The sequence below is a fragment of the Panthera pardus genome, unplaced genomic scaffold (genome assembly GCF_024362965.1).
Source record: "Panthera pardus isolate Hobbes unplaced genomic scaffold, ASM2436296v1 HiC_scaffold_12, whole genome shotgun sequence".
NCBI classification, from domain to species: domain Eukaryota; kingdom Metazoa; phylum Chordata; class Mammalia; order Carnivora; family Felidae; genus Panthera; species Panthera pardus.
In genome coordinates this window covers 2,557,784-2,696,231 of record NW_026526677.1, presented here as the reverse complement: position 1 = coordinate 2,696,231, position 138,448 = coordinate 2,557,784, and the positions used below count along the sequence as shown (strand labels likewise).

Sequence of the window (138,448 nt, the reverse complement as noted above, 5' to 3'; positions counted from 1 at the left end):
GTCTGTCTCTACGTCACGTTTGTTAACATCACCGCGAATCTCCTCAGAAAACCCTCTCTTACGTAGGCGGCAGGCTTATATGGTTTTCAGAATCGTAACTGTTTCCTCGAAAGCCCACACGGGACCACTGGTGATAAAAACGCTAGATGTTTTCCTTGAAATGACGAGGTCACTTTGCTCCCCTGAGAAAATTCCCTCCAGCTCTCCGACCCTGAAGAGTCCAGAAAAGACGGTGATCCATCGAATACACAGGGCCGGAGTTGTTGGGTCATCGGCCCCAGCAACTGCACTGTGCTCGCGCCTGGGAAAACCACCGCACGTGGACATACGGTGGGACGTGTACGTGTGTGCACATGTGCCCGGTTCGACCACGGCCAACACAGGAAGTCACGTCCTCCTGATTTCACGACGTGAAGACTTCTCACCACTCCTATCAGGGATCCAGGACGTTCCTGAGCGAAGCCGGCTCCTTCGACAATCGCTGCACGGCCGTGACAGTGGCACGGAGCACGTCACCAGAGCGTGTCCCCCGGCCGTTTTACCCACCACCGCGTCTGTGTCCGTCGGGGCAAAGGTCAGCAGAGCTGCTCCGGGAGAAACCCCGAGGCTTGAGGCGAGTATTCGACATTTTAAATATTTTAGCACCTGGGACACCTGGGTGGCTCAGTCGGTTAGGCGTCTGGCTTCGGCTCAGGTCATGATCTCACGGTTCATGAGTTCAAGCCCCACGTCGGGCTCTGTGCTGACAGCTCGGAGCCTGGAGCCTGCTTCGGATTCTGTGTCTCCTTCTCTCTCTGCCCCTCCCCCGCTCATGCTCTGTGTCTCTCTGTCTCTCAATAATAAATAAACTTTAAAAAAAAAATAAAAATAAAAAAAATAAATATTTCAGCACCTTTTTTTTTTTTTTTTTTTTTTTTTTGCTGTCAAGCATTCATAGAAACAGGACCTTCTTCCGTAATTAGTTGCGGCCGATATGACACTAATACGAGACATTCGGCCGTATCTGTAGATTTGTCCAGATGGATGTGAAGTTCGGGTACTAACTCCGTCTTTATGTTGAGGCCAGATCTTTAATTTAGCGAGTTACCGTGTCACTGGAAAATGGGGAGCGCCAGGGTTCCCCTTCCTGACCCGTCACGCCACGGGCATTCTGCAGGGTCGGGGGGAGCGGGGAAGGGAGGTGAAGGCCAGCGGCCAGCGGGTGAGAACAGACACCTGCAGTGTTTCCTCGAAAGAAGTGGGGACAGTGCAGGCAGGGGAGGCAGGTTCTCAGAGCGGCACCGGAGGGCGGGACCCAGGGCCCAGAGCCGACCACGAGCCCGGGGAGGGCGAGAGGGTCTGCGTGCTACCGGGAGGGAAGGGGGCAGTGAAACATCCCACAGAGAACCCCCCCCTTCCCACCTCGCCTCCCAGCCCCACGTGGCCCTGCCCTCGGCCCCTCGTCCGGGGGCAGGCTCACCTCACTCTGTGTCGGAGCGGACTGTTCCAGAAGGGATCCAGAAGCAGGACCCTCGGAGAGACCGGCGTGCAGGGTTCAGCGGCCACGCTGTTGAGAAACAAAAACCCGCCCACATCGCCCGCCAGGAACCTGAAGCGTGGTCCCGGGGGGTGGGCCCAGGCACCGAACCCTAACCTTTCCAGGCCGTCCCGCTGTGCGCGTCTGGGTCCCGGTCCCCTCTCCTCGCAAGGACCCCGGTCACACGGGATCAGGGCCCACCCCGGTGACCCCACGTTGCTTCGAAGAGTCGCCTCCGTGAAGACCCGCCTCCAGATACAGTCCCGTCTCAGGTGCTGGGGGGTCGGGACGCTGGCGGGCGAATTCCGAGCCAGACGCCACACGGGGCTTGCTGAGCGCAAACGCGGGGCTGCCTTCCAGGCGCCCGGAAGCTGCGGCCGACGGTTGCGGCACCGTCGACCGTAAGCACGTCATTGTCAGAGGCGCAAAACCAAAGGCGCGTGAGCAGATGCGTGGCTTCAGAGACGGTCCAGAGAAGGGCTCGGAGGTCACGCGTGCAGGACCGGACCCAGCGTGTTTTCTGTCGTCCGCAAAGCTAAGGGAAGTGTCTCGAAGGTCCTCTCACACTTGCAGTAACAGCGCGGTCCGTGAGGCGGCGTTTGGAGAGCTGCGGGGTGCCTGTCGACGTGGAGCGAGCGGGTTGCAACTCAAATAGTCACAATAAATAAACAGAATAACAGTAATTTGAAAACGGAAGCGCGACACACACGTACAGACGGAAGAGACCGGGCTTCCCATCGTCAAATAAATCCAGACCCCTGTTGCCGGGCCCAGGTGGCTGACGGGCCACAAGAGTTGTCTCGACTCCTGGCTTAATCTGTTCAAACCGCACTTCCGGTTTCTGTCCTCGAGGTCCGCATCCGAGCGGCCACAGAACCTGGAGCCTGAGCCGGGGTTCTGGAAGCCGCAGGGGAAATAAACGGGAGCCCCATGTGGCAGGAAGTCGCTGTCGTACCTGCAGTGGTTACCCTGTAATGTCCAGAGTCCCACAGACCCTTCTAGAGCCAAGGAAAAGGGTGTGAAACTGATCAACCCGTTTTTTGTGTTTTTTTTTTAGTATTTTAAAAAATGTTTATTTTTGAGAGAGAGTGTGTGTGTGAGCAGGGGAGGGGCAGAGAGAGAAGGAGGCACAGAATCGGAAGCAGGCTCCAGGCTCCGAGCCGTCGGCACAGAGCCCGACGTGGGGCTCGAACTCATGAACCGCGAGATCGTGACCTGAGCCGAAGTCGGACGCTTGACCGACTGAGCCACCCAGGCTTCCCCATTTATTTATTTTTGAGAGAGAGAGAGAAAGAGAGGGAGGGGCAGAGAGAAATGGAGACAGAGAATCCCAAGTAAACTCCACACTGTCAGTGCAGAGCCCGACGCGGGGCTCGAACCCACGAACTGTGAGATCATGACCTGAGCTGGAGTCGGATGCATAACCGACTGAGCCGCCCAGGACCCCTAACCACACCTACTATTAAGAAACGCACACAGGCTCTCGTTCTGTCTGCTCCAAGAGGCAGAGGCGAGGCAGCGTATGGGACGATCTACAGTTTTCATCCTGAACCATCCTTCCTCGAGGATTCAGGGTTGACTGGGAAGTTTCCGGAACATATTTTTCAGTTGCAAAGCATGACGCGTGATGTGCGTTGCTTGTGGAAAACCAAACGTGTGTACTTGAACTGGGAAGGAAGGGGGGCTGAAGCTGGCCGCTCTCGGGGGAAGTGTGTCCGTCCGTGGAAGCCTCGGACCCGGGTCTGGCGTTACCTCCTTGCTGGTTACACGGGTCCGCGACACGTGGTGGCGTCCGCAGATCTGAACCCAGACGTGGAGGGAGCGCCTGTGCCCTTCACGCGTACGACGTGTCCTCTGTGCCTGCTAGGTCCCCAGCAGCCCCCTGCCCCATGCAGTCCGTCGCTGGTACCACCGCAGGTCAGAGGGAGGGAGGTGAGAACTTCCGACGTTTAAGAACTTTCTCTCCTTCTTCAGTCTGCGTGCCTGGGACCCCCGTCGGCACTAGAATTTAGATGTCCCGCAATCTCCTCTGTGTCACAGGTGCTGTCCCCAACCAGCACGCTCCCTGCTGCTGGCGGGGTGGGGGCGGGGCGCGTGCCCTCGCGCACTCCTGGGGGCACAGGTACCCGCCGGGCGCTCCTGGCTTCAGAGGGCTCCTGCTCGCGCACCAGCTTTCCACGCCTCTTCTGTCTCCTGGGAGCCTCTTCTGGGAGCTGTCCCTTTTCCCATGTTCACGGGGCCCCCGACAGCCTGTGTTCCGGCTCCTGGGGTGAGGCTGGGAGCGGGTCCCGTGTCCTGGGCGAATGCTCTCACCCTCTCCTATCCAGACAGAAGTGCCATCCCCGTGATCAGGAACCTTCAACACCCAGGCCCACGGCCTCTCCAGACTTCTGCCTGAATGTGGGTCGGAAGGGCCCTGGCTTTATGTTGTGACAAACTTGGTTGTGGTCCTGGTGGCCAGGAGAGCAGGTGTGGGCAGATCCTGGGGACTCGGGGGGGCCCGGGCTGTCTTGTAGGGTAGAGACCCCTGCGTAGCCTCCCGGTGCTCTGATCGGAGCGTGCGGGGAACCTGGGAATTCACGATTTGGGGGCACATCACCCCAATGTCCCCTTCCAAGTCAGAGTCCCATTCTGTCCCAGTGTGGTCCCTGATCCTGGCACGGCTGGCCTGCCCTGATGGGGAGTTTCATCTCTGGAGCTCAGATGCCAAAGGTCCTGGGTCTGAGACCCCCACTTCTGTGCCCCGGGCTGCAGAGGGGAGGGCCTTCCACTCACCAACTAGCTTTGGCTACTCGGCTTTCAATGCTTCCTTTAAGTGGATTGTGGATTTAATTGCGGGTTTATCCCTCAGCCTTTCGCAAATATGACTGGATAGAAACAGCCCCCCAGCCACACTGTGTACAGATTCTGCCCCCCGCCGCCCCCCATTTCTCAGACACCTGACACGCCGCACCAACAATCCATCCTGTCCAGGGTCCCACCCACTGCGGGGAGGTCTCCCGATTACGCTGCAGTCTGGCCGGCAGGCAGCGGGTGACCCTGCTCCAAACCCCGTTCCCAGCATTGGCTCCCTGCCACAGCCCTGGTACCAACCGTGGCCGCCTGGGGTCCCTGGGGAAGCAGGCTCTGTGACAGAGGGCAGCGTGTAGGAAGTTCCTCAGGGGGTGCTCCTGGGGAAGGAGGGGGAGGGGAGGGAAGGGGAGGGCACGGCAGGAGAGCTGGAATATTCTGCAGTCTCCACGGAGGCCACAGCTACAGGCAGCTCAGAAGCTGGGTGGCCCCCTCAGCGGTGCCTTGATTGGAACAGGAAGGCCAGACTTTGCCCCCAGGGCCACACGCAGGCCGCCTGGAGACGGGCATGACCTTGGGGCGGCACCCTCTCCAGCTGGGTCTGTGTGTACGGGGCTGACGGCTGGTCAGGGAGACAGTGCTTCATCCCGGGAGGGGTCTGGGTGGTGCATAACATCCACGTCAGGGTCTGCCCTAAAGAACCGAATCTTAAAACCTGACCACCAACAGGGGCGCCTGGGGGGCTCAGTCAGTTGAGCATCCGACTTCGGCTCAGGTCACGATCTCACAGCTCGTGAGTTCGAGCCCCGCGTCGGGCTCTGTGCTGACGGCTCGGAGCCCGGAGCCTGCTTCCGATTCTGGGTCTCCCTCTCTCTCTGCCCCTCCCCCGTTCATGCTCTGTCTCTCTCTGTCCCCAAAATAAATAAAAAACGTTGAAAAAAATTAAAAAAATAAAATCTAAGTTCCTAAATCTAATCTAATCTAAGTTCCTAAAACCTAATCTGAGAGTTCTTCCCCGGGACACGCAAAGAGACGTAACGTTGTGATAAAGCGTGAGAGCCCACGGGGCGGGGGCCGTGTGGTCAGTCCCCTAAATCCTGCAGACAGCCTGACCAGGAAGGCGGGGCTCCGGAGCCCAGGGGCCCGTCCACGGCGCCGTGACCACCGCTCAGCCTGGCTTCCTGGCGTCCACCCCGCCCCTCGGGAGGGCTGGCGGCATACGCGTGCTTTCTCCGAGCCCATCTGAGCAACCGGAGACCCACCCCCGACAAACACAGTCACTCTCAGGACGAGAGGCTAGTCAAGAATACGTTTTGTAGGTGGTCTCGGGCCAAAGTTTTCAGTGAGGTCAGCTCTGCCTCTCAAGGAACGTTGGCCTGTACGGGTCACCAGAACTCACACTCTCTGTCTCTGTTTATTTTTTAAAAATTGAAGACGAGGGGCCTCTGGGTGGCTCAGTCGGTTGAACATCTGACTTCAGCTCAGGTCACGATCTCACGGTTCGTGGGTTCGAGCCCCGTGTCAGGCTCTGTGCTGATGGCTCGGAGCCTGGAGCCTGCTTCGGGTTCTGTGTCTCCCTGTCTCTCTGTCCCTCCCCTGCTCGAGCTCTGTCTCTCTCTCTCTCTCTCTCTCTCAAAAAAAAAAAAAAAAAAAAACATTAAATAAATAAATAAGCAAATAAATATTGAAGTGTAACTGACATAGGATGTCCTGTTAATGTCAGGTATACATGAGAGTGACTCAGTATTTTTATACGTGACGGAATGAGCCCCTCGATAAGGCTGGTTGCCATCTGTCCCTTTAAGTTCCTGGAATATTAATGACTTCCTTCCCTGTGGGGCACCGTGCATCCCTGCAACTTCTTTCTTTTTTTTTTTTTTTAATTTTTTTTTTAAACGTTTATTCATCTTTGAGACACAGAGAGAGACAGAGCCTGAGCGGGGAAGGGGTAGACAGAGGGAGACACAGAATCCGAAGCAGGCTCCAGGCTCCGAGCCGTCAGCACAGACCCTGACGCGGGGCTCAAACTCACAGACCGCAAGATCGTGACCTGAGCCGAAGTCGGTCGCTCAACCGACTGAGCCCCCCGGGCGCCCCTCGACTTATTTCTTTTGGAACTGGGAGTTTGCACCTGTCGGTCCCCTCCGCCGTTTTGCCCACCGCCAGCCCCTCCCGCCCCCGGTAACCACCAGGGTGTTCCCTGTCTGTGTGAGTCCGTTCATGTCTCCTGACGTTTGTTGGGGCAGATTCCACGTGTAAGTGACATCATACGGGGTTTGTCTTGCTCTGTCTGGGCTCTGCTAAGATCTCATTGTCGCTAGGGCTGAATACTACTCCGTTGTGTGTATGTGGCATCTTTAACTGCTCGTCCGTCGGTGGACCCCTGGGTCCCTCCTGTGCCTTGGCTGTCGTGAATACTGTTGCAGGGACACAGAGACACTGACATCCCTTTGGGTGGGGATTTCCATTTCCTCTGGATAAATACCCCACAGAGAAGCTGCTGAGTCTTATGGTCCTTCTGGGTTTTCATTCTCATTCTCTCTTTCTCTGTCTCCCCGTATGGGTTTCTCTCTCGTTTCCTCTCTGTCTCTGTCTCACCCCCGCCCCCCAGGACGTCCCCCATTCATCAAACCCAGGATCAGGGTCAGCGAGTGCTCTTGGGGGCACGCTGGTGACAATCACGTCACCGTGGGCCAGGAAACGCACATCCTGGAGAAGGCGGAGTGTGTGAACACACATTCGCCTCTGAGTTCTGACTTCTCGCTCATATGTCTTTCTCAACATCATTTCCTCCCGACGTTACACACGGAACCCTCAGCCGGGAGGACGCATCGCGGCCGTCTGAGGCCACACTTAGGGACGTTTCCCCGTCTTGCTGTTACACACGCTGCTCCTTAATGAAATCTCGAAGACGTCGAGCCAGGTGAATCCCACACACGTTTGAACTGTGGCATTTGGTCTCAGGGTATTTTGCTCTCGTTTGGAAGGGAGACGTAGGTGTGTTAAGGTTTGTAACAGGGGGAGGTGGGAGGAGGAGAAAACCTCAGAGACGGGGTGCACCTGCCCGTGGCCGTGGAGGTTGGCTGGGGTGGGGGACAGCATCTCACCAGAGGAGGAGCCTCAATCTCTTTTAAACCCTTTTTTAATGTTTATTTCTATTTGAGAGAGGAAGACAGAGCACAAGCAGGGGAGGGGCAGGGAGAGAGAGGGAGACACAGAACCCGAAGGGGGCTCCAGGCTCCGAGCTGTCAGCACAGAGCCGGACGCAAGGCTCGAACCCACGAACCTCGAGGTCACGACCCGAGCCAAAGTCGGACACTGAACCGACGGAGCCCCCCAGGCGCCCCAGGAGGAGCCTGAAGCTTGATCTCAGCTCGGGTGTCCGAGAAGCCCCCCAGCCCCCGGAGCCTCAGTTTCCCCACCTGCTGAGCATGTAAGGGGCACCGCTGCCCCTTACGTCCGACCCCTCCCCCAGCCCCTGCCCTCTTGCTGTCCTGTCCCTGGCAGCTGCCTCGCTGTCTTCTGAAACCACGTCCGTGGGTCCCTCTCAGGGCCACCTGCCACAATGGTCCCTCCACAGGGGAAGCTGGCCGTGCTCTGAGCCCTCAACCACACGCGGTCTCTGCAGGCACGACCCCTCCTGAGGACGGCACGGTTAGGGGCTTTACTATCTAGAGAGGTGACGGTTCTGCTCCCTGGCCCTCTGTCCAGACCTCCGGGCCCGAGGGGGTCGTGGACGGCGGGACAACCACACTCCAAGTGAGGCGCCCGGTGGAGGAAGGAGCCCGGGGGTTGTCACTCCTCGAGCAGCCTTGCCTGACGTGCGCATGGTGTTCGGGCCCCACGGTGGGACACGTAGGGTTATCCGAGCTGGTTCTCGGGGCCCGGCCGGCTCGCGAGGGACGTCCGAGACTCAGGGTCCGTGGATTCGTGTCTCAGAGCGGGACGGGTGGATGTGCAGTTGTACTAAGGGACACGGTGGGGAGAGAGCGGCCTGTGTGGGGACCACCCGCCGGAGCCGCGCTGCCTCCCGCCTCGGGCCCTCCTGCCCGCTGTCCCCTGGCTGGCCCGCCGTGCTGTGAGAGCCCCGACCCGCGTGACATCCCCTCCTGGAGCGTGGCCGCTGCTGCCGTGCCCCTCCCTCCCTGCACGACGGCCGTGATGACTCAGCACAGACTCATGTTTCCACACCCGACTCCCTGCCTGACGCGTGTCTCTTCTCCCTCGCGTCGTGTCTGGGCCTCCTGGCGGCCCTTGGCCACGTGGGTGTCTTCTTCCCGGTCGGGTCCAGGGGTCTCTGCCTGAGGCACACGGCTGTCGGTGTCTGGGCCCTGTCCCTTCGCTTGAGCATCGCGACTTACTCTGTCCGACTCGCTTAAAGACTTAAAGGCATTCGTCGTATTCCTAAAGGCTCTCGGCGTCTCCTGTGGTGTCTCTTTCTCGGTCCGGCCCGTTACAATCCTGTGCCGTCCTGGCGGCGGGAGCCCGCCAGGGTCTCCCCGTGACCCAGGCCTCGGCCACCACGTTCCTCCCCACGGGCGGCCTCTATGTCTCCGGCCCCTCCTGGCCTCACCCTCCACGGTGAACGGCGGGGCCAGCCCCGTCCTCAGCTCGTCCTGGGGAGCATCGGGGAGGAGCGGGGAAGGAACCTCTCCGGTGGGCGTTAGCAGACGAGGCCGAGGTGCCCCGGGACAGAGGGGCAGCTGGCACAGACCCTGTGGAGACGCCGGCTCAGCTCGGCACGGGGACCCCCCTCCCGCGGAGCCCGGGGTGGACTCGGACAAATGACGTCCCCGCTCCGAGCTGGGTGCTCCGCAAGGCGCCCGCACAAACCCAGCCCTTTCTGCCCCCGCAGCTGCTGCAGCACGTAGACAGTGTCACCACCGAGTGCGGCTTCCGTGGGCCTGCAGAACAAGCCCGTGCTGCTGCTGGTGGCGGCCGGTTGTGGGGGGGGGCCGCTTCCCTCCCGCCCGCCACGCCCATCGGACCGGGCCGCAGCGCCAGTGTCCTGGGGCCGCGAGGCTTCCCGGCACCTGCAGACCCCAAGCATCACGGGCAAAGCCACCGCGGCTCCGTCCGTCTCCCAAGGGCCAGGCTCGGTCCTTCCACAGACTTCCTTTCTGTCTCCCCTGACGCGAGGCTTGGCTCATCCGCGCCCCCCCTCGGTTCTCTGTCCACATGGCGCCCCTGCACGCGGGGCTTTGGAACCAGACTGACCTCGTTCCAACTCTGGCTCTGCCCTTCGAGGCCGTGTGGCCCCCGGGGGTAATCACACCGCGGCTCCGGTGCCTATGCTACGAGGGGAGGGTGCGGCAGGCACCTGATACGCAAGATCGCTGTGAAGATGAATCAACCTTGTGAGCTCGTGGGATTTTATTTACAAGATGCATCATTACGTACACTTTATTTCAGCCGTAACGCGTTTAATTGTGTCCATTCAGGTGCGCCTGTAAAGGCTGGAGCTGACGTTCCAGGGTGTTGTTTTCTCTGTACTGGTTCCTTGCTTTAAACCCTGGCTCTCGGGGCGCCTGGGGGGCTCAGTCGGTGAAGCGGCCGACTTCGGCTCAGGTCACGATCTCGCGGTCCGTGAGTTCGAGCCCCGCGTCGGGCTCTGTGCTGACGGCTCAGAGCCTGGAGCCTGTTTCGGATTCTGTGTCTCCTTCTCTCTCTGACCCTCCCCCGTTCATGCTCTGTTTCTCTCTGTCTCAAAAATAAATAAACGTTTAAAAAATTTTTTTTAAGAAAAAAAATAACAAACCCTGGCTCTCTGCATCTTTTTTTTCCACGGCGAGCAAATCACAGGACCGACAAAACGTTTTTATTAACGTTGGGTTTGCGTTTGTCTGATGGGTTCTGTCCTCCTTGATGATAGGATAGCACATGATCTCTCCTCTCGGGTGTAATTTATGCATACATTTGTAACACTGTTTGATTCCTACGTGTGCTTACGCAATCATTTGCACTTGTCCGAAGCAAGGAAGATCGGCTAAAACCTTGTGTTAAGACAGGGGGCTCTTTATTCCCGAATCCCACAGTCTGTCACTGCGTATTCTGTGATGCTGACATTTCACGAGTGTGTGGAGGAGACCCTGGCGGAGGCGACAGGGCGAGAAATGCCCCCGAGGCTGTCCCCGGAGGGTCCTCACTTTCCCATTTCCATTAACTCCTTACACTCGAGGGGATTAGTTCTTTGTCTGTTGCCGTAAGTGTGAATAACATGTCTACTGCCTTCATTCTTCACTGGACTTTGCTTTTTGTTATTAGTTCTTATAATTTTTTCATGTTTATTTATCTTTTTTGAGAGAGAGAGACAGAGCGTGAGCAGGGCAGGGGCAGAGAGAGAGGGAGACGCAGAATCCGAAGCAGGTTCCAGGCTCCGAGCTGTCGGCACAGAGCCCGACGCAGGGCTCGAACTCACGAAATGTGACATCATGACCTGCGCCGAAGTCGGTCACCTCACCGATTGAGCCACCCAGGTGCCCCTGTCATTATTACGATTACTGTTGCCCATACAGAGCATTTTGATATATTTGAATTTATCAGCCTTTCATTTATGGCTTGTGTGTTTTGAGTTGTATTTATGCAAGTCTGACATACGTAAGACAATGTAGAAACTAACCTATATTTTTTCATCATGATATTTGCATGGCTTCATTTTTAAGCCTTTAGGTATTTGATCCATTTGGATTTTTCGCTAGGGGATGGTGTGAGGTGTGGACCGGACCTAAACTTTTCTTCTCAGATTTGCCAGGTACTTGATCTTGTTCACGGGTACCGTCCGCTCGTTGGCGGCTCTGTGGTGTAAGACCTAGTCTCGCAGCCCCCCCGAGGCGTGCCATAGGGCGTTGCTGACTCGAATGGACGCACTGTGCCTCAGGTCTCCAGGACTCGCTCACATCCTAACGAGTTTGTGCTCCCTGGCCCCCCACCCCACCCCCGTTCTGCTCTCTGTGTCCGGGAGCTCAGCTTTTTTTAGATTCCAAACAGAAGCGTCATCGTGTGGGTCTGTCTGGCTGATTTCACTCAGCACGAGGCCCTCAAGGTCCATCCGGGTTGTCAACAGTGGCAAGACTTCCTGCGTCCCCACGGCTGAAGAAGCTTCCGTTTCGCGTATGCCCCTCATCTTCCTTACGCATTTGCCCCGCTGATGGCCACTGAGGCTGTTTCCACGTGTTGGCCGTTGTGAACAGGGCTGCAGCGAACACGCAGCGCGTTTAGGCTCTTACTGCTCTCCGCAGACGAAACAGTGCTCTCCGTGGTACGCGTCACAGCGTGTCTTCTGCCGACCGTCTGGTTTACCCGGTCCCGGATGGAAAGGGCGGTGGCATCTACTCCGGAGGGATGGGGAGACCGTGGCACTTGCACGCCGTGGCTGCTGTGAACCGCCCCAAGGCAGAGGCCACGAAGTGGACCTTGAAGGCAACAGGTGCACGTAGCTAGGAAAACGGAATACTCACAGCAAAACCAACGGACCTCTGAACGTGGTGATGTGATTCTTCCCGGGGAATTTATAAGAGACAAACAGAAGTGGTGAAGAAAAAAGTCATCCTGACCTTCTTTAAGACGATAACGAGGGGCGCCTGGGTGGCTCAGTCGGTTAAGCGGCTGACTTCGGCTCAGGTCATGATTTCACGGTCCGTGAGTTCGAGCCCCACGTCGGGCTCTGGGCTGACAGCTCAGAGCCTGGAGCCTGTTTCGGATTCTGTGTCTCCCTCTCTCTGACCCTCCCCTGTTCATGCTCTGTCTCTCTCTGTCTCAAAAATAAATAAATGTAAAAAAAAAATGTATTAATAAAAAAAAAAAGAAAACCTGGTCAATGCAGAGAGCGGCCAGTGCTGAACGGGACTCCCTCACAGAACAAGTGCGCAGAAAGGACACACTCTGTGTACCTGGCACCAGGACTCTGGGCTTCCACAGAGAAAACCCCAACACGGCTCTCCTCTCCCCCATACACAAAACTCAGTTCCAAGAGGAACTGAGAGCTACACAGCTTTTGGAGGCAATATAGCTCCAACGCTGGGGAGGGAGTGGTGCCCTACACAAGATATAAAAACCCTAAGAAGAGAAGAAAAGGATGGATGGATTTGAATATTGTCAAGGGCAGGCTTCATTTCAACCAAAGACGCAACAAATAAACTGAAACACTAAACTGTGTAGTTCCAGAATATACTTTTTTTGAGTCTTTTAATTTTTATTTGAGTTTTATTTTTTTAATGTTTAGTTTAGTTTTGAGACAGAGACAGAGGTGAGCAGGGAGGGGCAGAGAGAGACGGAGACACAGAATCGGAAGCGGGCTCCCGGCTCCGCGCCGTCGGCACAGAGCCCGACGCGGGGCTCGGACCCGCGAACCGTGAGATCGTGACCCGAGTCGAAGTCAGACGCTTAACCGACTGAGCCACCCAGGCGCCCCTGGTTGTTTTTTTTTTAAGTAAGCTCTATACCCAACATGGGGCTCGAACTCAACGACCCCAAGATCAAGAGTGACACGCTCTTCTTACTGCGTGAGCCAGGCACCCCAAGAATATACTTACAGTGCAAATAAGCAACAAAGGTTTTTTTGCCCCAAATCTATAAAGACTTCCCTTAAAACAGTCAGCAAAGTGTATTGGTTCCTGACAAACCGCGCTGCAGGAAGATGGAACTAGGTGGGTCTCTATTAATCGTGGCTGTGAGCATTCACTATCAAAACAGACAATAAGGAAGGAAGACACATCATCTTCGGAAACCAATCCAGATAGAGTATAAACGTCCGTGTCCGCGCCACGGAACGGTAGAAAACGACGACGTAAGAGGTCGTCTTCGCCTGTTTCCTGTCGGAAAACATCCTCCTTAGATACGATGCAAAAATCAAGAAGCTTCGAGAGAGGAAACACCGCGGCGGGGTGGAAAGCCAGGCCACGGGCCGTGAGAGCCACTGGGGGTAGACACAGATGAGAGGGGACGGCCCCTGAGCATCAAGCAGGACAGCAGCGTCCCGAGGGCACAGGCAGACGGGGGAGGGGGGGTCCCCGCGGTTACATCCTCGGGGAGGCTGCCGAGGGAGCCCGGGGGCCACGGGAAAGTGCGCACGGGTCCCTGGGCACTGGGGGCACTTGTCAAGGTTGCTGGGATAAGAGAAGGCTCGTAAGGATGTGTTGTCTCACTCCTTTTCCTCCAGGTGTGGGATTTGCTGCCCTGAGGTTTTTACATTGCGGGGAAAGTGTGTGCTATGAGCTCACAGCAGGTTTGTGGAGGTGAAAATGCATATTGTGAGCCTCAGGGCAGCTGTTTAGAAGGCGAAGCGTATAGATATAGCTCCCAGGACAGTGAGAGACCCACAAGTATGTCCAACTGACTTCCTGCAGTGTTTTCAGCCAGTGGCCCCGGAACCAGTAGACCTCCGTAGGCAAAAAATTAATAGAAACTAGCCTCCGCCTCATACCTTAGATAAAAAAAAAAAATAGCTCCAAATGGATCAAAGACTTTAAAGGAAAAACTGTAAATCTTTTAGGAGAGAAGCAGAGGAGAAATCCGGGGGACCGAGGGCTCTGTGAACGATTTTGGACTCAACACCAAAGCACAATCCATCAAAGGGCAAGCCGGTCAACTAGATCCCACGCTTGCCCGCAAAACACGTGTCTAACAAAGGCCTTGTGCCTGGAATTCAGAACTCTCAAAACTCAACAGCTAAAAAAAAAACCCAGTGCAGGGGCGCCTGGGGGGGCTCAGTCGGTTAAGCGTCCGACTTCGGCCCAGGTCATGATCTCACAGTTCGTGAGTCCGAGCCCCGCGTCGGGCTCTGTGCTGACGGCTCGGAGCCTGGAGCCTGCTTCGGGTTCTATGTCTCTCTCTCTCTGCCCCTCCCCTGCTCGCACTCTGTCTCTCTTAAAAATAAAGAAACATTAAAAAAAATTTTTTTAAGGTGCAGATGTAAAGACTACAGATGAAAACGGCAGCGTGTGAGACGCAAAGGACCAGGGTTGATGGCCGATCAGATGCTGCGGAAGCAAAGCTAGCAAACCCGAGGAAAGGGCAGAGAAGAACATCTTGGAAAAAGTAAGAAGGGCATCAATGCACTGAAGGAAGCAGGTGGACTGATATACCCCGCCCTCCCCCCACCAAGTCCCCGAATGAGGCCAGGGCGGGGGAGACAAAAAGTAAATGTTTCCAAAGCGGAGGACAAGTTACAAACACCCTAGACCTAAGACACCCCAGAAAATCCCCCCGTGTTTGGGAACGAAACAGCACACATCTCAACAGTCCATGTGTCCCAGAAGAAATCAACAGAGAATTTAGAAAGTATTTTGAACAGAATAGACGTGAAAACAGAGAACAGTATTTGTGGGATGTCCCCAGATGAAAACAGAAATGCATAGCACCCGTTGCCTTGCAGGTAAGGAAGAAAGGTCTCAGACCCAAGACCACAGCAGCCCCCTGAGATTTCCACCTTTTCTCCAACGGTGGCGAAGAGAAGCGAGTAGGCGTGTCCGTGCAGGATGCCCCGGGGACGCCCGCTCGACGCTTGTTGTCAGACGCGCGTACCCTGTGCCTCCGCCCCGATCCGAGCTCCTTCTGCGGAAAATCTCCCCCACGCGCAGCCCTCCTACACGCACCAGGTGAGAGGCCTCGGGAGGGCTGGCCCTGCCCACGCCTGGACCTCGGGCTCCGGCCTCCGGCGCTGGGGGAGAATGAGTCACCGTCGCGCGAGCCCCGGTGCGGGTGCTGTCACTGCAGCCGGAGCTGACCAACACACGGTCGGTCCTCGCACTGGGCTCCGTAGGAAGAGCGCCGGCCGCGGGGACGGGCACGCGTGACGTGTGTGCACGGCTTAGAGGCCCTATGTGCTACCGGCCCTCCTGCAGATGCTCGGGATGCACCGTCTGACGGAGCACAGACTCTTCTCTGGCCCAGGACCCCTCCTTCATCACCCACCCACCGTGTCCGGACGTTCCGTGGGCTTCTGCCCGAAGCGAGCAGCGCAGAGGCGGCGGACGCATTTTTTGAAAGGATGGTTCCTGGTTGAACTTCATTCGTAGGTGGCTTCCAAAGAGCCGCAGGCGACTCTCCGTCGGGTTAGATGGAGGGGCGCTAAAGTCACCGTATTCACACATGTCCTGCGCCCGCGTCCCCGGCACGGCACCGAGCCAAGCATCTAGAAGAAGGGCCTCGTGTGCAGAGCCTGCCGCCTCTTCTGTTTGGAGCCGGACCCCGTACAGGGGTGGCCCCCAGCTCCCGCCACCGAGTGACAAGCCTGGCCGTGGGCGACGCAGCCCGAGGCCTGCATTCACCCCTGCGGCAAAGGGCAGCTGAGCAAGCCGGGCCTCTGTGGACTCCAAGCGACTTGCTTGAAATTAACGAGACAGCCGGTTGATCGACCCATGGAAACGAATGGAAGAGAGCACGATGCCTTTTACTCGCGGCCTGTAAGGGCTCAGCGGCCGCAGAACAGAACTGAGACCGTCTGGCCCAGCAAAGCGCCGGGGACTCGGCCCGGCCTCAGGGAATCCGGCGTGAGGGTCTCAGACCTGCGGGGACGTCCACATCGTGCTCACGGCAGTTAGGACAGGAGCGCGTGGGAGCCGCTGGAAGGCCGCGCGGTTCCCTCCCGACCCGCGTTGGCTGGGGGGGGCCCGGCCGGACCCCCGTCTGGAGGTGGACACGGGATGGACGTCGGCTTCTCCCGGAGCCCCTCCTCTGTCCCGAGGCTGCCACCGGGACCGGAGTGCCCCAGAGCCGGGCAGGCCGGGGGGCGGGGGGTCACGAGATGCAGACATAGGAAGTCTCAGATAAAGGCCTGGCTCCGGATTTGCAAGTGGCCTCCACACGGGAAGACCCAAGGGGCCCAGGGGGCTTGGTCACTGCCTGGCAGGACGCCGTCCAAAGCGGAGGTGCCTCCGGCACTCCCTGACCCCAGGCGGGACTTTGGCCTCCGGGGATCCTGGCCTCTGCGGCACCAGCTCCTCGAGAAGACGGCCCAGGTAACAGGAAAGACAGAGCCGCCTCCTTTCATCTCACGCCTTCTTAACCCAGGGGTGTATTTTCCTGCAACGTCCAACCTCAGGATTTGTGCCGGGGGGACGGGGGGCCCTGACGAGGGACAGGACGGGAGGGGTCCCTTAGAAGCGGTGTGAGAGTAGCAGGACACCCAGGGCCGACCTTGGACCTCCTTGGTTCTTCTGATTCAACAGCTTAACTCCTACGCCCATGTTTATTTCTTTTTTTGTTTAATGCTTATTTTTATTTTTGAGAGAGACAGAGAGAGACAGAGAGAGAGCGTGGGGGAGGGGCGGAGAGAGAGGGAGACCCAGAATCCGAAGCAGGTGCCAGGCTCTGAACTGTCCGCACAGAGCCCGATGCGGGGCTTGAACTCATGAAACTCGAGATCGTGACCGGAGCCGAAGTCGGACGCTCAACCGACTGAGCCCCCCAGGCGCCTCTGTTGGTGGTCAGATTTTAAGACTCGGTTCATTAAGGGAGACCCTGAGGTGGACGTTGGCAGTCGGGGCAGGTAGTGGGGGGCGGGGGGGGGTGGTCAGACAGTCGGCAGCGGGGGGGGGGGAGGGTGTGGGGGTCAGACAGTTGCATCACAAGCAGGGCCACTGACCCGAGGGGACTTTGTAATCCCGGCGAGGTTGGGTGGGGGGAGTTTCAAACGCGGAGCCCGTCTGGGGCAGGGCCCTCCAGTCCTCCTGAGACCCCAGCGGGGCACTGTGTGTGACTGCAGCCCTCAGGGCCGCCCGTGGGGTAATCGTAGGCATACCACAGGCTTCTATCTGCTCTCAGGAGTCATTCCAGAAGCTTCAGGGATCCAGAAACAAGGTCTCTGCGGCTTGGAAAGAACCAGGAAGCTCTCAGTATTCTGAGACCGCAGGTGACTTCGTAACCGTATCAGCTTTGCTGAGGCTCTGCTAACACAGTTCCACACACGGGGCTCGCACTGCAGAGAGCTGTCCCCATCCTGGAGCCCGAGGTCCAGGCGTGGGCGGGGCCGGGCCTCCCGAGGCCCCTCTCCTTGCGTGTGGACGGCCGTCCTCCCGCTGTGTCCTCACGGGGCCGTCCCTCTGTGCGTGTCTGTGTCCCGATCCCCTCTTCTTCTAAGGACCCCGGTCACGCGGGATCAGGGCCCACCCCGGTGACCCCGTGTTACCCCGATCACCTCTGTGAAGTCCCCGTCTCTGGATATGGTCACATTCTGAAATGCTGGGTGTTGGGACTTCAACATGAGTTTGGGGGACGCAGGTCGGCCCGTGGCAGCAACCTGTAGGCAGATGGGGACCCTGAAGCAGGAAGCAGGCAGCTCCTCCCCCGGGTTATCGACTGCCACACCCTCAGCCTGGATCAGACCACCTGGTCCAGCCCAGACGTCGGCTTCCGGAGGAAACACTGACCCCCTCCTCGGTTTCTAGCAGGGTGGCCGGGGTCCGGGTTTTCCCGGGACCGTAGGGACTCCCAGGATATGGGATGTTCAGAACTCCACGCAGGGAAGGACCGGACAGGCCGAGACAAACGGCCCACCCTCCCTGAGAGAGCCAACAGAGACCCCCAGTGGGCAGTCCTGAGCCAGGTGGGGCTTCCCCGTCCGTCGAGGCCACTCCGGTGCACACGGGGCCCAGGGCTCAGGCGTGTGTCTTCCTCGGGACCGCAGGAGGCCCCTTCAGGGGCCCCAGAGCTCCCCGAGAGTGACCGACAGGCGGAGGGCCCTCGGCAGGTGCCAGACCCGCGAAGGTAGCAAACCTTCGTTTCCTCGGGGTGTGCCCGGCCCTCCCTGGACCAGCTCCACCTGGGACGTGGATTCCGCCCTCCGCACGCGGCAGATGAGGCGGGGAGCCAGGGGGCCCTGTCCCCGGAGGCGGTCCTCTCTGTCCAGGTGCCGGTGGCCGCGTGCGGGGTGGTGGCCAACAGCGTGGGCTGCCGGCTTCTCCGCCCCCACGTCCAGGGCGGCCCCTACTTCCCGCACCTGGCTGTCGCCGACGGCCCGGGCCTGGGCATCGAGGCTCTTGCCCGGCCGGACAACACCCTGGCGCTATGTGCCCACGCGGCTGTGGTGCTGGACGTGCTCGACGCGGCGGGCCTCTGTCTCCTGGTGGCCGCGAGCGCTGAGACCTCCCCGGGCACCTGCTCTCCTTCCTGGTGTCACCGCCACCGCCCGAGGCGCACCGCGGCGGCCGTGAGCTCCCTGAGCCTGGCCCCTGACGTCCTGGGGCTGCTGTCCGTGTGGCCCTTGCGGCTCACCCAGCCGTCTATGTCCTCGCTCTGCACCTCGACTGGAGACGGCGCCCGGGGTCCCTGAAGACCCTCCTCCGGCCCTGCCGAGTGAGACAGAGGCATAAGGGGAGGGGGCCCCTGCCAGCCGCAGGGTCGGCCCCGTCACAAAGCCGTGTTCCTCTGGCCAACCACACCCGCGTGTGCTCTCGCGGCCACCGCGTCACAGCCGCCTCCTCTCCCCGTGACCCCCCCCTTCCCCAGTGCCCATGGGAGACCCCCTGGGAGCGGGACGGGAGGCGGAGCGGCGACCCGGGTCCTCCGCCCTCCCTGTGTCCAAGGTTCTGGCCCCCCCGGCCCCGCCCATCCCTCCCATCCCCCAGATGAGGGCTGACTGCCCCCAAATCTGCCTCCCCCTCAGCCTCAGTTTCCCCATCCTTGCCTCCCTGGAAAGCCGGGATCACACGACAGCATCAGAAGAAAGCCGTGTCTGGCTCGGGGAACTGAAATCCAGGCCCACGCGGGGGGTTGACCAGCTGTTCCCGCTTTCTCCAGGTTCCTTGGTTCCAAGTCCCCTGCACCCACCGCCCCAGAGCATCCCCACACTTGTCCCCTTCCCTCCACCGTGACCACTAGGCGCATGTCACCAGCCCCTCTCCCCCGTGGCCGGAATCTCAGCTGAGCCCCGTGACCAGCCTTGGGCTCTGTCTCCGACAACGACCCCCAACCGATCCTCTGTGCCCAGCACAGCCAGGCACCCCGGCCTCCACCTGCTGCAATAGTTAGGTTGCCCAGGATGGCGACAGTGCCCTGAGCGCGGCCCCAGGTGTGCCTCCAACGTCATCCCCTTTGCCCAGAAAACACCCTCCCTGCTCAAGCCCTGCACCCCCCGCCCCCGCCCGCCCCTCTTCACCGGTACAAACCGCAGTCTCTCCTTTCCCTTCTTAGAGATGCCTCTTTGGAGCCCCGACCCCTTTTATGCCCTTCCCTGTCACCTGTTTCCTTGCGGAATGTTATGTTTTGTTTATCATGTACCACGTATTGGGGTCTGTTTGTTTCGGACCTTCCCCGCCTGGACTTGAAGCGACAGCAGGCAGGGACCACGCCCTCTCTGTTCCCCCTGTTGGCCGGTGTTCCCAGCAAACAGCAAACTGCCTGCACCTGTTACGTCTCAGCAGAGCATCAGCCGGCGGAACTGGTAAGTCACGACCCACCACGCAGGGCACGTACTCCCTGAGGCACATCGTCCTTGTAGCCAGGATTCCATAATCACGTCCTTGGGGATCCCCCCCCCCGCCGTGTTTTTGGCATTGGTTTATAGCATTTTTTAAACCTGGTTAGGAGATACCACTTATACGTGACTGTTCAGTGAAACCCATACCGTTGTCTTCGTTGCCTAAATCTCAACCAGGTTTGTAAAACGTGCCGAACATATCGGTGAGCGGTGTGCCCTCTTTCTTTCATATACACGAATGACGTGCGTGCTAACGCTGTTCTTGAGATGTTTGGATTCGAACGATCCTCAGAGCAGAGCCTGGGTGGCTCCGTCGGTTAAGTGTCTGGCTTCAGCTCAGAGCACGACCTCACAGTTCGTGAGTTCGAGCCCCGCGTCGGGCCCTGCGCCGACAGCCCGGAGCCCGGAGCCTGCTTCGCATTCTGTGTCTCGCTCTCTCTCTGCCCCTGCCCTGCTCATGCTCTGTCTCTCTCTCTCTCTCTCTCAAAAATAAAATAGACATTAAGATAAATAAAGAAAAGAAAACCATTCTCGTGATGTTGTTATTCAGATCGTACTCTTTTCTTAACGGAACAAAGGCCCAAAACAGAGCAGGTCAGGTCAAAGCGTCCTACTGACTTACTTTCTATCACCCTAGCGTGTGTCACAGACTCAGACTTACACGTTGATGGTGCCATTTGATGACCGAGTGGCACAAACCCCGATCCAGGCTGGCGCTGTGGCTAACCCAGTCCCTCGGACCACACAGATCTATTGTCTCATGGTTCTGGGGGTGGCAAGTCCAAGATCGGGATGCCGGCACGCTTCCTGGTGCGGCCCCTCCTGGAATACAGGCGGCCCCTGTCTTGCTGCGTCCCCTCAGCCAGCGAGGCGCCCCCACAAGGGCACTAATCCCATCACGGGGCCCCACCCCCTTGACCTCCTCCTAACCCAACCACCTCCCAAAAGCCCCATCGCCAAACACCACTGCACTGGGAGACGGTAAGCTGCCATAGCCAAACGCCACGGATAGGGGGCGTATTTCCTACGGGACGTCCAGCCTCCAGAAGCCTCCAGAAGCCCACGGTGTGGGCGCGGCTGGTGTGCGGTGAAGCCGTGTCCCTGGCGGGCAGGTGCTGTGTCCTCACACGATCGTCCTTCTGCAAGCACGTCCCCGGTGTCTGTTCCTCTTCCTCTGAGGACCCCAGTCACGCTGGATCAGGCCCCCCCGCCCCCAGGACCTCATTTTGCCCTAATCACCTCCTTACAGACCCCATCCCCAAATACAGTCCCACGGGGCAGTCGGGGCTTCAGCATATCAAGCGGGGGACGTGCAGGCTGGCTGGCCTGCTCACCGTCTCTCAGCCCTGCTATTGGCCACTGCTCAGGCGTGCACGTGCCTCCTCCTTTCCGGTCACTTCTTCTTCCACACAAAGTGGACCGGATGCTCGCCGCTCTGTCCACCGTGAGAATTTCCCCTCCTCGCTGTCTTTTGTGGACACCCCTTGGTAGGGCTATGCTGAGCTGTTCGTGCGACACCTGGACCGTCATATCAACGTACCCGTGGACAAGACCCAGGTCTTCCTCCTCCACCGTGTGGCCCAGGGACCGCCTTCGAGTCCTTAAGAGTGAGCTAAAGTAGAGGCTTTGGTGACATGGAGGTCTGAGCCACCTGTTCCTAAAACCTCCTGGACCCACGGGACCTGCTCATGCCCCACCCCAAAGCACCGCATCGGTTGAGGACAGGTGGCTGCCTGCCCGGCTGACACAGGACTCATGGAGTCTATCGGTCTCTAGCTCAGGGTGGGCGGCCCAGGCACATGGCCACCCGCCAGCGGGCAGTCAGGCCTGCAGCCTCTGCGGCAGCCCGGGGACACCCCGGGAGCTGCTTTCCAGATTTTGATATACTCTCTGCCCCAGAAGGCCCGTCCCTGCCCCAGAAGGCCCGTCCCTGCCCCAGAACGCCAAGGCTCTACCCGCAACTTCCTGCCCAGACCGGCCTGGTAGAACGGAAGGAGAAATCCCCGGGACCCAGCACCGCATCCCCGGCTTGCCAGTTGCCGCGCTCCAGAGCAGCGAGGCTCGAGTGACTCCCCACCAGCCCCCGAGGGCTCCCGCTGGTCCACTCGCACGGCTTCGGCCTTTTGCTTCCAAGCGGGGCCGCCCTGGGGTTGTGATTTTCAGCGCTCGTGAGGCTGAGCGCTTTTTCCCACGCACGGACCGTGGGTTTCCTTTCCTGCGGACGCCGTGAATACCTTGGCCCATTTTCCCACCGAGCGTCGTCTTCTTTACGGGGGTATCAGCCTTTGTTCACTGTACTCGTGGTAAGTCTCTCCTCTCAGTCTGCAGCCTGACTTGCTTTTTATTGGTGGTTTTTAATACACAGCAGTGTGGATATCTAGTGTGATGGATTTTGTCGGTCTTTTCCTATATTTTGCCATTTTTTTTTCTTTTGCAATTTGCGTGAGGCCACTCGGGACATTCTTCTATCGCCTTCTAAAAAGGTTCAAGGTTTTTTTTAGGCTTATTTACTTATTTTGAGAGAAAGAGAGGGAGCAGGGGAGGGGCAGAGAGAGAGAGGGAGAGAGAATCCCAAGCAGGCTCCCTACCGTCAGTGCAGAGCCCCGTGTGGGGCTTGAACTCCCGAACCGTGAGATCCTGACCTGAGCCGAAATTCAGAGTCGGAGGCTTAACCAACGGCGCCAGCCAGGCGCCTCTAAAGACATTAAAGTTTTGCCCTTCGCCTTCAGGTCTCCACGGAGCGCGTGTGCAGTAAGGTGTCGCTCAAGGCCACTTCTCCCAAACGGATAACCAAGAGCTCCGCCATCATTCGCCGGAGCGCCGCCCCTCGGCCCACTGATCGGCCGGCCTACCTACCACATCTCATTTCTTTAGGGGAGGGTCTGCCCCTCAGCCTCCCTGAGGTCTTGTCTGTTCCTGCTGCCACCACGAGTCTCGTAGGATCCGCGGGTCCTAGATCTGCAGGTCACGATGAGGTACCCACTGGACTCCTGTCTCTTGTGGCCGCCAGATGTGGACGGGGACGTGGATAACGCTGTCACTCATGCCTGGAAGACACCCCAGAATCCCCCCCATAACTCCCACTGCCCCACGGAGGCAACAGACTGCGGTCCACTCACGGACGAGACACTTAAGGCCAGTCTCCAGTCCCCGTATAACAAACGCTCCTTCAAATGGCCTCAAGCGACCCACCCATCTCGTTATGGGTGGATTCCCTTGTTTAGGAGAACGGAGCACGGGAAGGACGGGTGGCCTCTGATTCACCGAGTGCCGGGCCGGCTGCAGCCGGAAAGACTCGGGCGCTCCCACGCCGAAGCCACCACGACACGAGGGAGCCCAGCGAGCGGAGACGCCCCCAGCTCGAGGCTGCGTCACCCGGAAGCTTCTCCGCTCCCTGGCTGGCGCCGTGGCTGGGCTCGGCTCGGCGGGGACAGTCGGCCAGCACGCCTCCACGTGGCTCTGCCTTCCTCGCCGCGTGGAAGCCTCAGAAGAGGCCCCTGTGGAATCGAACTGACACGCTGCCTTCGGTTCCCTCCGGTTGATGTTCTAGGCCGGCTGCGGTCCATCCCGACTCACCGTAGCCTTTCCCCAAGGCAGCGGCCCGGGCCATGCTTTCGGAAGCTGCGGGGGCTCCCGATGTTGCTGGCAAGGCAGTGAGGGTGTCAGTGTCTGGGCTTTGGCCCCACCTCTGAGGAGCCAGTTACCTGGGAGCCCGGGCCTCTCGGGGCCCAGACCCAGTGCCCTGGGCTACGGACGCTCGTTCTTCCGCATTTATCTCTGAGGGGCAATAAAACGACATTTGCTTCTTAAGGCAGGATGGGTTTTTCCCGGCTTTACGGCCAGCCAGTGGCCAAATCCTGTAAATTAGGGGGCACCAGGCTGACTGCTCCCCAACCACTCGTGTTGACAATTTCCAAACCGGCAGAAGAATTACAAGACGAGTATAAAAAAGCACCTGAACATCGTTTTGTAGCTTCACTTACTGTTAACGTTTTGCCCTCGCTCTCTGTCTCTCTCTCTCTCTCTCTCAATGCTTTGAGAGTAAGTTGCCCACGTCTCGACACCTGACAAATCTATTATTTTATTCTTTTAATGTTTTTTATTTATTTGAGACAGAGAGAGACAGAGCACTAGTGGGGGTGGGGGGGACAAAGAGAGAGAGAGGGAGACACAGAATCCGAAGCAGGATCCGGGCTCCGAGCCGTCAGCACAGAGCCCGACGTGGGGCTCGAACCCACGGACTGCGAGATCATGACCTGAGCTGAAGTCGGTTGCTCAACCGGCTGAGCCACCCAGGTGCCCCAAGAAAGACTTTTTTAAATGTTTATTTTTTTTTTTTTTTTTGAGAGAGACAGAGTGTGAGTGGGGGAGGGGCAGAGAGAGAGGGAGACACAGAATCGAAAGCAGGCTCCAGGCTCCGAGCTGTCAGCACAGAGCCCGACGCGGGGCTCGAACCCACAGACCCTGAGATCGTGACCTGAGCTGAAGTCAGATGCTCAACCGACTGAGCCCCCCAGGCGCCCCAACACCTGACAGAGATCTAAACACTGCAGCATGTGCCCCCCCCAAGTCTGTCCCCCAGCCATGGCCACGGGACTGCCACACTCAGGGAATCTGACCCAGATGCGGGGTTCTGACCCAGGCGGCATATCTCCGATTGTCCCCAAATGCCACCTTCGCAGGTCTTATCTTTTGTCGTCACGGCCCCTCAGCACCCCTCCATCTGTAACGCCTCGGCCACCGTGTCTTTGTCATTACGGGGCCCCCCTGGAAGAGCCAGGCCCAGCGTTGGGTGGTATTTCCTGAAAATCGCTCCGTGTTCTTTCGGTGACCCCCAGCTCCAAGAGAAGAGTCACCTGGTTCTCAAGATCAGCTTTTGCACAATACCCGGGCTGCCCTGTGTTCTTTCCACTCTCTTTCCATGTGTCTCTCTCCTCTTGCCAATGTTGAAAACATCCAGGGGCGTCCGGGGGGCTCGATCAGTTAAATGTCCAACTCCTGGTTTCAACCTGGGTCACATCTCACAGTTCATGAGATAGAGCCCTGTGGTCGGGCTCTGCACAGCCTGGAGCCTGCTTGGGATTCTCTCTCCCTCTCTCTCTGCCCCTCCCCGGCTTGCTCTCTCTCTCTCTCTCTGTCTCTCTTTCTCTCAAAAAAAAAAAATTAGTTAAAAATTTTTTTTAAATTGAAAACATCCAAATTGCCCAAAAACGTTGAGACAGGCCCAGACCGACAGTTCCTCAAAGCTAAAACTCGTTCCTGTGAGAACAGACTGGCGTAACTAACTAACCCAAATAGCCCAAGTCCCCTAAGAAGGTCACAGAAGGCCGGTGTCAACCATTCCAACCCCAACCGGCAGGAAAACATACTATTTTCCGTTGGTTTCAATTGGCGCATCTCCAGAGACGACTCACCGAATGGCGGCTTGCGAGCTTGACGTGCTGGGTGTGGGGCCACAGCGACCATCCGTAGACCCTGACGAGGAGCCTTACACGTGCGTGGTCGGTCAGGCCAGCTGAACACCACTGGCGCGGGGGATTGAGAACCGGACGGCCGGCTGCTGTCCTGTGGCCCTTTCCCCAGCCTCTCGAACTTCACCCCGTGTTTGTGCCGTTCGGCCCTCCGCCCAAACCCGAGGGCGCCTGGAGCTCCACGTGCCTGCGCGAGCGTGTGCACCTGTGCGTGTGTGTGCACTTGTGAGCGTGCACCTGTGTGTGTACCTTGTGTGTGCACCTATGCCTACGTGGGCGCTTGTGCGTGTGCTCCCGTGCGTGCGTGTGCACCTGTCTGCGTGCCCGGGCATCTGTGCGTGTGCCTGCAGCTCCCCACCTCCGGCACCTGGACGGTGTGAGTCCTCTGTCGAGTGGAGAGCTTGCAAGGCGGGCAGAGTTGAAACTTGAAATTAGCAGAAAGGAAGGCAGTTCGAGAAAGAGAAAATACCCCAAGGATGGCCGGAGGAGTCTACACCAGCGGTCACACACAATTCCCGGATGGTACGCTGAGGAGAGCATTGGCTCAGTGGACAAAGAGTTTTTCATTCCTGATCCTGCCCCTGACCTTTGACAGGCTAATTGACTTTCTGGGGCCTCCCTTTACCCATCTGCCACGTGGGGTCACAGAAATTCCTAGCTCACGGAGTGATTAAGACCATGCATTCATCATTACAAACCACTTAGGACAGTGTCCCTCACTGTCCTGGGGGTGAATCTCCAGTGACCCTAGCACAGCAAAGACACGGTGATGGGGCATAAGGGAGCCATTGTCCCCACCTGGTGCTTAGTGGCCCTGGGGGACCATTTGTGCCGGGAAGTCTGGGGTCTAATCCCCCCACTCAACTCTGGGCTGGCCTTCCGACCAACGTAACCCAATGGAGTGGCATTCGGGACATCCAGGATGAAGTCACGAGAAGCGTCGCGGCTTCCCCTGGGTCTCTCGAACCATCGCCAGTTACCGGAGCCGTCACTCGTCACTCGGCTGGGAGGGGCCCTGCCGCAGGCGCTGCGGGTAGGAGCTCCCGCCAACGGCCCCGGCCGGGCTCCCAGACCGTCCGCACCAGCGTGAGAGCAAACCATCCTGGACACGCAGCCCCGGGAGCCTTCAGGCTCCAACCCAGCGGACCATCTGTCTGCCATCGCGAGATTGGGGGCCGTCCAGCTGGCCCGGCCAACTCGCAGACCAGAAGAGAGGGTGGGGTCTAAGGTTTGGGATGCTTTGTGACATAGGGACACATGGTGACACATTTCCCAGCTGGTTCTAGAGAGACATTGTGGAGGGCACACGGCCGACCCTGGCAGGTGTGCCCCGAGAGCTGGCCTCTGGCGGCCAACAGAGGGAGCGGCCTCACCCTGTGGGTGCGACCGAGGGCGGGAGGTGTCCCAGAGAGCGGCCTGTGGATGACATGCTTCCCAGGCGGGTGAACTCCCCCCATTGATTCCACAGTTTCAGAACCGTTGTTAACAGGGCAAACTGTACTCCTGCCCATGAGCGATGGGGGCCCCACGAGAAGATGTTCGTTCCCCTTCCAGAACCTGTGAACGTGCCTGCTGATCCCATAAAATCGCAGCGAAATGGCTTGAACCATGATCACCAGGCGATACGGCGAGAAATTAAGAACAAAATAAAAACAGGGAAGGGTCCTTCTCAGGAACATTTTTGAACAAACAACTCTTGAACGAAAAGGAAAACCAAAGCCAAAATTCCAAGTGTCCAAAGCATGATGATAACGAAAGCACTTTGTGTGAGAATCTATGAAACGCATTTAAAGCCGTGTAAACAGGAAAATCTGTACTTTTTCATATTCGTATCAGTAAAACTATGAACGAAAGAATTACAATTCTCCATGGAAAGAGAAAAAAGAACAACAAAGGACAACAAAGGAAATAACAAAACAATCACAAAATAACGAAGGAAAGTACCAGAAAAAAGAAAAGCAGGAAAGCGGTGTGCAGGGCCCCCTGGCCCCCCTGTGGGACCCCCCCCCCCCCCAGGGTCAGGTCAGTCCCACCCAGCTCTCTGCATCAAACACAGTGGGACGGGCTCAGGCTCCTCTCTGGAAGGGGTGGGACCTCGCCCTCCCTCCCTGCACCCCTCCCCAGCCTGCGGGCTGAATTCCTAGTCCTCCTGGCCCAGCTAACTCTGACACCTCCCCCTGCCCTGGGGCACTGACCTCTGGGTCCACGTTGACTTTGGCCTTTAACTCCAGAAGGCTCTGGGTAAGGGATGGGCTGCCCCTCCAGCCGGAGCTGCTGGCCAAGCAGGGGGCTGGGCTTCCAGGCTCCCCCAGGCGAGGGCAGCCTTGTCACCTCCCTGCCCGCCTGCTCCCGCTCTGACCTCACGTGGCCCCATCTCCTCCAACCTCAAGCAAAGCCAGACCACACCCAGTGTCCTGACACAGGCCGGGAGGGGGGACAGCTCAGGGCCCGAGGAGGCCGGGCCCCAGGAGCCTCTGGAGCTGTTCTGGCCGGGGCGGTGCTCCCACGAACAGGCACATCCCTGGGCTGGCAGCCAGTGGTTCCCAGGAAGGGTGTGGGGGCCCGTGGGGAGGGCTGCTGGACGGACGCCAGCCTGGGCTTGTTCTCGGGGCTCCGTGGGCCGCGGGGGCCTCTGTGCAGCCGTCCTGCCCCCCACCCGCTCCGTGGGCTCAAGACGGCAGGCTGGGCCAGGTTCTTGTAGTGAAGGGATATTTTCTAGAAAAAAAGCCTAATTCTTTCCGACTTTTCCTACAGCCATTAGAGCTACAGTAAAAGCAGAAAAGCCGCCCCGTCCGGTCCTCGTGTTGGGCACAGATCAAACGCGTGACACACAGGACAGCGCATAAACCACACGGCAATCGACAACAGCTGTGGTTTCGGGAGACAGCGCACACCAGGGTCCACACTGCAGCCAGCACAGCCGAGGGCTGGCCCAGGGGTCTGGTTTCCGGGCCTGGGGGGTTCCCAGCCCAGTGGGCTGCCCCCTCCCGCCCCGGGAGCCTGAGCCGGACCCGGGTCCACTATTCCTCCTCTGCATCTCCCTGTGTTTTACGCGTTTCTGAAGCTCTGGCTTCCGGGGCCTTGCTGACCTACAGGGACTGTCCCCTTCCCCCCCACCCCCCACCGCCCCGGCTTAGCCCATGCTGAGAGATACTGACAAGTGCAAACCAGCCCATGCAGAGCCCACACCCCCCCACCCCCCCCCACCGCCAGACTGGGCTCTCACACTCCAGGGCCACCGTCTCCTGCCCTGTGTCAGACCGCAGGGACAGCCCCTGTGCCCCGGAGCCCCTGAGTTATTCCAGCTGCCGGTCTGCCCTGCCTTGACTGGTCCAGCTAACGCCAAGGTAAAGACTCTTGCCCCCACATCCCCCTCCCTCTGCCTCCTGACCAGCCAGGTGCTTCTGGCTGTGCTCCCAGCGGCCAGCCCTTCCTCTGACAGTCGTCCCCTGTTGTGTGGGCCTCACCATTCTGGAGAATCAGGCCCACGTTAGCACGCACCCTCACTACCGAGCCCTTCCACAGACCTGCCGGTGGGTGTGGTGCTGGGATGCCCCCGTCACCCCCGCTCCGTCCCCATCTCGCCATCTGCCCCTGGGGGGCCTGGGCAACCTCGTGTCCCCATCATGTGACTAAGGTCTCACCGGCGCCTACAGGCTTAGAAACGGAGGGACAGCGAGGCTCGCCGGCCTGCCTGCGGCCTCCGAGCTGGGCTGGGCTGGCGCCGTGTGAACCTGTCCCCTGCAGACGTCACAGATGGTGTCCTGCCCCCCACTCACCCCGCGGAGCCTCTGGAGTGGCACACTCAGGGGTTGGACAACAGCAAGAGACGCTCAGGAAAGATGCGTCTAAACAAACAGCACTCGTTGTTTCTGGTTTCGGCCGGACTCCGCGGGTCGAGAACCCGAAGGCTTCCAGAACCGAGCACCCTGTGCGCACAGACACCGAACGGCCCAGCTCCCCACCGCCCCGCCGCCCCGGGAGGTCCACACCCCTCCGCCGAGCTATCCGCGATTCCCGGGCCTCAGGGTGGCCATCGGCGGGGTAGGCGGACCGTGGGAGAACGTGAGATGCCCCGTGGGCAGCACGTGTCGCACAGCAGCATCCTGTCCCTGTCCCGGGGCAGCCACAACAGAGGACCACAGACGGCCACTCACAAAGGACTCTGGTCTCACGGTCTGGAGGCCACAGGTCTGACTGAATCAGGGTGTCGAGGGGCCGCGCTCCCTCTGAGGCTCCAGGGAGGGTCCTTCCTGCCTCCTCCAGCTTCTGGGGCTCCAGGCATCCCTGGGCTTGTGGCCGTGACCCTCCAGCCTCTGCCTCCGGGGTCACGTGGCCCCTCCTTTCCCTGTGCCTCTCTTCCAAGGGCAGAAATGCTGGGGGCTGGGGAGCCAGCGGCCCAGCTGGGGCTCTCGGGCTGTAGGACACTGGCTCCCCCGCAGGTCACCTGTGTCACGGAGATGAGCTTGAAGCCCTTCGAGAAACACTAGGACGCACGGCATCTTTGCGACATAATTTCTGACACGGAGCCAGGAGCTCTGGGAGTCTCCAGCAATTATAGACCACGGGCCGTGGAGAAGGAAATTCCTGGTCAGGAACGTTCCAGGCTGTGGGGCTCTGCAGGACGAAACTTGGAAAAGCACTTTAGCCCCTGAGAATCTGCTGATGACTAGGGCCCCAGGGACTGTGGTTGGCGGGTAGATGAGAAGGGGGGGCGGTCCTTGGGAAAGGGGGACCGACCGACCTCTGCGGACCACCCACAGCAACACCTGCCCATCATGGGATCCAGCCCCAAGCCGGGCCCTGAGAGGTATGTGAACAGTCAGTCCAAGAAGGGGGGCAACTGAGGCACGGGGGTGTTAGCTCCTTCTTTCAAGGCCACACAGCCTCCACACAGGGCCCGTCACCAAGGCCCCCACCCCGGCTTTGAGGGTTCAGAGCAGCACTCGGCCCCACCTACCCTGCAGCAGGAGCCCCAGGGCTCGACCCCTGCCCTCCCGCGCCCGCCCAGCTGTCCCCACAACAGCGTCTTCCTCCCCCTCCCCCTCAGCCGGTGCAGGCAGGACAGCGTCCCCGGGGCCATCGATGGACAACACCCCTCAGACTTAGCAGGAGTGTGGTCCCCCCCAGTGGGAAGCCCGGCGCAGGGTGCCTGACAGAGGGAGGACGGCCCCGCCATGTCTGGGCCACACGGGTGTCCCCGTGCCTGCAGAGACCTGCCCCGCCCATTGCTGACCTCTGCCACCACGAAGAGCCCCGCACGTCTTTCGAGCCCCCCGCCCCCAGCAGCCACCATCACCTCCGTGCCCCGTGCCTGGCACATCTCACCACCGAGTCTCCTGCTGAGGCCAGAAGGGCTGGGCATCCCCCGGGGGCCAGGGGGGTGGCCCCCGGGCTGGGCCTGTCCTCCCGGGGTGACCCCTGCCTCCTGGGGCGGTGCCCTGGCCTCCCTCGGGGCGATGCCAGCACCAATGTCTGTGCCTCCTTCCAGGGCCTCATGTTCGGGCTCTGGAGAACCTCCAACAGCGCGCTTCTCGACCGCACTCTGGCCGTCGGCCTCGGAGGGCTGGTGGGGGGCGGGCTTGTCCTCTGGCACCTCGGCTTCCGCGTCAGAAAGGGCCCCCTCTCCGTCTACGTCCTCCGCCCGGCCGCCGCGGACAGCCTGTTCCTCTGCTGCCAGCTGGGCTTGTCCACCGTCCAGGCCGCCCTGGGCTCCCGGGACAACCTGTCCTTCGCGGGCTTCTCCGTGGGGCCGGGGCTGCTGGCGGCCTCGGCACCGAGTGCAGCTGCCTGTCCCACGTCTTCGCCACCTGCTGCCCCGGCTGCCGGCCCAGACGCACCTCGGGCATCGTCTGCGGCCTCGTCTGGGCCCTGAGCCCGCCGGCCATGCTGAGGCCCGCCAACGCCTGCGGCCCGCTGCGGCCCGCACCAGACCCCTGACCTGCGCAGGTACCACGCGGCCAGCGTCGCGTGGCTGCTGTCCCCGGCCTGCACGGCCTGTGCGGGGGAGCCCGGCGCCCTTCCTCCGGGTGAACTGCTGCTCCCAGCACCCGCGGCCCAAGCTGTGGGGCTTCACTCCGGGCTCCGGGCTCCTCTTTTGGGGCCTCCCGCTGGTCTTCTGGAGCCTGTGGCCCCTCCTCAACCTCCTGCGGCCCCTGTTCGGCCCGCTGGCCACCCTCCCCGCGACACCAAGCCCTTCATCTGCTTCACCGCAGGCCAGCAGCCGGGCAAACGCCAGCCGCTGTGCGTGGTTCTGCAGAGGTCCCTGAGGGAGGAGCCCGCGCGGGGGGCCAGGGGCCAGTCTCTGCCTCAATATAGGGCCTCAATATAGGGGCCGCCCCAGCCCCGGCCAGACCCTTCCCGGGTGACCACCCCCCCACACCCCAGGTCCCCCAAGGGCTGAGGACAGAGTGAGGCCCATGGTCCTGACCCCTGTTGCCCAGCGCGGCCTGTAGAGCCCCGGGGGTGGGGCGGGAGGGAGGGACAAGGAGCCGCAGCGCCCCCCTCCAGCTCGGGCCCCCACCGCACACCTGCAGCAGCGCTGAGGACGGGCGCCCCCCCACCCCGCACGGCCCGGGAGGGGGGCTGGAGGGACAGGAGCCCAGGCGCTGGCTGTGCCGCGCTGTCCGCCACTACGACGGTGCTGTCGCTTCTTCCTCCGCGGGAAGGTCGTGGAACCCGGCCTCACCCCAGCCCCCCACCCGCCCACGACCGCCCCGTCCCGCCCCGTCCCGTCCTCCGGGCGGTTCCCCATCGGCCGCCAGATGGCGCTGCGCCCTCAACAAGCGCGCACTGAACGGGCTCCACGCGGGAGGGTGGCCGCGGCTCGGCCCCCTGCCCTCCCGGCCCCACCGCCGGCTACCTGGAGGGTGTTCTGGCCCCCAGCCCCCATCCTCCCCGGTTTTCTGGCTCATCCCCCACCCGTTGCCCCAGCCCTGCCCGCCCCCTGCAGACCCTTCCCTGCCCGGTTTGCCCTGGGGCTTTCCTCTGGAAAAAATGGGAGGGACAGGGACAGACCGGGAGAGACAGGGAAGGACAAGGAGGAGAGACGAGGGAGAGACCGCGAGAGGGGAGAGAGGGGAAGGAAGGGGGGAGGAGGAGGGAGGGCAGGGAAGGGGGAAGGACAAGGGAGAGACAGGGAGGGGCGGGGAGGGAGGGAACTGAAGCCAGGCTTTGTAGCTTTCAAAGTGCAAATCGCTTTAAGTGTTTTCTGAACAATTAAAAAAAAAGAAAGAAAGAAAAAAGATAGTCCGTGGTCATTGTCAAAACGTTCAAGCCCTGCAGAAAATACTGCAAAGATAAATCACCAAGTGTTTGGACCCAGGGGAGGCATGTTGGGTGCGAACGCTTTAGCTGTGTTCCTGGAGACCCACAGAAACTTCAACCGTGACCGAAAGGAGGTCGTTCCATACATGCTAATTCTGCGCCTGTGGCAACAAAGCATTTTACAACTGCGGGAGATTTGTCTTAGAAAGGAGTGCAATTTTTTCACCAGAAGATTTCTGTGTTGCTCGGTTTCGGGGTGGTGATGCGGGGGTCTGGAGCCGACGGCCAAGAAAGAATTCTTGAAGATGTCTTCGGTGCGGAAAGGCGATTTTATTAACGCGCGCGGGGACAGGGCCCGCGGGCAGGACTGCACCGGGGTGTGAGGCTCCTTAGACACAACAAAGTTGGGGAGGTAAAGTCAAAAGAGAGGCCTCCAGAGGGACTCGGAGGTGCTAAAGACAGCTCCTAAAACGCACGAGGCCCGGCTGTTGTCCAGCGAAGGCTCTTTTCCCTCTAGGAAGGCATTAACAGTAGGACCGTGGAGGGTTCCAGAAATGTCAGACTCTGGATTTGCCTCAAGTGTGTCAATGGGCTGCAGGTCGTAAGGAAACTTCCTTCCTGCCTTTGTTCCCACATCACTACGGAGGGGAGGGCGATGCTGTGGCTCCAGGAACCTGAGTCTGGGTTACCGGGGACCCGACTATTGGCGAGATTGCCTTTTTCTTGTAATGCACTGAGATATTTGTGAACTGATGGGAACTATGCCTTGCATGACTGTGATCTCTGTCAGCCAGCCATCTCTTTCCTTTCCTTTGTCCTTGGGCCGCCGGGAGTGCCCGAGGAATGTCACCTGGTGGGGGGAGGGAGTGCTAGCTTGTATTTTCCCCTCAGCCCGCCTTAGGCTCCCTCATCACTCCCTATGGGAACCTGGGCGAACATCGAGGAGTGGAAAGACGAGAGGCGCCTGGGTGGCCCAGTCGGTCAAGCGTCAGACTTCAGCTCAGGTCGTGATCTCGCCTGTCCCGAGTTCGAGCCCCGGCGTCGGGCTCTGTGCTGACAGCTGCTTCAGATTCTGTGTCTCCGTCTCTCTGTCTCTCCTCTGCTCGCACTCTGTCTCTCTCTCTCTCTCTCTCTCTCAAAAATAAACATTTAAAAATTAAAAAAGAACAAAAGGAAGTGGAGAGATGAGAAAGTCACCGGTCGCCACCCGCACCCCGGAGACACTGGCCTTTGCGGGTTTTCTGTGCCTCCCCAGGAAGCCAGGGCTCGGCCCCCCTTGATTCCAGCAGAGGGCGCCAAGTGCGGACAGTCAAGAATTCTGGAGACGTTTTCGGTGCGAAAAGGTGGTTTTATTAAAGGGCGGGGAAGGGACCCTCGGGCAGAAAGAGCTGCACTGGGGTGAGGAGTGATTGATTCTATACTTTTAGGTCGGGAGGGGCAGAGATCAAGGCAGTTTCCAAAAGGATTTTCACATGTGAAAAAAGACAAGATCCTGGAGGTCTGGCTTTTCTCAAGCTTTTGGCCCCTAGGAAAGCATAACCTCGAGGCAGCGGTGACTTCCTAGGGGAAGGTCCCTGCCTCTCAAGTACGCGGCGTCGGAGGGCTGCAAGTTGTAGGGGACTGAATTTTAACTTTATCTACATTTCTTTCGCCTTTGTGCTCCTCAAGTCTAAGGGCTGGTGCTGCAGCCCTGGGGAGGGAGGGGGCGAAGCATCCAGAGCCCCGTTCCGTTCCGTGGGGGAGGCTGCTTTGGGGTGGGATGCGGAGGGCTGGGGAGGGACTGTCCATTCTGGTGACCTTTCCTGCCAGTCCCCAGAGAGGGGTGTGGCCTCCTTGAAGGCCTGAAAAGGAGATGCGAGAGGCAGGCCTTTTCAGAGGTGGGGTGCCCCCAGATCAGCCCCTGGAAATAGCTGCAGGGGGGGCCCCCTGTGGGGCCCGTCATCTGTGTGCCTGTGGCGGGGACAGGAGGGGACAGGAGGCAGCAGTGTCTAGAGCACGTGATAAATAGCCCCGTCTAGAGAGCTGGGGATCGCGGGGTCCTCTGGCCGGGGACCCTTCTGCAGTGGGGATGCCAGCCTGAGCCCAGACAAGCCGGCGAGCGGCTGTCACCCCTCTAGCTGGGTGACCTCCAGCAAGTCGCCCAGAGCCCCAGTCTGCGTAGGGGGCGGAGAAGCAAGGAGGGCAAGGTGGCTCGTCGGGGGAGAGGCGACCCCCTGACCTGCAAGGCCAACCACATTGCCTCCCATATGCAGCAGAGCTCCGGATGTCCCCAGCCAGCCTGACCCCACTGTAAGGGTTAAATTGTAGTGTAGGGCTAACCTGTAGCCTTAAGAAATAACAGCTTTGTTTTAACACTGTAGATTAAGAGATAACAGCCTTGTGCCATCAATCAAGGGAACACAAGTTTAAGGAAAATCAACTGGATTAGTGTTTGATTGGATTGGGGCAAGGGCGTGTCTGAACTGTTTCCACCCCCCTCTGGGAACTGTTTCTCTGTTCTGCTCCCAGGTGATGATAAGGACGAGGTGGTTGGCTGTAAAAACTCTGTACCCCGGCTGTTCGAGACCGCACTCTGGTCCCGATCGGTTGGCCTTGCCTCTCATTGCAATAAATTTTGTCGTGACTGTCACTGGCGCCCTACTGTCTTAATGTTAATGCTTTGCTAGAGGGAAAAACAACCTTAGCCTGACAATAGCTAGGCCTCCAGGATCCTGGGAGCCTTCTTTAGCATATGAAAATCTCACTGGAATCTTCCCAGTTTCTCCTCCGGGTCCTGGGGCAGCTCTCCCTGCCCACGAGTCCTGTCCCGTGCTTTAATAAAATCACCTTTTCGCACCAAAGACATCTTCAAGAATTTTTTCTTGGCCGTCGGCTCTGAACCCCACCATCACCCCAAAACCCCATCACCCAAAACTTCATCACTAAGCACTGGACAGAAACCCAAGATATGGATGAACTTTGGTGTGGCCCGTGTCTCCCAAGAGGTTCGGGGTCTGAAGAAAGGACGGAGATAAATATAAATACGGTACAAAGACAGCAGGTGAAGGTGTGCAGAGAAGTGTGCAGAGGGTTTAAGGAGGCACCCCTTACCCCAACTTACGGCCATTGCCCTGGTATCATAAGCGTGTTCCTTTCTACTCCCAAGTGTCCCCGTGTGGATGACCAATCACCTGGTTGCCCTAGTGTTAGGGAAGCATGGAGGAGGGTCACATATCCTCACTCGGAAAGCAAGGGAGGCCTCCAGGGGAAGGAGGTATCACACGGGCAGCGAGGGGGGAGGAGGAAGGGGCTGCCCTTGGTGGGGGGAAGTAGGAGGTCTGAAACATGGCACCTACAAAGAAAAAGAGAAAGAAGGAGACCCCCTTGGGAGGCTTCTGGCAGCTGGGCCCCCAGGAAATGGAGCAGGTGTATACCAGACAAGGGACAGAGGACCCCCCGGGAAAGTGGGCACGAGGTACACATGTGGCCTTCCTCCCAAGTCTGCCTTTCCTACGGTTCATCTGGAAGTAAGTGTGGCTGGTCTGAAACAGTGGTCAAATCTCAGTGGTTTGGTTTCGCTTTCCCAGATATCCAATCGTTCTAGCAAGAGCTGTTGGCAAGGTTTCCCTTTTCTCGTTGAATCACGTTGGCTCCTTGATTGTAACTCAACCAATGGTATATGGCAGACCCCGTGTTTCGCTGCTCTGCTTGGCTAGTCTTGTGCCAACGCCGCCCTGTCCCAATTACTGTGGCGTCACAGGAAGTCATGACATCAGTGGTACAAGCCCTACCACGTTGTGTTTCTTTCTTGAGACTCGCATTTCTGCATAAATTCTAGAATCAGCCTGACAATGTCTTCAAAAGTCTACCGGGAAATTTATTGAGATTGCATTAAATCTGTTCAATTATTCTCTAAAATTCATGGAGTTTTCCACTTCTCATGCATGCCCCCCCCCCCCCCCCCCCACACACACACCATTTATTTCGGGATTTGGTTTCTGCCAGCTGTCCTTCGTAGTGGGTCGCCTGTACATGTTTGGTAAAATCTATGCCTAGGCACCTGGGGTTTTGTAACGCTATCTGAAGTAAGCCTTGGGTTTCATTTTCCAACTGTTTGTCGACAGTTTATTGGTTTCTTATACCGATCTTGATTTTTTACACGATCGAACGGCTATCCTACCAAATTACTAAATGTACGAATTCGTTCTAGTTGTCTCTTTGAAGACACCTTAGGGTTTCCTAAGAACAGGGTCACACCATTTGCAAATCGAGATAGTCTCCCTACTTCCTCTCTGGTTTGGCTAAGCCATCCCACACAACGGTGAACAGAAATGGTAGATGTGGGCCCCCTCGCCTACCCCGGACTCACGGGGAAGGTGTTCAATATTTTACCGTGAAACACGACGTCGTCTGTAGGACTTTTGTTTATGGCCTTTGTCATACTGATATAATTCCCATCCATTCCTAGTTTTCTGAGGGTTTTCCAAACCCACGATTTGGGTTTTTATAAATCGTGCAGGGCTATTGAATTTTATCACATGCTTTCTTCATCTCTTAAGACAATCGTATGGTTTCTCTCCTTCCGTGTACTGATGTGGTGAATTACGCTGACTCAGTTTCCAGTGCTGACCTTGCACTCCTTGGATAAACCCCACTTGGCCATAGCGTCTTGTCCTTCTTACGCATGAACGGACGTGATCTGCCAATACTTTGATAGGGGTATTTGCATCTATGTTCATGAGAGGTGCTCTCTCGCTCGGTTTCTTGATAGTGTCCTTGTCAGTTCGGGGCATCAGAGAGAGCTGTTCTTGCTCCCATCTCTGTAAGAATGTGGGTGAGGCCAGTACCCGTTCCTCTGGGGAGACATCCGGGGCTAGAGTTTTTGTGGATGGTTTTTGGTTTTTTTTTTAACATTTATTCATCTTTGAGAGACAGAGATCTCTCAAAGAGACAGAGCATGAGCGGGGAAGGGGTAGAGAGAGGGAGACACAGAATCCAAAGCAGGCTCCAGGCTCCGAGGCATCAGCACAGAGCCCGACGCGGGGCTTGAACTCACAAGCCGTGAGATCATGACCTGAACCGAAGTTGGGCGCTCAATCGACTGAGCCACCCAGGTGCCCCTTGTGAATGGAGTTTAAAACACAATTTCCCAGGGTGGCTGGGTGGCTCAGTCGGTTAAGCATCCGACTTCGGCTCAGGTCATGATCCCATGGTTTGAGAGTTCAAGCCCCACATTGGGCTCTGGGCTGACGGCTCGGAGTCTGGAACCTGCTTCGGATTCTGTGCCTCCCCCTCTCTCTGCCCCTTCCATGCTAGTTCTTTGTCTCTCTACAATAAATAAACACTAAAAAAAAAAAATTAAAACACAATTTCTGTTTCTTTAACAAATAGAGGGGCATTCAGTTTCCTTTTCTCTCTTTCCGCAGTTTTGGAAAGTCTTATCCTTCAAGCAATGCTTCCATTTCACCAAACAGCAATTTAGCCTAGCGTTGGATATGACTGCATATCATAGGTCTGTGTTGTCTCTTCTGTGCCTCCTGCCGGTACTTTCTGTCTCCTCTTGACCCTTCTTGGTTAGGGTTTTATCAACATCGTTCATCTTTTCATTTGCTGATTTTCCCTGTTGTTCGTCTGCAGTCTCTTCGATGGACTCCTGCTTATCCTCATTTTGTCTTTCCTTCTACTCTGTGGGTTTTAATTTGCTCTGGTTCTTCTAGCTTCTCGAGTTAAGGAGCTTAGATTTTTTTTTTTTAATCTTTCCTGCTTCTGGGAATGGGCGTTTAAAAAGCCACGGTTTCCCTTCAGGCACTGCTCTCTCTGTGTGCCTCCTGAGAGTCTCCATCCCTTATCATTTGGTTCCAAATATTTCCTCATTTTCTTTGTAATTTTTTTTAATGTTTATTTATTTTTGAGAGAGAGTGAGAGAGAGGGAGAGATACAGAGTGTGAGTGGGGAGGGGCAGAGGGAGAGGGAGACACAGAATCCGAAGCGGGCTCCAGGCTCTGAGCTGTCAGCACAGAGCCCGACGCGGGGCTCGAACTCACGGACCGCGAGATCATGACCTGAGCCGAAGTCGGACGCTCAACCGACTGAGCCACTCAGGCACCCCATGGCCAGTAGGATTTTACATAAATTAAGAAGAAAATGTGCATTTATTTATTTTTAGCCATGCAACATCGTCTTTTATTATGTATGGGCTTTTAAAATTATTCCCTCAGTCTCTCCATACACAGGCAAAAATAAGTATAATGTTTAGCATATTGGAACTTGGAAATATTGGTCATTGCCTTGATAAGGGAAAAGTATCCCCAAAGCATGCTTGACCAGAAGGGCAATTCATCTGCCAACCTCCAAGAACATGGAGATGAACACGATAGACAGACTGTCCCCCGTCGGAACCTTCATCCACCGCCATTCGGTAACCCTTCTTCGGGCCCAGATCAGCAGCGCGCTTCTGGCCAACGATCGTTCAATGTCTGAGAAGACTTCCACCATCTTCTTCTGCTACAGAAACCTGGGATATGTTTCTTGGGTATCTCCAGAAAACGTGTTGGTGCTCGAGGGGAAATGTCGTGGAAAGGAAGGCACTGGTCACCCTCAAAAAATGGTTTGGGCTGGGATTTCCTTGCGAAGACCTTTCCAAAGATCTTTCTCCCCGGGGAGAAGCCAGAAAGTGCATTTATGGTCACCGCATACTCATCATCCCCCGTGCTCTCTGTGTTTACTTTCATCCGCATTATTCCTCTCCAGCCTGAAAAGCTTTCTTTTGTATTTCATGTCCAATGACTACGATTTCTCTCAGCCTTTGTCTATCTGAAAATGTCTTTTCCTTCCCTTTGTCTTCAAGGATATTTTTATGGAATATTAAACTTAGATTAACAGGATTTCTCTCTGTTGTCTCTCTCTCTCTCTCAGCATATAAAAGCATGTTCCGTTTGGAAAGGGCATTTGGCTCCCATGATCTGAAGGGATAAGTCACACTTAATTATTATCATTGGTTCCAATATCGTACATCGTTTTTTTCTGGGTGCTTTTGGAATTTTTACCTCTGCATTTTGGCAACTTGGCCACAAAGCACTTAGATGGGGTTGTTTTTGTATTTATTCTACTTGGGATTCACGGAGCATCCCCGATAATGCGCACCCCCCCCCCCAAAAAACGGCTACCCCCTTTGTAATGTAAATACTCCACAGGAAAGCGAGGATTACCAGATCAGACTTTTTTTTTTTTTAATTTTTTTTTTAACGTTTATTTATTTTTGAGACAGAGAGAGACAGAGCATGAACGGGGGAGGGTCAGAGAGAGGGAGACACAGAATCCGAAACAGGCTCCAGGCTCCGAGCTGTCAGCACAGAGCCCGACACGGGGCTCGAACCCACGGACCGTGAGATCATGACCTGAGCCGAAGTCGGACGCTCAACCGACCGAGCCACCCAGGCGCCCCTACCAGATCAGACTTTTTTAAAGCGTACAACTACGTGCTGCCCATAAGAGGCACACTTTAGATTCAAAGGTGCAAATAATTTGCACGTAAAGTGATTTATGACGCAAACACTAACCCAAAGAGACCTCAAGTGGCTATACTAACACCAGACAAAATTGAGTTGAAGTAAAAAATTGTTGCTGGAGACAAACAGTGACCTTTCTCTGCTGATGAAAGGATCGGCCCGTCAAAAACATACAACGATTCCAAACACTGGTGCCTGTGGTGTGCAAGCAAGCCCCCTGAGAGACATCCAGGCCCCAATCCCTGGAACCCGTGGGTGTCACCTTACACGGAAAAAGGGACTTTGCAGTGCGACTAAGTTCAGGATCTTGAGATGAGGGGCGGGGTTATCCTGGATTGTCCGGGGATCCCGATGGGGACCAGGGTCCTTAAAAAAGGGAGGCAGCAGGGAGAAGGCGGTGGAAACGGAGTCAGAGAGAAGACGCACCCACAGCCGTGCCGATGGAGGACGGCCTGCGAGCCAGGGAACGGGGGCTCCAGGAGCTGGAAAAGGCAGGGGACCCGAATCCCCTGAGCTCCCAGAAGGAGCACGGCCCATCAGCTTAGACTTCTGGCCTCCGGAACTGTGGGGTAGGAAGTCTGTGCTGCTTTAAGCCACAAGGTCTTGGTGACGTGTTACAGCAACCACAGCAAACTGATACAGACTGTCCCCTGCAACTCCTGCCTGCTTCTACCGCTCCCCTATGTCCTCAGACAGTTGGTTTTCATTTTTTATTTTTCCAGAGGTGGTGGCCATCGAATATCAGGAGGATGGGTCTGCGATCGGCTCTGGTGCCATTGCCAGAAACAGAACTCCCTTTACCCTTTCTTTTTTCTTTCTTTCTTTCTTCTTTCTCTCTCTTTCTTTTTCTTTCTTTCTTTCTTCTTTCTCTCTTCTTTCTTTTTCTTTCTTTCTTCTTTCTTTCTCTCTCTCTCTTTCCTTTTCTCTTTCTTTCTTTCTCTTTCTTTTTCCTTCTCTCTCTTCTTTCTTTTTCTTTCTTTCTTCTTTCTTCTTTCTTTTTCTTTCTTTCTCTTGTGTTTCTTCCTTTCTTTTTCTTTCTCTTTCTTTTTCTCTTTCTTTCTTTCTTTTTCTTTCTTTTTTCTTCTTTTCTCTTCTTTCTTTTTCTTTCTTTTTCTCTTTCTTCTTTCTCTCTTTGTCTTTCTTTTTTTCTTTCTTTTTCTTTCTTTCTTTTTCTCTTTCTTCTTTCTCTCTTTTTCTTTCTTTCTCTTTCTTTCTTTTCCCTTCTTTCCTTTTTTTCTTTCTTTCTTTAATTGAGGAGCCTGGTGACTTAAAAAAAATTTTTTTTTAATGTTCATTTATTGTTGAGAGACAGAAAGAGACAGACCGCAAGCAAGGGGAGGGGCAGAGAGAGAGGGAGACCCAGAATATGAAGCAGGCTCCAGGCTCTGAGCCGTCAGCACTTGAAATGTGAGATCCTGACCCGAGCTGACGTCAGACACTTAACCCACGGAGCCACCCAGGCGCCCCATCACCTTAACCTTTCTAAATGAAAAGAATAATGACGATTCCGAATTTCAAAACGCGTATGTCCCAAGGGTTGCGCAGAGTCGCTACATGGGGTTCGGCATGAAGCAGGACTGACTCAGGTCTCTCCATCGGCTCAGATGCCACAAAAAAAAATGCCACAGACTCGGGGCTTAAACAACAGAAACGTATTCTCACAGTTCTGGAGGCTGGAAGTCCAGGACTGAGGCGTCAGCAAGGTGGGCTTTGGGTGAGGCTTCTCTTCCCGGCCTGCAGACGGCTGCCTTCTCACCGTGCGCCTGCAGTGGAGAAAGCCCGACATCTCCCGCGGCTCTTCCTACAACGGCACCGATCCCTCCACAGGAGCTACACACACACACACACACACACACACACGCACACACACAACCTGACCACCTCCTAGAGGCCCACTGAACCCTGCCACGCTGGGCATTCAGGCTTCACCATAGGAATTCAGTCTGTAGCAGCTGGTTGTAGGCAGGAGGGAAAGAGGAGGGACCCAGGCCTATGACTTATGGGTAAATCGGCAGGACGTAGCCCCAGAACGGAGGCTGGAGACCTGGCTTCCTCCTTCCACTGGCACCTGTAGGTGAGCGTACCCCCCCTTCCCAGAGAAGGGGCCCCAAAGGGTTGGCCTCGCTCCTCCCAGCACGTGCCTCTGTGCCCTTCTGGGGCTGAGTCTGCCGCGCTGGGCTCTGTGCAGCACTCGGGATGCAGGCCTGACCCGGGGCAGAAGCTGAGGGTTTGCAGAGCTATCGCAGGTGTTGGAGCTAAAAGAAAACTGTTCTCAGGCCCAGGGAGGCCCTCCGCCCGGACCCGTCCTCCCTCTGCACCCTCGTGCGGTGCCCTGGCATCCCGCCTACCGGCCGACCTCTGCCAGCCAGAGCCTCCTGGGGACCTGTGTGTCAGCATCTGACCGCCTCCTGCTATCCTAGGCACCCGGCGGGGGCTTTGAAAGAGACCGGGCTTCTCCAAACACCCTGTCTGGAGCTGCCGACAGGGACACTGCACACCCTGGGGACCGCCCAGCATCTCTGCTGGGCAACCGGGACCCTGCTTGGCCCAAGAGCTCACCAGACACAACACAGGGCAGGCCCCATGCGCCAGAGGCCAGCAGCTGGTGAGCTTCAACCTTACAGATGGGTACCTTTCCTGGCATTCACAGGATTAAAGATTCTTGTTTAAATGTTTTTTTATTTTGAGAGAGAGAGAGTGCACGCACGGGCAGGAGTTGGGGAAGGGCAGGCAGAGAGAGAGAGAGAGAGAGAGAGAGAGAGGGAGAATCCCAAGCAGGCTCCACACCCACACGGAACTGGAACTAAAGAACCGTGAGATCATGACCTGAGTCGAAATCAAGAGCCAGATGCTTAAGCGACCGAGCCACCCAGATGCTCCAAGGATTAAATATTTTTAAATCAGTCGTCAGCACTTACCAGTTGGGGAATTTCACATCAAAATCGGGTTTCTGGCCTCCCCTGAACGTCACCCACGTTGCCACCTGGCCACAGAGGGAGGCTGGGAGGGGCTGGTTTTCTGCAGGTGCACCTGACGCTCCCCCGAGGACCCCTTCTTTGCTGTCACCCTGAGCCCAGACCACTCCTCACCGATCGCAGAGGAAAGAGAATGGGTCTCTTTGCTCCCCTTTGTTTTTGGGTGAAAAGTGGGGAAAACAGACCCAGAAACCCCCAAGGAACACACAAGAGAGGGCTCATTTCCTTGTGGGTGTGATGAGCACTGCTTTGTGTTTGATGTGCAATGGAGAGTGTATGGGACTGAATTCCCCTCCAAGGATAAGAACCCCCCCCACCCAGACCCCTTCTTTGTACAGACGGAGAAGCTGAGGCCCAGAGAAAGTGGGCCTTGCCTCAGGTCACATGGCTGGGCAGTAACAGAGCCAGGCCCCCTCCCACGGATGTGTGGGCACATCTGTGACGTTGGGAGCCACATGCCTGGGGGGGGGGGGGGACACTGAGGGGAGCTCTGAGGAGGACGCTTCCCGCCTCAGCCCTGTGGGGCCTGTTAGACACGACCCGCCTGCCTTGCAGACAAGTGCGGGGCCCTCCAGCGAGGGAGCGACAGGTGGCCCGTGGCCTGGCTGATGGCCTGTCGGAGAGGGGAGGCCACTGCAGAGACACCGATTAAGGACATTTGGCGGCTTCCTGTGGGGAGCCAGGCCCTGTCTCGCCAGAGAGACCCGGGAGCTCTGAGCAGACAGATGGAGAGGGACCCCTGCAGCCAGCACGACGGGCCTGGCCAGGCTTTCTCCTCATTAGCGTCTCATCAGGACACTGCTCAGCATCTGTGCCCAGGGAGGAGGCCACCCCCCCCACAGGGCAGCCTTTCCAGAACGGTACTGCGGATGGGGCTTTCTCCCTAAGCCAGAATATCATCCCCGCTGCCCCTCGCGGGGTCTGAAGATCCACCCTTAACATCACGCTTTGGGGGGAAGGTGGGGTAAACTGAGGGCAGAATGGAGATTGGCTCCCGGGGCTGGGCTGGCCAGAAGGCTCAGGTGGGAAGAGGAAGAGAGTCTCCAGGTGAAATACGGCTCCGGCCGCCATGCTGACGGGGACTGGGGGACCCGCTAGGCCTCCAGGAGACCCTGGGGCCAGGAATGCCACCTCCCACTGGGGGCCTGACGGGGCACCCTTTCTGCTTCTCCATTACGTCATCGGCACCATCACCATCGTCTTCACCATCACTCCTTCCCCCCCCCAAGGCATCCCCAGATCCCTGTCAAGGGTGAAGGGAGGAGGAAGAAAGAGAACCGCCCACACCTCCATGCTCCGCCTCTCAGCTCATGGCCGCCCTACACCCACCTCTGGGCGCCTGGGCTCCCTCCCCAGCCCCGCGCGCGCACACACACACACACACACACACGCACACACACACAGTCTTCTGCATTGGGCAGGTCTCTGAGTTCCCGCGACCTGACCTCAGCCACCTCTCAATCCTAGCCTGAAACTAGCCTACTCAGCGGGTACACTCACCTGTTCGCAAGCTCAGGCAAGCGTGGGGGGTCAGGAGCCTTGTTTCCAATGCGATATTCCCTGTTTTAGGTAAAGGCCTGTTAGGTGCTCGGGAAACACTAATAGAAGGGGGGAGAAAGGGAGGGGAGAGGGGAAAGGAAGGGGAAGGAGGGAAGGGAAAGAAGGAGGAAGGAAGGAAGGAAATGGAGGGGGGGGAAGAGGGGAGGAAAGATATCTGAAGAATCAAGCAGACTTTCCCTCTTGGCCGAGACTCACAAATTTCCTGGAAAATGAAAGCTTCCCAAGCCACACGCAGCTTGATTAAGGGCCTCTGCCAAACCCTGCGGTTCCGTGAGGTAAGTTTTGTTCCCTTCCCCAGAAAGGACAGAATGTCTGCCCTTGCAACAAAAGGCAACCAAAATGGAAATGTATCACCCTGCCCTTCCCGTTCGTCGACTGGCAGGCTCCCTGCAAACCGATGGCATCCTCAGCATGCACTGGAACAAGGTCACTTGAGCTCCACTCCACGGACTCCCGACTCCCGGGGCCACATCGCAACGAGGCATGGCTCCCAGAGAGGGCCTCGGATGCCCGCAGGAGTCTGATGGTCACGCATTTGTCCTCCTCGGCTGTGCTCTGGCCCAAGGAGTGGAGGTCCCACCCCTTGCCCCTCACACCTGCTTGGGGTGCCCCCTTCCTCCTTGGGGGGAGTGGGACATCAGATGGCCCCATACCCCACGTTGTCATGGTGACATCCAGAAGGTTCTAGCTGGCTCCTTCTGGCCTCTGGCACACAGGGCTTCTGTCCTGGGGTCTACGAGGAAGTCTCAGGGGCAAATGCTGGGAGCCCCTCGCTCCGGCTGATGTGTGCAGAATATCCTAGAATGCCCACAAGATGGATGAGACGAAAATGAACGTGACAGATACACCCAGGGACGAGCATCTCTGAAGCCAGGGCAGCGCTGCTTGGTGTCTATGTGGGAGTGAAGACGTTGTGGGGCTGGGTAGGGGGATTGTCAGCCTGTACTTCTCAGGGTTGGGTGTGGGGTGCCCACCCCTGCTCCCGGGATTCCAGGCCATCGTGATGTCAGTGTTGTTCCAGGGTCCTTGGATATTATACTGGTGGCTCCGGGCATTGCCTCCCACCAGAGAGGCTTTGGGGGCAGGTCCCGGCCCAGACCAGGGAGGGCTTGGAGGCTGAGGGAGGGGCGGCTCGCAGAGCCGGAGTCTGGGTCTCAAGAGGCCACCCGGCACCCCCGAGCCACAGCTAGTCATTGGGCGTCGCCCCCTGGAAGGGCCTGGGGACTTATAGCCACGGACCTGTGCGGGGACAGGCTGGAGTTCTCCACCCCTGGAGGCAGCTCCAAAACTTCTTTGCTTGTGTGGGCGAGCGAGCTCATTCCTTGGGTTCGAACCCACCTCCCCAGTCCCGCCCCTGCCCTGCTGCCCGTCTCCTGGGGGATCCTGGCCCCTCACTGCTCTCAAGACGGGAAGTCACCTGCCTCGCCTGCCGCGTGTCAGTTTCATCTTCTGCCAGCCCCTCTACGTGCACACACACACACACACACACACGTATGCACACGCTCTCCCAGCCCCCCTCACCCCGAGGGTCTCCATGAGCCTCATTAAGCCACAGCTGTCCCTCCCCTCTGCGGCACATCAGACGTGAGGCTGGGGTTCGCCATCATCTGAGACATCCTGTCAGTGACCGGGATAATTGAGCCTCGGGAGGGACCCCGCGTCCACATCTGTAGAACGGGAGCTCGCCACCTGTCGGGAAGCCTTCTCGTGGGGATCAAACGAGAGAAAGAATGGTTTGCAGTGTGTTTATTGAGCACTTACTACATACCATCAACTCGGCTACATCTCCCTGCACAGATCATCTCCCCACAGCCCCATGAGGTCCGGTAAACTGAGGCACCGGGAGGCTGAGGGACCTGCCCAGGGGTCCGAGGGTGCTGTTCACCAGGCCACACGGGGCAGAGGTGGACGGGACAAGCTCCAGCCGCTCAGAAGGTGGACTGAGCCCACCACCCTCCCCCAAGCCCGCAAGGGGTCACCTGCATGTTGGGGACCTGCCGCTCTCCCAATCCAACCTCCCAGAAAAGGCTTGTCAACCCTCCCTCCCTCCCTGCAATGCTGCAGACGTTGTCCTGGGCAGGGCTGGCAGGTGAGGGGTGAGCAGGGCTGGGCTGGGCAGGGGAGGGTGGACAGAGCAGGGATGGGCAGGACCAGCCTGGGCTGGGCTGGGTGTGGTGCTGGGAAGGAGCTGGATGCCCCAGGGGGGTGGGGAATTACCCTTAGGATACAGGAGGGCTCTCCGGTGCCCCTGACTTGCTGTGTGACCCCAGCGGTCGCCCACCCTCTCTGTGCGCCAGGAGGAGGAGAGGCCACGGGAGGTCACGAGGGTGCCCTGACAGGAGGGTCTTCTAGGCGGTTCCCACTGTAATCCCTCAACCAACCTGCCCGAGAGAAGGCGAGGCTGCTGGGGGTGTTAGGTAACAGCCCGGCGTCACCTCGTGTACCTCGGAAGGACGCAGCCACGCTGGAACCAGATCCGCCTGGCGCCCGGGAGGCAGCTTCAGCAGCCGGTCCTGCTGGTGGGGCTGGGGCAGGAGGCGACAGCTGCGAGTTCTGGAGAGTGCAAGCGGGGGCAGCTGTGAGTACAGCGAGGATGCTGACCTCCACAGCCCCCGGGAGCTGAGGTCCCCTGCGGTCACCCCCTGACCCTGCCGGCCACCGCACCCTGCCCCCTGCCGCACAGCCCCCGGGACCGCCCCCCGGCCACCCGTCAGACACTCCCTGTGCACCTTGGCCAGCTCAGGAGCGGCAGGGTCCCCTCCAAGAAGACCCGGCTGGGGGGCCCGGCGTCCGTGGCATTGGCTGAGCCATCTGGCTGGCACAGCCGGGCCGGCAGGCGGTGGAGCAGAGGAGACCTGCCCGGAGCGGGGAGCGAGCCTGCGCCCTTATGCCTTGCTGCACGGTGAGTGCCGCCCGGGGAGGGGGCGCCCCCGGGCCCGCGGGGAAGGGCCACGCGGCAGGTGGGGGTGGTGGGCGCTGTGGATGCTGTGGACGTGGACTTGGGGAATCTGGAGGCGCGTGGGGAGGGGGCCGGAAAGCGGCACGTGGCGGGAGCGCCCGGTTTTCTGCCGACTTCTTCCAAGTTCCCTGGGGGCTGGCGCGCCCGCCAGCCTGGTGCTGGCTTTGCCCGGCGCCCCCAGCCGTGCCGGGCCACCGGCGTCCCGCGGCCGAGCCGAGTGGGCAGCGGGACCAGGGCGGCCGCACTGTGCTGCATTGCACCCACATCCCGGGCGCTCGCTCGCTCGGGCCGGCGCCACCTCCAGGGGACCTGGGCCGGCGGCCCCCTTCCCGGGCGGGGACGCCTGGCAGGACGGGAGCTTGGGGACTTCTGGGCAGACAAGCGCCCCCTTCGTGGTCACTTGGGAAGCGCGCCCGTCCCTTCGCAGCAACTTTTGGAGGCTTTGCCCTCAACAATTTCTTTTTTAAAAACCAGACTCGGGAAGGGGGGCATGGGCAGAATGGAGGACCAGGCAGAGAGGTGCTCAGGGAGGTGAGGGGGAGTTCCTGGGCCTGGGGGCAGACTGTGGGGTCCGCGGGGTCCTCTTCCCTGGCCCCTGAGGCTGGCGGGGGATGGGGGGGGACCCTGTGCAGAGCCGGTTCTCCGGGACACCGTGCGGGGCCCGGACGCCCCTCGTGCTGGAGGAAGCCTGGCCTCAGGCCTGAGATCTCAGGGGGAGCTGACCCCCAGCCTGAGGTCCAGGGACCCCCATCATCACGGGGGAGGGGGGACAGCGCCGGCCGATGCTCCCGCGTGGGACAGCTGTAGGTCACATTGAGGTGCTGGGGGAAGGAGCGAACCCAGCCCCCTCCCGGCTCCACGTTTGGGTGAATTCCTCACTTCTCTGAGTTTCGTGGCGGTGGCATAGATGTGCCAGTGCCAGGGCCGGCCGGTGCCCGCTGGGTGCCCAGGAAGGTCAGCGCCCGCGCCTCCGAGGCCTCCACCAAGGTGCTCCCTCCTGCCTTTATGTAACGAGAGGCGGCTGCAGCCAAGGCACGCGGTTCAGAACACGGGGCAGGGGCAGGGGGCGCTGTTAGCACCCTCGGGGCAGTAGCGGCCCCTGGGGACCCTGGGTGGGCCGCAGGGGCAGAGCCTTCTGGGCTGGAGGTTTCTCCGGGGCAAAGCAAGTCCGCAGAGCTGGCGGGCCAAACGGGCTCTGCATGGAGGCGCTGTGGGGCCCGGTCCCCGTCGTCGACCTTCCTCCCAGCTGCGTGTCCCGGGCCACACCCGCATCCGCTCTGTGCCTTGCCTTCGCTGTCTGTGAAATGGGATGGTGGTACGAATACTGGTGCGGGCCTGGCCAATCGTGTGAGAATTAGGCGAGCCCGTGTGTGGGGGGGGGAGGGTGGCTGGCACATCGTGACCTCACGCTTTGCGTGCATCAGCTGTGGTCACGGGCCCTTTAAACAATCGTGAGCTTTGCTTTATTTAACTTTTTTTAGAGAGAGAGAAAACGAGCAGGGGAGAGGGGCAGAGGGAGAGAGAATGTGCTCAGCGCGGAACCCGGCACGGCGCTCGGTCCCATGACCCTGGGATCGCGCCCCGCGCCGAAATCAAGAGGCGGGCGCTCAACTGACTGAGCCCCCCAGGCGCCCCGACAGCCATTAGCTTTGCCGTGTGTCTTCTACTCGCCTTGGAGGGCAGACACGTCTCAGGTAGTTAGGGGGCTCCTGAAAGGCTTGTAGGGACGAGGCCCTGTGCCCACAGGCCGGGTGCTTGAAGTCCCTGTGCTCGGTGAGATGCTCTGGGTACGCGAGGCTACACAGAAGGCTCTCTGGGGGTGCCTGGCGTCTCTCTGGGCTCTGACCCCAGGGCACCTGCCCCCACGGCCGGGCTGAGCCCCCATCCCAGCAGGTAAGACCCGTCCACCCGACGCCAACAGGGCAGCCACCCAGACCTCCCCGGGGAGCTTCCTGGCCTCCACGGCAAGGGGACATCAGGTCTGCTCGGCGCCCCGTCCCCTGAAGGGGCCCCAGGCTGGGCGGTGACCCTCTTAGGAGACTGTGTGCCGCTCCCAGGGCCGGACCCTACCCGCTGCCCCTCAGAGCACGCTGCTCTTGGTTCCTCGACATTCCCAGGCCTCCGGCTGGCTCCTCGCCTTGGCCGCCTGCGTGGAGGAGGTGAGGAGAGGAATACCAAGCAGGCGACTCAGGCCCCAAGCTCCTCGCCCGCAGCCAGGGAAGGAGGAGAGCAGAGAGAGCAGAGGGAGCCAGGCGTTGGGCCCGGGCCCCTCCCCGCCACCCCCCGGGGGTCAGAGCCTGGCCTCTCCCCACAAGGAGGGGCTGCGGGGCCACTGGAGGTGTTCCTACGACCTTTGGGTGGAGCCTCCGGCTGGTGAGATTTAAGGTCTCTTCTTCCGCAGGAAACCGGTGGCCAAGGGCAGGGCCGAGGTGGGGGGGTGGGGGGGCTGGGAGCTGGCGGGAGTCAGAGGAAGAGGTGAAGGTACTAGATATTTTGGGGGTGCAGTTGGGCCCGTGTGAGCAATGGGGGGGGGGCAAGCCTCCTGGCTGGGCTCCTGCCTCCCTTCCCAAGGAGCCACCAGGGACTGAGACCATCCGGGTCCCACATGGGCCTCCTGTCCCACCCCCAGCCCCCACCGAGGGCTCGGCAGGGGTCCCTCCCCCTCTCTCTCCCCTGGGCGAGGCCAGGGCAGGCAATGATGCCCAGACCCTGCCAGCCAGAAGAGCCCGCTCTCTGCCCAGCCCCAGGGTGACCCGGGATGTGTCCCAGGGCCCTTCTGGGCCTTGATTTCCAGCTGGCAAATTTCACATCTCAGCTGGCAGACTGAGTCAGAAGAAGCCAGCGTCTTCCAGATGGCAGGCCTCAGCTGTCCCATCCATCCCTGTCACACACACGTCCGTCCTCCAGACCCCTGCCGCCCCGAGCCCCGGGTCCCTGGCTCTCCCCCTCCCATCCCTTGGGCCGCGCCGGCTCCTGTGTCTCTGGGCTCCTTCCCCAGCTCACGGGGGCCCTGAGGACTGGCTCAGCAGGAGGCCGGCTCCCACCCTGGGAAAGGAACCCACCGCCTCACCAGGGAACCCCTGAGAGATCGGCCCTTCCGTCAATCGGCCTTGCTTGCTTGCTCCAAGCAGAACAGCCGGGGCCCGCCGGGCCCCATGTGGGATGCACGCCCCTTCTCTGACCAGCGGCTCGTCTGTCTGTCCGGCCATGGATGTTTTCAGCAAGCATTTATGGGCACTGTCCTGTGTAACCTCCTTCGGGGCCAGGAAGGGCAGGGAAGAGCTGCACACGGCCCCCATCCGGCCCCCACGGCACCGCGGGCCCCGGAAAAGAGCTGAGCAGATGGGGAATAGAGCAGTGGGGCACGCGGAGCACAGGGCTCTGTGATGATCGCTGTGACCATGCCTCCCTCCTGCTTCCTGAGGGCACTGTCCTGGGGGCCTCCTTGAACCCCCACAACTCCCTGTGAGTAAGGGCCCCATGACCCCATTTCACAGCCGGGGAAACGGAGGCACGCGGCAGTCATATTGGTCAGCTAGTGCCGTGGAACAAATTGTCACAAATAAGCAGCTTAAGATGACCCCCAGCTACGGGGCGCCTGGGGGCTCTGTCGGGTCAGCATCCGACTCTTGATTTCAGCTCAGCTCACCCTTCCACGGTTCGTGAGTTAGAGCCCTGGGTCGGGCTCTGTGCTGACAGCTCAGAGCCTGCTTGGGATTCTCTGTCTCCTTTTCCCTCTGCTCCTCCCCCCCCCCCCGTGTCAATAAATAAACATTTAAAAACAGAACCGACCCCCAGATAGTTTCCTGTGCTCAGAGCCCCACAGACAGAAATCACGTTGCCAGCTGTGCTCCTCCTGATTCGGGTTATTGGCCGAATTCGATTCCCTGCAGCTGTAGGACTGAGGTCCCGTCCGTTCCCTCGCGGACTGCCAGCCGGCCGCCCCGAGTTCCCTGCCACGGGGTTCCTCTACCTGCAAGCCGGCCATGGAGACCCTCTCTTGTGCAGAGGCCTCTCTCACTCAGGAGCCCCCCCCCCTCCCCCGGGTCTGACCCCCGGGGCCCAGCCCTCAGGCCCGCCCCCGGTTTCCCTTTCCATGAACCCAAAGTCAACCAAGCAGGGGGCTCACATCACTGTCGCCAAGGCATACGACACAATCCCAGGAGCCACGTCTCCTACACTCACAGGCTCCAGGCCCAAGAAGGGTCTTCGGGTCCCCCTCAAATTCCGCCCGCCCCAACGTTCGGTAACTTTCGAGGTCAAACGGTTCGCGCGGGGCAGAGTGGCCGTCACCAGCCCAGGAGGCCCAGTCCCGGGGAATCAGCCCACCAGGGAGGCCGGGCCGAGGCCACCAGGCACCAGGAGACACATGCGTGCGGGCAACTGGGGGCCACGGCAGAGCACGGAGCGTGGCCTGGAGAGCCGTGGAGGAGGCCTCGGAGGTGTGCAGGGAGCAAACAGCCCAGCGACAGGAGTGGGGCCGCCTCCAGACCCAGCGTGCGGCTGCCCGGACGAGGGGCCGAGGGAAGCCCCCGGAAGGTGTTGGACGAAACTGAACAGGGGGGAGACGCCTCCCTCCCTCCGAGGCCCTGCGAGGATCTGCGGTGGTTGGGGGTGCAGCGAGGCCCTGGAGAGGAGGCACAGTGCCCTGCAGATGCGGAAGTTTGGGAGCGAGCAGGGAGGGGCTGCTGAGAGTGGGCCCAGCTTGACCTTGGGCGGGCTGGTCAAGTTCCGCCCGCCTGCTCGCCGTCTGTCTGCCCAAATGGCGCCCAGGAGGTGGGACCTTCCTGCTTAGCTCCCCAGGGGGGTCGAAAGGTGCACCCAGGGCTCCGTCCAGGGCACCTTGGTAATAAGAGCGGGGCTGAGCCAACTCGAACCCGCCACCTGCCGGCCCACCTGCAGAGCAGACCCGGCTCCCAGGGCCCCTGCAAAGAGAGGGAAGCCAGGCCCCAGGCCCGGGCTCCGAAGGCCCCGCACCCTGGGAGACGGTGGAGCCACAGCCACATTCGCTCAGAGCCTCCTGCCCGGGGCCCGCGGGCCGCCCCCACCGCTATCCGGACACTCTGCAGCCTTCGGGAGCCACGGGCCTCGGCTCGACGTCCTTGTCAGCTGTGTGAAGGAGAAGTCAGGACCAGCAGGCCCTCCTGGCACAGACGGGGCCTGTCAGCTGCTGAAATCCCAGCTCACCCCTCCCCGGCCCCGGCCTGGCAAGGCTGTCTCCTCTCCCTCTTCTTGCCCAAGCTCCTTCTCATTTCTGTCGGCCCTGCCCGAGTTCTCTGCAACATCCAGAGGGTGCAGGGAATACGGGTGGGCGAGGCAGGGGTTGCTGCGGCCGGTACATCAGCAAGGAGGCCTTGCAAGGTGCCAGGCGCCGGGCTAAGCGCTTCCCACAGATGCCATCGCCGAATGCGGGGCCGGACCGCCTTGGTGTCCGCGCCGGGAAACCTTCGAGGGGGTCTGGAGATGCTTATGGGCGGCACCTCGCCGCAGGGGCTCGGAGTCGAGCCAGAAAGTCAACAAAGTCACGAGAGCTGGGTGGGTGGGGAGGGGGGGCAGGGGGGCCAAACGGGTGTGCGCAGGAGGGACAGGCGCTCCCCGAAGCAGGTGGCGAGGGCCTGGGCCCACGGCCTGCTGGGATCCTGAGCTGGTGAGCCCCCCACCCAGCCCCTCTCCTCTGCTGCACCTCAGATGTTTCCTCCTTTCTCCAGGCCGGAGAAAAGCCACATTTGGTTTGGCCCCTCACAGGCCAAGTGATCAAAACCTGCGGTCAGGGCCCTTCTGACGCCTGCTGGTCACCTGTCACCCCCTCACGAGCCCACCTAAGACCCTTGTCAGGGCCCTGGGGTGCCTCAGTCTTCTACCTGCGCCCCTAGGTGCGTATCAGTGTCCTGGGACGGCTGTAACCAAGCCCCCAGACAGGGGGCTGAACAGCAGGCATTTAGCGCCTCCCAGACCTGGAGGCTGCAGGTCTGAGATCACGGCCTAGGTAAGGCTGCTTCCTCCCGGGGGCCGAGGGGAAGTCTGGTCCAGGCGTAGCTCCCGCTTCCGGCCGTCGGTCCTAGGCGATCTCTGGCGTTTCTTGGCTGGTAGACGCATCACGGCATCCCCGCCTGGTGTCCCGGGCCGGCCGCTTCCTGCAGGTGAGTGTAGCCGGTAGGAGTGAGCGCCCTCCCTAAGCGAGCCCTCCGCCAGCCCCAGCCCCGCACGCCCACCCACCGGGAGGCTTCCAGCCTGTTCTCGCCCCGCCCGGGCATGCGTGAGATCTTCCCTGCTCCCCACTTCTCCCTGAGCAACTTCCTTCTTTCCAGTGACCAGCAGAGGTCACCGTGGGGTAAGGGTTCGCAGAACTGGCCGCTGGAGATTCTGTGGGATGGCGCGATCCTTTGGATCGTTTAGGTGCAGAGCTGCAGGGGGGAGGCGGGTGCAGGGGGAGCAGGTGGGCGGGGCCGAGGCCAGGCTGGAGCCAGAGGCTGCCTAGTTCACAAGGTGCGAGCCCCTTGACAGGCAGGGGGGACGGCTCTGTGCGCTGGTGAGTTGACGACGATCGCTGTGAAGGACAGGGCCGACGCCGGCACCAGTCCTCACCCATCTTGACCGCTGAGACACCACGGAGCATTAATGGAACGCCTACTGTATGCCAGGCACAGGGCCCTGCTGTTCACGGGCATTCTCTCATGGAACCCTCCTGAAAACCTGGCCAAGAAGGGGTGTTAAAATTTCCATTTTACAGGAGGGGGGAGTCTGAGGCTTGTTGAACAACCTGCTGGGCCGTCTGGCAGAATAAAGTTTCAGAGACACCTGACCCATCATCCTCACCTTTCCCCACCCCCGCCCCATGGCTATTCTTTTTTTATTTTATTTTATTTTTAAAATTTACATCCAAGTTAGTTAGCATATAGGGCAACAATGATTTCAGGAGTAGATTCCTTAGTGCCCCTCCCCCATTCAGCCCCTCCCTCCCTCACAACCCCTCCAGTAACCGTCTGTTTGTTCTCCATATTTAAGAGACTCTTACATTTTGTCCCCCTCCCTGTTTTTATATTATTTTTGCTTCCCTTCCCTTATGTTCATCTGTTCTGTATCTTAAAGTCCTCATATGAGCAAAGTCATATGATATTTGTCTTTTTCTGACTAATTTCGCTTAGCTTCATACCCTCTGGTTCCATCCACGTAGTTGCAAACGGCAAGATTTCATTCTTTTTGATTGTCGAGTAAGACTCCACTGTATGTATATCCCACATCTTCTTTATCCATTCATCCATCGATGGCCATTTGGGCTCTTTCCATCCTTTGGCTGTTGTCGATAGTGCTGCTATAAACATTGGGGTGCGTGTGTCCCTTCGAAACAGCCCACCTGTATCCCTTGGATAAATGCCTCGTAGTGCGATTGCTGGGTCGTAGGGTAGTTCTATTTTTAGTTTTTGGAGGACCCTCCACACTGTTTTCCAGCGTGGCTGCACCAGCTTGCATTCCCACCAACAGTGCAAAAGAGACCCTCTCTCTCCGCATCCTCGCCAACATCTGTTGTTGCCTGAGTTGCCCATGTGAGCCATTCTGACCGGTGTGAGGTGGTGTCTCAGTGTGGTTTTGATGTGTATTTTCCTGATGGTGAGTGATGTGGAGCATCTTTTCATGTGTCGGTCGGCCATCTGGAGGTCTTCTTTGGAGAAGTGTCTATTCATGTCTTTTGCCCATTTCTTCTCTGGATTATTTTTTGGGTGTTGAGTTTGCTAAGTTCTTTATAGATTTTGGGTACTAACCCTTTATCTGATCTGTCGTTTGCAAATATCTTCTCCCATTCTGTCGGTTGCCTTTTAGCTGATTGTTTCCTTCGCTGTGCAGAAGCTTTTGATTTTGATGAGGTCCCATTTGTTCATTTTTGTTTCTGTTTCCCTTGCTTCCGGAGACGTGTTGAGTAAGAAGTTGCTGTGGCCGAGGTCAAAGAGGTTTTTTGCCTGCTTTCTCCTCGAGGATTTTGATGGCTTCCTGTCTTATGTTTAGGTCTTCCATCCATTTTGAGTTTATTTTTGTGTCTGGTGTAAGAAAGTGGTCTGGGTTCATTCTTCTGCGTGTCGCTGTCCAGTTTTCCCAGCACCCCTTGCTGAAGAGACTGCTTTTATTCCATTGGACATTCTTTCCTGCTTTGTCAAAGATTAGTTGGCTGTACGTTTGTGGGTCCATTTCTGGGTTCTCTATTCTGTTCCATGGATCTGAGTGTCTGTTTTTGTGCCAGGACCATAACTGTCTTGATGATGACAGCTTTGTGATACGGCTTGAAGTCCGTATTCTTTTTTTAAAAAAATTTTTTAACATTTATTTATTTTTGAGAGACAGAGAGAGAGACAGAGTGCGGGCAGGGGAGGGGCAGAGAGAGAGAGGGAGACACAGACTCTGAAACAGACTCCAGGCTCCAGGCTCCAGGCTCTGAGCTGTCAGCACAGAGCCCAACGCGGGGCTTGAATCCATGAACCGTGAGATCATGACCTGAGCCTAAGTCGGATGCTCAACTGACTGAGCCCCCCAGGAACCCCTCTCCACAAACCCCTTTCGGATCAAGATGAATAAGGTTGTGCCTCCCAGTAAGAATGCCGAGCTTCTTAGTGAAAGATCCCAGATAAGCTACTGGCAATCATTCACACCCTTAGTGTGAATTAGCAGGGAGAGAGCTGTTCCGACCAGGTCAGAATAGCGCTCAGAGCCCTGGGTGTCCAGGAACCATTAAGCATATCCAGAGAACCCCATACTGGGTTTCGGGAGGGGGGGTCCCTAAGTAAGGGAGTGCATCTGCAGGAGAGCCCCAGAAAACAGCAATACCCCGCTGGCCCTGCAGAGAGAGGAGCCGTCACCCTCACCCCTGCCCACCCGGGGACCAGGGGGCACGTGGCAGGGCTGCAGAGACGGGCCCCTGGTTCTGCCGGAGCACAGCCTTCCCTCTGCCCATCTCAGCAGGGGCCCCTGGCCAGCCTGGAGGCAGGGCAGGGGACAGAGGGGCTGCGGAGGCGAGGAGGGTGCCGCGGACAAACCAGAGTCCACAGATGCATGGAGCTCACTTGGCCCGCTGAGAAGACTCCATCCCCGGGGCCCGTACTCGGGGCTGGGGCAGAGGTGCCCACTGGGAGGGTCCCCTTTCTGCCGCTCCTCTCTCTCACCAGGAAAGGGGTGGCCTGCCCTGGGTTGGGGGGGGGCAGGGATCATCGTTCCTAGAGTGCCCCCATCTTCCTTAGCCTGCTGTTTGTCAGGAAGGCTCAGACCCAGGGTCCCTAAAGACCTACCCTGGCTGGAGGCCAGACAGTGCAGGAAACAGCACTCGGGCCAGGGGGAAGGGGTGGGGTTGGCTGCAGGCCTGGGCCACGCACCGCCCCCCCCTCCGCCCCCGTCCCTGAGACGTGGGACCCCCTGCCAGCTGCACCCGGACTGTGTCCCTAGGGCTGGGGACTCGTGCTCACTCTGCACAGGGCCGACAGCCGCCTCCTCCATCCTCCCCACAGGCCCGCCCTCAGATGCACCAGCCTCTTCCCCTCCTCTCCGGGGGCAGGGGGGACCCCTGGTGACTTTCTGGGGTCACAGACCCCTGGCGGGTCCGCCCTACTCCTCCCTTGCGTACCCCCGCCCCGAGCCCAGAGCTGGAATCCCAGCAGCCCACAGGGGTGGGGGGAGTATACCACTCACAGTGCTTTGCTCCAAATGACCTATTTCTAAAATAGAGAGGCGTTTGTGCGTGTGTTGGGGGCGGGGGTCATGTACCCACACCCACCGGACCTCCTGCTTCCGTACAAGGACAGCAGCCAGATCCAGCCAAGCTGTCCCTCCCTCCCTGCTCCTTCCATCCCATGATCCTTCATGGGTAAGTGGCGGGGGGAGACCTTCGCACCCCAGAACCTGCGCGACCGGCATTCTGTTCCCTGGGCCCTGGCTCGGCAAGTGAGCCAATTTGAGCTGAGCTGTCTGTGGCCTGCCTGTGGCTTTGGAGGTTGGGGGCCCCCCCCAAGGGACCCAATTCGTCTGCCTGGCTGTGCATTTGCGTCACCTGGGGTGCTTGTAAAACCCCACCCCCTCCCACCAATTACCCAGGAGCCCCTGGGAATGGGGGTTGGGGGGGAGGCCCTCTCCTACTCTGCACCTCAGGGTCCTGGGCGGGCTCCTAGGTGTCAGGGAGGGGCTTTATGGAAGGAGGTGGGGACTCCAGAGCCCCGACTTGGAAACCGGGTCGGAAATAAGAGGGGCCGAGTGACCCCAGCGCGGCTGTCTGGGGAGCCACCCGCCGGGAGCAGATTCATATCTTCGTGATCGGCGCGGACAAAACCTCCCTGTCCAGAACCCGAAGAGCAAAATTCCCCAGGACCGAGGACCTCAGAGTCCCCTCCTTCTCACAGGCTGGACCGTGAGCCCCGCCAAGCCCCCAGTCCTCTCAAGAGCCCGACAACCCACACAGATGGGGCTCCAAGGGGACTCGGGGGAGGTGAGTGAGCCAGGGGATGTCCGGGAGGGCTTCCAGGAGGAAGCGAGGCCAGAGCCCAGAGCTGAGGGAGGGGTGGGCTCACGAGTAAAGCGGCCCAGCCTGGGAGCAGCGCGTCCCTGCGGAGGGAGGATGCCAGGCACACGCCAGGCTGAAGGACGTGCCTTTCCGTCGTTCTATTGTTTCCCCCTTCACATTCTTGGCCCACGTGCAGTCGAGTCCTGGCGTCAGCTCCCGCATTCACACCCCTTGGCTTCGTTCGAGAAGCCGCGGGTTCCCAGACGGCCCGCGGGGACCGCTCCCCGCCTCGCCCAGAGCCATCCCTCTGCACAGCCCTTCCGACGAAGCCGGGCCGGGGAGTGGGCCCCGGATTTGCCGCCCACGGCCCACGTTTTGAGCCCCTGATGGAGCAGACGAGCTAATCTTCTGCGCCACCTGCCTCTCCTCTTATGGAACCGTAGCTGCTCCCCAAACCGCATTCCACGGCCACCGTTTTCCGGACCTCGTGCTCCCATTTATGTTGACGTCAGCCGGACCTCGTGAACACCCGGGATCGGAAGGCTTCGAAACCCGTGGTTCCCTTTCAAGCCACGTTTATTTTCGTTAATAAAAACCTTCAAAGAAGAAACTCGCCCTCACCCACACCTGCATCGTGGAACCCAGAGCTGGCAGGATGAGGCAGTCACAGCCCGGCTTCCCCAGACAGCGGTGTCACCCGCGCGGGAGGCTGCCACCGCCGGCTCGCCCACACACGCATCAAGAGTCAACGGTGCGATCCCCTCCCACCGAGACAAGCTGCAGCCTCCGAATCCTGGAGGGAATGCACTGGGCCCTGGTTCTGCCCCTGGCGTCGTTCAAAACGGGGAAGTACTTTTGAGCGTCCCAGCTGGAGCTCAGGTGGGCTTATGCAGGTTACAGTGCATTGGGATCCTCACCTCCTATGATATACACAACATACCTCTGTTAACGTGACCTAAGTGTGTGTGTGTGTGTGTGTGTGTAGCTTCCGTATTGCGTGCAGTAACAACTTAATGAGGATCTCCTTCAGACAATATTTGACTTTATTAAGAGCCCTGGGTAGGTCCTATAGTGTTAAGGTCAAATGCCCTCCAAGATGCACCCAGAATAGCGTTTTGCGGCCTGTCTGGGCTTCCCTTAGACACAAAATAGGCCATCACTATGGGCTTTTGTGAACATTTGTTTCTTCCACATCTCCCCTGGCTGCAGTGCACCAACCACACTCTCCGTGGACGCCTGCCTGGGCTCGGGGGGAGCTGCTTTGGGAGCTGCGGGAAGGGCGCTGCTCCTCTGACAGTCACCATCTGTCCTGAGGGGCATGAGGCAGTATCTCCTTGTGGCCTTGATTTGCATGTCCCTGGGGACTGGTGATGTCCTGCATCTTCCCATGTGCTTATTGGCCATTCATGTGTCTCTTCAAGCCCTTTGCCTGTTTTCAAATCGAATCCGTTGTTGTTGAGTTGTAGATCTTTATGTATGCTGGATACTAATCCCTCGTCCGGTGTGTGCAGAGATTTTCTCCTTCTGTGGGTCCCTTCTCACTCGGCGGGTGGTGTTCTGTGATGCGCAAAAGTTTTCAGTCTTAAGTCCAGTTTGTCTACTTTTTCTTCTGTTGCCTGTGCCCTTGGCGACACATCCAAGAAATTGCTGCCCAACCCAGGGTCATGAGGCTTTTCCCCCTGTGTTTTCCTCTGGGTGTTCTTTCTATAGCTCTTACGTTCGGGGCTTTGATCCATCTTGTCTTGAGTGAATTTCTGTACATGGTGTGAGGTAGGATCCAACTTCACTCTCCTGCTCGTGCGTGTCTGGTACCCCCAAGACCATTCCTGAAAATCCCCCCATTGGACGGTCTTGGCAGAATCTGGCAGAATCTTGCCGATTGTTCAACCACGTGTGAGGGTTGACCTCTGGGCTCTCATCCATTCCATCAGTGTGTGCGTCTGTCTTTATGCCACTGCCGTGTTGCTTTGATAACGTAGCTTTGTCAGAAGTTTTGAAATCAGGAAGCGTAGATCCTTCAGCTTTGTTCTTCTTAGTCAGTATCGTTTTGGCTGTTCGGGGGTCCTCATGATGTCATATGAATTTTTGGATGGATTTTTCTATTTCTGCAAAAAAGTCATTGGGATTTTGCTAGAGACTGCATTGGGTCTGTAGATTGCTTTCAGGAGTATTGAAATCTTTTTTTAATGTTTATTTACTTTTGAGGAGGGGGAGGGGCAGAGAGAGAGAGGGAGGGAGAAAGAGAGAATCCTGAGCAGGCTCCATGCTGTCAGCGTGGAACCTGATGCAGGGCTCGATCTCACGACCCTGGGATCATGATCTGAGCAGAAATCAAGAGTCAGGGGCGCCTTGGTGGCTCAGTCGGTTAAGCGGCCGGCTTTGGCTCAGGTCATGATCTCGCGGTCCGTGAGTTCAAGCCCCGCGTCGGGCTCTGTGCTGACAGCTCAGAGCCTGGAGCCTGTTTCAGATTCTGTGTCTCCCTCTCTCTGACCCTCCCCCGTTCATGCTCTGTCTCTGTCTCAAAAATAGATAAATGTTAAAAAAAAATTTAAAAAAAAGAGTCAGACGCTCAACCAGCTGAGCCACCCAGGTGCCCCAAATCATACTGACATCTTAATGGGCAGTTTCTTTTTGCCCTGGGCCCTTTTCACCTGCTAACCAGGTTTGGGGTCTGAAGGGAGAGAGGTCACTGCAGAAAAGCAGATAAACAGCTTGTCAGAGTCTAGTCCTGTGTGGCCTGTCACAGCAGCCGCTGGTCACCCTGGCCCAGGCAAACCGATGCCATATTCATTAAGATTCAGTTCCCCGGTCACACGGCGGTATTCCAAGTGCTTGGCAAACCACACGTGGCTGGTGGCCACCAAAGTGGGCCACAGAGCTTACCAGACATTCCCATCATTTCACAGAGTCTGGCGGAATCGTGTCGGTCTAGATTTTTTGTTTTTAAGTTTCCTCCCTTTATTCCAGGAAATGAACAATAAAAAAGACATGAAATCATACTATCACGAGTCTGAGAATAAACATCAATTGTGACTATGTTCTCTCTTTTAAAGCAGAACTAGGGGAAGGTTTTTGTTTTTTGTTTTTGAAGAGCCCTATCAGTTAAATTGTATCTAAATACACTTCCTTAACTAGGGGAAGGTTTTTGTTTTTTGTTTTTGAAGAGCCCTATCAGTTAAATTGTATCTAAATACACTTCGTTACTTTGACACATCGAGACTTAGAAGGGTTGGGAGGGAAAGGTCACCCGGAATCTATCTCTTGTCGAGCATCCTGTGGCTGGGCTATGCTGCTCGCTTGACATTGATTGTGTGTTCTGTCTGGAGCTGGAATCGGAAACTGGGAAAACAGATCGATTTAGGGACCAGAGAGCGGCCACAGGAGAGACATTTGCACTAACTGCAGAGACGTGGGCCGGTGTGCTCTCCCTTTAATACGTCTGATGAGCGAACCCACCAGTCCCTTGGGTTACATGGGGTCGAGCAGGTGAGTGTCCCATTTCAGGTGTCCCTGAGTTAGGGAATTATTGGGCTGAAGCAAGACACTTGATAAAAATACACAGTGGGAAGAAATGGCGTCTGCCAAAGAGAAATCAACGATCAGTTGTCAATATTTTAAGGGTGAGACTTACGACGGTTACCAACATATATTCCTTTTCCGAGTGTAATCGGCACGCAGTACTCTTTTTTTGTCTTAGGGGCGCAACATTGCGATGTGGTGTTTTCATACGTTAGGATGCGATCTCCCTGGTAATCCAGGCACTGCCTGTCACCTGACCGGGGCCACTACCTTGTTGACCGTATTCCCCGAGCTGCGCCTTACTTCCTGGTGACTTATTTATTTATCTTACAACTGGAAATTTGTGCTTGTTGTTGTTATTGTTTGTTTGGTTTTAACCATATGCACTTCTTTTTGCTTTAAAGTTTATTTTTATTTATTTTGAGAGGTCTAGAGAGCAAGCGGGGGAGGGGCAGAGAGAGAAGGAGAGACAGAATCCCAAGCAGGCTCCACGCTTTCGGCGCAGAGCCCGATGCAGGGCCGGGTCTCACGAGCCGTGCGACGGTGATCCGAGCTGAAATCGAGAGTCGGACGCTCGCCCGACTGAGCCACCCAGGCGCCCCTAGAAGTCTGTTCTTTGCAGGTCCCCTTCTCTTACTTCGCCTGCCCCCCTCCCCTCTGCTCTGGCAAACACCAGTTTCTTTCCTGTGGTCGGTTCCTGTTTGGCTTTGTGTGTTTGTTTTGTGTTGTTAGGGTCTATGTAGAAGTGAACCCTACGGTGTTTTCCTCTGACTTATTTCACTTACTGTAATACCCTCTGGGCCCATCCGTGTTGCTGCGGATGGTAGGATTTCCTTTTTTATGGCTGAATAATATTCCTCTGTGTGTGTGCGTGTGTGTGTGCGCGTGCGCATGCGTGCGTGTGTGTGTGTGTATAGCATCTTCTTTATCCGTTCATCCATCGGACAATTAGGTCGTTTCCATATCTTGGCTATTGTAAATAATGCTGCAATAAACAGGGTTGCAGACAGCTTTTCAAATTAGCATTTTCTTTCTTTTTCTTTCTTCTTTTCTTCCTTTCTTTCTCTCTCCCTTTCTTTCTTTCTTTCTCTTTCTTTCTTCCTTTCTTTCTTTCTCCCTTTCTTTCTCTCTCCCTTTCTCTCTCCCTTTCTTTCTTTCTCTCTCCCTGTTTCTTTCTTTCTCTCTCCCTTTCTTTCTTTCTTTCTTTCGCCCTTTCTTTCTTTTTTCCTTTCTTTGTTTCTCTCTCTCTCTCTTTCATTCTCTCTCGCTTCCTTTCTCTCTCTTTTTCTTTCTTTCTTCCTTTCTTTCTTTCTCTCTCCCTTTCTTTCTTTCTTCCTTTCTCTCTCTCTTTCTTTCTTTCTCTCTCCCTTTCGTTCTCTCTCCCTTTCTTTCTTTCTCTCTCCCTTTCTTTCTTTCTTCCTCTCTCTCTCTCTTTCTTTCTTTCTTTCTCTCTCCCTGTTTCTTTCTTTCTCTCTCCCTGTTTCTTTCTTCCTTTCTTTCTCTCTCTTTCCTTTTCTTTCTTTCTTTTTTTCTTTCTTTCTCTCTCCCTTTCTTTCTTTCTCTCTCCCTTTCTTTCTTTCTTTCTTTCTTTCTCTCTCTCTCCCTTTCTTTCTTCCTTTCTCTTTCTTTCATTCTCTCTCGCTTTCTTTCTCTTTCTTTTTCTTTCTTTCTTTCTCCCTTTCTTTCTTTCTTTTTTCCTTTCTTTGTTTCTCTCTTTCTTTCATTCTCTCTCGCTTTCTTTCTCTCTCTTTTTCTTTCTTTCTTTCTTTCTTTCTCTCTCCCTTTCTTTCTTTCTTCCTTTCTCTCTCCCTTTCTTTCTTTCTCTCTCCCTTTCTTTCTTTCTTTCTTTCTTCCTTTCTTTCTCTCTTTCTTTCTTTCTCTCTCCCTTTCTTTCTTCCTTTCTCTCTTTCTTTCTTTCTCTCTCCCTTTCTTTCTTTCTTCTTCTCTTTCTCTTTCTTTCTTTCTTTCTTTCTCCCCTTTCTTTCTTTCTTTTTTCCTTTCTTTGTTTCTCTCTCTCTTTCTTTCATTCTCTCTCTTTCTTTCTCTCTCTTTCTTTTTCTTTCTTTCTTTCTTCCTTTCTTTCTTTCTCTCTCCCTTTCTTTCTTTCTTCCTTTCTCTCTCTCTTTCTTTCTTTCTCTCTCCCTTTCTTTCTCTCTCCCTTTCTTTCTCTCTCCCTTTCTTTCTTTCTTCCTTTCTCTCTCTCTTTCTTTCCTTCTCTCTCCCTTTCTTTCTTTCTCTCTTTCTTTTTCTTTTCAGATAAATACCCGAAAGTGAAATTACTGGTCACACGTTAGTTCTATCTTGTTAAGTTTCTGAGGAACCTCCATGCTGTTGTCGCAGTGGCCGTGCTAACTTGTATCCCCCCCGACAGCACACGAGGGTTCCTTTTCCTCCACATCCTCGTCGCCAGCACCTGTTGTTGTCCGTGTTTTTGCTTGTGGCCACTCTGACAGGTGCGAGGCATTTCCTTGGTGAGGGGTGTCGGGCTTCCTTTCCCGCGCCGGCAGCCATCTGTGTGTCTTTGGAGAAACGTCCGTTCCGGTCCTCTGCCCATTTTTAAATCAGGTTACTTTTTCTTCTTGATAGTAAGCGGTAGGTGTTCTTTATATAGTTTGGATACTAACCCCTGTCGGATGTCCGATTTGCAAACATCTTCTTGCAAGCAGGGGGTTGCCTTACCGTTTGATTGGTGGTTTCTCTCGCGGAGCGGAAACTTCCGTTGGCTGTGATCCCGCCTGTTAGTTTTAGTGTCCGCTGCTCTTGCCTGGGGAGACTGGCCTGCAAACATTGCCAAGACCGTCATCAGAGGAGCTGGTGCCTGCGCTCTCTCCCGGCCTCACACTTAGGTCTGTCACCCGCTTGGCCCGGCCTGTGCGTGACCTAAGGTAGGGGTCCAGCTCCATTCCTTGTGCGTGGCTGTCGTCCTGGGCCTGGCTGAGTGTCTAGAGTCCCACGGTCGAAATATAAACGTCCCCAATCTGCACGGGCTGAGGCTCTTCCCACAAAATAAGGCCTCAAATAAGAATCAAGGCAATTATGGTCAGTTGTTGGAAGGGAGAGTTACAACTCTGCCAGACAGTGGGGGGGAATTCAAGGAAATGGTTTTCGTTAGGAAGCAGGAAGGAAGGAGAGGGAGTGGGGGCCGCTGGTTGTGCCCACGAGAGGCCTCCTCTGGAGTCTACCTGTCCCCCAAGGGGATACAGGAGCCGCGGGCCCAGCCAGGCCCTGCCCGCCCCCCGGCTGCCCACCCCGCTGCACACGCCCACGCCGGGAATGGTGCCAGGCCTCTGGCCGGGAGCTGCGTCTGGGAGGACTGCCCCACGATCGCGGCCAAACGCCCCTGGAGAAGACCAGGTAGAGGACACTCAGGCCTGCAGTGACAGACGCGTCTCCTCTCCCAGCCCGGATGAGGCTGGGGTCATTCCCCGGCCGGGCACGCTCCCGGTTCTAGGGACACTTCCAGAAGCTCTGAGCCACGGACGTTCATGTGTGTCCAGCCTGCCCTCCGCGGCCCGCGGTATCTGCGGCTGCCTTGACCTGCGCCGGCCCCACGGGGCTGTCACACCAGCCTCGGCGGATGACCAACCTCCATCGTCCCCTGCCCCCTGGCCACGTTCTGGGAGCCACGCCTTTGAGGGCTTGGGTCCCCCGGCCCGGGCCTGGCAATAGGACCCCGGGCCCGGCAGCATCTCTGGGAAGGTCTGGAGCTGGTCCTGCATGCGGGGCCCTCTCCGGAGCCCTCGCAGGGCCTGGTGTGTGCGGGCAAGCCGAGCCCGTCCTACTCACTCCTTTTTGATGTTCGGACCGTATTTACTTACTTTCACATTGTTGCTTACCACTTACGTATATACCCTTTTCCATCGTTCCCCGACACGCTTTCGTGACGTGTGATCACACTCTGTAAAGTTCGCCCTTTTCAGGGGGTAGCGGTTTGAGCTTTGCACACGTCTGCCGTAGTTTAAAGACAGTTCCGGCAGCCCCCAGAACCTCCGGGTGTCTCCTCGCGGTCGGTGCACCCCCACCCCCAGCCCCGGGCAAGACCGATGTGGCTCCGGTCCCTACACCTCACCTTTCCCAGAACGCCACACGCATCACGCCGCACGTAGGCCTTTCCATCCACTTGCAGGGCATTGGGACTCATCCATGTTGTCGGGCCCGTCTGCACTCTGTTCCTTTGACTAGCTCTCCGCTGAATGGACGTACCACAGTTGGCTTATCCCCTCCTGTGAAGAACACTGGGTTGCTTCAGTCTTGGGCAATTATGAATCGAGCCTTGTGTGGGTGTAGGTTTTTACTGAAATACCCAGACGTGGGATGGGCAGGCCCCACGGTCAGTGTGTGCTTTCCTTTAGGAGAAACCGCCAAACTGTCATCCCAGGCGGCTGCACCATTTTGCACACGCACACACACGCACACACACACGCACTTTGCCGCCCCTGCGAGCAACGTGTGAGGGCTCTGCTGCTGCACAGCCGGGCCAGCACTGGGGCTCCTCGCCTGCGTGGTGGGGGTTCCAGCCACTCTAACGGGCACGTAGGGGCATCTCATGGTGGCTTCCGTCTGTAACACCCTCGTGAGCAAAGCCTTTCCGTAGCCTTATTCGCCACGGGTACGCCTTCTTTGGTAAGACGGTTGCTCAGATCTTTTCCCCCTTTTTATTGGGTTGCTTTTATTTTCTTAGTGAGTTCTGACAATTCCTTATATATTCCGAATACTGGTCCTTTATCACATACGTGTTCTGCAAACATGTTCTCTTAGCCTGTGGCTTGTCCTCTTAATGTCGTTAAAGTTTTCTTTTAATGTTTATTTAATTTTGAGAAACAGAGACAGAGCGCAAGCAGGGAGGGGCAGAGAGACCGAGGGAGACATAGACTTTGAAGCAGGCTCCAGGCTTCGAGCTGTCAGCACAGAGCCCCCACGTGGGGCTTGAACTCATGAACCACGAGATCATGACCTGAGTGGAAATCGGACGCTCAACTCATGAACCGCGAGATCATGACCTGAGTGGAAGTCGGACGCTCAACCGACTGAGCCGCCCAGGCGCCCCTTGTCTTCTTACTCTCTTAACAGTGTCTTTGAAAGAGGAGAAGTTTTGAACTCTGATGAGGTGCTGAAGTCCGATGTATCATCTTATGCTGGTACGGATTGTGCTTTTGGTATTATAGCTGAGGAACCACGGCCCAACAAAGTCACAAGGAGTTTCTCCTGTGTTTTTCCTTGGAGTTTTGTGCTTTTATGTCTCCGGGTCTAGGATAGATGCTGAGTTGACTTTTGGTTAAGGTGAAAGGTGTGGACCACGGCTTATGTGTGTTTATTTTTGCACGTGGCTGTCCACTTGTTTCAATGCTGTTGCCGAAAAGATTCTCCTTTCTCTGCCGAATTGCCTTTGTATCTTTGTCAGAAGTCAATTGACCATATACGTGTGGGTCTGTTTCTGCCCCATTGACCTCTGCGTCTGTTCTTCTCCCAATACTGCAATCTTGATTTCTTTACCGTTAGAGTAAGTCTTAAAATCAAGTGGTGTGAGTTTTCCAATTACATTTTTTCAGAACAGGTTTGGATATTCCAGTTACTTTGATTTTCTGTGTACATTTTAGAATCAGCTTGTCATTTTCTATATGAAAAGATTCTACCGGAATTTGGACTGAGATTGCATTGAATCTATCGATCAGTTTGGGGGCAAATTAACATTCAACAGTATTAAGTGTTCCAGTTCATGAGCATGGTATGTCTCTCCATTTATTTCTTATTCAGTGTTTTTTTTTTTTTTTCCCCATCAGTGTTTTGCATTTTCGGCAAACAGACTTTTTACATGTTTTGTTAGATTACATTTAATTTTTTTTTTAATTTATTTATCTTTGACAGAGACAGAGTGTGAGCATGAGCTGGGGAGGGGCAGAGACAGAGGGAGGCACGGAATCCGAAGCAGGCTCCAGGCTCCGAGCCGTCAGCACAGAGCCTGATGTGGGGCTCAAACTCCGGAATGGAGAGATCATGACCTGAGCCGAAGTTGGACGCTCAACTGAGCCACCCAGGAGCCCCTGTTAGATTACATTTAAATGTGTCAAGTACTTTGGTACAGCAAGGGTAGTGGTGACTTTGACCATAATGGTGGTGGGGGGATGATGGTGGTGGCAGCAGTGATGGTGACGATGACGGAGGTGACAATGGCGATGGTGTCGATGATGATGATAATAGCAGGAGAGGAGTGGGTGGGAGTGGCCAAGCCTAGATCCACGTGTCCTGACTCCAAAGCCCAAGGTCATTCCAGCCATACTGAAATCTTTATAATCCACCTTCCAGCCTCATCGTTATCAGTGGCTTTCAAACCTTTTAATCTCAGGATCCTTTCCCTTTCAAGGAAAATCAACGGGACCACAAAGAACATTTGCTTCTATAGATTAGTTCATCAACGTTTACTCCAATTAAAAAATACATTTAATGATTCGTTGAAAAATAACAGTGACAAGCCCATTATATTAACATAAATAACGCGCTATTTATCTTCTTAAATAGCGCGTTGTTCACGAAGACTGTATTTCCCAAAATAAAAGTATTTAGTGGAGAGAGTGGAATTGTTTTACGTGTTTTTGAGAGTCTTTCTAATATCTGGCTCAACGGAAGCCAGCTGGATTCTCACACCTGATCCCGTGTTCAATCCATTGCCACCTCGCATGGCTGTAGCCTCTGGAAAATTCCCCGTAAGCTGCAAGAGGACACAGGTGAGAGAGGCGAGTAGCATCGTAGCGAGTGTTGTCATGCTTTGCACGGCTGGAAGGGTCTCAGCGGCCCCAGGAGGGCTCCAGGTTCACGCCTTGAGAACTGCCGCTCTAGATCCTCCGAAGCGAGCGTAGACATTGTCAGCGGCGGGGTGTCCTGGTGTTCCTGCAGGGACACCAGAAGGGCCCCGAGCGAGCGACCCGTGCTCTGAGGCTGCCCTGCCACGTGACCCGCGTGACCTTCCCTCCCCGCGTCCTCTGTCACCTGTGCGTGCTGTTGCCGGGCTTCTCGTCTGCCTCCTGGTGCGCGAGTGCTGCCTGCCGACCGAAGCCAGCCCCACGCGAGAGAGTGGCGGGTCAGGCCGTGCCCTGGCCAGGGGAGCAGCGTCGGAGACGGCCACCAGGCCCGGCGCTGGGAGTCTGCAGAGCTGCCCTCCCGGGGACAGTGTCCGCATCCCGAGACGAAGCACCTCCGTCGGGCACCCAGCGGCCGCTGTGGCCGCGAGTCCCGAAGGCGGATCTTGCCCGGGAACCTTTTCTTTTAGCGCTCACTGTCCGTGTGTCCCGAGGCAGCGGCCCCGGGCCCTCCCCGACAGAGAAGAGACGATTTGCCAGATTCCTCATGGTTCTCGCAAGGGCAGGCTCTAGAAAGCCGGCTCTCAGCCCCTAAGTGGGCTTGCCAAATCCCTTTTGGCCGGCTCGTGATGACAAGACCTAGAGCGCGGGCCCCAGGGAAGGCTCAGCCTTCAGTGCTCCAGGAAAAGCCCTCGCTGCCCACTCCCTCCTGTCTGGAACCAGGTAGGGAGGGCAGGGGATAGGCGTCCAGCCTGGATCTGCTCTGGTCAATGCCTTCCAGGACCCTGAGGCTGTGTCCTCAAATGGAGACTCAGAACAAAAGCATTTATTTATTTAGAGAGGAAGAGAGAGAGAGAGAGGAGAGCACGCAGAGGAGGGCAGAGGGAGAGAGAGAGAATCCCAGGCAGGCTCCAGGCTCAGTGTGGAGCCTGATGCGGGGCTCGATCCCACGACCCTGGGATCGTGACCTGAGCCGAAATCAAGAGTCGGACGCTCACCCGACTGAGCCACCCAGGGGCGCATCGGAACAAAAGCATTTAGAAAGGGAAAGAAGGTCCCGAGCCAAGGACTGGCTCGCCCATACAAGCACTGCGGGTATTTGACGGGCAAACGCAAGACGCCTGAGGTTACCTGCTGTCGTGGGGTGACGTGTGTTCCCCAGGAAGACAGGTCCACGTTCAAACCCCCAGGGCCTGAGTCTGTGACCTGATTTGGACATAAGGTCTTTGCGGGTGTCATGAAGTCAAGGGCTTCCTGCTGAAATCATTCTGGATGATCTCGGTGGACCCTCAATCCAACGACTGTGTCCTTATGCGAGAAAGGAGAGGGAGATTCAGGAAAGCGACACAGGAGGGCGGAAGGTCGGGGGCCGACGGAGGGACGCATCCACAGGCCAAGGAGCGCCGAGGACGGCCACCGCCTTCTCCAGCTGAATCCGGCTTCCGGATGCTGCTCTCGCCCCGAGGAGAGGTCAGCAGCAGGCAGAAATGTTCCGGCCCAGCTCCAGGAGGGCCCTGCAGGAGCCCGAGGCCGGGGGCGAGCCAGCTGGCCCCGCCCCTCCAGGCGCTGCCGACCCTCAGGGTGCTTCGGGGCGACCCCGCGAGACTCCCCGGGCGCGTCACCCCACCTCTCAGCCGTGCCCACCGTGGTCCTGCCCCCTTCTCAGTGCTCAGTGCTCTGGAGGGTGCCGCAGGCACTGACCCCACGCAGGAGGGCCAGACGCAGAGTCTGGACATTTATAGGGGGTGTTGCCCTATAAATAGCACCTTCTTGTTCCTCCAGGTGTCGCCGAGAGACGGGAAATGCCACGTCTCTATTACCGGCAGGCGTGGGTCTCCATCAGGGGCTTAGGCGTCTTTCAGGAGGATGGGTACGCGTGTAACCCAGCGACGGGCAGAGGCAGGGGAGCAGGGGGGCACGTGTGAGCGCCACCCAGGCAGCAGGCCTGCTCAGGACCCCCCAGCACAGCGGCAGCCCTCCCCTCTCCTCCCCGGCATTCCGCAGGCCGATTCCGTGGCTGGACTTCACCGGTTCCCCGGAGAGCACGAGACAACGGAAAAGGGCCCCTGCTCTGCGTCCCCCACCTGGCTTGGTGGCTCAGCTCGTGGAGGAAGAGGGCCACATCAGGGGACAAGGAACCTCTCTGCTCCACCCCAGGCCCCACCTCCCCTCTCCGCTCTGGGAACTGAGCCGCTGAGCCGCAGACACGGTCCCGCCCCGTCCCGCCCCGTCCCGCCCCGTCCTGCCCAGTCCAGAGAAGGAGAGGGAGAGCCCGCCTCCTGCACCGGGGAACAGCTCCAGCAGCCGGCAGGGCCGGCCTGACATGTAGCCCCGCCTCAGTCCTTCCGGGCTGCCTGGCCCCCAGCTGATGGCCTCACCTCACTGCTATGGTGACCCGCACCTACAGGGAGCCGGGGTGCAGTGGGGTCACACGTGGAAAGTGGGGACACAGCGCCAGGCCCATGGTGAGGCATTGATAAACGCCACAAGTGTTTTTCTGATCAGCTGTTGTGTTTGGAAAGCGTGTGGGCTTTGAACTTCTCCCGTTCGGAATGTGGGGAGGGGGTCAGGCTCACCCGCCCTGGCCAACCCCCCAGGTTGCCCCGCTGCTGCCCAGGGCAACGGGATCTGGGCCCAGTAGGAGTAGGGGATCCCAGCTAACTCCAGCGGCACCCTTACTACCTGGGCCTCAGTCTTCTCCCCTGAGAAATGGGAAGAAATCATTATTGCAGCCTGAGCTAGCTTGGAAAGATTGGGACGGAGGCGGCTTGTCATGCCTCTGGTCCAGCTCTCTCCTCCCCCGTGGACCACGGCCCACCAGTGCCTGGCCCTGCAGAGGCCGGAGCCCCCGGCAGCCCACCCCTGCAGGCACCCTCTCTGAAACAGGCCCGGGCATGTTCCATCCTGTCCTGGCTACCCCAGCCCTTGCCAGGGGGACAGCCGGGTACAACAGAAAGGGCGAGGGCTTGTGAGGGGTGCTCTCTGGGGCTGCTTCTCCTTTAACTGGGCAACAGGGTGGAGGGGTTCGGAGCACAGGGCTGGGAGTGAATCCTCACCCACTGTGAGAGCTTTCTTCCCGGCTCTGTGCCTCAGTTTCCCCATCTGTAAAACAGAGCCGGTCACGATAACGCCTGCCTCCTAAGGCGTTTGGGTGGTTTAACCGACTCAGTGTGTCCAGAGTCCCTCAGCACGGAATGTGGGATAGGGTGTGGGTACATCAACAGGAGGTCTGGGGGAGCTGGGCGATCCCCAAGGACCGAGCCACCGCTGGGAACTAAGGACTGACCCCAACAGTCAAAAGTTTATTCTACAGCAGGGTTTCTGGAAACAGATGGTTCCCGGCATGGGATGCAGTCCTGTGTGGCGATGGGTTTTTAGCTGTATCCCCGGCCTCTACCCACTAGATGTCGGGGGCACCCCCTCCAGGGCCGACACCCTGGGATGTCCCCAGACATCACCAGTGTCGCCTCAAGAGGAGAGGTCACATCGCCCCCGGCTGAGGTTGCAGCTGCCTTAGCTTTCAATTATATTCCACTCGCTCAAGAGTCAAGGCCACGTTTGCAAAGGAGCCTTTAAAAACCTTGCTTCTCACAGGCAGGTCTGGCGGAATTATCACGAGTTGGAAGTTAGTAAGAAGCCCGTGGCCGTTGTTCAGGGACAGTGCGAGCCCGTTCCTTCCCCCTGGGTCCGCCTTGGAAGTCTGCTCCCCCTCTGGGGACTCTGGGCCTCGCGGAGCTGGGGAGGAGGGAGGGCCACTCTCGTCCCCACTTCTAGGTGAGGACAGCAGGGCACAGGGGTGCCCGGACTCGCTCGGGCCCCAGCAGCTCTAGGCGGCTGTCCTCTGTGCTCCGCTCATCGCCCAGCCTCCTCACACTTGTGTTTCCTGCACTGAGCACGGTGCCCCGACCCTGCCTCTATCTGACGGGCAGGTGCGCTGAGGCCCAGAGGAACAGGTCACCTGCCAGGAGCTGGGCGGCATCCCCTTTCATCGGGCCGACTCCCCAGAACCAGGCGAGAAGCTGGAAGGGGGGCCCCCCTGGAAGAGTCCAGTCCCAGCCGTGCAGCTGGACGGGGCACCTGACACCCAGGTGCCGGGGCCGGTAGCGTGTCCCCCTCCTCCCTTCCCATGTGGCCGTCTGGCCATCCATCCCAGTGAGTGCATCAGGTCAGGCTCCACCCTCTGACCCACCCGCCTCTGTCACCTGGGAGGGGGGCTTCCCCCCTCCCCATCCCTATTCTTGGCCGGGTGTCCCTTTGACCTCCACCCTCAGCAGTGTCATTTTGTGAAATCAAGCTGGCTTCCAAGAGCCAGCATCATCAGTGACTGGAAACTTTCCCTACTTTGGCCCCTGGGACCTCCGCCCCCGGGGGCCAACAGCTTTGTTTTCTTCCTCAGTCCCCTGTAGATTGGCCCGGCAGCAAGCAATTTGCCAGGCTCCTGGCCACCACACCCCGGCTTTGTGCAGAGGCTTCCAAGAGCCGTCCTGGCCGGGGTGGTCTCTGTCCTCCCTGCATTGCGCACTGAGCAGACCCTCTCCTGGAGACGGGGGTCCACTATGGCCCTGAGCATCTTGTCTGAGCAGTTCTGCGTGGGAAGGCCTTGCAAGGTGACTCTGGGGGTAGGAGCAGGCAGGCTAGCCCTGGGGGTGAGGGTGGGGGTGGAGGGAGCCCAGAGCAGGCCCAGGCATCACACACCCCAGCCCGTGGCCCCTCTGAGCGCCATCAGTCGCTGGTGCTTCTGCGCCCCAGGGGAACCACTGCCTGGTCTAACAGTGGGCAGAGTGCTCAGGCTGGAAGGGATTTGGTCCAGGCCACCCACCTGCCGGCTGGCGGCAGAGGGAAGGTAGGCATTCCTGCAGGGGACCCCCCAGTGCCTTCTACAGTCCCTGGAGCTGAAAGGGGTCCCTGTGGGCAGGCAAACATCCCAGGCTTGTCTCCTGATGGCCTGGCTGCATCCCCCTGACCTTCAGGCTTAGGGGCCGCCCTTGAGGCACTCTTGGCCCAACATAAAATGAAAAGGTGGAAACACTTGTGTGGGCCAGCAGCTTCAGATTGGGAAGGAGGCTGGGGGAGGAGCCTGGGGTAGGAGGCCGGGGCTCCGCTGAGGGTCAGCCTCTTCCCTTGGAAGGGAACAGATAGAGGGTTTCTGCTTGGAAAAGGTCTGTGCCCTTACGTGTCCTACCTGGTCTGGGGATGCCTGGAAGGGGCCCGGTTCAGCTAGTCTGGGTCTCTGGGGGATAGTTACTATGGGAGGGCCCTGGGCGGTTCAAGACCAAGGTTCTAGAGCACCTCAGTCTGGGAGACCAGGGCTGGGGAGACCCTGGGGCCAGCAAGGAGCTCAGAGCACTTTAGGGCCTCACTCCTCAGCTCCCAGATGGGGTTGTTCAGCAGGTCTCTTCTATGCAAAGGGGCTTTGGGGTCTAATAGGGTCTCTGGGAGCAGGAGGGATGTCGGGGGACACACGGAAGGAAATCTGCAGGAGCCGGGGCTTCCTAGCAGGAGTCCTGAGTTGCATTAGAAACAAGGGGTGTGGGTTGGGGGCGGGTCAGAGCAGACATGTAGCACAAGGACAAAGGGCTCCGGTTTCTGGGGTTCCTCCTAGGTTCCAGGAGCGTCGGTGACTGGGACAAAAATGATGACCATTTCTTGGGCTCAGGATGAGAGAGGGGGTACCCCGACTCCCCTAGGGTGGTCTGGAGGCCCGCATGCACTCTCCTGTCTCTGGCAGAGCCCTCCCAGACTGCCCCCCACTCACCACCATCAACCCTGCCGGGGCGGCCTGGCCTGGCCGGTGGCCGCACCCCGGACCTGCCCGGCCAGGGAGAGGGGGGCCGAGAAAGGCTGGGGTCCCTGCGCCCCGCTCCAGCGCGGCCCTCCCGCCCCTCCCCCTTACCCGCTCCTCCTCCCCCCTGCTGCCCCCTCCCTCCTCCTCCCCGCTCCTCCCCGCTCCTCCCCGCTCCTCCCTTGCTCCTTCCTCCCGCTCCCTCCCTCCTCCCCGCCCCCTCCCCTCCCGGCTCCCTCCTCCCTCCTCCCTCCGCCGCCGCTCCCTCCCCGGGCTCCGCGGTTGGATCAGTCCTCTGGCATTTCCTGCAGCCGGGCCGCGCCGCCAGCTGAGACCCGCGCGCCCGGCCCCGCCGGCTCCGAGTCGCGGCACGGTAGGGGCGCGGCGGGCGGGGAGGGCGCGGGAGGCGTCCGGGAGGGCCCGGGGAGGGGCCCGGGGCGCCCCGCGGGCCGGCCGCCGGGGTCCGGGGAGCCCTGCGCCGGGAGGCCCGCGGGGGCCCGGGCACCGGGACGCAGCCCCGCGGGGAGCCCCGGCCCGGGCGCGGAGGGGGAGCGCGGCGCGGCGGGGGGCAGGTCCCGGGCGCGCGCAGGCCGGGGCGCGGGTGGGGCCCGGGCGTGGGGAGCGGCGCGCGCGGCCCGAGTCCCGCCGGGCGGCGGGGCCCCAGGGAGCGGGGACGCGGGAGTGCGGGGAGGGGGGGGCGGCCTGCGCGCCCCCCACGCAGCCGGCCCTGGTGGGGGGGAGGGGTCTGGGCGCGGAGGTGGGGGGGGGTGCCGCGGCGGGCCGGGTCTGGATCCCGCAGCCGTCAGCGCAGGGGCGGGATGGTTCCGAGGGCGGCCGTGGGTGGGCTCCCCCAGCGCGAGGGAGGGAGGACCCCCCCAGCGCGAGGGAGGGAGGACCCCTGCCTCACCCACCAGCCCCAGCCACCGTCTCTAGGCCACCGGCCCCCGGGGAGACAGAGGGTCAGGAAGTGTTGGGGCGGGGGGAGGGACACGAGTCTAGGAGGGTCCTGTGCACCTGAGGATTCCTGGGAGGGTGGGACGCGGTGTGTGGGGGGGTGCTGCCAGCAGTCCCTGGAGGGCCGCTCACCAACTGGGCTCCTCCCGGCACCGCCAGGGCCCCCTCCCCCCCTGGGCTGGGCCGTCTGCTGTCAGAAGCCAGCTGGAGTTAGGATTTCGAGTGTCTGGGGGTGTGGACAGGGCCCTCCAGGGGCGAGGTGGCTTCTCTGCCCCCACACACCCTTGAGCCCAGCCGGGCCTGGCCTTGCTGGAGCAGCTGGTTGGATTTCTGCTCTTTTCCTTCCTAGGATTTGACTAACTTGCCGCTCTGTCGACGCTAGAAATGATTTATATGTCTGCCTGAGCCCCTTCCAAACGCCTTTTACAGGCGGACGTCCGTGATTGTCCCCAGGGTACAGCCCCCAGGCCAGGGGCAGGCCCAGGGCGGCACAGCCAGGGACGCGGGCACAGCCTTTGGGTTGGACGTGTGTGTCCTTGGACCTGTGTGCGCCGTGGGGAACCAGGTCCCAGTCAGCAAAAACCCTGCGCTCGGCAGTCGCAGGCTGAGTGGTCTCTTGGCTGCGTTTTTGCCCCACTTCCTTGGCTCCTTGAACTTGACAGGCTCTGCGAGCAGCAGGCGGTTCGGGGGCGCCTGCCGGCGGCTCCCCTTCAGGCTTCAAGCTCCAGATCTGCAGATTCTATTGTGTGCTGGCTCAGCACGCGTGTGTGGGGCAGGGCCCGGGTGCCAGGGAGGCGGTCGCCGAGGGTGTCTGTCTGTCTGGGGTGTCCTGCCGGGCGGTGTTTAGAAAAGGTGACGGAACAGATGGGCGAGGACCTTCTGACCTTCTGTGCAGATGTGGAAGCCTGGGCGGTCCATCCTGGAGGCCAAGTGGCACCTCCTTCCTGGGCCGGGCCTGGCGGGGGCGGGGAGGGGGTGGGGGTGGGGTTCGGAGTGGGGCCACGAATCTGGAATCTGTTGTCTTCGAAGGTCTGCTGGCTCTTTACAGAAGGCCCAACGCAGCCCTCCCCCCTGAGGGTGGGTTTTATTTACTATGCTGAGAGCGTCCAGGATCAATATCAATGTCTCTCCTGAAATCTCTCCTCCCGGAAGCTTCCCGAGCTGGGAGAGTAACCCGACAGGCTGCGCTCGGGGAGGGAGAACCACCCCCCCCCACCCCCCGTGACAAGCTGGCGGTTTGAAGACTGTTATGTGTCTTCCTCGGCAGCTGTGTTTTGGGGACTTGTGCTTTCTGCTGATTCTGTGGCTGAGCCGTTGTGAGTGTGCCAGCACACGTACACGCGACCCAAGGTGACAGCAGCGTGCCCCGCCCCTTTCCCGGCTGTCGTTCAGGCGACAGGTGTGCAGCCGGCCCTGCGAAGCGGTGCGGAACCGGCTCACAGGCGTATGGGGGAGGCCCGAACCCCGGGATGGGCCGCAGGGGGCCGAGCGCAGGGGCGCACCGTGCCTGGCAGAGGACCCTGACGTCCTGACGCGAAGGAACCGGGTATGGCCCTGGGTGCCGGCTTTGCCCCGTAACCGACGGCGCCTCCAGGCCAAGGAAACAGAACTTAACGGCCGAAGGATGAGCTGTGTGAGGGTCCCAAGCCAGCCTGGACAGGCTGCTCACCTGGGGAGCCGTCCGGGCGGACCATGGAACTTCTGCAGGGGGCGGTAGTGACGGTTGAATACGAGGAACTCGGACTTGGGAGCGTCTGGTTCTCTTAGCACGGCGGTCCTTCCACACCAGGGCCCCGGCGTGCAGCGTGTGCAGGCAGGCGTGAATTTGGCTGATGCTGGCCTGGCGTCTGTGAGCGGGCACCAGCTGTGTGCTCAGGACCTGCCCGACTGAAAACGCGGACCGGGGCTGGGGACAGGGGCACGACGATGGGTCCAGCCTAGAGTTCTTTGTCCGGCGAGGTGGCTGGGGAATCGTCTTCCCGGCACCGGGAGAGTCGGGGACCCAAGATGTGGGGCAGCCTGAAAGAGCTTCAGGGAGGGAGTTGCAGATCCTGAAGCCGCAGAGAGGGGTGCACGATGACCCCAGGAAGGGCCCCAGAGCCGTCCGGCCGGGCCCCCCGGGAGGCCCAGGGCCACCGGAGAACTGCCAGCATTATCTAGGCCATCGAGCCAGGGAGAGACGGTCCCCACCGCTCGGGACCTGAGCTGGCCGGCTGGCTCTAGGGGATCCAGGATACGCGGGGGGCCTTTGTCGCACGTCTCAAAGCCAGGGCTTGGTGGAGCCTACCTGATGTCCACTCTTCTGTCCAGGCCCGGCCCTGGCTGTCCTCCAGCAGCCGCTGGACCACACCAGCCACCCGGCAGGCTCCATTCCTGCCCTTCTGGTCCTTCTCCGGCCAGCAGCCAGCATGAGCTTCAAAAATATAGACCACATCACATAGCTTCCCCATTAGAGTGCCCCGTGATTCACACTGATCCCCCAGTAATTCCAGACTCCTTCCTGAGCCGCCCAAGGTCCCGTCCACCTCTGTCGGGTCTCTCCCGCCGGCGTCCAGCCCCAGGCCCAGCCTCCGTCACTCCGGGGCCTTTGAATTCCCCGTGCCCTCTGCCCAGGATGCTGATTCAGACCTCAACTCGGGTGTCGCTTCTCCTGGAGACCCTCCGTCCCCGATGACAGTGCCCGTGGCTGGGGGGGGCCGTGCTTTGTTCCTTAGCGGCCCTGATCCGTGTCTCAACGATCTCCACTCCGCGTTGGTTTCATCGAATGACTGGCTGTGGAGAGAGCAGGTGGGCCAGAGCCGGGCCCACGGCGGGCACTATTAGCACGGGTGGTCGTTGTTCGTTTGTTGGCTGAACGTGTGCTCGGGGCCTGGCACGTAGTAGGCGCTCTGGTCACGGGAAGCCCTAGGATCGTCGTTGCCTGGGGGAGCCAGTGTCTGGATGCGATGCCCTCCCCCCACACTGTCCCGAATCTCCCACATCTCCCGTCCCTGTCCCCTGGCTTCACCGGATGTGCTCATAGTCAAAAGGCCCAGCTTCCCGCCTTCCCCAGGGTGACTGTCATTCCTGAATTATAAATAGAGAGCGCACGGGGCTTACCTGGGAGGAACGCCTAATGTTTTATTTGGCAAGCGAGGTGGCCTGGCCTGCCTCAGCCCCTCTGACCCTGGCTGGGACGAAGGGCTCAAGGGGAAGATGAGGCCCCCACGGCTGATCGGTGCCCGCCCAGTGACAGGGATGTGCACAAGGCTTAATGAGACCTTGAGGAGGGGATCTGGGAATACCCCGTCCCACAGGCCAAGGCCAGGGGAGTCTGGAAACCAGGCGCAGGCCACGCTCTGCTGTGGAGACAGGCAAGTCCCCAGGAGGCGGAAGGAGGAGGGGGAGCAGGGCCTCCTGGTCCTCTGCCGGCCAGCAGGCTGGGTGGTGCTTTTGTCCCTCACCCACAGCCACATTAGGAAGAGCCTCTTCCACTAAGGGCAAGCCATCCAGGCCGAGGGGAGGGGGCCCCTGTAGTGGCATCATCCTGCCGCCTACTGGGGTAAATAGGCACCAGGAGGGTCGCTTAAAGGGCCAGCTGCTGCTGGGGAGGAACGGTGGGCCGGTGTCCTGCCCGCCTATTGGGGCGAATATGACAGAGGGCCCTTCAGAGGGCCTGCGGTGACACATCAGCTTCCCTGGGCCACCACGGCCCCAGGGGACCACGAGCGGCCCAACAGGAAGGCCATTCTAGGACAGACTCCACCCCACTCCTCAGGAAGGCCCCCGAACCCAGAGCCCGCTCGCAGATCTGAAGTCCCCCTGCTCTGGGACGTGAACTGTTGCCAGGGGCCCGCGCTGCTTACGGGGTGTCGGCGGGGTGTGGCTTTCTGTGCCTTGGCTGCTTTGTCACGCCTGGGACTGGGTTTCGGGTCCTTCTCATTTGCCACCAGTGCTCGGCCACCCTGGAGGCGGGGAGGCCTTCGGGATGCCCTTACCGGCACGGCCCTCCCCTGGGCGTAGGCTGTGGGCTCCTCACCCCAAGCCTGGGAGGCAGGGGGTGCCCTGTTTTCACCTCTCCGCAGCGCGCCCCGGAACAGAGCCCTCTCGTGGTCTCTGGGGTGGCACTGGGGTAGCAGCATAGCCCTGTCCTTCCTGGGATCCCTGTCCCTTCTCCCCCGCCCCTCCCCGGGCTGCTGGGGCCTGGCTGAGCAGGGAGGTGACTGAACAACAGGAGATCCTGACCCGGGCCCCCCGCGCCTGGCACAGACCTGGGGCTTCGGGTCGGGGAGAGGCCTGGCCGGGACCGAGGGGTGGGTGGTGTTAGGGCTCAGGGCGGATTTGGAGGCCTGGCCGAGGAAGATCTGGCTCAGGGATTCCTGATGGCAATCTGTTTACCTCCTAAAACTGCCTTTCCCTGCTTGTAAGCACAGGCCACAGCAGTCCTGCGACAAGTCGGGAGAGGGGCTGCTATGCCCCTTGGGTAAGCGTCCGTCTCCAGTTGGTGGCTCTGGCCCAGCCCCTTGTGGGTCAGGAACCAGACGTCCGTGTTGACCCGAGGCCAGCTGCACAGAAGGGCCTCGGGGGTGCTGGGACCTGACATTAAAGCCCAAAGCTGGGCCATAGGTGTCGTGCGGTGGAGGGGGTAGGACCTGTCGCCTGTACCTCTCTGCCTTAGCATATGCTGTTCCCTGCCTGGAAAGCTCTTGAATGCCTACAGCAGACCGGACGTTCGGGGAGGCTCAGCCCTGGCCGGACACCTTCTCTGTGGAGCCCGAAGTCTCCGGGGCGACCACCTGCCCTTTCCCTTCCCATGTGCCTGGTCTTCTGCTACCGGCCCCACTCGCTCCGGTCTGAGCCCCCGACTCCCTCTCACACCTGCTGGGAGAACGTCATTTGTCCTTTCCCGGCTGCTCCGCCAGCCGCTGCTTTTGTTTGTTTGCTTTGGGTGTTTTGTTTTTCCACGCAGAGGCAGGCAGATAGCTGGAGCTCGTGAGGCCGGATGCCCCGGTCTGCAAACACCTCCTGTAGAAAGTGCTCCTGACTTCCTGTGGGGACTCTGTGCGGTGACCCGTCCGACCGCACGGATGCCCAGCGCCCGGCGATTAGAACGGAGGCTCGGCGGTCGGCAAACTGGGCGGGAGTCCCTGCCCGATTCTGACGCTTCACCAGGCCGGGCGCCCACCCTGGGCGAGCCCCTTAAGCTCCAGGCCTCGGTTTTCCCATCTGTGAAATGGGCCATCACGGCAGCGAGAGCGGGGTTGAAAGTGCAGAGCCGGCCCTCGGCTTAGGCGCGGCTGGGAACAGGGAGGGACTGTCTCCTTATCACCAATTAAAACTTTGATGAGTGGTTAATGATTGTGAAATGTTTAAACACCGGAACCACACAAAAGAATACAACCAGTCCCCCGGCTCTGTCCTCGAGGCCGCAACATCTGGCTCTGTTTGCTTCAAGTTTAAGGGCTGGGATCTCCAGTGGAGCACAGGGCCGGGACCGCCCGCCCTGAGCCACGCGGGGCCCTGCTTCCCAGAGGGTTTGTGAGCGGACGTTCCCAGGCGTGTTTTTGTGTTTTGACTATATATGGATGGACCCACACACCAATGCAGGCGCCTCCAGCCGATGCTCCCCTCGTGCTCTCTCTGGTTCCATCGTGATTTTGGAGTAGCAGAGAACCGCATAAACGCACGTACGCAGGCTCCTGAGCCGCCCTGTCACAAGTGATCGGTCCTTGTTCATTTTCTCCGCTTCGTGCAAAGAACACATCATGTCCCTCCTACCGAGGGACGGTCAGGTCATTTCCGTCGTCTCCCAGGAGCGTGTTGTGTGTTCGGGGTCTCCTGGGGCACGAGGCAGGAGCCGCCCTGGGGTATTGGCCCGGCTGGATGTGGCCAGGTGGCTGCCAGGGACACCCCAGCACGTGTCGGGGGGAGTCAGCCTGTCCCCTCGAGCAGCTGGGGCAAAGAACACACAGCAGGGGCAGAGCCGAAGTGACAACATTTGGTTAGCGGGGGCTCCTCCCAGGACCCGGGCCCAGGCTGGGGGGGCGGGGGCAGAGGCCACGTCCACTGGGAGGGCAAGGGTCCTGGGCTCCAGAGACGCACTTTCTTAGCAAGTCCACCGACTCTGCTGGCCTTGGGGCCCCACCTGCCACGTCCTGTCCCTGTGGGAAGACCACAGGCTCTCCCATCCCACCGGAGGGACCTGCCTCCCCCCTCCCTGCCCTTGGCCCAGGGCTGCAGGCCGAATGGCCCCACCGCAGGGGCACGTGCTACATAGATGTTTGCCAGGGTCCCCAAGGGGTCCCTCAGTGACCAGCACATTCTGTTAACGTTCTGTTAACCAGAGATCTGTAACATCGTGGCTCCAATGGATAACACTATTGTGTCATTGAAATATGCTGAGAGAGGGGCACCCGGGGCGGGGCTCAGTGGGTTAAGCATCTGACTCTTGATCACAGCCCACTGAGCGGAGCCCTCAGAGCCCGCAGGCGTCTGCCCTCCGGCCTTGCACTCTGGAACGCCCGGCGGGGGAGGAGGGGGGCGTCTTCCCCGGTCCCCTGCCCCTCCCCGGTTCACACCAGGTGGGTGGCTGCTGTGTGGCATCCTTGGCCAGGCGGTGTGGGGCGTGTGGGGACCCGTACCCCTGGAGAGGAGGAAGGGGAGGAGGGGAAGAGCTCAGCGGCCTCGGCCCATGCGGTTAGAGCACCGGGAGCACCCTGTGGGAAGAGCAGGCAATCCTGGGAGCACCTGGGTGGGGCGGACCACATGAGCTTCGTAAGGGCCCTGCCCAGAACCCCCAGGTCACCACCAAAGGGGGAGGGGCTTCTCCCGGGTCAAGCGGACATGGGTGCGTCCCTCTTGGTGCGACTGGGTGTGCCCGTCCCTCTTGGTGCATCCGGGTGTCCCCGTCCCTCTTGGTGCGACCGGGTGTGCCCGTCCCTCTTGGTGCGGCCGGGTGTCCCCGTCCCTCTTGGTGCATCCGGGTGTCCCCGTCCCTCTTGGTGCATCTGGGTGTCCCCCTCCCTCTTGGTGCGGCCCGGCGGGTCCTTGCCCCCTCGAGACCACCGCCGGCCCCCCCGTGGGGTGCCACCAGCTTCTACTCCCGCCTTCTGCCAGAAGGGCCTCCGGGACTGGCGGTCGGTTTTTAAACTGCGGTTTAAGGAACGGCAGGAGGAAGGCACACAGGCCAATGACTGTCTTACCAACCTGGTCGTTATTTTGAACCGTGTCTGCTTTTCAGTTTATTTTTAAATCTCGAAAGCGCAAGGAACATGCTGTTTGTCTGTGGTGTGCCTGTTCTCCCCGACGTGGCCATTCATCACTTCCCGGGGCTGAGCCTGGAGGGTGACGCCCCGGCCGCCCCGGTCTGCCTGCTGGAGCAGGAGGAACCCCGGACCGTGCGTGGCCCTCGGGGACCCACTCCTTCGGGCCACACGGGGCTTTCCCTGGCGAGGGCAGCTCACCCCGCTAAGCACCAGACCTTGAAACACATTCAGTGGAAATCTTTCCACAGTGAGTTATACCCACAGGATGCCTTGCAACCTTGGGGATAGGCAAGAAATAATTGAACCCTTTCCCAGCGACATTTCTTGTGGGATCGTTACGATTAATTTTAATAGTGATTCACATTTTTCTGAAGGCTTTGAAATGAGCTGTTTTCTTTAATCCTTTAAACAACCCTACGCAGCAAGTCCTACTCTCATCCCGTTTTATACCGAGACTCGGCGAGGTGCGCGATGCGGCCGGGAGGGGCACCACCTCCCCGCGTGGCCTCCCACCTGCCAACGTGGCCGTGACGGCTTGTCCACGCTACTGAATGGCCCCAGGCTCCTTTTCTTATGCTTCTTGTTGGAGGGTCCTTGGTTATTTTATCTTCTTCTTTAAAAGGCTTGTTTCTGCTTCTAGTCCGCTCTCACCGAGGGAACCAGGTCAGTAAGATTGTTAGAAGCGTGTACAGACCCAGCGTGAGCACGTGCCAAGGGAGACCCCGGGCTCGGTCAGTGAGCCGCCCGAGACCCTGAACGGAGGTGTCCTGTGATGTGATGCTTGATTTGGCTGCTCAGAGGCTTTGCTCTTTGTGGGTTCTTCGTTCTGGCCCGGGGTCCAGTGGGGACCCTCACGGAGACTAGCAGCACCCAACGGGTATGCAGCGCTCCCTCGAACCCAGACCTTCAGGGGGTTGGTCTGCTCTGTGCAAGCTCAGGAAAGGCCCCCGGGCTCCTGGGGCTGGGGCTCCGGGGCTCCAGTGCCCCGCTCGTCCAGAGGCTCGGAAGCTGGGGGCTTCAGATAAATTGTGAGCCAGGGAGGGGACTGCGGAACAGGCGTAAGAGGCAAATGTTTCCAAGCGGACGGGCCTGGGGCTTGGGTCCTACAGGTGCACCCTGGGCGGTGGGTCTGGTTGCACCGGGAGGGCAGGCGGGGCCCTGAGCGGCGGGACAGCTTGGGTTTCTGGCCTGGGTGACCGCAAAGGGGCGTGTCTAAAAAAGCCCGCGACGCCGAATGTCTGTGTGGCTTTCGGCATTTACATTTTATTTTACGGCAAAGGAGGCCACTGTGGCTGGGACCCCGGGAACGGGAACCCACAGCATCCGAGGCCTGAGCCTGCTTGGCCATAGGAAGCACAGGGTCCCTGACCGGGGCGGGACTCTATACTCAGCAGCTTCTGGAGTTTTCTGTGGCTTGACTTTGTTTTGCTTTAAAACATGGCTCTTTAAATCTACTTATTTTGTATCTAAAAAGAACATTTGAGTTGCTGAATCCTCGCCACTTGTAATAAATAGCAGGCGAATACAAACCACTGGCCTTGGCCTGGGTCGTGGCTACCCCCACACCCTGCCTCCAGGGCTGCTGTCTACGCCCAGGCCACCTGCCCTTAGACAGAGGTCAGCACCGGAAAGACCAGACCCTCCTCCCTTGCCACAGTCGGGAGGCTGGAAAGATCGGTTAAAGAGGAGCGTCGTCCCCAAGACCAGCGAGGATCAGAGCCCCCGCCATCACCCAGCATTGTCTGCTCTCGGTCCACGTTTCTGGGACTGTGTGTAGGTGACGTGGCTCTGGAGGCAGAGGGGCCTTCGGTGGCCGATTCCAGGGGCTTCCAGGAGCCGCTGAGTGGGACTGGTGAGTGGGAACGAGAGGCTGCTGCTGGGACATTGGGAGGTGACCTCAGTCGTGGGGCCGCGGTGTTGCCGCGTTGCCTGGCGACCCCTCCCCAGGGGACAGGCTGGCATCTGCGAAGTCTGGGCCAGTTTTCTGCCTGGTCTAGGCTGGGACTGCGCCCTCGGCTGCTGGGGTTGGGAGGGGCCTGTGGGCTGCCCGAGGGGGCGGGGCAGGGGCTGCTTTGGACACGCCCCAGATGGGGAGCCGGAAGGCCCTTGTACTTGAGGGGAGCTGAGGTCCGCCCCGCCCCGTTCTCCCTCCCCCTGCCGCGTGGGGCCGTCTCTCTCCTCTCCCTCCTCCCGAGGGGCCTCAGCCTTGTCCTCTGGGCAGAGGAATGAAGGTCCCACCCGCCTTGGATTCAGGCCGTTCTCGCTCACAGCGTTCACCTTGAACCAAGTGCCGCGTCCCCGCGGGGGCAGGTGTAACAACGGACCACACACTGGGCAGGGGGGCTAAAACCAAAGAAATATTCTCTCCTAGTTCTGCAGCCAGAAGTCCAAAATCCAGGTGGGGGCAGAGCCCTCTCCTTCCGGAGGCTCTCGGGGAGGATCCTTCTGCCTCATCCAGCCTCTCCCCTGTCTTCACGTGGCCCCTCCTGTGTCTCTCTGTCCTGTTCTCCTATAAGGACAGAGTCATTGGATCAGGGCCCACCCTCCTCCAGTGTGGCCTCACCTTCATTTGGTCACATCTGCAAAGACCCCCTTTCCACAGATGGCCCTACTCACAGGTCCCGGGGTTAGGATGTGGACGTATCTTTTAAGGGGGACGCCATTCGACCCCCTGCACCAGGAGAGGGTGGCCACCGTGGGCAGCAACCAGGAGCTCGCTGCAGAGACGAGACAGCTGGGCTCAGCTGACCGGGGTGGTGGCGAGGAGAGGGACGGCATTCTGGAAACACAGAGGTGATGTCGCAGGTACAGACACGTCATGTCCCCAGCGATGCTCAGTGTGGGCCGGGGGCTGCCTTGTTTATACGTAAGATCCTTGAGGCTTCTGGAGAGGCGAGGGGCCACACAGGTGCCCAGGGCTTAGCTGGGAGTGACGCTGGGTCCCTGCTTCCCCTGCCCAAACGTGTGTCCCGTGAGCTTTCACAGCGCCCGCTGGGCACAGGCTGCCGGCCCTGGCATCCAGGCTGCGGGAGACCGTGGCCCTTGGCTTCCTGGCCCCTCACCTGCCCGGAGATATGAGCCCCTCCCGGCCCACGGTTGAGGCTCTCTGCTGACCCCAGGACCAGAGGAGAGAACCTGGGCGCAGGGCAGCTGTGACTGCAGATGTGTTTACCTGGGGGTCAAAGCACACCTTCAGAAAGAGCCGTCTCAAAAAAGAAAAGGGAAAACACAGTGCTGTCTCCCGGGGGCCCCGAGAACTACTCCTGGGTGCCCCTCTGCGGTGGGGGCTGTTCCCTGCACGTGCACGTGCACACACTCGTAGTCCTGAGGCCCTTCCTGCCCAGATCCCGGGCGCTGACACCTGGCGGCATCGCCCTCTCGGGGGCCGGGTGGCGAAGGGGGAGGCGGCAGCTGATGAGGTTCAGACACCTGGGTCACTCCTGGTTTGCCGAGGGTGTGCGTGCCTGTGTGTCGGTGTCTGTGTGTATGGGCACGCGCCCGTGCGTGGCTCTGTGTCTAGGGAAGGGTGGTGAGCACTCAGGGAGGAGGAGGGAGCAGAGTGGCCCCGCGCTCCTGTGTGCCAGCACCAGGCACTCAGAGCGCTGGTCGTGCCCAAGGACCGGCTGGCCGCCCTGCGAGCCGCTGGCACTCGGCCGGGACAGCGGCTGCCCATTGACCCGTCAGGTCAGGGAGAGGTGGTGATGATCAAGGAGGAGGCTGGGGGGAGCCCTCGCCTTGGGAGCCCCGCCGTGTGCTGGGGCCGGGCACCTGCCCCGGGCGCGGGGTGGGGTGGGGAACCAGGTCAGGGGCCGGGGCCTCTGGGGGAGGCTTCTGCCAAGCCGAAGGCCCGGAGGGTCCCGCAGGCGGCTCTGCAGCAGGGGGACAGGGGCCCTGGCTGGGCTGGGTTCCCAGCCACTGGGGGTCCCCGCTCACGGGGGGCTGCGGGCCCCCAAAGGCCAGGCCGCTGGGCACCGTCGGCAGTGGCCGCTGCCTCCCGTTCCCCCACGTCGTCCCGCGGGCTCTGGATCTTAGTCGCTGCCCCTGTTTCGGGTCTGGAGCCTCCCCCCAGCTGGCTGTCACCTGTCCGCACCCTCAGAGGCGCGTGGCTTCTTTTTAGTCTTTTAAAGTCCGAGCCTCCCGGGAGGCTGGGACTCTGATGTGCTATTTTCTTCTCTTGCTTTAAGGCTCTTACACAATTCTCCCTTTTCGTCTTGAAGAGGAAGCTTTAAGCCTCTCCTTTTTTACTGTAGAGCATGGAAAATGTCAAATACGCGCAGAGGACGCGGAACCGGGGCCCCTCGGCACCCCGCGGTTGCCGACACCAACCCCAAAGGCGGCCGCCTCTCATCTACCTGAATGCGGTTTTAAAATAGCCCTCCGAGCTCATCTGGTGTGTAGCCACCGGCAGGGAGGCGAATGGCAGAGCGCGTGTCCCGGGCGGGGTGGGGGTCGGCGGGGGGGAGGGGAGCGGGCCCCCAAGGTTCCCCTCCAGGTCTGCTCAGGGTTCCCAGGACAGGGCCCGCCCGCGGTCCACACCTGAGTGCTGTGGGCGGGGTTCTGGAGGTCACACCCCGGAGACCCCCGTGACCTTGAGGCCACCCTCCTGGAAGATGCCCAGGGGACAGAGTCCTGGGGCCGCTTTTTCCCTGCCAGAGCGGTGGGCTTCTGGGGTGAGAGAGGGTCCCCAGCCTCTGCCTCCACTGGCGCCTCCCGCCCCCACCGGGATCCCCTCAGTCTGTTCTTGGCCGCTCAGGCCTGCCCTGAAGGTCAGTTGTTCAGTCAGCCTCGTGTGCACACCAAGCACCTAATGTATACACGCCCCCCCCCCCCCCCCGTGGGTTGGGCCCCCCGGGCAGCAGTCGTTAAATACCTGCTACTTGCTGAGTGCCCACTGGGTGCCCGACAGGCGGGATCTGGGCCTCCCTCCCCCGCCGCCCCCCACGCCCCTTGCCAGGCCCTCCCCTCCCACGTCCCCCGCGTCCCCCCAAGGAGACAGCGTCTCCAGTTCTCCTCACTTATTTTCAGCCTGGGGATGGCTGGGCCGGGGGCGTTTTCCTACAGTGAAGCCGCACACGCTCGTCGTGGGGCCCAAGCGGATGGAGGAGGCCCCTGGCCGCACGCACACGTGCACACACGCACGTCTCCGTGGTCCCTGTCACCGAGACCTCAGGCTGTGGTGAAGCCTGCTGGCCACGCTTGGCGCCTTCTGAGCCCCTTGTTACACAGACGTGCATCCCGTGGCCCTTATGTTGCCACGCTCGATGTCCACGGCAGGACGCTCCTTCCCTTGCTGGTGCCCACCTGCGCCTGGTGCCGTAAATAACCCGCGGAGCCATCCTTCGCGCCCGTGTCGATCGGATGGGATTTTATTCCCTAGAGTGAGTCTCCAGGGGGTGGCTCACCGGCCTAACGGATTCCAGCGCTTGGCGGTTTGACTCTCGTTTACAACTGCCCTCCTCTCCCTCCTTCCGGTCCGTCCGTCCGTCTTCCGCCGTTCGCAAGGCCTGCTTCTCAGCTGGGCCCGCGCAGGGCTGCGTGCCAACGGGATCCGCTGGGCTGGCCTGCAGGGTACACTGGGGGATCCCCGAATCGGAGCACTGCCCACTGACCAGCAGACCGGGGCCTGTCACTGTGGTCCGGCCTTGGTCTGTGACCAGCCCCACCCCCCTACCCGGGCAGCTGGAGGCCAAGGCAGCCCCACACCAGGCCCTTTGGGGGCACAGTGTAAGACGCATCCCACGTGAGGGCTGTGGCCGAGCACCCCTCCTCCAGCCTCTGCCAGGCTCAGCTGGGCCCTCAGGACCCCCGCCCAGCCCCAGCCGCAGCCCCCCAGCGGAGTGCCCCAGGCTCAGCGGCCAGGACGACACCCGCCCCTAGGGCCCTTGGGACTGGGGGCGAGGCGTGCAGCTGGTCGCTCGTGTTGTCGTGCCCCCTCCCCTGGGATTGTGGGTCTTTCAAGTGCCTGGATTTGCCGCGGGGAGAACTGGAGCCCCGGGGTAGGGCGAGTGGTCAGATCCCCGGGAGCCTTGCTGGGGCCCAGACGCGCCCAGGCCACGCGCACCGTCCCCACTCCGAGGAGGCGCTGTCTGTGTGTTTATCGCTGGGGACGGGGTGCGAGGGCAGCTGCGATGCCAGACCCTTCTGTCCTCGGCTGAACCACGTCTCAACCCCCAGCCCCTCCACGCTGTGCGTGACGGGAAGGAGAGCGAGGGGCACACGCGTAAAGAGGGGTGCCGCTCCCCCCACCTCGGCGAAGGGGGCTCGACGCCGCCTGGTCGTCTCCCGCGGTCTGTGTGCCTCTGTGCCAGGCGCCGTTCTGGAACAGGCTGTGGAGACTCAGCGCTTTCCCAAGCCCTGCAGGTGCCCCCAGGCTCGTCCCTCCTCCTCCCCCATCCCTGCCCGTCCTGGGCGCCCTGGGCACGCGGCCTGCTTGCGGCAGCTTAGCGATTCTGCTGAAGACGTCGCACCAAAAGTGCAATGGAAACCTAGGGGGGCTTCCCCAGGTGCCCTGTCCCCAGGGTCCAGCATCCGTGCCCGTGGGGCCCTCCCAGCCTCCTCTCTAGCTGGAATCTCTCCTAGCATTTTCTACAACCGGCCCCCCAGGTCCTTAGGGGAATCCGCTCACGAGACCCCCTTTCCACCCTCCCACGGCGAGCGAACTGGCTCCCCTCCCCTCCCCCACGAGCTCCAGGTGGCTGTCCAGAGAGAAGTGACAGTCAGCTCTCTGGGCTCCTGGTGTGGCCCAGGTGGGGCGGTGGGCGGGCTCCCCGAGCCCCCCGTTTGCAGGTGCAGCTGCACCCCGTGTGTGTGTTCAGAGCGCGTTTCCTAACTGGACGGCTCCCAGCCCGCTTGAATCCTCTGGGAGCGCCGTGGGTGGCACAGCCTTCCTCCAGGGACAAAATAAAGGTGCATGATGGACGAGCACCCGTTTCAGAAGGTCCCGGGGCCCCTGCTGTCCCTACACGTCCTGTTCTGGGTGCTGAGATGTGCACGTTGCAGCAGGCGGCTCTTGCTGGTTCGGGTCTAAGCGCTGGAGGCTGTGATCCCTCCTCCAGGAGCTTCCAAGTGCAGACGCCTGTTCCTGGCCGACCCCGGGATGCACGGGCCCCGATGGTCGTTCCCAGCCTTGGGGTCCCGAGCAGGTCCCGGGCGGGAGTCAGATCGGGTCCTCCATGGCCAGCTCAGCACATGGGAGCATTGCTGGGTCTCTAGAAGTTTCAGTGGGGGTGATGGCGAGCTGGGTCCGGGGTGGGGGGGCTGTTGCCAGGTCTGGAGGGAGGCGTGGGCAGCAAGGAGGCACCGTTGGCCCAGACACAGGTGCATCGCCAAAGGCACGGATGCGTGCAGCTCCCTGGCTTCGGCGACCTGGTGCGGGAACAGGCCAGCGTGGCAAAACAGCCAATACCTTCCAGTGCTTGCCCGGGCTCGAGGCAGAGGGACGGGGCGGGCGGGTCTGAGGCGTCATCCAGCGGATGGAGCCCTGAGGAGGTTGGTCAAGGGGGTGGGAGGGCAAGAAGTGGCTGTGCTGAGGGTCCTCGGGGCAGTGGGAGGAACCGGCAGGTCCTGGGCCTAACCCGGCGGAGCAGGAGGGGCCTGAACAGGTGGATGCAGAGCAGGTGAGGGCCAGGTGGGTCCCCGCAAGCCAAGGGGGGCACCGCGTACCTGCCCACGCTGGGTATGTCATGGCGAGCCCCCCACACGCCATCCCGGAGGTCTCCGTTGGGCTGGGTGACCTTCAAACCCTGCAGTGAGTTGAATGTTGAATGAGGACCCCCCCTAAAAGATCTGTCCTAGTCCTAGCCCCCGAGTCCGTGAATGTGACCTTGCTGGCACATGACCTTGCTTGGAATTAGGGATTTACAGATGGAGGGTCTTGGTATGAGATCGTCCTGGATTGTCCAGTGGACCCTAAATCCAGTGACCTTTAAGAGAAAGGAAAGGGGTATTAAGACAGACACACAGGGGAGGGCCATGTGACTGCAGAGGCTGGAGGGACGCTTCTTCCCTTCACCCGCCCTGGTCACAGAGCCTGGAGGGCGTGGCCCTGTGGTCTCAGGACGTGACTGGGGCGTCTGACCCCACGTGGGCTGGGGAGCCACCGGGAAGCTCCCCCGAGCACCACCTCCCGGGGGCTGGGACGGGCTGTCCCCGACACAGAGCTGAGGCTTTCGTGTGCCAGTGCAGGTGCCCAGGGCGGGGCCCCAACTGGCAGGCTGGGTTCCCTGGGGCGTCCCGGAAGGCGGGCGTCGAGGAAGGGACAGTGGGCCGTCAGGACCTGACATGGCAGGACGGGTGTCCATCCTGACCCAGAAGGACATGTCATGACCCAGGACCAGCTCTTTGTCACTCTCGGTGTCATTTTTAGCTGTCCCCTGCTGCTCACGAGGCTCCTGCTTCGCGCTTTGTGCCTCGGGACCTGTCATCTCACAGTGTGACCAGTGTGTCGGGAACAGACCCAGATGTAGGTCCCGGGACATTGGGAATAAGCCTTCTCATCTGCCCCACAGCGGTTTCTCAGTCCTGATAGCTCTGGGGGACCCACGCTCGGCGACCTGGGTCATCAGGGGTCCCTTCTCCATGTCTCAGCGACTCCACTGGACGGCTCACAGGTGGCAGGACTCGGGGCTGGATGGCCACTGCTTCAGTGTCCGTAAAATGGCTCAGGCGTGCCAAAAAGGCTGCTAGAGAGAGGGTCAGGGGTCATGGGTCAGCGCCACGCGGCTTGGGGTTTGCCAGAATCAGGTGGGGACGATGGTCAGTGGAGATGTGATAAGTTGTGAAAATTCAACTTTTTAACGTTTGTTTATTTTTGAGAGAGAGAGAGATAGAGCATGAGCAGGGGAGGGGCAGAGAGAGAGGGAGACACAGAATCCGAAGCAGGCTCCGGGCTCCGAGCTGTCAGCACAGAGCCTGACACGGGGCTCGAACCCACGAACCGTGAGATCGCGACCTGAGCCGAAGTCAGACGCTCCACCGACGGAGCCACCCACACGCCCCAGTGGAAATTCAACTTTTTAAAACAGAAACCGTGCCCCACCCCACACGAGTGCCTCTGCCGGAGTTCCTGACACAGCCCTCCAGGGCCTGTGGACGGGGTTACAATACTTTACTCCTTTCGTGGACGGAGAACAGTCCCTGGTGTGGATGGGCCGAGGCTCACCCGTCCACCCGCCGGCAGGTGCCCGGGCCGTCGTGAACGTGGGTGCCCACGTCGCTGTGTGGAACACGTCTTCGTTTCCCTTTTGGCCTCTTCGGGGACCCGAGGCATGGCCCCCCGTGTTTCACGGGTCAGGCCAGTGTCTCCTGACGCTCTCTCCCCAGGAGGCTGGGTGCCCCCACGTGGGGTTGGCTCCGGGCTGGAGGCAGGTCCTGGGGGCCTTTTGGGCACCGCATCCTCGAGCCGTCACGTCACCTTCCTGGACCGTCCCCACCGTGGCGGGACGGGCAGAGGGTGCTTGGCTCTGTGCCACCGTGGTCCCACCTGACTGGCAGGGCCACTTTCTCCACCAGACACGTGACTTCTGCCAGAACCAGTTTCCCCGTAAGCCAGCAGGGCGGGGCTGGTGGAGGCGGGGACCGGGGGTGCCTGGCTCGGGGTCACCAGGAGCTCCCCACGGTTGGTTAGCAGAGCGGCCCAGACGGCAGGGCTGCGGCTCGTACCCCAGCGGCGGCCTGCCCAGCCGGTCCGCGGGGGAATAAGGCTTCACGTTGGAGGCTGAAGGGAGGGGGGGCCCGGACCCCTGCGAGACCCCGTCGGCTGCTCACCCGATGGATGAAAACCCGCGGGGCCAGGCTGCGCGAGGGGGAGGATGGCACATCGCACAGTGGGAGTCGGCAGAGGTGGGCCCGCTGAGCGCAGGCCTGGGAGTGGCGGTGGGGAGGACGGCCTGTCCACCCAGCGGGGTCCTGGGCTCTCACCCAGGGCCGGGAAGCCTGGGGATATCGCAAAGACGCAGCCCAGCAAACGTTCCCTCTCTGGAGTTCCGGTCCCGGCTCCCGGAACAGTCCCAGCAGAAGTGGGCGATGTGGGGGGCCCAGCACCACCTGCTCCGGGCGAGGTGGGAGCGGGGAGGGCCTCCACGAACCGGCCGCGTGGCCCTGGCCGAGTCAGCTGGTTCTCGGGCCTCAGTTACTGCATCTGTGAAATGGAGAGAAGGCAGGCGAAGGGAGCGTTTGAATGCTTGGGGTTTTTTTTTGTGTTTTTTTTTTTGTTTTTTTTGCTTTGCTTTCCAGACTTGGATCCTCCCGGCCCCTGGACAGAGTGGGAGGCAGAAGTGGGGGGGATCGTGCCTGCCGCCCACCTGCTGACTCATTCAGCATCCGGTGCCAGTGAGGACAGAGCGCAGGGGTGGCGTGCACACGTTGGTGGAGCTTCTGCTGTGTGAGAACCGGCACCCGCCTCTGAGCAGGGAGTTTCCAGTTTATACAAGGATTCACTGTCCACGCCGGGGAAGCCAGGCCTCCCTTGGGCCCCTCCATGCCGCAAAACCCGATGAAACCTGCTCCCACCTCAGTGCTCTGCAGGCATGAGCTCGAGCCCTTCTGGAAGCTCCAGTCTGCGGGGGACCCGGGAGCCGGGGGGGCTGAGCCCGTGTAGGATGGGGAGGGGGGAGTGTGGGGGTGCACGTCCCGTCCCAGGACAGGTTCTCCTGGAGGAAGCCGGCAACCGCCCATTTCCAGGTGGGCGGGAGGGAGGCAGGGGGTTTCTGCACCCCTGCACTCGGGCCGGGAGACACGTTTGGCCTTTGGCAGGAGCAGCCGCGGCTCTGGGTGGTGGTCCCACCTGTCTCGGGTCCTTGGCGGCTCCTGCGAGTGGGGGAGCTGCAGCCCGGCATGGCTCAGATCCCTGAGCGGCGCTCCCAGGTGGCTCCGTTGACCCCGCATGCACTGAGGGGCAGAGGGGACCGCGCGGGCCCGGGGTTCCGCTGCCATCTGGGGCAGGGAGGTGCTCCCGCCCAGATCTGGAGCCTTGTCCCCTGCAGGGGAGAGTCTGGAGGGGTCCGTTAGGAAGGAAGCTTCACCCTGACCCGGGACCCACGTGGCCTGGGAGTGGTTTTGTGGAGTCCGGGTCCGGTGGGGCATGAAGGAGGGGGCAGTGGAATTGTCCACCGAATAGGCGGCCGTCGGACACGTGTCTTCCGTGTCACCTGTTTGAGACGGTCAGTTGTGGCAGAGGCTCCATAAATTTTGCCCCCGACTTCCGCTCACGCCGCCATGTCAGCCCTCGTGTGGCCGGACCACGGGCACTAAATGAGTGGTGCACGTGGGAAGGAGATGCCCACAGCCGGAGAGTGGGGAGCAGGGAAGGGGCCTGTGGAAATCCCGCGTCGTTCAAGGTAGATTCCGCCTGGACCGTGCCCGAGGCTGGTTCTGGGACAGGATGGAGCATAATTACTGCGTGGCGTCCAGCAGCCCGATCCCCCCGGGCCGCCGTGTGAACCCGCCGAGGGTCCCCGGGTGCACGTCCGACCTTTGCGTTTCGTGGGCACTGTTCGCGGTCTCTCCCGCGCCTTCCGGAGGCCCCCCCCCCCAGCCTCATTCCACCTGGGGAGGGAGACTGTGCTGGTTTCTGCTGGCCCTGGAGCTCGCCGTCTCGGGACCCGTGGCGTCCCCGTGGCGTCCCCGCGCTCCTGAGCCACCAGGCTTATTTCTTTAGGGCTTAGCGTCACAAACAGTGGTAGTTTGCGTTTCCTGGCAAACAGCACACGCAGCCCTTCTAAACCTTTCCTGAGCCTCGTCTGTTAGCCTGCACAGCAGCCCTCCACGTCCGTACCGTCATCGGCCTGTCACAGACCGCGAAACCACGGCACAGAGCAGTGGAGTGGCCCGTGTGCCCCGACGGGGGCTGCCTTCCGTCCTGTTCCACTCGTGTTCTCTTTGTGGGCTCCTGTCGACGATTGTGGCAGGAACAGCACCATGTCCGAGTGTATGGGTTAGGGTTCTCGTGTGTGTGTGTGTGTGTGTGTGTGTGTGCAGGTTGGTGTGCAAGCCCAGAGGACGGGGAGCCAGGAGCCCCAGCAGCGCCCCCCCCGCCGTCGCTGACTTGACTCTGTGCAGCAGGTGTGTGTAGGATGCTGCCCATCCCCAGGGGTCCAGGCCGCCCCCCTTTCTGATGGCGGGTGGGGGGGCCCCAAGGCCAGCTGGGCTGGTGGACGTGGTGCAGTCATGATGCTCCGGTCATGCCCCAGAACAGCCTCGGGCACTGCCCAGGTGGGATTTACATTGTGTGAAAACTGGACGTGACGTTCGCACAGACCCCACATGCCCAGGAGCACAGGACCAGGGGCTGGGCACAGGGGGTCCTTCAAGATCCGGGGCGCGTGTCCCCTGAGCATGCCACGGCGCCTCCCACCCAGTGCCGAGCAGCCTGGGGCCAGGCAGGCTGGCGTCTAAGACCACCCACGACAGAACCGGTGAAGGGGCCGCGTGTGTGAGAACACCCTTCTTTGGAGAGGGGAACGGTCCGTCCGGCATGCAGAACTAGCTGGGCCTCCTTGTGGGCCTCCCCTTCCTGAGACGCCCAGCGAACCGGGCGGCCCGACCGGGGAGGGGGCCCCGGAACCACCCTCCTCCCTCCTGAGGGCTCAGCCTGCCGGTGGAGTCCAAGGTGGTGGCCGCTGTTGAGGGACCCCCGGTTCCCCTCCGCAGAGGGGGATCCACCTGGGGGCATCCCTGCCTGCACACTCTCCCCCTCCCAGGGTCCCCAGCAGGGTGCGGCCCCAGCCCTCGGCTTCCCCCCTCCGCAGGGTCCCCCTTCCCCTCGGGAAGGGCCGACACCTGCCGACCCCAGAGTCTCCTGAGCAGGAGTAGCTGCGGAGGGTCCCGTGGGGGGATGTGGGGGCGGGCAGTGGGGGACACTGAGGCTGGAGGGGTCTGGAGGAGAGGGGAGGCTGGCCCGAGCCCCTGGGGTCCGCAGTGACCCGCCTCCCCGCCCTGTACCCCCGCCCCAGCCTGCTGCAGCCCCTGGGGCCCCAGCCTCGGGGGGAGTGAGGCACACGTGAGCTGTGGCTCACTGCAGCCCGTGACCCACTTTCTTCAGCTTTCTTGCGGGAGTTGTCTGCCCACACGCGAGGCTCCAGCCCCATAATAAGGGAAGACGAGCAGCCGGCTCCAGGCAGAAGCGCCCCGGCTTTGGCCGTGTGCCCCCCGCTGCGGCGGCCACCTAACTGCGGGGCCGTCAGTCCCCCTACCAGGGCAGACAGCGGCCCGTGGGGCCTCCTCCCCGGGGGGAGAGCCGGGCGGTGGGGGCGCCCAGAGAGAGGGCTTCAGCACCCGGGGCAGGTCCCCCCCACCCCCCGCCCAGGTACGTCCAGGACTTGTAGACGGAGGCCAGGCCCCCCCCACGGGCTTCCTCTTCCAGAAGGGGGCGTGAGGTCGCGCTGGGGCCCCAACCCACCTCCCTGCTCCAGGTGTGGGAGGGTGGGGCGGGGTCCCTGACCGCCGCGGGCCCAGGTCTCCTAGCTGGGCTCCCGATGCCCCCTCCTGCGGTGGCCCTCCCCACTGCACCCCCGCCCCAGAGGGGGTTACAGTCTGCCTCTGAAAATCAGCCCCCTTCAGTCGGGACAGCCGCAGGATCTGGGGGGGACATGGTGGGGTCAGGCCTTCAGGGCACCACAGGGAGCCCAGCCCGGGGCCTGGGGCTCCCAGAACCGGGTGGGACTGGTGTGCACCGGGCAGTGCGTGTGGGCGGTGCCCAGGCCAGCTGACCCCGGCACTCAGCATGCAGTTGGCCCGGTGTCGGTCAGGAGGCCAGGTGGGCGGATGCCAGAACCCGGCCCTAACCCACAGCCACATGACCCAGCTGAGTCAGCCTGAGAAACGCCCAGGCTGGCAGGCCACTTCCTGCCCCCACCCCGCGTTCCTCCACACTCCACAGCCACGGCTGGAAAATGTCTCTCTGGGGGAGGCCCCGCTTCTGCTGACCACCCCCCCAGCGGAGCCTGGCCCCCTCCCCTCCTTTCTGGCCCTGGCTTCAGCCCTCCAAAGCACAGAAGGGACTCGGGGCTTGAAGCTGTGCCACCAGAGAGGGCCTGGCTTATGCCACGGGGCCTTACACTGGTCATTTTCCCTCCGGGGACCTTGGTTTCTGCATCCTTTAAACAGGACATTGAGATCTTCTCTCCCTGCCTCTTGGGTGCCATTGCATTGCATCTGATGGGGTACCACGTATGAAAGGGCCCAGGGGCGCCTTGAGGGTCATCAGCACAGCAGGTAGACTGGAAACACCCCAGTTCCAAAGCCCCTTGGGGCCCGAACACCAGTCCAGGTGGGCACCGGGAGACCTTGAAGGACCAGCCCCCACACACCAAAGTGCATGCTGGGATGTCCTGAAGAGGCTGCCACTCCCCTGGGGCCTTCTCACCCTGCCCAGGTTGAGCCAAGTGGTCGGTCCAGCCCGGCACGCTTCTGGAAACTCGTGCTGGTGTCTGCCCTCAGGAGGGAGCAGAGCAGCTGCTGGGCTGGAGCGTAGGGTGGCCTCCCTGGCGTGGCTCTGGAGACCTGGGTGGTTTTTCCCCTCAGCAGGCTCCTCACGGCCACTAGCCTTGGGACCTTAGCAGGTTTCTGGAACGTAAGGGGGTGTTGTTGACAGGGTGGCTGCTGTCTTCCAACTGATGGCTGCTGTCTTCTAACTGATGGCTGCTGTCCTTCTCTGTCCATTGGCTGTGAGGTCGGAGAGCCAAATGGGGGGGGCTTATGTCGCTTCATCCCTGAGCCTGTCTGTGACTTTGGAGCGTTTTCCCCGCAGCCTTTTACGGTCCCCTGCATTCAGGCAAAGGTATGAGCCCAGCCACGTTGGCGGCGGTGGTGGTGGGAGCCAGGCCACGAGGCCCTGCTTCTCTGCTCCCATCGGTGACAAAGAGCCGCTGGTGACCTGAGCCCTGTCCCCCCCGCCTGGGAACCTCTGCTCTTGCCCCCAGCACGGCTGGGCCGGACCCGTCACTCTGGCCCCTGTCTGAGAGCTCACCAGGCCCCTGTGGGCCCCTCCCTGGGCCCCCGCGGGTCTGGGGCTCTGCCCCCTCTGCTCAGAAGAAACCTCCATTTACAAATAGGGACTTGGAGAGAAACGTGGCGAGCTGGGGCACACAGCCGTCAGCGGTGGGGCTGGACCCCTCTCCCCAGCTCCGTGTGTGGTCCCCAGGCATCTGTGGGGGGACCGGGGGAATGTGGTCAGAACCGTACCCCCACTTGTGCGCCTGCGGGTGGAGTGGGAGGTGCGTCCATTCTGCTGGATCCTGCTGGATTCCTTCTCTGTCTCAGGCCTTCCCACGGAGAGCTGAGGCTTGGCGGGTTTTGGCCCAGATAACCGGGCTGTGCGTCCTGCCTGCGGAGCCCTGATAAGGCACCAGTGACCTTTCTTTATAAGGATCCCATTGTTCTGGCTCGAAGGTGGGCGTCTGGGTGCTGGTGGAGGGGACAGTGCTTGGGGGCAGGAAACTGCCCAGAAGGCAGGTTCCAGTGGGGGCTGGGAGTGTGCCGGGGTGGGGGCGGGGGTGGGCTCCGTGCCCACTCCCCAGGCCTTGCTGTTGGCCTTGGCCCAGCCTCAGAGAGCATGTCACCTGGCAGGTGCCCAAACGAGGATGTCAACTCAGGGACGCCGGGCTGGCCCAGCCAGGGGCACAGCCTGACCTGTACCTGCGTGCTCGGGGCCAGCCCCGCGTGGGACCTGTCGCCCACTGATGTGGGGGGGCTCTCAGGCCCCAGATGGGAGACCAGAGGGAGTGCCCCTGCGCCCTTGAGCAGCTGGACCCCGGGCCTGGGGAGCAACCAGGCAGGCAGTGAGGGACAGAGGGGACGGCTGCCCACCGTGAGTGCGGCCCCAGGTTGGGGCTGGCTCAGCTGGGGGGGGGGGGGTCTGTGTCGTCACGTCCCCCGTTCCTCAGCACCCCCTTCCTCCCCCGGGCTGCATGGGGGCTGCACTCCCAGGACCCGCAAGCCTTCCGTTTCATCCTCAGGAGGCCTCCCCGTGCCAGACCCACCCCCTCCGCAGCCCCTGCTGGCACCCAGAGGGCGGGGCCGCGGTCCTCTGGTGCTGGAGCCACCCCTGGCGTGGCGGGCAGGTGGGGACAGGACCCTCTCCAGGGCCATGATGGAGATCTGCCCCAAACCCACCCTGGCCACCTCTCTGAGGACCCTGCCCTGCCCTGCCCTGCAGAGAAGGAGGAACGAGGCGCTGGGACGTTGGCTGCGCGGCCTTCATTCACCCCAGGGGCCTCTGGGGCAGGCCGTGAGTCCCTGCTCCTGGCATGCACTGGATAGACAGTGAACAGGATGGACAGACACCACTCCTCTCCTAGGACCTGTGTCCTATGGGAAAAGAGAGCTAGTGGAGAAGAAAGGAACCCCAGGGAGAAGCTCTGGAGCTCGGAGTGCTATGTGGAGAATCTGCTGTGTGAGGTGCGAGGGGGGCGGCCTTCTGGAAGGCGACGTTGCAGCTTAGTGTGGGAAGGACCCCGCCAGGCGGGGGGTGTGGGTGACGGCATTCCAGGGGGGACGGTCCAGAGCAGAGGCCCTCGGGGAACGGGCTCTGCATTCTCCAGGGACAGAAAGGGGCCCGTGTGGCTGGGAGAGTGAGTGGGAGGAAGGGTGGGGCTGTGGAGGGGCTGGAAGACGGGGGCCAGGGGACTGAGGCTGGCCTGTGTTCTCTGGGCCGGGAGCCACTGGGGAGATGTGACCCGGATTAACTTTTGCAGTGGACGCAACAGCACCCCCTCCCCAACGCCTCACCCCTGCCTTGCCCACAGCAGAGATCAAGCGCCCAGAGTCAACAGCAGCCAAGGGTGGGACGACCAAGGGAGGTACGAATTCAGAGACCCCTCCCCGTCTGGGCAGGTCAGAGGCGGCTTGTAGGGGCCCCAGCACTTTTCTGGGGTGTCAGGACACAGAGGGGACATTCACTGGTGCACACCTGCATTGCATTCGGATTGGAGGGTGTCCATAGAGCAGTTCAGTTGTTTGAAGGTCACCTCTGATGTGTTGGGCCAATAGGAAGGAAGTGGGGAGAAAAGGAGGACTACTCAGCTGACTGGCTGGAAAGATCCATGGAGGAGGGAGGGAGGGAGGGATGAGAGGTTGGGTGGATAGATGGATAGATAGGCAAATGGGCAGCTGGCTGGCTGGCTGGATACATGATTGGATGGATGAATGGGTGGATGGATGGATGGATGAGTGGATGGATGGATGGATAGATAGACAGACGGACATGTAGATGGATGGATGGACAGATGGATGGATGGATGGATAAATGATTGGAGGGATGGATGGATGGGTGGGTGGATGGACAGATGGGTGGGTGGATGGATGGACGGATGGACAGGTGGGTGGGTGGATGGATAGACGGATGGACAGGTGGGTGGGTAGGTGGATGGATGGATGGGTGGGTGGGTGGTTAAATGATTGGATGGATGAATGGGTAGGTGGGTGGATGGAAGGATGGATGGATGGACGGATGGACAGGTGGGTGGGTGGGTGGATGGATGGATAGATGGGTGAGTGGGTGGATAAATGATTGGATGGATGAATGGGTGGGTGGGCAGATAGATGGACAGACGGATGGGTGGGTGAGTGGATGGATGGATAAATGATTGGAGGGATGGATGGATGGGTGGGTGGATGGACAGATGGGTGGGTGGATGGATGGACGGATGGACAGGTGGGTGGGTGGATGGATGGACGGATGGATGGGTGGGTGGGTGGATGGATGGACGGATGGATGGGTGGATGGATGGACAGGTGGGTGGGTGGATGGATGGATGGATGGACGGGTGGGTGGATGGATGGACGGATGGATGAGTGGATGGATGGATGGATGGATGGATGGATGGATGGACGGATGGATGGTTAGATGGACGGGTGGATGGGTGGGGGGATGGATGGATGGATGGATGGATGGATGGATGGATAAATGATTGGAGGGATGGATGGATGGATGGGTGGATGGACAGGTGGATGGAGGGAAGGGGGAGGGAAGGAGGATGGTGTACATGGGTGGATGGTGCAGCTCACAGACTAGAGTCCCACTGGCCATTAGCAGTGCTGGGAGAAGGCACCTATAGGGTCTGAGAAGGCAGCCAGGATCCTCACGCCCTCTCTACTCTGCTTTGGGTGGAGCCAGGGCAGATGGGCCAGCTGGGAGCTGAGGCTGAGCTGTAAGCCAGGCTCAGGCAGTGTGGGCCAGAGTCCCTCCACCCGCACCAAGTCTGTAAGGCTTAACCACTAAGACAGGTGAGACCCCAGGTGAGGGAGGCCTACCTGGGCCATCACCCCTCATCATCCTCCCTGGGGGCCCCTGCAGGTCAAGTTCATGTCTGACTCGTCTTGGCCACCAACCTGGGTGCTTGGAAAATCTCAGCCGGATGAGTCAGTCAGTCAGCTGGGCCTCGTCTCTGGTGCTGGCTTCCTGGCAGGCTAGAAGTGTCCACTGACACTGATCGGCAGGGCTGGGCCCCCCAGATGCCCGTCCTTCTGGCCCAGCAGCGGGTTTGCTAGAAGCCCAGCTGAGGTAGCGGGAGCGTCGGCCAGGAGCTGGGTTCTGAATCGGTCCCAATTGGCTCAAACACAGGCCTCGCCAGTTATTAGCTGTGTGGCCTTGGGCCCAAATCCCAAACAGCAAAGGTAACCAGCTTAGCCAGGTGACAAGACAGTGGTTAGGAAGGGAAGGGCTGGGAGCCCCTCACTCTGACCCTCGGGGGGGGGGGGCACAGAGAAGGTTCTGGGGCTGCCACGGGAGGAGGTCCGGGGCCACCACCAGATGCCCTGGGCCCCGCCCACTCCGGAGCCCCGCCCAGTCATAGCAGGAAAGGCTCTGTGTCTGAGCCCCCGCCCTGAAAGCCCAGGGCCTTGGGAGGAAATGGGGCCTTTGTCTTGGGTTTGGCGGGAAGCCACGGGCCCACCCAGGGAGGTGGCTGCAGCCCCAGACCTGGAGGAGAGATGGGTCAGTGGGCCTTCACGGAGCACGTCCTCAGGGAGCGGACGGAGCACGGGATTAGGAGTCAGGGTCCCTGCTGTGCCACCACCCACCGGGCCATGACCACAGGGCAAGGCCTCCAGCTCTCGGAGCCTTGATTTCCTCATCTATAAAATGGGCTGACGTTGGGGACTTATGTCGACCGCTTGCCCCAGGCCTGCCCAGGGCAGAAGAATCTGGGAGGAGGCCCAGGCCTGCTCGTGAGTGATGGGCTGGGCTGTGCCTAGGGCTGGGAGGAAGCTCATTCGGGAGAGCCAGGGCAGGGTGTGAACTGGGGTGCATCTGGCTCTCAGCCCACCTGCGTTCTCTCTCGGTGTGACGTTGTTGGGGCGCCCGCAACAGAGACCCCCAGGAGGAGCCGAGGCAGAGGGAGGAGAGCCAGGGGCAGGGGGTGCAGGAGGCAGGATGTGCAGGCGGGGCCAGCTGCCCCCGGCGCTCTAGGTTGTGGACCACACAGCCCTTGTCTCTCTGCCGCCTCCCCTGGGTGGGTCAGCGGCCGTCTCCCCTGGAATGGCTCCGTCACCGGGGAGGGCGGGTCTGGTGGCCTGGCCTGGGTCCATGGCACATCTCAGGTCCACTTGGCTGCAGCCAGGGTCCTGCAGAGCCAAGGGAGTGCTGGCCTGGGGGTGCGTTGTCCCCAGGGCAAGCTGTGCGCTGCTTAGGCGGGGGCGTGGTCTTTCCCACAGGGGCGTGGTCTCCCCCGGGCGACCACCCCCTGCTTGCCGGTGGGTCCCCCCGCCAGGCCCTCCTCGTCCACTCCTGAGACGCCCCAAGTGAGGGCCTGAGTATAAGACGGGGTGACGCCCGCCACTCCCGACTCCGGGAAGTGTCTCCGTGCCCCTAAGACGGGGCGGGTGGGAGGATGCCCGCCGGCCCCTGGGCTCCCCCGGTCTCAGCGTGAGGTGTGACCGCCTCTCTCCCGTCCTTCCTTCCAGAAGCCTCCCAGCGCCCAGGCCATGAAGGAGGAGGCCTTCCTCAGGCGCCGCTTCTCCCTGTGTCCACCTTCCTCCACCCCCCAGAAAACCGACCCCCGGAAGCTCACCCGGAATCTGGTCTTCAGTGGAGAGAACGAGCTCTACCCCCTCGGCCCAGGTCAGTGCCCGCGGCTTCCCGGGTTTTGTCCTGGTCAGCGAGGGGGATTAAGCCCCATCCACCGTGGCGTCATGGGAGGTCAGCAGGGGGCTCCCTCGCCGGGGTTATGGGGCAGCTCGTCCGTGGAGAGGCCGTGTGGTGTGGCGGCCCCAAACCTGCCCTCCTGAGACAGGCCCCCTGAACCCCAGCCCCAGTTCTGGCTGGGTGACCCTGGGCCAGCCTCAGGGCCTCTCTGGGGCTCAGTTTCCTCCTCTGTGAAATGGGGATGTGAGCTCCCAGTTACAAAGGAGTCCCGGGCTCTGGGAGGGAACAGTCCAGACTGGGTGCCCTCAGGCCGCCGGTGGGTGAAGCACTGAGCACGCAGGGGACAGGGTCACCCGTACCTGCTGGTGCTTGCCCGGCCCCAGGTCCCTGCCACCCCAGCTCCTCGTTCCTCCCGGGTCCGCCCAGCAGAGCCCAAGCTGAGCGCTGTCTGCGTGTCTGTGACTGCTGCCCCAGAGGGCCTGCCTCCCTCCCCGTCCTGGGAGACATCGCCTCCTCGGCCTGCCCGCCCCTCGGCCGCTGCCAGCTTCGGGAGGGAGGAGAGGGACGCCCCAGCTGTTCCCGGCCGCAGTGTCCGTCCTGCCCCCACCTGTCACCGGGAGAGCCTCAGGCCAATAGGCTGTCAGGACATGAGGGGCTTCTGGGGACATCCCACCCAGTCTCACGAGCAGATAGGAACATGCCGTGTCAGGTCTCACAGGCCAGGGCACAGGACACCTAGGGAAATAAAGCTGACATCTGTTCTCTGCTGCCATGCCCTCTCGGGAGCGGGCGGTGGAGGGGGTGGGAAGGACACATCCCAGTTGGTGGCCGGTCTCAGAGGTCTTTGGTCCCCAGAGTGGCCGCCCCATGCAGTGAGGGACCCGGTAGGTGAAGACCTTTTCTCAGGAGGGGAGGGCAGGTCCTGGGGGAGGGGTGGGGAGGTAGGTGTGGACGGAGGAGAGGAGCCAGTTCCAAGAGGAGCTCCCTTGAGCTAGGAGGATTCCCCAGCAGGCGTCACCCACACTGGGAGGCGACAGAGGCCGGGTGAGCCCCCCAGGACAGCCCTTGAATCGAGGGGTCCTGGAGGAGAGGCCACCTCGGAGGTGGGGAAAGCCCCGTGCTCACCGCCCAGCCCGGGCCTCGGGTCAGGGCGCAGGGGGCTTTGCAGAAGCAGAGGCAGCGAGGCAGCATCCCTGCCGGGGCGGGAAGGCCAGAGCACCTTGAGTGGCCTCTGTCCTAGGGCCTTTGCTGCCCTAGGTGAAGCCGGGCCCCCCAGGACAGAATCATTTCCCCAGGTGGCCATACTGGCTCTTCTGCAGGGCACGGCTCTCGGTCCCCGGCCCCCCGGCCCCCCAGGGGCTCCGGGAGGTGGGTCTGTGGAGCCCCTGCCAGGGCTGGGTCTGGGGACACCTGTGTCCCCGCCCCACCGGGATGGTTCTCCCCCCAGCGGCTACCACCTCTGCTCCTCGGCACAGGGACCCGGCTGTGAGCCGGGGCGCGTGGCCGGCGGGCCTCCCGAGACCAGCCCCTCTTCCTCCTGCCCATAACCGCAGCCTCGGAAGCCCCGTTCAGGACAGAAGGAGCTAGGCAAGGGCGGCTGTTTCCCCGGGACTGAGTCCGGACGCTTCCCTTTTCTCTCCCTCGCCCTCAACCAAGCCGGACAGGAAAACGGGCACCTGCCAGGTCGGGGTGCAGGGACAGTGCCCGGCCACCTCCCTCCCAGAGTCCAGCTCCCAGAAGGTTAGGGAGAGAGGGCAGGCCAGGCGCGGTCCAGGCGCCCTGAACCCACCATGGGCCTCCAAACCTGGACACCGCGTTCCTCCCCCAAAAGCGGGGGCCTGGCCTTACGGTCCTCGAAGGACGTTCCGCGCCCAGGGTGCCCGGGCTCCTCCCTGTGCCCAGGTCCTCACTCCAGCTGCTCTCTTGCAGGGAAGGACTTGGAGCCCAATGGCCAGCCGCTGCCGAGGGACGAAGGGCCCCCGACCCCGGGCTCTGCCACCAAGGGGCCACCGGTAAGAGCCTGGCCATGGGAGGAAGGGGACAGCCCGCCGTCCCCAGCCCACGCGGGCCCGGAGGAGCGGCTCCGAACCCCGGCCTGCACATCTGGGAAAGAAGGCTGGGGCGGAGTCACAAACAGTGCCGTGGGCTGTGTCATCGAAGCCGCCTTTGTGGCAAAACACGGGCCGGGGAGGCCCGGGGCCGGACCAAGGCTTGGGCTGCTCGGTGGCCTTCGGGGACAGGAAATTCTAAGGGGAGTCCACGGAGTCTTTCTGTTGTAGGCAAACCGCCGAGCCTCCCCTCCCTCTGCCTTTGCCTCTACGCTCCCTCCACCAGGTACACCCTCCGCAGGGCGAGTTCTGGAAGCACATGCGCCCACACGCCCCGTGGGCCTCCCAGGCCAGCCTCTCCTGGCCCAGGCACGGCTGTGCCCTTCCAGGCAGAACCTCTGGTCCAGGGCGGGCGCCGAGGCCCCGGGCAGTGCGTGGAGGGTGTTAGGCGTACCCTTCTGTCCCCCAGAGGGTCTCAGGCCAGGGTCCCCAGACGTTGATGGGGGTTGGTGGCTCTGGCTTCTTGCCATGGGTCTGGGGAGCAGTGCAGACAGACACGCGGTTGGCCCCCTGCCCAACCACCTGCGACCCCGTGTGATCTCGAGTGACTGCCTTGCTCCCCTGGGGCCTCGTGGCCTCATCCAGCAAAGGAGGGCTTGCTGTGGCTCTCGTGGTCTGTCCCTGTGTCTGCCTCGGGCGAAGAAGAAACCAAACCTTTGGTGGGTGCCCCCCACCTGCTGGAGACCGCATGTCCCTTCCCTGGCCGCCAGGGCCGCCAGCTGGGGAGGAGGAGTCAGAGCGTAGTTATTTGCTTACTTATTTGTATTTAATTTAATTTTTTCATTTTTAATTACAGTATAACACGCATAACCCAGATTTACCGCCCTACCCGTTTCTAAGCACGCAGCTCCGTATGGCATTAAGCAGCTTCAACTCTGTTGTGCCGCCGTCCCCCATCCGCGACCAGAACTTTCCGTCTTCCGAAACGAAACTCCGTCCCATTAAAACGCTACCCCCCCACCCCCTCCCCCAGCCCCGACGCCCAGTCTGCTTTCTGTCTTTATGAATGTGAGTCCGTGAGGTCCCCATACGAGTGAAATCCCGCAGGATCTGACCTTCTGTGACCGGCCTGTGTCAATCAGCATCACGTCCCCGAGGTCCACCCACGCCGTAACGGGTGTCAGATCGCCCTTCCTTTTTAAGGCTCAATGCTGTTCCCTGGCATGGGTGGACCACTTGGGCTATTCATTTTCTCAAGACACAAGTTTATGGCATAACAACGCTGGAAACACAGCTGTGTCTTTCTACAAGCCAATAAAACACAAGCACTGGCAGCAACCCTTGACTTGGTTCAAATTTCAGATCCGGTCCGTTCCGTAACCGTGTCTGAGCGTCTCCTGAGGGGCACGCGCTGCCGGGGTGCTGCGTCGGGCTCACGGAGAGAACGGCGTCCTGCTCTCCTGGTGCGTCCGACCTGGCGGGGGGAGGGGACAGCGCCAGACGAGACAAGGCCACCCGTAACGTGTCGGCCCCTGGCGGGGGGACCCCAGATGCCGTAGGGCAACCTGGGGCTGCCGTGAGGACGCAGCTTGGGAAAAGATACAAGCTAATACAGATCTTGTCATCTTCCTCGTGGGGCCAAGTCAAACATCCCCAAACCCGCTGTGTTAGGTGCACAACTCAGTGGTGTTTAGTGGGTGCTCAGTGCTGGGTCGTTCCGAAACCCCTCCGTACCCCCAGACGGAAACCCTTCAGAGCCTTACCTGTTTTGTTGCTGGGCAAGACGGTCGTTCTGGGGTCACGGGGAATTCTAAAGCACTCTGTGCTCAGCTTTTTGGGGAATGCCAAACTGGTTTCCACAGCCCCTGCACCGTTTCACGACCCCACCAGCAACGAGGGAGGGCTCCCCTTGCTCACGTTCTCAGCACGTTTGTACTTTCCGGGTTCTCCTTCATCGTTTTGTGGTGCTCCTGGCGGCTCTGACTTGCGTGTTGCTAATGACTGATGATCCGGCCGGGGCTTCTTGACCGACCGGATGTCTCCTTGGAGAAATGTCTGTTCGGGTTTCTCTGCCCGCCTTCGAGTTGTGTTGTCTTTGTTGTTGGGTTGTAAGCGCTCTTTATATATGCCAGACCTCAGACTCTGGTCAGATACGTGACTGCAAGTACTTCTGTTCTGCTCCATCCGGCCCACCGCCCCCCCACCACCCCCACCCCCCCCACCCCTCCCCCGGTCCCCAGGCCCCAGAGCCTGTGTCTCTTCCTCTGTTGCTTAAAGCAAACCCCACTCCTTTGAGTCACATCTGGAGGAGAGCTGGGTGGCAGGATCGTTCATTCATTCACTCATTCATTCATTCATCCGGGATGCTCACCAAACCCCCAGCTGCCGGGGCGGGGCGTGTGCTGGGACGGAACTTCCCTGGCAGGAGTTCTAGACGACAGACAGGACTGCCTGCGTGGCAGTAATTGTAAAAGGTGTGGGGCCGGCCAGGGGCAGGTATGTCAGGGTCTGAAGGCAGCAGGGCGGTCAGAGCTGTCTTCCTTCTCGGGAGTGGCTCAGTGGGGCCTGAGGACCCAGCGACAGGGAACAGCATTCCAGGCTGGGGGAACAGCATGTGCTAAGGGGGCTAAGGGGGGTGGGCCTCCAGCCCACCTGGCCAACTGCCAGCATGTGCTAAGGGGGCCGCGTGAGAGGCCTGGTTCCCCAGGAGGACAACCGGGAGCGTCTCTGTAGCTCAGTCCCGGCCCCCAGAGGCTTGTCACCCACCAAGTCTGGCACGCACGCCGTCACTTGAGCTTCAGCTCCGAGACTGGCTCTAGAGCAGAGGCCGCAGGCACCCCGTCTTTCCTGTGACTCAGCCCCAGCTCGGCCCTCACAAGCTGTGTGACCCTGGGCAGGCTCGGAGCCTCTCTGTGCCACAGTCTCTTCTGCGGGATGTGGACAATGATGATGACCCACGGCTCTCGCAGCAGCTCTGTCGCTTGTGGTGGCCTGCCCCTCCTTTCCACCCCCAGGGCCTGAAGCTTCTGAAGCTTCTCGGGGGAGAAGCGGCCACGAACCATAGGATTTTCACGTCTCACAAAATATTATTCTCTGGACGTTTTTTTGGCCACTTAAAAAGTTGAAACCGTTCTGAGCTCACAGGCTGAACAGAAAGGGGGCGGGGGGGCGGGATTCGGGCCACAGTTTGCTCCGCCCTCTGCCTCTAGCCTTTAGTCCTGGCCTTTTCTCCACTCCCAGGGCCTCAGTTTCTCTATCTGTTAAAGGACCGCAGCCCCTTCCAGCCCCAGATCCTGGATTACTGCTCTCAGCCCGTGCAGCGTGTCCAGCGGGCCTGGCAGGCTGTGCCTCGTCCTCGGCTCTGGTCTGGGCTCAGGACAGGGCCTGGGCATTGCCCACCACTCAGCAGCTCCCAGGGCACCAGGAGTGAGAGTCCCCCCTGCACGTGTGCCCCCCCCAGAGGCTGGACACACGGTAGTGGCTAGGGTGGACGCTTCCCGGCACCTCTGAGATCCTGTCCACCTGCTGTCCTCAGCCTCCCTGACTTCTCCGTCTCTGTACCCTCGGCCCCCAAGACTGCTGATAAACTGAGCAGAGGGTGTCGAACGGGTGTGAGGACAGTACCTTTCTCTGACCTCTCTGGTTCTCTTGGCCTCCAGCCCACCTGGCCACCCCCCAGCCCTCTGCAGCCCCAGAGCTCACCTGGGCGCCCCCCAGCCCTCTGCAGCCCCAGAATGCACCTGGCCGCCCCCAGCCCTCTGCAGCCCCAGAATGCACCTGGCCACCCCCCAGCCCTCTGCAGCCCCAGAGCTCACCTGGGTGCCCCCCAGCCCTCTGCAGCCCAGAATGCACCTGGCCACCCCCAGCCCTCTGCAGCCCCAGAATGCACCTGGCCACCCCCCAGCCCTCTGCAGCCCAGAATGCACCTGGCCGTCCCCAGCCCTCTGCAGCCCCAGAATGCACCTGGCCGCCCCCAGCCCTCTGCAGCCCCAGAATGCACCTGGCCACCCCCCAGCCCTCTGCATCCCCAGAATGCACGCTGATGCCCCTCCTCCCCCCAACTTGAATCTCTTTTGCAGGTAGAATACAGGCTATACAATGGGTCCGACAAGGAATGTGTGTCCCCAACAGCCAAGGTCACCAAGAAGGAAGCTCTCAAGGTGGGCACGGGCCCAGGAAGTGGGGACACAAGTGTGTCATTTGTCAGATGGGTGGGCCAGTGAGGTCACCACGGCCCGGCCTGCCAGAGGGACGGGGCGGGCTGTGCTCTGGCCACCTCCCCACCCCCACTTCTCCCCCCCGCCCCAGACTGGACGGTGGGAGCCCCGGTGGGCTGGCGGGCTGGCAGGAGGAGCGGGGGCGGGGGCCAGCTCAGGGCCTTCTCCCTTGACCCGCCCGCTGGGTTCCCTGGGCCCAGGCGCAGAAGGAGAACTACCGGCAGGAGAAGAAACGCGCCACGAAGCAGCTGTTCAGCGCCCTGACGGACCCCAGCGTGGTCATCATGGCCGACAGCCTGAAGGTAGGCCAGACGGGCGGGCACGTTGTCCCAGTCTCAGGCCTTCCCAGGGGACGTTGCAGAGTCACCCAGGAGGCAGTTGGGCGTGTTTGTTACTGTGAGTCTGTGTCCGTGTCCCGTGGAGGCCCCAGCAAAGGACCACAGGCTGGGGCTTAAAGACAGGAATGCGTTCTCCCCCAGTTCCGGGGGCTGGCCCCTGAAATCCGGTGTGGACAGGGCCGCCCCGCCCCCTAGTGGGGCATCCTTCCCGCTCCCCAGCTTCTGGGGGGCTCCAGGCAGCTCTGGGCTGTGGCTTGCTGATTCCAGCCTCTGCCTCTGCCTTCACGTGGCCCCTCCTGTGTCCGTGTGTCTGTGTCCAAACGTCATTGAATCAGAGCTCACCCGGCTCCAATGTGGCCTCATGTTCACCCGTTGAAATCTGCAGAGACCCTGTGTCCAGTTGAGGTGGGGGGGGGGGGGGCTCCTGGCCTGTGGATGGGGGTCCCAGGATGCCACGAAGCCCCGTGCCGGGCTGTGGGGGCGGGGAGGCCGTATCATAGCCTCATGGATTGGGCTTAGACTCTGTGTTTCGACGAGGGTGATGGTGGTTCCCTCAGCTCCTGGGACTTCTCTCTGCCCCCCCTAAGGTGGCGGGAAAGCTGCTGAACCCCGGGGTTGCCACCAAGGACCCCCGAGACAGGTGTACCAGCACCTGGTCACCTGCCTAGGACTTGGGCCGGCATGGGCTCCTTTTGGCCCCCCACAAAATAAAAAATCAGGCGCTACAGTGAAATTCTTCTCTGGAGCGAGAAAAGAACTGACCAACTCCAAAATTTACAAAGCTGACAATCACAACAGTCCACCGGCTGCTGGGTCCTCCGGGGCGGGGGGAGGGGCTCCGATCTGGCCTTGAACCTCACCCGGACACCTGCTCCTGGCTGCAGTGCCTCATTTCTCTGGATTCACTGTAATTTCCGAGCTCCTTGTCAAAGCCCGAGGACCTCGCCCACCGCCCAGCTCCGCCCCCAAGCTGTCCGGGTGCCCCCGGGGCGCCGGCCTCCCCCCCCCCACCCCCCCCCCCACAGCCGTGCCCCTCCCCGCAGATCCGCGGGACGCTGAAGAGCTGGACCAAACTGTGGTGCGTGCTGAAGCCTGGCGTGCTGCTCATCTACAAGACGCCCAAGGTGGGCCAGTGGGTGGGCACCGTCCTGTTGCACTGCTGCGAGCTCATCGAGCGGCCCTCCAAGAAAGACGGCTTCTGCTTCAAGCTCTTCCACCCGCTGGACCAGTCCGTCTGGGCCGTGAAGGTACCTCCGGGGGGGCCCCGGGGCTCAGGGGGGTCGGGCCCCAGGAGGAGCGAGGCCCCGCGGGCGGGCCGAGTAAGAGACGGGCGCCGAGGGGTGGCCAGGAGCCTAATCGCAACTGCTCTGTGGGCCCATCGCCACCCGGCCCCCACCCGGCCGTGGGTTAGGTCTCTCGGTGGCCGGGGACCAGATGCGGCCCGGGCGGAGCACACGGCGGGGGCCCCCAGCCTGGTGACGCGACGCGACGCGCAGAGGCTGAGGAATCCGGCCGTGTGAGCCGCTCGTAGCCCAGCCCTCCCTGCTGCACCTTCCTAACCGGGAGGCTGCCCGTCAGGTTGCCAGACAAAATCTAGAACGTCCAGTTACGGCAGGATTTCAGACGAACACCCAAATGGTTTTTTTAGTGTAGGTATGTCCCAGAGATTGCAGGGGGTATACTTCTGCCGTAAAAAGTTACTCATCGTTTCGCTGAACGGGCACCCCGAGCGTGCACGTGCCGATTACGGCCACCCGGAGACGGAGGGAACTCCAGAGCCGAGGAGAGCCCAGGACGCAAGCCGCGGGCTCGTTCTCCTCTCGCGCCTGCTGTGTCCGCGTGGCTGGGGGTCTGGCCCCACCTGGGGGTCCTGAGGCCGCGTGTGTCTCAGTGTGCGTCTGCGTGACCCCTCGTGACCCGCATCTCCGCCCGTGCCTGCGTGTCCCCTCGGCTGACGCCGGCTCTCTGTCTCTCCAGGGCCCCAAAGGCGAGAGTGTGGGCTCCATCACACAGCCCCTCCCCAGCAGCTACCTGATCTTCAGGGCCGCCTCAGAGTCCGACGGTGAGTCCCCCGCTGCCCTGTGGGTCTCCCTGGTGGGGCCCCGCCTGGAGTGGGCGCCCCGGGGGCATCGCAGACCAGGTGCACGCGGCCCCTGTCCAGACCCTCCCGCTGCCGCCCAAGCAGGACGCAGGCAGATGTCACGGGACAAGCCTGGGCTTGGGCCAGGCAGGCCTGCCATCCACTAGTTACCTCTCGGAGCCTCAGTTTCCCCAGGCCCAAACCATGAATACTGCCCGGCTACCCAGTTGTAACGACCACCCAGTGACCTTATTTAAAGCAACCAGATCGCAGCTGCTGAGCGCCACGCACATGCCAGGCCCCGTCGAATCAGCAGGTTCTCACCTGCTGATGTTTTCACCTCCGTTGACATACGAGGAAACTGAGGCACCGGCACACTGCCCCCAAGGAAACCCTGAGGTCTGGAGAGCCATCCAGTTTCCCGGGCTCCCAAGTGCGGCGCGCGTTGTTGGAGCGCCCTCCAGTGGCGGCTCTGGGGAAATGCAGCTGCCCCTCTTTCAAGCCCCTCGCGGCCAGAGCGGTGGGGGGGCGGGGCTGGTGGACTTTGTCACGTCCACACCCCAGGAGGCACCGCCCTGTTCCTGGAGCCTGTGGTCTCAGGGGAAGGAGAGCAGCCCACTGTCAGACAAGGCAGATCGGACTAAAGCGTGAGCTGGGTCCCAGATGGGCGGGGGCGCCGAGAGCAGGGAGGGTTGTCCACAGCCCCCGTGTGTATGAGGGTGGGCTTTCTGGAGGACGAGGAGGGGGCCCGGGAATGGGCCTCGAAGGATGCGTAGCATTCGGGGTGTCTGGTCCTTTGTGGCAACGACGAGGCGAGCCCCGAGCTCAGCAGGCCTCGGTGTCCCCACTCTTTTCCTGCGGGGGCTGCTCCCGTGACCCCACCTCTGCCCCCAGGGCTGGGCGCTCGGGCTCCCATCAAGCCTGCAGTGAAACCCCGTAGGACCCCGGGTGCCCCTGTGAGAACCAGGGGCCACCGTCCCTGCAAACCCTCGCCTCCCAGTCCCAGGCCCGGGATGCCCCCCAAAGGATTCTGTGGGTTTCAAAGTTAGGGAACGAGAGTCACGCTCCTCCGAGAAGCCGCACTTTGAAGGCCCAGACTAGGGAGGTATCGTCACTGTCCTTAATCCCACGCCTCGAACTCCTGAAGCTTTTCTCGGAGTAACACTTGATCACTGTGATGTGCGGTCATAGACGCCCTCGTGAGTGGAAAGGCTGCTGTTAGTAATCCCACCAGGACACCGGGGGTCGCCTTGGCGGACAGGCGTCCCCACAGCTGTGAGCGCTGCCTGGGACACGCGAGCGCTGCTGGTCTCACCCACTGGCAGCCTCCGCCAGGAAGGCAGCAGGGATGGGGGCGGGTGGATTGGGCCGGCTCTGCCTCAGGGCCACCCTCCCTCCAGGACGCCCTGGGCTGCCTGCCACGTTCAGCAGCCCCCTCCCCAGCCTGCCGCCCACTGTCCTGGCCTGTGCCGTGGGCCAGCAGGAGCCCCGGGGCCCCTGAGGCGCACCCCCTGCCCCCCAGGCCTGGGACAGGCGGCTGTCGTCAGGCAGGGCCCCGTGTGTGGAAGCTGCAGGTGCCTGGGTCTTGCTCAGGTGTGACCTTGAGGGAGGGTCTGGAGCATCCCCCGAAGGGCGTCTTCCTTCCCCCGGGCTCCTGTCTCCCCCAGTCGGGCGGGGGCTGGCCGCCAGGCCCCGTCCTTGTTCACATCTGCCACCCGCACTCGCCCACGTGCACCTGCGTGGCGGGGACACCTGGGAAGGCTCTCCAGGGGGGTGGGGGAGGCACAGGGGAGGGGCCCTTCCCGGGCTCGCAGAGGGCTCACCTCCCCCCCTCCCCCCGCAGGCCGCTGCTGGCTGGACGCCCTAGAGCTGGCTCTGCGCTGTTCCAGCCTTCTGCGACTCAGCTCGTGCAAGCAGGGCCGTGACGGGAGCCCGGGTCCTCGCCGGATGCGTCGCCCCCCTCGCTCTGCGGGCTGCCCCCCCTCGGCCACCATCCACGACCAAGACCTGTGCCCGTGAGCAGGGGCGCGGTGGGCAGGGGTCGAGCCCGGGGTCTCCGGCCTGCTGGGGACCCCAGGACCCTGGCTGTCACCGGGACTCACACGCGGGCCTCCTTGTACGTGGGGAGGGGGGCAGGCACCAATGGAGGTCTGGCCACCAGACCCCGAGGTCAGGAGGCAGCCTCCTTCACCCCGACTGGGCCCGGGGGGCCTCAGTTTCTTCACGTGCACACTGGGTTAGACCCGAGGATGTGGGTGCAGTGCCGGCAGTGAGCCGTGCCCTGGGTGGGGGCGCCTGGGCCGCACCCCTGACCTGGGACCCCCGGCACGCCCCTCCCTTCCAGGCTGAATGGCTCCTCCCTGGAGAACGACGCTTTCTCAGACAAGTCGGAGAGGGAGAACGCAGAGGAGTCGGACAACGAGGCCCAGGACCACAGCGGAAAGACAAACGAGAGCGGGAGTGTCCAGTCGGAGACCCTGGAGGGCCTGGCGCCTGGGGGGACCACGTACGTGGAGCAGGTCCACGAGGAGTTTGGGGAGGTGAGAGCCCGCCCCACCTGGGCGGCCGGTGTCGCCCCGTCCCCCGCCTCCCCGGAAAAGACAGAGGCCTCGGTGCCCGGCTGGCCCCTGGACGGGAGATTGTAGTGCCCGGGGTGGGAGTGCTGGGGGACCAGACCAGACCAGGATGGTGTCCACGACTCAGAGAGAGCCAGGGGGCCGTGAGGACTCTGCTGAGGGTGTTGGGAAAACCCTGGGGGGGTTAGGTGGGGGCCCGCCGAGGTCCAGCGAGGCCTTTAGAAAGCCAAGGAAGAAACCGGGGGTAGAAACCCGGAGCCACTAAGGAGGAGCCTCTGTCAGGAGGCTGACAAGGGCCTTGGTCCCAGGCAGCCCTGGAGGAGGGCCAAGGGGCGGGGCTCAAGACACATGGGAGGAGGACGGGCAGGTCCCAGCCCGATGGCGAGGCACCTATGAGGCCGGCAGCTGGGGGTAGGGTCAGGGCCACGACACTGGGGGAGATGCACGTGAGGGCCCTGGGGCCGAGAGCGGGCAGCCCGAGGGACCCTTCAGAGGCCCAGCACAGACGAGGCTGGGTTCCACAGAGGGACCCGGGAGACCTGGCAGGGGCCCCAGGACAGGTGTGCTAGCACAGAAAGGCAAAGCAGCTTGTGTAAGGCGGCCCAGCGGGGTGGAGACAGATACCGATCCCGCCTCCCTCGGGGTGGCTGCCTTCGGGCCACAGACACACACAGCCCTGAGTTCACAGCCCGCCTGTGCTGTGCGAGCTCAGCTGTGTGAGCTCGGGTAAGTCGCCTGTCCCCTCTGTAACGTGGGGACGACCGCAGTGCCAGTGCCCAGGGGCCACTGCGAGGAGTAAGTCTGGGGAGAAGGGGTGCAGGGGCCGCCTGGGTCCAAATCCAGCTCAGGGCCTCATCGGGGCTCAGAGGGGTAGGCAGTTGAGGGGACCCCCCCCCCACCAACTGAGTCCAGACCCGCCCCAGGCCAGAGGCATCAAAGGCTGAAGACAGTGGGGTCCCCAGGGAGGGATGATGGACTAGACCTCCGCCCGGGCTTTGTGGGACTCCCCCGTGTCCCGGCTGTACTGCCCCGTCCTGTGAGCACCCCCACGGAGCTGGCCACGCCTCTGAGACTCTGCCTGCCTCAGGGTTTGCTGGTTGGCATGGACGGCGAGGTGCAGCCACCCGACCCCGCTGCCCAGACCCAGAGGGACAAAGCCCTGAGCCCCCACAGCTCTGTCTCCTTGAGTGTGTTATTGGGAAGGACAGGTGGGGGCCAGGGCAGTCCCCACCCGGCAGTGTGACCCTGGACCCTTATTTCTAAAGGAAGCGCAGGCCCAGAGCACCCCCCGCACCCATATCTCCAGGCCACTGGGAAGACTGAATGGGCTGGGGTGGGGTCTCCCCGTACCCACCGCGCCTCCCGCCACCACTGGGTTTCAGCAGCCAGGGTGGGCGGGCTCTACCCCGCGCACAAGAGTCGGGGTCACCCAGACCGAGGGGAGGGCCCAGGTCGGCCAGGCTGGCAAGGAGTGGAGGCAGACAGCAGCCAGCCTGGGCCAGCACGTGCCCCTCTGGGTTGGGGTCGCCGGAGAGAGCAGGGGCCAGACCGGGCGAGACAGGCCGGCTGGGCTGCCGGGGGCCAGACCGAGGAAGCGCACGTCCCCCGGCCAGAGCCGGCCGCCCCTGTCCTGCCCCCCGTCCCCGCTCCCCCGGGAGGCACGGACCGGGGGCCTGACCGCAGCCTCCCCCCCTTCCCCCACCATCGGCAGCTGGGCCAGGCCTCCCAGGTGGAGACTGTGTCCGAGGAGAACAAAAGTCTGATGTGGCTTCTGCTGAGGCAGCTGCGGCCGGGCATGGACCTGTCCCGCGTGGTGCTGCCCACCTTCGTGTTAGAGCCCCGCTCCTTCCTGGACAAGCTCTCGGACTACTACTTCCACGCCGACCTGCTGTCCAGGTGAGCGAGCAGGGGGCGCCCCTCCCACCCGTGTGCACCCGGAGACCCCAGCCTCCCTCAGCCCCCGGCCCCTTCATGGATGTTTCCGGAGGGGCCCCGGGGTCCGCGGCTGAGCTCAGCCTCGTAGCGGGCCCCGTGTCCAAGACCGGCCCCAGGAGGAGCAGGTCGAGAGGGAGGAGGGGGGCAGGCTGCCCGTCAGGTCAGGGCCGGAGCCGTCAAAGGTGAGCGTGGGGCCAGCCCCGAGCACCTTCTGTGTGTCCCGAGCTCTGGGCGTTGGTGCCCTCAAGCCGAACCCTGCAGGCTGCGGAGGCTGGAAAGAGGGAGGCTCGGGAGCTGGGCGAGGGCGGGAGGAGCCCGGTGGCCCGTGTCCAGCCAAGCGGATGGAAGGTGGACAGGGCAAGAGGGTGGCCTGGGGGATCCCGGCCTGGGCTGAGGGGCCTCTCCCGTCCTGGCACAGGGCCGCCCTGGAGGAGGACGCCTACAGCCGCATCAAGCTTGTACTGCGGTGGTACCTGTCAGGCTTCTACAAGAAACCCAAGGTCAGGGCCCCGGCGGGGAGGGCGGGCCCAGTGGAGGTGTGGGGCTGCGGGCCCCCTGATCTCACTGCAACCCCAGCAGCCCTGTGCTCATCAGAGCCCGAGTCTGGGTTCTCAGAAAGGTTTCCATGACTCCCAAGATGCATCACGAAAAGCGGGTCCCAGGGGTTCCTTGAGGTGCAGGGGCGAGAGCCCTTTTCCCAGCACCGCTGTGTATGGCCGCTGTGTCTCTCAGACCTGGAGGGTCCTGCTTGGGCCCTTTGGGGGATTCCGTGGGACACGGGCGTGACCGTGTGGTTCTGGTTCTGCTCCTCCACTGCGCCCAAGGGGAAACTGGGGCTCGGGGAAGGGGAGGGACGGCCCCAGAGTCACACAGCAGATCCAAGGTCTCTTAACTGCCTCGGGGCCCTCGGCAGGGCGGGGTGCGCGCCCACGTGGCGGCCCTGGGTGGGGCGCTGCTGGGGCAGAGAAGGAGCGTCTGTCTGGGAGGCTGGCCAGGGCAGGACAGGGCGCCGCAGGGGCGGCTCCGGGCGAGATCCGGGCAGCTCGGCAGAGAGGGAGGAGCGGACAGGAGGCTCGGACAGGCGGGGCAGGCGTCCTCCGAGGGCACCTGCCAATTTATCGCTCATGGAGCCCGGTCTCCGGGGGGAAGTGCATGTGTGCACACGCACATGCACATGCACACACATACAGGCACACACGCACACACGTATAGGCACGCGTGTGCACACATGCATGCACATGTGCACATACACACATACAGGCACACCCTGACACACACATGTGCACACACATACACGCACAAGTACAGGCACACACATGTGCATGTGCGCACACATTCCTATGCACACACAGACACATGTGCGTGCACACACGCACACGTGCACATGCTCACATGCACGCGTACATGTACACACACATATAGGTACCCACATGCACACATGCACACACATACAGGCACACACTGACACGCACACATGTGCACACACACATACTCACATGCACAAGTACAGGCACCCACACACACACGTGCACGCACACACACATACAAGCACACATGCACACGCACATGTACACACATACAGGCACACATGCACACACGCATAGGCGCACACTGACATGCACACACACGCACAAGTACAGGCACACACGCACACATGTGCGTGCATGCACACATTCCTATGCACACACAGACACACGTGCGTGCACACACGCACATGTGCACATGCTCACATGCACGCGTACATGTACACACATACAGGCACACACTGACACGCACGCACGTGCACACACACAGTCACATGCACAAGTACAGGCACACATGCACACACATGCACACACGTATAGGCACGCGTGTGCACACACATATAGGCACACACTGACATGCACACACGTGCACACACACATACACACACAAGTACAGGCACGCACGCACACACATGTGCACGCACTCACACGGACACATGTAAGGCACGCACATGTGCGTGTGCACACACATACATGTACACACACTTACAGGCACCCACATGCACATGTGTGCATGCACACACACATACAGGCACACACATAAGGCACACATGTGCACACACATGGACAGACATAAGGCACACATGCACACATGCACACACTCACAGGCACACACGTACAGGCACTCTCACTCACACGTGCACACACACACTCACATACATACAGGCACACACATGTGCGTGCGCACAGAGGTCTGCTGGATGGCGTGAAGGGGTGGCCAGCTGCTGCCGATCAGATGAGGGGGTCCGAGACCCGGAAGGAGGGCTGTCCTGAACGGGAACTTGTTCCCTGCTGCAGCGGGGACGAACCTGGGCCGTTTGCGGGAGCAGAAAGGTGGTGAGCGGAGTTGGGGAGTGGGGCGCAGGGCTGGGGGCTTGGGGTCCTACTGAAAGGGTCAATAGAAGCCACTGGGGGCTTCGAACAGGCTGTGCCCTGGTTTCACCCAAAGTCCAGGGAAAGCGTGACCTGCTCAGGGTCTCCGGTCCCCCTCGGAGCCAGGAACCGGACAGGACACCTCATGGGCTGCCCCCCCGGAACGTAAACCATGGGCAAAGCGTGTTCTCCCCAAAGCAGAAGTGGGGCGCTGCCCCCAGGTGCTGGTGGCCAAGCAGGCCGTCCCTTGTAGGGATGGGGGTGGGCAGTGGGCAGCCCCCCAGGTTGTCCCTGCGTCCACACCCCGTCCCGCTTGGGCCCAGTTCCTCACGTGCGCTTCTCGGTCATTGCCCGCAGGGGATCAAGAAGCCGTACAACCCCGTCCTGGGGGAGACCTTCCGCTGCCGCTGGTTCCACCCCCACACCAGCAGCCACACCTTCTACATAGCGGAGCAGGTAAGGCCCGGCCGCTCCCAGGCGGCACGCCGGGCCCGTGGTGGGCACTCCGACCCCAGCGCACGTTCTTGGCGGCCCCCCGGCCGCCGTCAGGATCCTCCCGGGAGCTGCAGTCGGGGACAGGCCCCGGGACAGCAGAGGTGCTTCCTCGGGAGGGGACAGCCCACCCTGACCCCCCGGGCGCCCTGCACCGCTTCCCTGGGCAGCGGGACTGAGAGCCGGGAATGGCCAGGAGGCATGCGGTGGGGCAGGGGACGGGGACTTCTCGTCAGGAAGCCGGGCTCTGCCCTCCCCGGGGAGGACTGTCCTCTGTCCTCTGCCCGCAGGTGTCCCACCACCCGCCCGTGTCCGCCTTCCACGTCAGTAACAGGAAGGACGGCTTCTGCATCAGCGGCAACATCACAGCCAAGTCCCGGTTTTACGGTGAGGGGGCTCCCCTGGGCTGTCCCAGCCGGGGGATGACGGGGCCCCCTGGATGCGGAGGTCCCCAAGACCGCACGGGGTGGCCGGCTTTGTCTCCCTCCCCACGTCTCCAGGTCAGGGACCACGTGGGTGGTGAAGAGCTCGGGACCTGGAGAGAGGCAGGGTCCGTGCAGAGCCCGGCCGCCCCTCAGCCGCAGGGAAGGCACGTCCTGCGGGGACGCTGTGAGGGTCACGGGCAAGGACCTGCGCCAACAGGTGCCGTCTAGAGCTGGGCTGTCCAGTGCGGCACCCCTAGCCACGTGTGGCTCTTTAAATTGATCAAAATGAAGTTTTAAGAGCAGCTCCTCAGTTGCCCTGCACTTGCTCTGTGGCCCCACATGGCTCGTGGCTTCTGTCTCCCCAAAATCCGAACAGAGTAGGGACGCCTGGGTGGCTCGGTCAGTGAAGCATCTGACTCTTGACTTGGGCTCGGGTCATGATGTCACGGTTCGTGAGCTCGAGCCCCACGTTGGGCTCTGTGCTGGCTCTCCCTCTCTCTCTCTCTCTCTCTCTCAAAATAAATAAATAAACATTAAAAAAAAAAAAAAAAAAAAACCCAGGTAGGGGTTGGGCTAGTTTGCAAACGTTTGCGGCCTACGCCCTGAAAATCCCCCCTTCGGTAAGTGAAATCAACGTTAACATGTGGCATCCTGGGTGGGCCTTTTCCAGAATCTGAGTCACAGAGAGGTTAAGTGACCCACAGGGTTAGTGAGAGGCCCGGCTGCCCCACAGTCACACAGCTGGAGGGACAGGGGCCTCTTTCCACCTGCTGGAAGGGAGCTCAGACCCTGTGACTTAGGGGGCGGGCCCCCGGGGTCCTGAGGGTCCGTCTCCACTCACCGGTGCCCCCGGCCGCATCTCCGCAGGGAACTCCCTGTCGGCTCTGCTGGACGGCAAGGCCACGCTCACGTTCCTGAACCGTGCAGAGGATTACACCCTCACCATGCCCTACGCCCACTGCAAAGGTGAGGGGCTCCCTTTGCCCAGGGGAGCAGCGCCCAGGCCGGCTCCCTCGGTGCAGACGCTCTGGTCCTTACTGGTCGGTTGAGGGTGCGCTCGACTCTTCAGTGACTTCCTAGCTGGGTGTGGGACTCCTCTCGGAAGACGTCTTTGGGCCCTAACACCCCGCTTCCTTCCCGGTTGGCCCCACGGGAGCGTGACGCTTCCTGGCATAGACCACGAGGCAGGCATTTCTGCAGGAAGCCAAGCTTCCTGCCAGTAGGAAATGGTGTTTTGGTATCACAGCTGCAAGCCAGACCTGCCTCTTAGGAGTGCTTCGTCATTGCCTCTAGGACTTTCCAGTAACTAAACAGTAGCTAATCATCTTGGTTTTTTTGGTTGTTTTTTTTTTTAAGATTAAAATACATCACGAGTTTACGTGTTTCCAATCCAGATCCTAGACGTCGGACTTGTATTTAGTCCTGGGGACCGGGCATCTGGAACGTCTTTCTCCCTCTTGCCACAGAGCCCCTTTCTAAGTGACACCACCACGGTCACCTTTCCTCTCCCACACCACGCACACCGGTCAGAATAACACTGACCACCCAGCCCAATCTGTGCTTTCACTGTGATGATTGGTCTTATCTTGGCCTGTCTCCCCGGGGTCTGTAAAGTCCTGGGGACTGATCCCCCTGCAGGATCCCACTACCAGGAAAATTCCCACTTGGTTTTAGTTTCGTTTTCCTTTGGCAAATGTCAAGTTTTAAGTGCTTGTGGAAATGCAATGTTTACCTGGTTCCAAAGTCGAAACCACAGGTGTAGTCAGAGGAGGCTGGTGTCTGTCTCGGGACCCTGTCCCCACCAGCAGAGAGGGGGCCACCCCCCCCCCCCCCCGCTCTGCAGCGCCCCGCCCCACTTGGTGCAGGGCCGTCCTGGGCAGCACGCAGGTGTGCCCGTGGGATTTGGGTGTTTCCCAGCCCTTTTCTGTTCCAAGTGGCTCGTCTTTTTTTTTTTCTTCCACGTTATCCCACACGCCCAGGTGTTTTACAACCGACACAACACAGCTCTTGTCTTTAGTTAGAGTAAGTCTTCCGTATGGCCAGAAACGGGAGATTCATCCATTCCTACGTTAATTAAAAAATATGTGTGTTACTTTAAATAAATATGCCGGGCCAATCCCGGGCGCAGCCGTGAGCGGGGAGGATGTAGGAGCTCACGTCGGGGCCCAAACTCCAGAGCAAATGATAGACGGTGATGAGCGTCTCGTGGGGGCCCTGGGAGCCTGGAAAGGGGGGGGTCCTGGAGGAAGGCACCCAGCAAAGGGCAGGACATTCCCTGGACAGAGCAACTCTTGGGAGCAAAAGCCCTGGGGGTAGAGACTCCGTTCCCTGGGGGCAGAGGGTCACCGAGGAGCCAGGTGTGGTCGGGGTAGCGCTCCCCCTGACCGACTCCTCTCCATCCCAGAGACTCTGCCCCCAGGGGCCCCTGTCCTCTCCCCCACCCTGCCCCTTCTCCCCGTCCTGGGGTCCGACACCGGCCTCCTCGGGGTCAGCGTGGCTGGGTCGGGACGACGAGGCAGGACCGAGCAGGGACTGTGTTTCAGGAATCCTGTATGGCACCATGACCATGGAGCTGGGCGGCAGAGTGACCATCGAGTGTGAGAAGAACAACTTGCAGGCTGAGCTGGAATTCAAGCTTAAGGTAGCACTGGCCGCCACACCCCCAGCCACCTCAGGGCAGGGAGGAGCCCTCTGGCGCCCCGGGGTTTCTGGAGCAGATGCCCATGGGAGGAGGGAGCTGCCCTTGGCATCTCTGTGGCACAGCCAGGGCCAGGAGAGAGGAGGGGCTTCCCGCAGGCCGCACGGTGGGGCCGGCACAGGCCCAGACCCCTTCCCCTCCATGGGGCGCACGCCCTGGGGGCATCCTCGAGCTGAAGCTGAGGCTTGGGGTGAGCGTGGCCGCCCCCCGGCTTTGGGTCCCATCCTAGCCTCCCACGTCCCGGGGGCGGGGGGCCTGCACCCTCATGAGGAAGGGGCCTCCTCCTCCCCCGGCCCGCGGAGGGGCACAAGGGTCCAGGGGAGGCCACCGACCCCTCAGCAGCACTGTCGCGGGGCGTCCCCGCAGCCTTTCTTCGGGGGCAGCACCAGCATCAACCAGATCTCGGGGAAGATCACGTCCGGAGAGGAGGTTCTGGCCCATCTCACCGGACACTGGGTAAGAGGCTGGCGCAGGCAGGCCCCCGGAGCACGGGCACAGCCATGGGGCCAGCACCTCTGACCTTGCCCGGGCCGTCTGGGGCAGGACAGAGAAGTGTTTATCAAGGAGGAGGGCCGAGGAAGCACCGAGCTCTTCTGGAACCCGAGTGGGGAGGTCCGGGGGCGGAGGCTGAAGCGGCACACGGTGCTATTCGAGGAGCAGACCGAGCTGGAGTCGGAGAGGTGAGGCCTGCCGGCGGCCGCGGGACCCGGGACCCCAGCCCGCGGTGGCTGGGCAGGCGGCTGTGCTCCCGGTCGGCAGGGCTACGGTGCTTTGAGCTTGTCCCAGGATGTCGCTGGCAGGGAGGGTGGACCAGAGCCGACCTCTCATGACAGATGACATGTCCCACTGGGGCAGCTGCCGGGGGGGAGGGACGGAGGGCTTGGGGACCCGTCACTGCCCGCAGGTGACCAGCAGCTCCACAGGGAGGACCCTGCGGGCGAGGGGTGTGAGCTCAGAGTGGGAAAGAACCATCTCATTGTGCGTAGTAAACAGCACCCTAGGAGAGAGAGTGAGCTGCCTGTCCCCGGAGGCAACCAAGTGGAGGTTGCTCTAAGCCTCCCCTCCGGTGCCAAGCGGGCGGGACAGCCCAGGGCCCCCGGCTCAGAGCGAGTGCCCTGCTCGCAGGCTCTGGCAGCACGTCACCAGGGCCATCGGCGAGGGCGACCAGCACAAGGCCACACGGGAGAAGTTTTCGCTGGAGGAGGCACAGCGGCAGCGGGCTCGCGAGCGCCAGCAGAACCTCACGCCCTGGAAACCGCAGCTGTTCCGCCTGGACCCCGCCACCCAGGAGTGGCGCTACCTGCACGAGGAGTGAGTGCCGGGGGGGCCCTGGGGCCACTGCTCCACACGGGGCCCCGGCTGCCCTGGAGGGGCAGGGATGGGGGCGGGAGGGTCCTCCCGGGGCTCCGCAGCCGCCCTCCCGTGGGCCCTGCACACAGGCCTAGGCAGTAGTCTCCCTCTGGGGGGTGAGCTGGGGGGCTGAGGCTGGGCCAGGACGGGTCCCCTCGCCCCAGGGGCCACTGCCTCTGCCAACGGAGACCCTCCGGACCCTCCAGCCGCAGCCCCTGGGATCCCCTGAAGGACATCGGCCAGTTTGAGCAAGACGGGGTCTTGCACACCGTGCAGCGGGGGACCACGGCCCACCGGACCGCCTTCCTGGGCAGCCCGGGGCCCAGGCACCAGGTGAGCTCCCCCAGGGTCCCCGCCCGGGGTCGACCTCAGCGGCGGGAGGGGACCGTCAGGCGGTGGGTGTGGCGGCCGCCCCCCACCCTCACTCTTACCTGCCCGCCGCTCCCCCTCCGGTATCCCCCCCCCACGCACACTCGTCCCCTCCCAGTAGGGCCTCCTCTGCGCCCGCTCCCCATCCCCTGCCCTGCCCCACCCAGCACGGCACCCGAAACGCCTGGGTCTGCAGGAGGCTGGGTTCACAGGGCAGCCAGATGCGCAGGGTGCCGTGCGGGGGGCTGCTGGCTCCTGGCCCGCCGCCCCCCGGAGGTGCCCTCCGTGAGGCTGACAACCGATGAGGAAACCGAGGCTCAGGGCAGCCTGGGGGCCCGGCCGGGTAGGAGGAGGAGCGGCCCCGGCAGTTGCACAGGTGCAGAGGGAGAGCGGGGAGAGGAGGCAGGGGGGCTCCCGGAGGCGAGCAAGAGGTCTCCTGAGGGAAACCCAGGGCGCAGCCCGTGAGGGAAGCCTGCGGTGTTCTCCACGGGTGCCACCCACCCCACGCGTCGCAGAGTCTGTGTGCGAACAGAACGGCATCTGCTGGACCAGCGTGCTCGCAGCTGGAGGCCGGCAGCCACACAGGCAGGACAGGCAGGGTGGCCCCAGTCTCCCCAGCAAGCAGGGGCCACGTCTCTCGCCGTCCACATGACACCCCTGCCGTCGCCCCTCAGCCCTGACTCGGACAGGCAGCCCCAGCCGCCTCCACCTGGATGCCCCCCGGGCCCCCCCCCACCCTCTCCGCAGCCCCTCCGGCCGGCCACGCCTCGGCCGCCCCTGTACTCTGGGGAAGCATTGGGGGTCAGCCAATCCTGGAGGTCCCTCTGGACGCGTCTCCCCGGTGCCGGGGGATCCCTAGCTGTCAGCTCACACAGCGAGACGGGACCAGCGGCCACGGCCGCTCCTTCTAGAGCCGTCCCGGCATAACCGTGCCGCCGTGTCCGCGGGCCGGCACATCCCCGGCAGGGCCCCTGGGGCTCAGCCGGAGCACGAGGCCAGCGGGGGGTGTGGTGGGCACAGGCGGGCCCCCAGCGGCAGCGGCTCTGCCTCTTTCTAGGGGCCCGGCCCACACCGGCGGCTCCGCAAGGCCAGCGACCAGCCGTCCGGCCACAGCCAGGTCACGGAGAGCAGCTCCACGCCCGAGTCCTGCCCAGAGCTCTCTGACGAAGAGGAGGAGGACGGTGACTTCATCCCCGGTGAGCCCTCCTGAGCTGGGTGGGAGGGGTCGGAGAAGCGGCTGCCCCGGCAGGTACAGGGTCCGCCTCGACCCTCCTCCCAGGGGCCCTCACCCGCCTCCCTGAGCCCGGGGGGCGGACGAGGGGCGTGGAGGGCAGCGGTCCCCAACCCTGTACTCGGGGGCGTGGGGTGGTGGCGGTGAGGCGCCTCCCATGGCTGGCAGGGGCAGCGTGGGGGGCGGGGCTGGGCAGTGTCTGTCCGCCTGTGACCCTCCGGTTCTGCCCCTGTGTGTCTCCGACTTTGTCCCTGCCTCTGTGGAGGATGGGCTGTGCCTCAGCCGTTTCTGTGTCCCAGGGCTTGTCAGAGACCAGCTGAGCTTGGCCAGGGGTGGGGGACCGGGGGAAGGGGGGGACCCTCGCTGCCCGTGCTTCTAATCCTCGAGGGGTTAGCCTCACCCGAGAGGTGCGGCGTGGCCCTGGGGCCCCCTTGCTGGCTCCCGGGACACGCAGCTCACCTTAGATTCCCCCTCCATCCCCTGTCCCCTGGGTCCCGTGACGTGCGGCCGGCCACCCCAGGCAGCGAGAGCCCGTGCCCTCGGTGTGGGAAGGAGGCTCGGCGGCTGCAGGCGCTGCACGAGGCCGTGCTGTCCATCCGGGAGGCCCAGCAGGAGCTGCACAGGTAGGCTCGCTCCCAGGGTCCCCGCCTGGAGAGCGCCAGGGGCTCTGGAACCCGGAATGTCGCTCCGGTGCCAGAACCCTGAAGATTGGCCGGGGGTCTGGTGTCATGAGGACAGGACGAAGGCTCCCTGGGCGGTGTGGGGGCTGCAGGGGATCCCCCTGAACAGGATGAGCTGGCGATGCTCGGGGGGCCCCCTAGCTCTGTGCTAAAAACATAAATAGCAGGATGCCTGACATAGGGTGTAGGCTTGGAGGAGCCTGGGCCTTGAGTCAGTGTGAGTCAGAAGGCACTGCCCTTGGGGGGGGGGGGAGGGGAGCATGGTGCCGGCCTGGAAGCAGAAAGGAAGCTGTGGGAGCAGCCGCCTGGCCCCACACAGGAGGCTGGCTATGAGGCATGTGGCCAGAGAATAGCCAGAAGTTTCCAGGCACACGATGATAATCCGAGGCCCGGGTGGGGGTTACTGTCCTGGGGCGGCCGTGACGCCGTGCCTAGACGGGGCTCGCACCACAGGATGCACTGTCCCCCCTGCCGTCCTGGAGGCCGGAGCCCGAGGTCCAGGCGTGGGCGGGGCCGGGTCCCCCCGAGGCCCCTCTCCTGTGTGTGGCCGGCCGTCCTCTCCCTGTGTCTTCACGGGGCTGTCCCTCCGTGCGTGTCTGTGTCCCGATCCCCTCTTCTTACAAGGACCCCGGTCACGCGGGATCAGGGCCCACCCCGGTGACCCCGTGTCACCTTAATTACCTTTTGAGAAAAATCCATCTCCAAAAAGAGTCACCTCTGAGGTGCTGGGCGTCAGGCTCCAACGTATGGCTTTGGGGGAGGGGGAGACGGCTCAGGCCGACAGCGGGATGGGAAAGGGGGTACAAGAGCCCCCGCTGCCCCAGCCGTGACCCCTCCCTCCCTGGGATGTGTGCCCGCCGCCTCCGCCCTGCCCTGGGACCCCTGTGTTGACCAGCCGTCCGCTGAGGGGAGGGGAGGCCCCCCTGTCTGGGCCCTGGCTCAGCCTCCACCCCATTTGCAGGCACCTCTCGGCCATGCTGAGCTCCACGGCGAGGGCCAGGCAGGTGCCGGCCCCAGGCCTCCTACAGAGCCCGCGCTCCTGGTTCCTGCTCTGCGTGTTCATGGCGTGTCAGCTGCTCATTAACTACGTCCTCAAATAGGAGCCCCTTGGGGACAACGTGGGCATCGCCCGCAGAACTGGGCCGGCCCCAGCCCTCCCTCCCAGGCACCTAGCACTTTAAGCCAGCCCGGGGGAGGCAGACAGACCCACGAGCGCGGCCACTGTGGCCGGACGGGCCCGTGGCGGCAGGAGGACCGCAGGAAGGACCTGGGGGGCCATCCGGGCTCCTCCAGGGGAGGTGCTGACCTTTCCCGTGGGGCCCTCCACCCAGGGCCGGCCTTAACGCTACCGCCAAATGCAGCTTTCGTGCCCCCCCCGCCCCCGCTCACCTGGCCTGCCCGTTCCCCTTCCGGCGCCCGCTCGCCCCGCGAGAGTGACGGAGGCGGGGGACAGGGCGCCCGCCCAGGCTCTGCACGGTCACTCCCCAGGAGGGGTGAATGGGAAGTTTGTGTGGAGCCACCCGGGGCCTCCCTCGTCCTGCCGCACAGTCCCTTCCTTCCTGAGCCCCGACCCGCGCTGCCCGAGGCGCACAGAGGGGCCTCCAGTGGACTCCCGGGCAGGCCGGAGCCACTCTGGAGACAGCGTTTGGATTTCGTTCTGTTTGCTGTTTGGACGGGACCCCACCACACCCGCCAGTGGAACCCCCGCCACCTCCCACAGCCTGGGCGAGCCAAGGGGGGGCGGACACACCTGACCACAGGTGTGCACAGGTGTGCACGTGTGGGCTGTGGTGCACAGGGGCGGCTCCGCTGGCCCCGCATCCCCCGGGTCGGGGAAGCCCAAGTTCGCCACTTTGCTCAGACTGCTGCACGGTCTTCCTGTTTTACACTTTTTTAATAAACGCGGTATTTTAGGCAGGCTGCAGGCAGCGTCTGGCATCCCGCCTCCGTTCCTCTGTCAGGTGCCGCCGCGGGCGTGTGCGTGTGCACGTGTGTGTGAGCACCTGCGCGTAGAGGTACACACAGAGCCTTAAACTGCGTGTGGCGATGCCGTCGGCACAGATGGTCTCGTTTTCCGGTTTTGGTCTGCAGGCTCTTGTCCCCGCACCTCCCGCCCAGGTTTGGGGGCGTGTCTATGCCCCTTACCTGGAAGTAAACAGACCCACGTTCCGTGCTGTCTTCTTGGGGAACTTCTGGAAAGATGGGGGAGCCTTCCCAAGGAGAGACTTGGTGCCCACAGGGGCTGCCTGGGGCTGGAGGTGCCCAGGGAGGGCCCGAGGCCATGAGGATGGAGAGGAGGGGCCGGGAGAGGACGGGGTGCGGTTTGCAGGGAACCGTGGGAAGCAGGCCCACCCTGTGGACCAAGTGCGGGGAGACGGGGGTCCCGTCCACCGTCCGACAAGCCAGCTGAGGACATAGGTGGCCCTGCCCCGTCTAGGGAGCCACTGAGACTGTGGGTGACCCTGAAGCCCATTTTGCCTGATCTCTTCCCCCCCCCCCAATAACCACCCTCTCCCCCTCACTGCTGTCCCCAGCCCAGCCCTTGCTTTGACTCCTCCGTGGCCACCGCCCCGGGTACTCCCAGCCATGAGGGCCGGAGTGAGTGGGCCCTGTCTCTGCTGGGACGGCCCAGGAGGCCCCTGAAGGACAGTCTGGGTACAGCCAGCCACGCACCCCACGTGCCCCGGCCAAGGGGGACCTGGCCCACCCCTAGGAGTACCTGGAGGGGAAGCGAGATGAAGGGAAAGAGGCAGGTAAGTGAGAGAGGCACCTCGCCCCTCCAAGCCTCTCCCCCTCGGTCCCCAGGACTGGGCGGGGCTCTGGCGGGGCTGAGGATGCCTGCCTCTCGCTGCCTGGCTCTGGGGTCGGATTGCCCCCAGACTGGCCTCGGACCCTCAGGTGGAGGCCACCCCAGTTGGAGAGCGGGTGCCCTCAAGGTGGTCGCAGATGCCACGGCAGGTTGCTCTGGACAGAGCGGGCCCGACCCACCCAAGCACAGCCCACCCCCCCCGCCCCCCACCGCCCCCCGCAGCCTCAGAACCGCCTCTACAATGATTTCTGCGTCCTTGGTGGGCCAAGAATTATTCTAGATCGACAGGGAAAGAAGACAGCGGAGTCATCCCACAGAGACAGCTGGTCCGACATCCAAATGGGTGGTGACGAGGGCACATCGCAGCACCTTGAAATAGTAAAGACTTGGACGTGATGTCTGGGTCCACGGGGCTGGCTCTCGGGCACAGAGACGGTGGCGGTGATCTTGTAGAATGATGTGGGTCCGGAGCGGCAGCTCCCATCCCTCCCCGCACCCCAGACCCCCCTTCCTGGCCTCCTTGAAAACATACCTGGCTTGGCTCTCGGCCATCTGTGCCAGACTCGACCGGGAGGGTAGACGGGGGGAGCGACGATCCTCGCTTCCAGCCCTGCCCCCAAGGAACCCCAGGGCAGGAGGAGATGCGGCTTCCCCTGTGACACAGTGACAGCCACCTTGCTGACAGCTCTCATCTCCTTGGATGAACTGCCGGCAATTTCTAGGAGCAAGATCTCCTGATGGAAGCGACCAGGTCCCCGCAGGACTGGGAGACCATCCCCCTCGCACCCCACCCCCAGAAGGAGCAGGCAGCTGCCAGTTCCCTCCTGGAGTGCGGGGCTCTTGTCCTGGACGGTTGTCGGAGGGTTAGGGGACCGAGGAGGGGGGTGGGGAGTGCAAGGGCCACGTTCTGTTCACCCCCCCGGAGAAAGGGTCCGATTCCCACAAAAGAACCACCACCGCCCTGGTTCCAGGGCATCCACCCCAACAGCCCCCTCCCCAACTCCACGCTGTGTGCTGAGCGGAGAGGGCGGGACCGATGCGGGACACAGGGGGACTGTGGTGGCCACCTGAGCTGAGGTCACGGCCCTGACACTCGGCTGGGGGCAGTGTGTCTGCCCGGGAGGGACTCCCTGTCCCCTGTCCCCTGTCCGTGTCCCTGGAGGAGAGCCTCAGACCACACATAGTCCCATCAAGGCATCTCACTAGCAGAGTGATGGCCCTTGCTGTGCCCCCTGCTGACCGCCTCTCCCCGTCAGTAAAGAGGGGCAGTAACGTTGACCCCACCGGACCATCAGGTTTTTGTTTTTATCGCTGGTTGGTTCGAATACAGGGCAATGTTGGTTTGGGGAGTGGAAGTCGGTGACTCATCGCTTGCATGCAAACCCGGGCGCTCATCCAGACAAGTGTCCCCGTTAGTGCCCATCCCCCACCCACCTCCCTCGTCACCCTCAGTCTGTTCTCTGTCTTGGAGAGTCTCCTCTGCTTCGTTTCCCTCTCGCTCCCCCCTCCCCCGCTTCCCACATGTTCACCTGTTTTGTTTCTTAAATTCCACGCGTGAGTGAAATCGTATATGGCACTTGTCTTTGCGGACCATCAGGTTTTGAACACAGGCTTGGAGAATCGGTGTGCCCCCCCAAAGCTGCCCGCTCGTGTACCACCCCGGGGCCCAGCACCTAGACGATGACTTCAATATTGTTCACGGGTCGGAACCACTTTCAAATTTTAAACCCGTCTGTTTTGAAAAGGAAACGTGTGTCACCGCTGTGCGTGAAAACTCAGTATGGGTGACCCCGGAGAGAGCCGCGAGCCGAGACGCACTGGCTTCGCCCCTTCCAGACCCGCCGAGCACACACACAGCCGTCTGGACCCTTTCAAAGTTCTGTGTCTGACGTTTTACAACCAGACCTCAGGACCGTTCGGCCCCAGGTCTCTGTTGTCACGTGGCTGTCAGAGGCTACGTGACCTCCGGCTCCTGGAAATGACCTTCAAGGCCGTCGAAAAGAGCACACGGTGCCAAGAGTGGGTACCCAGGGCTTGGGGGTCACGCTGCAGTGCACCCAGTTCCCTTGGGCCGGGCTTGGGGGCCCGAGGGGCGAGTGCCTGCTGGTGTGCGGGCTCAGCTGGGCGGTGATGTCCCCCAAACTCATTTTTTTCTGGCTGTGCAACAGAATAAATAGGTAAACTAAACTCCTCTGACATTGCAACACAGAGGCTGGCGGAGGGCTGATAAGGTGGGAAAGGCCCCGGGGAAAATACGTCTCGAAGGAAGAACCGTCCCGCCCTTAGCAAACATAGCGAGGGAAACCCACACTGGCCAAGACGAGTGGTTATCCGATCAGGAACAGAACGGGTGTCCGATCTCAGGTGCCTTCAGAGGGAACCTAGGTCGTGCTCACGTGGGGGCGACGCTGGGCCCCAAAGCTTCACGCAGCCATCACCTGCTCCGGTGTCCAGCGTTGGGGGGAGGGGGGGATTTGGGCGGTGAGACCTGGCAGGGGGCACCCAGAGCTGGGCTGTTGTCCGAGTTCTTCCACGGACCCTGGACGCGATGCTCCTCCGTGGGCCCCAGCACCTGACAGGTCGAAGGGGCGGGGTTCCGTGGGGGTCCCTGTCGTCCCCCACGGCGCAGCTGTTCAGGTGCAAATGCAGGGCCGGCGACTGGAGCCCACGGAGGCGGCCAACACAGCTCGACATTCGTGGTTTCCCAGAAGCCGTGACAACCCAGAGAGTATTTAGTTCCGAAACTCCGGGACGCCCGGGCAAGCCCCCGGGGACTGGATGCGTGGCCGGCACAGCCCGGGTCCCCGGCTGCACCCTGGGGCGGGATCTGAGCGCGGTGCCTGACCTCTTGCACAGGCGAGCACGTCAGTGACACAGGCGAGCGTGAAGCGTGACACAGGGGCACGCGCGGTGCTTCCCAACGGCCGGGATTCCTGCTTCCGTGTTCTACTAGCTCTGAGGGGGAGTCTTCGGCCACAGGCCCCTCCCTTGCTCGGAAATCTGCAGCCCCCTGGCCAGGCGGGAACGTGCCCTAAAGAAGCCAACGAACCGAACCCCGAATCCTTAGCCACACGGATGTCTGCGGCTTTGCTCTGAAAACTTAGAGAAGAGACAAGGGCCCCCTGATCCGGCATTGGGGTAGAGAAGGGACAGTGGACTCACGAAACAGTGCTCCCTTGCCTAGTGCTGTGCGTACACATCAGAACGGCCTTTAATAGAAGCCTGTGGGGGCACCCGTGCTTCAGAATTTTATCCGCGCAGACCTTCTGAGCCAGCAGCCGGCTGCGGGCATGCGCCTGGGGGGTCCCCCCCAAATGTACTGAGACACCCAGCATTATCATCTACGGCGTTCGGCAGCTCTCGGGGCCATCGGCACATGCGCCGTGTCTGGCCGAGTCCCATACGTGACCGTGTGGGAGCCCCTGTGTGCGCACAAGGACAGGGCGTGCCCCTCGGACCGATTCGGTCTTCCCTGAACTGCAGACCAAGATATGGTGGCACAGGACCCTTCCACCAGCGCCAGACAGGCCGTGGCCAGAGCCACCCGGGGCCCTCGGGATTCCGCAGCCGGCGTGCCACGTAAGCGACACTCTGCACAGGTGCCTTGGGCGGAGGTCAGAGGTGGCTCTGGGTCTGGGCCTGAGTGGGGATATTTCTCGGTCGCCGAGAACCAGCAGGATGCGTGACTGGGGACGGGGTGAGGACAGCCCAGCGCCAGCCCAGGGATCACGCAGACTCCGGCCAGGTGACTCCTCCCCCCAGGCCCACGGAGCTGCGCCCCACCCCCACCCCCTGGGGATTTCTTCTTTGGCCCAATTCTGTTCCCAACAGTTCTTTTTCTTCTCAGTTTTCCGACCCCTTTCCCTGTTCTAACGCCCCGCTTGCCCTCCTCTTGCCTCACTTTTTCTGAGCCACCGCCACCCTCTCTGTCCATCATCCATCACTTGTGTTCTCTTGGCCCCCAGCTGGACGCCACGCTCTCAAAGTCTGTTCCCAGCTGTTGGGGCAAGACCTCCCTTCCCCGCCTTCCTGGGTCCTGGTCCCCCGCTGCCCGCTTCTCGGTCTACTCCTTCGTTCTGTCCTCGCGGCTACTGGCCGGCTGTGTAGGGCGTTCTGGGTGGGAAGGTGGCCCCACTGGGACTCTGGGCCATCACACCTCTGTCCTCTGACATCGAGTGGCTGATGACATGCCTGCCGGGCACCTCATGGCGGGGGGCGCTGTGGTGCAGGCCCTCCAGGGCCTGGGGTGGGGGCAGGACTTACATGCCCACTTCTCCAAGGCCGGGTTCAGTCACAAGACAGCCAAGTGACAGGCTGGACAGGGCTCTCGGTGCCATAAAACTCATCCCACCTGGAGATTCCTCCAGAGTTTCCTGCTTTGGAATTGCTTTTTTTTTTTTATTGCTTTCTGGAATAAACCTCCTGTGTTCCCAGAAGCAGGTGGGGCACCTGGCGACGGCAGTGACTCCTGTAGAAAGATCCGCGGCTGCGGACGGTCGGCGTAGTGCGGGCGGCCCAGGTAGTGACACAATCCTCCGTCCAGCAAGCCTGCCTGTGACGTCCAGATTGTGAACGTGTGCGACAACGAACGACTGCCCGGAACTCGCAGCCATTAGGAAGGAGCCCCCGAAGTCCCGAGCCGTTGTCAGAAGCAGGACGCATGCATGTCCCGAGTCTGTGTGCCCACAGCACAAACAAGGCCGTGAACACGCACCGAATGGGTACACGTTCCTCTGAACAAGGTGGCGTCATGATGTCTGAGATGTTGGTTCGGGGTGACGGCGCTGTGGTTCTCCCTGTCCCCGGTACTCCCCAAAAGTGGGCTGAGGGCACGCCCCGGCTATGCGCCAGGACTCTCTGGGCACCCTCTGTTGGTGACGATGGGGACCGGGTGCCAGGCCAGGGCGGACATGGGGGAGGCACAGCGAGGACCTCTCTCCCCCCTCAGGTGTCCCAAAGGGAACATGGTCCCCAGAAACGCAACATGACAGCAGACATGATGCAGCTCGGCTGGTGCCGGTAAGAGAGGGTTTCTTTTTCAGTTATTTTATTTTGTGTTTTTTTATTTATTTGTTTTAAGAGAGAGAGAAAGAGTTTGCAAGAGCGAGTTGGGGGGGAGCAGAGGGAAAGCGAGAATCCCAAGCAGGCTCCTCCCTGAGCCTGATGCGGGGCTCGATCCCCTGAACCGTGAGGTCATGACCTGAGTCGAAATCAAGAGCCAGACCCTCAACCTACCGAGCCACCCAGGCGCCTCTTACCTCTTTTTAAAATACGTATACTTTTTACTAAGATGAAATTCACGTAATATAAAATTAACCATTTTAAAGCGAACAATTTAGGGGCGCCTGGGTGGCTCAGTCGGGTAAGTGTCCGACTTCGGCTCAGGTCGTGATCTCAAGGTTCGTGGGTTCGAGCCCCGCGTCGGGCTCTGGGCTGACAGCTCGGAGCCTGGAGCCTGGTTCTGTGTCTCCCTCTCACTACCCCTCCCCCTCTCGTACTCTGTCTCTCTCAAAGATAAATGAACGTTAAAAAAAATTAATTTAAAAAAATGTAAATAATGAATATCAAAACCTTAAAGTTTCAAAAAATATATTGGAAAACATATCTATAAACTTGGGTAAGGAAAGATTTCTTAAATGAGACATATAATTTCAACTACATTAAAATTCAAAACTCCTTTTTTTTTTTTTTTTTTAAGAGGTTCTTGCAGCCTGGCTCCTGGGGTTTCACCCTGAGGACAGAAAGAATCCCTAAAATTCAAAACTTCTAAATAGCCAAAAGATAATAAAAGGATATATATACACCGTTAACACGAGTTACGGACCAGGGGCACCATTGTGCATGTGTGTGACTAACAAAAGTTATATGGGTTTTTTTGGTGTTTCAGATACAGAAACCTTTGGATAAATACACACACACATACACACACACACACACATTTTCCCATGTGAGCTGCTTTTGAATTGTCTGCTTTTCATTAGGGTTTCCTACTGTTTTCTTCATTTTTTTCAGATTTCGATAATCTCTTGTCATTTTAGACGTTGTACAAATTCTCTTCCGTGAAGCTTGGTCTGTGTAACTTCGACAGCCAACTGGCCAGAAGGCTCTGGAGACCCAGTATTGCCTGCTTCCACTCAGGACAGTAGAGTGACAGAGTTAGCCCCGTCTAGAATTGAAGTGGCACCTGGGTGGCTCAGTCAGCTGAGCGTCGGTGGCTCAGTCTTGATTTCAGCTCAGGTCATGATCTCTAGGTTCATGGGATCGAGCCCTGCATCCGGCTCTGTGCTGACAGCACAGAGCCTGCTTGGGATTCTGTCTCTCTCTCTCAAAATAATAAGTAAACATTTAAAAACCTTTTTAAAAATAAAGCTTCATTTTTATTTTAGCACACGAATGTTGCCTCTATTCTATGATACCTTCGTTTCTGTAAGAAGAGAGGTTACCTGTTGTCTTTTTTTTTTTTTTTGATGTTTTATTTATTTTTGAGAGCAAGAGAGACAGAGCATGAGCAGGGGAGGGGCAGAGAGAGAGAGGGAGACACAGAATCGGAAAGAGGCTCCAGGCTCCGAGCTGTCAGCACAGAGCCCGACGCGGGGCTCGAACTCACAGACTATGAGATCCTGACCTGAGCTGAAGTCGGACGCCCAACCGACTGAGCCTCCCAGGCGCCCCTTTGATAAAGTAGGTGAAAAGGGCGGCTGGCCCAGGGGCCTGGTGGGCACACCTCAGCAGGCATTACAGTGCCCGCATGCGGAGCAGGGCCTCTGACCCCTGACCCTTACTCGGTCCTCGGGGCCAGGTGGTCTCATGCCTGCTTCACTGATAGCCAAACCAGGCTGTGGAAGTTTAAGTCACTTAACCAAGTTTGTCAGATTAGATGAGGCCGTACCCTGGGAACACACTCGGCTCTCTGGTGGGTTCCGGGATTCCTCTGCCCCATGTGGTGACGCGGGCATCCAGGCGGGCAGCGAGGCAGAGTCCGGGACCCCCACTGCTCTTGTGTACCTCGGACCAGGAGTGACAGTCATCCCTCCCGCTGGCTCCTTTCGGCCTGAGCTCATCCTGATCCCCGCCCCCCCCCCAATACCTATGATTGTGACTTTATTTGGGAACAGAATGGTCTTTGCAGAGGACCGAGTTAAGGTGAGGTCCCTAGGGCGGTCCCTAACGCAACATGACCGATGTCCTCCTCAAAAAGGGGGAAACTTGGGCACAGAGACAGACACAGTTACAGGGACGCCCGTGTGAAGACACAGGGAGGAGACGGCCATCTACACACCAAGGGACGCCTGAGGCCACCAGCAGCAGGGAGACAGGCCTGGCACAGATTGTCCTCCCCAGCCCCAGGAGGGGCCAGCCCTGCCGGCATCCAGCCTCCAGGACTAAAAGCATCAGTGTCTGTTGTGTGGTGGACCCGACCTGAGGAGCTTTGTTCTGGAACCCTCAGGAAACCGACACGTTCACCAAATACGCTAGATGCGTTTTGGGGGTGTCGATTGCCGTGGCCACCACAGAAGACTGTATGGCTGTTCCTCAAAAAGTTAAAAAAGAGGAACCGGTTATCCCTTTGGTCCAGTATTTCATTCCTGGACACACGTCCAAAGGAAACAAAATCATGCTGAGAGATCCGTGCATTCCTGTGTTCTCGGCAGGATCGTTCCTAATAGGCAGGACGTGGGAACAGCCTAAGGGTCCGTCCACAAATGGGTAAAGAAATCGTGGTGTGCTTACAACGGACATCATTCCGCTGTAAAAGGAAGAATGGCCAGCCATTGACGACCGTGTGGCTAGATTCTGAGGGCATCATAGTAAGTGAATAAGTCACACAGAGGAAGACCCATGTCCCAGAAACCGCTCTACCCAGGACAAGCCAGGACGGCTGGTGTATTCATTTTCTGGGGCTTCCAGAATAAATGACCAGAAATAGGCTGAATGAAACTGCAGAAATGTGTTCTCTCCATTCTGGAGTTTCTGGAGGGAAATGCTTCCTGCCTCTGCCAGCTTCGGGGGGCTCCGGGCATCCCTGGACGTGTGGCTTCACCCCTTCTAGCCTCCGCCTCTGTCTCCACCTGCCCTACGTGCGTTCAGTTTCTCTGTGTCACTCTCGCAAAGACGCCTGTCAGTGGATTTGGGGACCACTCTAAATCCAAGACGATCTCATCTGAAGATCCTTAATTATATCTGCACAGACCTCTTTCCAACTAAGGTCACGTTCACAGGTTCCGGGTACAAGGGCACGAATCTAGCTTCCTGGGGGTCAGCAGACAAGGTGTCTGAGTTGCTACACATCCAGTCTCTGGGTTCTGTGTTGTTCTGACTTAATTTGTGAAAAAAATAAAGCATTTTCAAAAAAAGGGGGGGGCAGGACAGCCACCTCCCTCGATGCCAGAACTTTTGGGGAAACCGCAGGCCCGCGGGCGTGTGCATTCCGCGTCCCGCAACCCGGTCGCTGGGTCACCAGCTGGGTGGCGGTGCGATCCGGGGCAGCTGAGGGGCCTGCAGCCTCCTCTGTCTGAATCCCACCTTCCCGGCTCCTCGGGCACCTGCCGTCCGGCATCCCGGCTGCCTGGGTTCTGGCGGCCCTCTGGCCAGCTGCTCCCCCGCGCCGTGGCGAGGCTCCCCCACACGTCGCCTTGGCCTTCGCTGCCCCCACCAACACTGGCAAAAAAAGGCCACTCGTTCTCAAGTCATTTTGAGACAGGACGTTTTGAAGGCTGGTGTCTCCAGAGACCTTCCAGCAAAAGCGAAATTGGGAGAAAACACCGAGGACCTGCCCGCCCTGAATTAGCCGGCGCGCCCCAGCAGGACTTTTCGTGGGTGCAGGGGAGTCGGCACCGTGACCAGGGAGGAGCGTGACAGAGGCGGTGACGGCTTTAGAAAACGTTAACGCGGAAGCTCCCGCTACGTGTTCAAACAATCCGCCGCCCTCCTCCACGCCGCACAATCCGCAGCGCGTCCACGGGCTCCAAGCTGGTTCGCGTGCGTGCTGAGGCCATCATCAGCTGCTCGGGAAAGGTCGAGAGACCTGCAGGGCGGTCCGCAGCCCTGCCCGGCCGATGATCCGGAGTTTCTGAATCTGAGACGCTGGGCCCGGCCGGAAGCCGCAGCTCCTTGGCTCTGAAGAACGAGGACGTCTGCCCGCGGTGCCGCCGAATGAGAATGCGGCTCCCCAGGCCCAGCGGGACCGCCCGCACTGACCGCACGTCCCCCCCCTTGTGGCTGTGTTCGAATATGGCCGCTTTTCCCTACACGTTTCGTGTGGTTGGATGCTTTCCACCAACCTCAGTAAGACCTAAAAACATTAGGCATGGTAATAGGTGAAGGCGTGCATCCCTCCCCGACGCAGGCCGGTGAGTTTGGGAACGGGCCCATCCCCAGGCCGGCCTCTGACCGGATGCCAGCCCCGACCAACGCCCTGCTTTCTGTCTGTGGGAGGCTGGGCAGAAGAGCCAGCAAGGTCACGGGCAGATGAACTGCTGACCCGCAGACACCACGGACGGTAAATGCGTGCGCTTTAAGAGGTGAGGTTTGCAGGCGCGCGTTACACGGCACGACATCGCTAGTGTAGAAAGTGGCTGGCCTCAAGGCGTCTTGAGGGGACCCGGCCCGGGGGAGCGGTCCAGCCACAGGAAGACCCAGGCCGAGGGCCCCGAGAGGGGTTTCTGCAGACCCCACGTCCACACTCGTAGCCAGTGCCAGCTGAGAGGAAGCGGCTCCCAGGATGGGGGACCCTCCTCCCCCTGCACCCTCCCTCCCTCCCTGCCTGACCCTGGAAGAACCGGAAGGCAGGAGAGAGCCAAGAAATGCCCCCCGCCCCCACCGCAGGATCCTAGATGGGCTCTGGGAGAATCACTGGATAGGGCGTGGATTGAAATTCTGAGCCTAGACTGGATGGAACTTATAATTATTTTTTTAATTTAATGTTTTCATTTATTTTGAGAAAGAGAGAGAGAGACAGAGACAGAGCATGAGCAGGGGAGGGGCAGAGAGAGAGAGGGAGACACAGAATCCAAAGCAGGCTCCAGGCTCCGGGCTGTCAGCACAGAGCCCGACGTGGGGCTCGAACCCACGAACCGCGAGATCATGACTTGAGCCGAAGTCGGACGCTCAACCGACTGAGCCACCCAGGCGCCCCTAAAGACTCTTTTTCTTTTAAGTTTATTTACTTAGAGAGAGCAAGCTGGGGAGGGGCAGAGAGAGGGGGAGAGAGAGAGAATCCTAAGCAGGCTCCACACCGCCAGCTCGGAGCCCGATGCGGGGCTCAAACTCACAAACCGTGACATCATGACATGAGCCGAAACCTAGAGTTGGACGCTTGACCGACTGAGCCATCACCCCTAAGGCTTTCACCGTGAGAGGTGGTTTTTTTTTTTTCAAGAGATAAGGGAAAAATTTTTTAAGCCTGACGCTTAGTTCAAACCTTAATTTAACCTGTGCAGAAAACAACACCGTCAACTCACACTCATTCTGTGGTCTGCAAAGCGGAAACTGTGGTTATCTAGTTACATGTACCCTGAA

The 138,448-nt window shown here is 60.6% G+C and overlaps 2 protein-coding genes and 1 long non-coding RNA gene across 7 annotated transcripts; all 3 read left to right on the top strand.

Moving 5' to 3' along the window:
- The first annotated feature begins 25,138 nt into the window (after window positions 1-25,138).
- On the top strand, window positions 25,139-31,523 carry MRGPRG (MAS related GPR family member G). Its single transcript, XM_053900363.1, is given in 8 exon segments — window positions 25,139-25,222; window positions 25,305-25,403; window positions 27,209-27,214; window positions 30,405-30,974; window positions 30,977-31,128; window positions 31,130-31,196; window positions 31,198-31,375; window positions 31,378-31,523. Coding segments are annotated over 8 exon segments (1,302 nt in total).
- Window positions 31,524-47,287: 15,764 nt separating this feature from the next.
- OSBPL5 (oxysterol binding protein like 5) lies at window positions 47,288-127,049 on the top strand. Of its 5 annotated transcripts, none has more exons than XM_053899325.1 (22): window positions 47,288-47,382; window positions 102,106-102,262; window positions 104,216-104,298; window positions 108,414-108,494; window positions 108,752-108,853; window positions 109,933-110,136; window positions 110,867-110,951; window positions 112,813-112,984; window positions 113,314-113,509; window positions 115,257-115,441; window positions 115,899-115,980; window positions 118,234-118,332; window positions 118,659-118,755; window positions 119,661-119,759; window positions 121,337-121,434; window positions 121,858-121,947; window positions 122,035-122,171; window positions 122,617-122,802; window positions 123,048-123,174; window positions 124,268-124,406; window positions 124,962-125,064; window positions 126,083-127,049. In XM_053899325.1, the coding sequence occupies exons 1-22, from the start codon at window positions 47,368-47,370 to the stop codon at window positions 126,219-126,221; spliced, it is 2,676 nt and encodes an 891-aa protein (XP_053755300.1). In that variant the 5' UTR covers window positions 47,288-47,367; the 3' UTR covers window positions 126,222-127,049. The 5 variants fall into 5 exon arrangements, with proteins under 5 accessions (XP_053755300.1, XP_053755301.1, XP_053755299.1 ...); XM_053899326.1 differs by lacking the exon at window positions 47,288-47,382 and adding an exon at window positions 74,248-74,381; XM_053899324.1 differs by lacking the exon at window positions 47,288-47,382 and adding an exon at window positions 91,893-92,046.
- On the top strand, window positions 104,305-105,672 carry LOC109246922 (uncharacterized). The gene is made up of 2 exons (XR_002071512.2): window positions 104,305-104,620; window positions 105,191-105,672. It is a non-coding gene; the product is annotated as an uncharacterized LOC109246922 (long non-coding RNA).
- Window positions 127,050-138,448: the final 11,399 nt, after the last annotated feature.

Excerpts from the sequence above, each read along its gene's own strand:
- OSBPL5 (XM_053899324.1), top strand. The coding sequence starts at position 91,975 with ATGGATGAAAACCCGCGGGGCCAGGCTGCGCGAGGGGGAGGATGGCAC. Across the intron at positions 113,510-115,256 it reads TCCACGAGGAGTTTGGGGAG|CTGGGCCAGGCCTCCCAGGT; the intron begins GTGAGAGCCCGC and ends CACCATCGGCAG. Across the intron at positions 115,442-115,898 it reads CACGCCGACCTGCTGTCCAG|GGCCGCCCTGGAGGAGGACG; the intron begins GTGAGCGAGCAG and ends GTCCTGGCACAG.